The sequence below is a fragment of the Lemur catta genome, chromosome 1 (genome assembly GCF_020740605.2).
Source record: "Lemur catta isolate mLemCat1 chromosome 1, mLemCat1.pri, whole genome shotgun sequence".
Taxonomy (NCBI): Eukaryota; Metazoa; Chordata; class Mammalia; order Primates; family Lemuridae; genus Lemur; species Lemur catta.
Window position 1 is genome coordinate 109,274,362 of NC_059128.1, and position 134,729 is coordinate 109,409,090.

Below are 134,729 nucleotides of genomic sequence, written 5' to 3' on the forward strand. Positions count from 1 at the left end.
TGTGTTAAAGGTCTTAATTGGCTTTTCTTTGCGATTCTGTTCTAGAATCGGGTAACACCTCATTCCGTGAAATAGAATGAGTGTTCCCACGAGCTGAGCAGAGGAGGCTGGTTTTTAGACAGAAACGGGATGAGGAAAGAAGAAACAGAAAACATAAAAGCAATTGGTGACTTCAAAATTACTTTTTTTGGTAAAAGTTAAAGTGTGTGTGGGGGCTTCCTTATCATGTTGGCTATAACTGGCCTGTTTGGGAATTTGGCGATTCTCTCCTCCCTCCCTCTCTTTGTCTCTCCTGATTTCTGGGAAGGTCAGATAAATAATATAGTTTTGGCCTGGTGGCATTTTGGTCTGGTGTGTTGGGCCTAGTGCAGGAGCTCTGTCCAAACCAATGGCCTCCTGTAAATTTTATGTAACACCATACATTGTCCTATATTATGATCTTCCGATCATTCACCGTGCCCCCAAATGGTCCTTTTTGTTTGTTTACTGTCTGTGTCCCACCAGACAATGATCTCTGTGATGGCAGGAATCTTATTTCTTGCTTTCTGATGTGTCCTCCCGTTAGTGATGTGAACTAAAATAAAATCTTAAGCCCCCCCGCTGACCGAATGGATGGACCCCTTTTGGCCAAGGGAACCATAGAAAAACCTTACAGCCGAGATGCCAGCCACGAGGATAAGGGAGGTCAGACAAGCCTGTTAAGAGAAAGGTTAAACCACACCTACAGGTCATCAATTTAATTAACAAACTTCTTGAGTCTCAGTATATGTCCAGTGACTTGTCTCTGATTAGCAGGCTTCCTTAACTTAAGACATTCCAAGCCTTTAGACAAAGCTTCATTTCTTTAACCAACTGCAAATCAGAATCTTTAAACCCACCTATAACCTGAAAGCCCCTCGATTCCAGTTGGCCTGCCTTTTCCAGCCAAACCAATGTACCTGTATTGATTTATGATTTTATAGTGTAATTCCTGTCTCCCTAAAATACATAAAACCAAACTGTAACCCAACCATGGTGCGATCGCTTGCTCAGGACTTCTTGGGCATGGCTTTCTGGGCCATAGTCGCATGTATTCTGCTCAGAATAAACCTCTTTAAATTATTTTTCAGAGTTTGGGTTCTTTTCTGTTGACAGTGAGCAAGATATCTGACATAGAGCGAAACATTCATGAGGGGAAGAGGCTGGGGAAGGTATGGGTTGGGACAGTCCTCTTTAAAGGGAAGACAGTGGTGGGCAATGGAGGGATATTTGGGATATACTGTGTTTGGGAGGTGGATTTGGAGCCTGATCTTTAAGGTGATGCCCGTGATTCAAGATAAGCACGTGATGGGGCATCCAAGGTGCTCTTATGCGGCCACATGTGTAGCCCCCAGTCCCTCTGCGAGGGCTGAAGCACTCAGCGCAGGGGCTTCATACATATTTGCTGAATGAAAGAAAAAACAACAAGGAGGGACACGACATTTTAAGGAGGCGCTGCGCCTCCCAGAAGTTGCCTGAGAAGGCGCAGCGCCTCCTCAGAACTTCTCCAAATCCATGAGGCACCCCCCCCCCACCCCGGAACCTTCACCTCGCGCTACGGAGGTTGCACCGTCGGAGGAAAAATGGCAGGACTCGCAGCTTGATAGGCGGGAATGGCAGCCAATGAAAAATGGAAGCTGTATATGCTGTGGCCAATAATACAGGCTGAAGGAAGTGACGTTAACGGAAATCAGGGTTGCTCGGAGAAGCTCGGTAATTACCGAGACTAACTAGTTCTCTGGTGCTTGTGAGGCGATTAGGAGGCAAAGATGTCGGAGCGAAAAGTATTAAACGTAAGTGTTCAGCGACTGGAGCTTTTTAAGCGGAGCAGGATATCCGGGAACTCCGGGAGTGGAGGGATCTCCTGGAATCTCCTCTTGGATTCTTTTACCTCTTCCTCAACAGCCTTCCGCGGGGACCGGGCTTCCCAGACCCCTCCCAATCATCTTCCTTGGGGGGTGGGCCTTCGCTAACCCTTCCCTTCCGGGCTGAATCGTACCCAATCACCTAGGGGGACGGAGCTTGAAATGTTTACCCAGTCCCTTCACCTGATTGGCTTTTCTGAAGGGAATGCTCCAATCAGTTTCCTTGGAGGCGGGGCTTTCTTAAAATGGTGACCGTTCTGTTGTGCACCATCCCCTTCTGGGGCGGGACTCTGTTAAGCTACGCCCCACAGGAAATCTCTAGCCAATCACGTTCCTTGGAGGGGTTAGGCTTGCAGGTGTCTCAACTCCTGCTGTCAACTCTGTTAAGGGAAAAGCGGGCTCTGTTAGCCCGTGCTCCTAATCACCAGACCACACCATTTCCCCCAGAGTCATGTCCCTGGGTCTGAATCCTGAGTCGCTGAAACCCATAGGACTCAGTTTCCCACTCTGTGAAATGGGTGCATTGCTCTGTCTCCTGGAGCTTTTGGAAGGAGTCCTTGAGTCCAGGGAGATAAAGGGCTCTGTGTAGTGTCTGGCGCCTGATAGGTGCTCAGAACACAAAGTGCTTTCTTTTCTGGGTTTCCAGTGGAAATTATTTTTCATCACCCAAACTTGCTCTTGCCTTGCTGTGACTCTTAGAGTTATTAATGACTCCATCAGCCTGAGTAACTGCTCTGCTAAGAAAGACCAGCATGCCAGGTTTTGCCCTCAGTTGGCATCTGGCAACTTGAATTTCAGGGTGGTTCCCACCGTTCCCCGATGAGAATGGCTGGCGGTGCTTAAGCTGCACCAACAGTATGGTTTATGCTGATCCCCGGTTCTGTTTCTGGGATCTGGAATTGTGGAACCTGCCAGCAGAGAGTGCTTGTGTGAGCAGCCCCCGACAACAACCCGGGGTCTCTGTGAGGTTCCCTTGTAGACACTGTTTCACGCTTGTTGTCATGTCTTGTTGGGAGGATTAAATGCATTCGTGGCCATGAGGGTGTCTATGCTGAGTCCTCCCTGCGAATCACTGAAGCTGGGGTGGTCTTGGGGAACCCCCGACACAGCTCCCCAGAGTCCCTCCAATCTGCCCATGGCCGGCCCCTGCTTCCAAAAACAGCTCCACCTGATGCTTCCTTCCTCCCCTCAGAAATACTACCCACCCGACTTCGACCCGTCAAAGATCCCCAAACTGAAGCTCCCCAAAGACCGGCAGTACGTGGTACGGTTGATGGCGCCCTTCAACATGAGGTGAGCACCCCGCACCGGGCCCCTACTCTGGTTGTGGCTAAGGGACCCAGTGCCTGGTGTCCACAGAGGCCACCTGTCCGCAGTGTTCAGACTGGGTCACTGGTCCTGGCTCAGACACTGACTGCTCCCGTCTTCACTCTTCCTCACTATTCAGGATTAACCCCCCAGCATCGCAGAGCCCCCAACCAGGACCTGCCTCAAGGTCTTGACGGCTAACAATGTGAGCACAGAGATGGGGCTGTACACACATTGCCTCCTTCAACAGCCATGCACATTCCTACCTCAGGGCCTTTGCACATGCTGTTGCTGCTGTTGGAACCCATCTCCCTCTGTTCTCATGTGGCTCCTCCTTGCCCTCCAGGTCTTGAGTCAAATCTCAGGCCCTCTGGGAGGCCCTCACAGTACCCAGATCTGGTCCTTTGTGGTACTTTGGAATTACTGTATTCAACCAATTCTGAACCCCACAACTTTTCACATTTTGGCATATCTGAAATCACATATGCCTAATTATAAAAGGCACCTTTGGGTCAATGCAATTTGGTCCCTGATTACATGTTGTTGAGCTGTCTTTCTCTCTCACCTTCATTCTTTCATTTATTCTTTCTGCACTCATTTGTTATGCACCTGCTGTGTGCCAGTCTATGATGGGTGCCAGAGACAAAGTCCCTGGCCCCCTGGAGCCCACAGTCTAACCGGGAGTGGAGATTATCAAAACTCAGACGGGTTCATGCAAGGCGTGAGTGGGCCACATGAGGCAGACAGGCGAGAGAGTCTCTGGGCTGCTGGCAGAGGAGGGAGGTGGGTGTGCAGCTGGGGTGTCAGGGAAACGTCAGACGAATGTGTGTGTAGCTGAGGTCTGAGGAACGAAGGTGTCTCGGGCTGTGGGGAGTGCAGAGCAAAGGCCCTGGTGTAGGAGTGAACTGCAGGTGTCCGTAGGCATGGCCAGGAGGTGGGCGTGCTTAGGCTAGGGGCGCAGGGAGGGAGGTCCACATCACCAGAGGCAAGCAAGCAGTGATCACACAGGATACTATATCATCCTACCAGTAGGACCCAGAGTACCCAGAGCCCAATCTCCCCACCCGGCCCCCAGGTGCAAGACATGCGGAGAGTACATCTACAAGGGGAAGAAGTTCAACGCACGGAAGGAGACGGTACAGAATGAGGTCTACCTGGGCCTGCCCATCTTCCGCTTTTATATCAAGTGCACCCGCTGCCTGGCCGAGATCACATTCAAGGTAGGTGGCCGCCCAGGCCCGTCCTTCCTCCCCTGGCCACCCTTGGACAGGGAGGGTCCTGGGGGTTACCTGCTCAAACCCCCTCCCAGTTTATCCCCAGGGAACAGACGGTGATTGGGGAACATGATCCTGGCACCATTATATATTATATAAAGGCAGAAAGCTAGAAGCAGCTTAGATACACCATATTAGGGGATTGGAAGAGCTAATTACCGCACAGTGGAATGTTACGTAGCCAGCAAAAATTACGTTTCATTCTTTGGGGATGGGGGGTTGAGGGTGAGCATTGTAGGGGAGAAAGGGCACATCTCAAATCATGGTTGGGATGTGGCAAAGTCATAACATGTAACCAAAATGTTTGCACCCCCATAATTTCCTGAAATAAAAAAAATTGTTTCTACGTCTAATTGTTACCCTAAGGATTTGAGGAGAACTTAAAATTTTCATGTACTGATATAGTGTTTTAGTATTTTTTTTACCATGAGCTTTTTTCTTCTTTCATTAAAAAATAAGATATGATTGAAATAAACAAAAAGTACATTTAAAATTTATACATATTAATTATTTGCTTTTTAGTAGTAGATTTGCTGAGATGTAATTTCCATACCAGACAAATCAGCCTTTCGAAATGTACAATTCAGTGGTTTTTAGTTCATTGGCGAAGTTGTGCAACTGCTACCTCCGTGTCATTCCAGAACGTTTTCATTGTATCAGAAAGAAACTCCATCTCTATTAGCAGTCTCTGCTCATCCCTGCTCCTCTAGCTCCTGCAACCATTAATTGGCCTGTTCTAGACATTTTATATTTTAATTTTTTTTTTTTTGGAGTCAGAGTCTCGTTCTGTTGCCCAGGCTAGAGTGCTGTAGCATCGGCCTAGCTCACAGCAACCTCAAACTCCTCAGCTCAAGCGAGCGATCCTCCCACCTCAGCCTCCCAGGGTGCTAGGATTACAGGTGTGAGCCACTGCACTCAGCCTCACTTTCTCTTTTTAAACAATAAACTTCTTATTTTGAAATACTTACAGAAAAGCTGCGAGGGCAGTACAGCCCTTCACCAGCGTCCCGTCATGTTAGCATCTAACGTAACCGCAGGGCACCTGTCACAGTGAGAAACCAACTCTAGAATGTTACTGTTAGCACAACTCCAGACTTGATGTAGATTTCAATGCTTCTGCTAACATCACTTTTCTGTTCCAGGGTCTAATCCAGGATATCACATTATATTTAGCCTCTTCATTTAGATAACAAAAATAACATTGGTCCGTCATGCTGGGTCACGCCTGTAATCTCAGTGCTTTGGAAGGCTGAGGCAGGAGGATGGCTTAAGCCCAGGAGTTGGAGGCTGCAGTGAGCTATGATGACACCACTGCACTCTAGCCTGTTCGACAGATCCAGACCCTGTCTCTTAAAAAAAAAAAAATAGGCACAGGCTCTATACATACTTTTGTGCATAGTTTATAATCAAAGGAAAGATGTTCCTAAGCACACACACGAGCAAAGGGCAGAAATCACTTGTGCAAAGGCCTGGACTCTTGTTGCAAACGTGCTGAGGGTGAGGAGTGGAGGGCGCAGGGAGTCAGTGGGCAGGTGGGGAAGAGTCTCAAAGTCCACACCAGGGAGTCGGGCATCTCTGCAGACGGAGATGGTAGCACTAGGGAGGAAGGACCACACCTGCCAAAGCAGTAAGACAAGAAAAAAGAAAGAAAAGATAGAAGGAGTGAGAAGCAAAGCGAAGGGGCCCCTTGTGGCTGGCAGTGCTTCAGCAGAAGCTTCCGGTGCCCAGGGACGTAGGAGCTGACATCTCCCCCTCCTCCCTTGCAGACAGACCCTGAAAACACTGACTACACCATGGAGCACGGGGCCACGCGGAACTTCCAGGCCGAGAAGCTCCTGGAGGAGGAGGAGAAGAGGGTGCAGAAGGAGAGGGAGGATGAGGAGCTCAACAACCCCATGAAGGTGAGCCGGGTTCCATGTGGGTGCCATGTGGGTGCCAGTGTGTGCGTGTGCGGGTGCTGGCCGTGTCAGTGCCCTTCCACGTCAGGTCCGTGGGCAGCGTGGTTGGTAAAACTCCAAGACGCCCCCCGAGGCCTTGCCTCCTGATGCACACAGCTGGCACCGTCCCCAGGACTGAGTTGGGAGGGTCCCACTGCCGGGATTAGGTTATCGTGTGACAGTACCGTCGCTGGCCTCGGCAAAGGAGATTGGCTACATGGGCCTGAGCCATCGCCTGGGCCCTGTAATGTGGGTCTAGAGCCAGAGGAAGCCCCAGATTTGAAGGAGCAACATTGTGGAGGGCGCCACACGGCAGGGAACAGCGGGTGGCCTCCGGGAGCTGATGTCAGCCTGGCAAGACCCCGCCGGAGAGCCCAATCGTGCCGCGCCAGACTCCCGACCCGCTGAAGCTGTGAGACGATGGATTTGCGATGTTTTAAGCCTCTGAGTTTGTGGCAAATTTCTATGCAGCAGGAGAAACCTGATACAGGGAGGCAGGAAGCCAGTCTCCAGAGCAGAAGGTGCTTCCTGCAGTCACTGGTGCATAGTTTGCTAAGACAGCGTCCCACGACACAGGGGACCAGTGGGAATTAACACGGGGTGTGTAGAAGGAAAAGTTCTGAGCATTTCCCACCTGTGTGAGCTCAGGTAGGCCACCCAGCCTCGCCAGGCCTCAGTATCCTCATCTGTGAAATGGACTCAATGGCCGTGCCCTCCTCATGTGATGGTGGTGACAATTAAATGCGTCCATACACATGAAACCCTAAGAGCTGAGCCTGGCACAGTCAGTGGTCTATAAATGTCGGCAATATTTTTGTTATTCTTCAAAAGAAATGATTTTCACCTTCCATGGGACAATTGTGTGTTTTTGTCAGAAAAATGGAAATGACTGTGTTCCTTCCTGTCCCCTCCCACGTTTCCCATCTATTTCTGGACCTTCCCCAGCCTCTGCCACACGTGAGTTTTCTGAGCAAGCCACGTCAGAGCTGATGCAACTTTTCCAACGGCCGGGCAGAGCAGCGGGGAGGGAAGTGGGCCTTAGCCAGGGTTCGCTGTGTGCCCGGAGCTGCCCCAGTGCTGACAGTGTGTGACTTCAGTTACCCCTACGCTGACAGCAAGGGGCTGTCACCCTGGTATGTGTCAGCTATTGCTACGTAACAAGTTGTCCCAAAACTTAGCAACTTCAAACAACAAACATCATCATCTCCCCCGGTTTCTGAGAGTCAGGAATCCAGGGTCAGCTTAGCTGGATAGTTCTAGATCGGGGTCTCTCAGGAGGCTGCCTTCAAGCTGTCAGCTGGGGTTGGAGGAGCGGCTTCCACGCTGGATCCTCACATGGCTGTGGGCAGGCGGCTCTGTGCCTCACCACGTGGGCGTCTCCATGGTGCTGCTTGGGCCTCCTCACAACATGGCCGCCAGCTTCCCCCAGCGCACAGGACCCGAGAGACAGAGCCGGGAGGAAACTGCGGCGTCTTTTATGTCCTCGTCTCAAAGGAGACAAGACAAGCCATTCCTTCTGTCACATTCTGTTAGAGTGTGTGGCTGTGTGGGCTCCACACTCGGAGGGAGGGGAATTGGGCTCCACCTTTTAAAGGGAGGAGCATCAGAGAATCTCTGGATATATTTTAAAACCATCAGCACTGCCATTTTCCAAAGGGTGAGTACAACAGTCACTAGCAGGATGGGGTTCACACCCAGTTCCACCTGCTCCAAAGCCGTCTCTCAGAGTCCTGGGGTAGCCAGCCTCACCTCTCCCAGCCTCACTTTCCTTTTCTGTGAAATGGGATTGCTGTGGGGACTCAGTGAGTTATATCTGGGAACATCTGAGCCCAGGGCCTGGCCTTCAGTGGGCGCTCACGTTTTCTAGTATAATTCTTCCTTGTTATTTTTACTTAATGGTGGAGCCGGCTGCCATCCGGGCCCCACCCCCCACCCCCACCCCCACCTGCAGCCATACTCTTCCGGCCCTGCCCCGCCTGCTGTGGGCTCCAATCCCGGCTCCACCACTGACTGAGTGGTTCCTCCCCTGCCCTGTGAGGCAGGCCCAGCAAGGGGACCGAGAGGGATGTCCCTGAGCAGCATAAGGCGCCCGGTGGGGTCCTCCCCATGGCAAGCCCCAGGCCGGGCGGGGTGCGGGGCCTGTGTGCTCAGCTGCCCCCGCTGCGCTGGCAGGTGCTGGAGAACCGGACCAAGGACTCGAAGCTGGAGATGGAGGTGCTGGAGAACCTGCAGGAGCTCAAGGACCTGAACCAGCGCCAGGCCCACGTGGACTTCGAGGCCATGCTGCGGCAGCACCGCCTGTCCGAGGAGGAGCGGCAGAAGCAGGAGCAGGAGGAGGATGAGCGCGAGACCGCGTGAGTCAAGGCCACCGCGCGGCCTCTGCCCAGAACGCCCCCTTCCGGGTCTTTCCATGGCCCCGTCGCATGTCACCTTCTCAGGGAGACCTTTTCCACACCCGCCCACCTTGCTTGCTCTCTCATGGTGGGGTCCCCAAGGCCACCCCAGCCACAGTGACTCACCACATGGTTGTCCTTGCGGCCAAAAGGACATGGCAGAGTCAGCAAAGGGAAAAAGCGTGTGGGGTACATTGGGGAGGCCAGGCCCAGCTTCCAGAACCTTCTCCCCGTGGAGTCACACAGGACGTGCTCCACCCCCACCGGTGAGCCGTGATGACGTGGAAGCCCACAGAGACCCCGGGTTTCCGTGGAGCTGGTCACATGGCCCCCGAGCCTGGCCTGTGCAGTTTAGGCCCAGCAGCCCCTCCTGTCAGTTCCAGGCTTGTCCCAACCGAGGTGACCCAGCCAAGGTTCAGACCCAGCCAGGCTGGGGTCCAGCGTCCAGGCACTTAACCATGCCACTGCCCCCAGTGGACACAGAAAAGTTAATTTTAAAAAGTGATCTGTGTGACCCCCATTCCCTCCCACCTGCTCACTGCGGGCAGGAATGCACAGTCCGGCCAGTGAGCCCCGCCAGGCCTCGGCACGGGGGTCCTGGACACCGTCCCCTCCCCCGCCAAGCACATCCCGAGCCTCCACATTGCGTCCCACAGGGCCCTGCTGGAGGAGTCTAGAAAGAGGAGACTGCTGGAGGACTCCGACTCGGAGGACGATGCTGCTCCTGCCCCGCCCAGGCCAGCCCTGCGGCCCAACCCCACCGCCATCCTGGATGAGGTGAGCAGGGCTGCTGAGTCGCTGTGGGCTCTCAGGCTACTCGGGGACAGGTGGAGCCAGGGGTTGGATTGACCTTTTATTAAAAGGCCAGGCAGCCTGAGTTATAACTGCCCCACTCTGCCCGTGTAGCCCACAAGCAGCCGGCAACCATGTGTAAATCAGCGTTTATTGGCTGTGTGCCAATAAAACTTTATTTACAAAGGCAACTGACAGGCCTGTGGGTCTGTATGTTGCCCACCCTATTTACATAGAAACAAGGGACATAAAGAACATAAAAACTTATTTTTCAGTCACGTAGCAGTCCCGATGGGACAGTCTGGGACTTCTGGGCAGCTCTGTTCCACAGAGTCACTCAGGCTCCAGTGTTATCCCAGAGCCTCAGTTCCTGCTGTGTGGTCACAGCTGGCTAGGAGCACCCTCAGGTTCCGGCTGTGAGAAGGTGAAGGGTGTAGGGATCGCCCAGCCTCAGACGAGCCCCACCCCAATGCCTCTTGCATCCCACTGGCCAGAGCTTAGTCACAGGGCCACGTCTAGCTGCAAGGGAAGCAGGAGATGTGTCCTCCAGCTGGCCCAGGCCTGGCTGCACCTCTGACTGGACAGAAGGGAAGAAGGGCTTTGGGTGGGTGGCCAGTGTCTTCCACCACACCTGTCTGATTTTTTAAAGAATTTTTTATAGAGATGGGGTCTCGCTATGTTGTCCCGGCTGGTCTTAAATTCCTGGCCTCAAGCGATCCTCCCACCTCTGCCTCCCAAAATACAAGGATTACAGGTGTGAGCCACAGGCCTGGCCTTTCTTTAACTTTCACAAGAAGGAACATACCTCCTCACCCCTGTGTTTCCTTGGTTTAGTTTGATGATGACGAGCACCGCACGCAGAAACAGGTTCGGAACAAATCCATGTAACTCTTAGCGCTCCATGGTGGGGTTCCCGAAGCCTAAAGAATGTGGACGGGGAGGAGTTTACAGGCAGACATCCAAGGGAAGGTGCTCCAGGTGGAGGGGACAGGGGACAGCAAGGCAAAGGCCCTGAGCGGGACTGAGGGGTGGCGAGGAGGTGGGGAGACGACTCGGTGGCCTTGCTGTCTATCAGGAGCCGCTTCTTTAAGGGGACCTTCCCGACACTGTGTCAACAGCGGCCGCCCCCTCCCCGCCTGCTGTCACACACCCTGGCTCCTCTCGGGCAGACGGGTATTGTCTCCTGTCCTCCATCTCTTCCTGCAGTGGGCTGGTGATGGCAGGGCACCCACCACGGTCTCCTCGACCCCGAGGCTCTAGATTTTTCTACTTAAACAAAAAACAGACTGAAGGGTCCCCTCCGTGTGACAGGAGCCGGAGGTGGGGCCGCCTCCCCTAACTCTTCCCCAGGGCAGGTGCCTCCTTTTTCACTCATTTGCTCAAACACATTGATTGAGCACCTACTGTGTGCCGGGCATTGTTTGTGGCCCTGCAAAGCGAGCGGTGAGTGCAGCACAGTTGGGGACACAGTTCACAGGCATCAGAGGGCGCAACGGGTGCAGCCATCAGCTTGAGCTGTGAGGACAGGTTCACAGAGTGGGAAGATGTTGAGTTGGGTGTTGAGGGATGAGTAGGAGTTTACCAAGCAAATGAGGGGTTGGGGCTAGCAAAGGTCCCCCTGGTAGCTGGTTCAGTGGGTACAGGGGGTGGCTAGATGGGGCTGAGGATGGGCCAGACACCCCCACACGTGCCCCTGTCGCCCGCAGGCCCCAAAGGCCAAGAGGCGGGTGGAGAGCTGGGAGCAGAGCGTGGGCAGCCTCGGCAGGGCCCCCCTGTCGGGCCTCGTCATGGTGAAGAAGCCGAGGGCAGACCCCGATGGCAGCGCCAGAGAGGGCCAGGTGACACCGGCCCCAGGTAGGTTCCCAGGTCCCCAGAGGTGAGCGCGGTGCCTCCCTCAGCCCCCAGGGGGCAGCAGCGCCCCAGGTGCCATGCTGGAGCCTTCGTGGCATGGATGGGGGTGGGAGGCGACTCGACCCCCCAGGGCCAGTTAGTGGCATCAGGGGAGAAGGCACATGGGTTCTTTTTTAATTACAAAAGGTGCAAGCGCTCGCTTTTAAAACCCAAGTCACACAGAAGTGTGGAAACCAAGTGTCAAGTCCCTTAGCAGGGGTCATTGTTACCAGGTCCTCCGCGCTGCTCCACCTGCTTGTTCCATGGCCTCGGTTGAGGGGTCTCCCACCCCCACCCCCACCCTGGCCTCAGTTTCCTGTCCGATAACATGCGGAGAATACCCTGGCAGGTGGGGTTGGAGCCCAGGTTTCTGGTTCATTCCGTGGCTCCCCCGAGTCGAGCGCTCGCAGTAGGCCCGGGCGCAAGGTGAGCCTCAGATATACGCGAGCGGTTGCTGCTGGCACCGTTATTGCCCCATGTGTCATATGAGGGGACCAAGGCCCAGAGAGGTATGGCCACTTGCCCAAAGCCACACAGCGGGCGTACATGGCGGCCCGGAATCTGCCCTTATTAATCACCGTATGCATATGCATGGCTCGACCATGGCTTTGCCCGCTGGGGGTTCCCACAGGTCAGTTGTCAGAAGTGGCGTTGCCAAGTGACAGGGCGCGTGGCTTCAAATCTGCGGTGGGTCCTGCCAGACACCCTCCAGAGGGGCCAGGCCTTTCCTGTGCTGTCACCTCTGGGCCTCGCACGTTAGCAGGAGTGGCCAGCCCCAGGCTCTGCCGCCCTGGAACTGGGAGCTGACTCTGGCCTCTCCCCCCAGGCACCCCGCAGAGCAGGAAGGCGGCTGACCCTGCGCCCCCACCGCCCGCCGCCTCCTCCCTGAGCCAGCTGGGTGCGTATTTGGACAGTGACGACAGCAACGAAAGCAACGGCAGCAACTGAGCCCACAGGGGCCCGCCCCATGTCAAGGGTCACTGGCCCAGCTTCAGCCCAGCTGGAAGCTGGAGTTGCTGGTGGTCAGGGCAGGTGGCCTTGGACCAACCAGAGCCACAGGGATAAGCACCAGCTCGGCGGGGCCACGATGTCTCCAGCCCGGGACTTGGCTCCCTCCTGCCCACAGCCACCCTGCAGCACCTCAGGGACCCCGCGCCTTCCCCCACCTGGCCTGGGCTGAGGACTGGGGCATGCCCGGAGCGTCTCTCTCCTTCCAACATGACTTCTTGGTCCTCTCTGGGGCAGTGCTGGACACGTCGGCCATGTTTCAGGCACATGGGTGCATCACCCCCAGCTGCCCCATCCCTTCCCTCCGTGGAACTGTCTAGAACCAATAAAAGGAACCCGCCCCACTGGCCTGGGTGCCTTCTCTCTGCCAGCATCCGCGGAGCGGGCCCCAGGCAAGGCCCCTGCTAGCAAGATTCGGGTGTCATTCCACAAATATTTATACCTGTCGCCGTGCACAGCGAGCATAGGGGCTGGGCCTTTGCAGCACAGTGAGCCGTTCCCTTCCTCGTGCCAGAGGTGAGCCCTCCCCTGCTGGGGACATTGGGCTTGGTCCCCATGCAGTATCGGTGCTTCCTTGTGAACGTGAGCAACTACTTTAGAGCACACACTGGGAAGCGCAGGCTCCGAGGAAGCGCATCGTGTTCCAGACGCTACGATTTGCCGTCAAAGGGGCGGGGGCTGGGCTGTGCATACTCACCAAGGGAGTCACTGGCTTTGCCCTCGGTGCAAATCTCCAGCTGGAAAGTTCTCCCTCCTGGGCCGGGGCCATGCAGGGAGCGGGAGGAGGGAAAGAAGGAACTCGTGTGTATCACGTGCTCCCCGACACTTGGCAGAAACGCAGTTGAGCTCTCACTTCTGACACCTGTTTCTATTTTAATTTCAGCATCATTTCAGATTCACCACCGAGTTCCAAGAATGGTTCAAAGAATTCTCCTACGGACCTTTCACACACATTTCCTTTATTTTTCTCTCTCTGTGTGTACACTCTGTGTGTGTACCGTGTGTGCGACGTACATCTACACACGTGCTTCCTTACCCCAAATACTGCAGTGTGTGTGCTATAAACCAGGACACCACCTAATTAATGCAACCACGGGCAATTGTTAAAATCAAGAAATTTAATGTGGATAAGGTATTGTTATCTAATCTCCATCTGGAACGGGTTGAACTGTGTTCCCCCAAAAAAGATACGTTGAAACCGTAACCCCAGGACCTCGGGGTGTGACCACATCTGGGAGACTGGGTCCTCACAGACGTGATTGTGTCGAGGGCATTAGGGTGAGCCCTGACCCAGCATGACTGGTGTCCTTACGAACAGGGACACTGTGGACACAGACGCATGGAGGGAGGAGGCTGTGAGGACAACCGTGTGACGACGGAGGCAGAGACTCATTTCTGTTGTCCTGAGTCACCCAGTTAGGGGCAGTTTGTAACAACAGCCTCAGCGAACTCACACGCCACCCACATTCCAATTTCACCACTTGCCCAACAGTGTTCTTTAAGGCAAAGAAAATCCCGGCTCATGCGTCACATTCAATTGTGGTGCCTCTGTCATCTCTTGTAGCCCAAGCTAGTCCCTCAACCTTCTGGTGTCTCACATGACACAAATATGTCTGAAGAGCCCAGCCAGTCATCTTGTAGACTCAGTTTGCATCTGTGTGGCGTTCGCCTGTGATCAAACTGACATTGCACGTCTGTTGGCAGGAGCACTGCAGGTGTGACATCCCGTCCTTCCTGGCATGTCACACGAGGTCGGCACGCAAGGTCGGTTCTTTCTGTTTTGGGTGGTGTCTGGGTCGCGGTGCTGTCTGGTATGGCGGAAACCACAGCAATGCATCGTCGTGCAGTTCTGGAGGCTGGAAGTCCAAGGTCAAGGCGTCGGCAGGGCTGGGTGCTAATGAGGCTGAGAGGGAATGTTCCAGGCCTCTCTCCCGACTTCTGGGGGTTTCCTGGTAACCCTTGGCATTGCTGGGCTTGTAGACTCATCAGACCCAACCTCACTTGTCCTCTGTGTCTGTCTTCTGTCTTTTATCAGGACAGTTGTCACTGGATGTAGGGCCCACCTAAATCTAGGATGACCTCATCTCCAGATGCTTAACCTAATTCCATCTGCAAAGATCCTTTTGCCAAATAAGGCCACATTCACATGTTCCAGTTGTTAGGACACAGACACTTTTTTGGGGGGGGGCACCATTCAACCTGCTGCAACTATGATGGTCAGCAAATCCATATGCTGTACTGGAAGAATATATTGGGCCAGGCGCAGTGGCTCACGCCTGTCATCTGAGCATTTGGGGAGGCCGAGGTAGGAGGATTGCTTGAGCTCAGAAGTTTGAGACCAGCCTGGGCAACACAGCAAGACCCCATCTCTACAAAAACCAGAAAAATTAGCCAGGCATGGTGGTGTGCACCCGTAGTCCCAGCTACTCAGGAAGCTGAGGCAGGAGGATGGCTTGAGCCTAGGAGTTGGAGGCTGCAGTGAGCTATGATGATGCCACTGCACTCCAGCCCAGGCAACAGGGTGAGACCCTGTCTCAAAGGAAAAGAAAAAAAAAGAGCCACATTTTAATACTGTTATAATGGCAATTCAATTTCAACACATGAATTTTGAGGGGCATATTGAACCCACAGTGGTTTGTTTCCTAAAGCCAGCAAGAGAGGAGGGTCTGTAGATGTGACACCCATCCCCTCTGCCATATTCCTCTGGTTAGAAGTCATGGTTCCTACCCACACTCGAGTCACCACGCCCAGCTAATTTTTCTATTTTTTGTAGAGACAGGGTCTGGCTATGTTGTCCAGAACTCCTAGCCTAAAAACTCCCCTCGATTCACCCGCTTCAGTTTCCCAAATTGCTGGGATTACAGGCATGAGCCACCGCACCTGGCTGGAATTTTTATTTTAAATTCTCACTTTCTCTGGGAAGCTTTTAGGCTTTGTTCTCTGCCCCCATGTGTCCTGGGAGCAGTTTTGCTCTCAGCTCCCCAGTTCCTTGTGGGGGCTCCCAGAGCTGAGCCAATGAAGGGACAGGCACAGCAACACATTGGAGTCTGTCATCTGTGCTGACCCTCTGGGGGCCCTGCTCCCCGGCCTGCCACCCCCGGCACCTGCCTCCTCACTTGCAGGAGTCTGTCTTGCCCCCATCGCGGCCGACAGCACCTTTTCCCCACCAGCTCTGCGTCTGTCATGCTGTCTTCGGGAGCTGTCAGGCCTCATCCGAAATCTCCTCCATCAGCTCCCCTGGGGCCGCCTGGCTGCCGGAGCACATCGGAGGGCTGGGGAGGGGGGCGGTGGCGCCGCCTGAGCCGGGGCTTCACAAAGCAGCAGAGAGGCCGCCTGGTGTCCCAGGCTCTTGACGCTTAAATGCAGGCTCATGTCTCCTCCATCAGACTGGGATGCTGCAAGTCATGGCTGCGTCTCCTCCATCGGACTGGGGCCCTCGAAGGAGCAACTTGCCTTCCCCATCAGACTGGGGACCCCTAAAGGTGGGGCCATGTCTCTTCCATGTCACACTGGAAGTCCTTGAAGGCAGAGCCACGAGTCCTCCTTAGACTGGGGGCTTCCAAGGGCAAGGTCATGCCTCTGCCATCAGACTGAGTTAAGAAAGACAGAGGTGTGTCTGGGGGCTCCTGAGGGCAAAAGTGATCTCCCCTATCAGACTGGGAGTTCCCAAGGCAGGGCCACGTCTCCCCATCAGGTTAGGAGTTTGGGGGCCCCCAAGGGCCCACGTCTAGCCCCACCTGCTCCCTCCTGTCCAAGGATCTAGGGGTGCTGCTCTATGAGACAGGGACTCGGGGACAGAGAGAGCAGGTTCAGCCTCCAGCCAAGGACCATTCATCTGGCTCCTTCCTGAGGTCCCTCCTAAGCATATATTGAGCACCTACTGTGTGCCACCCAATGACAAATTACTCAGCCATGAAAAGGGATGAGGCTCTGACACAGGCTACAGTGTGGAGGGACCTTGAGGACATCGTGTTCAGTGAGACGCCAGACACGGAAGGACACACAGTGTGAGACTCCATTTATAGGAAATGTCCAGAACGGCCAGATCCACGGAGCCGGGCTAGCGGGTGCCAGGGGCTGGGGGTTTGGAGAGATGGACAGTGACTGCTGACCGGGTGTGAGGTTTCCTCTTGGGGTGATGCAAATGTTCTGGAATTAGATAGCGGCCATGGTCGCACAACCTCATGAACATACTGAAAACCACCGAATTGCACAGTATAAAGGAGTAAATTATAGGGTATGTGAATTACATCTCAACAAAGCAAAACAAAACAAAAAAGCACCCCAAATGGCCTGGCGGTCAGCGCTCCACAGGGTTTGGCTGTTACTCTCTCACTTCTCAGGTGAGAAGCAGTTCAGGTCATTACCAAGGTCAGCTGGGCTGGGATTCCAGAACCGAGGGAACCTCTGGAAAAGCCCCGCCTACCCTGGAGGACACCCCATAAACTGCCTCTCAGACCATGAGCACTGAGAGGGGGTCCCCACTGCCCCCAGGCCGCCTCACCTCCCTTCCTTTACCCACACAGCGCCCCCCTCCAGGCATCATCCTTCCCTCTTCTCTCCTCTGGCCGACTTTGCCCCCAGCCCGTTGTCCCTCATTGTCCCGTGGGGGGGCAGTCACAGCAGTGTCAGCTCTGACTCCTCTCTGGTCCCCCCTCACCTCCAAGCTATAACCCCCGCCCAACCTGGGGGAACCCCGTGAAGGGAATGGGGTCCCTCCCTTCCTGATCAGAATGCCAAAATTCAGGAGGTCGTGTGGCCAACTCAAGGTCACCTGGTGAGGTGGCCAGCCCCCCAGCCTGCCTGTCTTTTCTCGTCCCCCTCCTCCTGCCTCCCTCCCTGCTCCCATCCTTGGGGTTGGGGCCGGGGGGGGCACAGCCCCAGGAGAAGCCAACTCAAAAGCGCCGGGAAGTCAAACGCCGTTTGATTCTGCCTTCAGGGCCTCTAATTGCTATTCCTGACACAGTCTGTAATTAGAAGGTCCCTTTCAAATATTTATACCTCAGACACCAAGTATTTATCCGACAGGGAGAGGGCTCGGATTTGATGAGATCTGTCAACAGCTCATCCCCGCGCCGGAATTGCCTCGCGGTTGACAGAAAACAGGACAATTACCCGATGTGCTCCCTGGCAGTCCCCAGGGAGGCTGCCTTGTGGCTGATCTGAGAGGGTGGGGGTTGGGGAGCGTGGATTGTGTAAACTTGCTTCAGGAGGGAGGGAGGACGGAGTTCAACAGGTCTGTGTTGGGGGACTCAGCCAGTGCAGGAGAGGGGCGGGAACAGAAGGGTGGAGGCCCCTGCGGCCATCAGGGGCTTTGCCTTGTTGGCTCCAGGCCACAGTTTCCGCATCTGGAAAATGGGCTAATGGTGATTCCATGAAGAGACTCTGGTGCCACCCCAAGCCAGGAGTCCCTGTGATGGCGCCAAGGCAGAAATGAGCCACTGAGTGGATCAGAACAAGCCCCTCCCTTCTCTGTGCCTCGGTTTCCCCATCCATAAAAGGAGGAGGCCAGGTGGGTGTTCCTATTAGAAACCCTATTTTTCAAGTGAGGAAACCAAGGCACAGAGAGTGGAAAGTTTTGTGCCCACCCCACTGTCCTGCCGGGGGGCCAGTCATCGCTGTATCAGCTCTGAGTCCTGTCTGGCCCTCCTTGCCCTCCAAGCTGTGAGCCCCTGCCCGACTTGGGGGAGCCCCGAGAAGGGAGTCTGGGGTCTCGTCCTTCCTAAGCACCCCTCTCTCACTCCGATCACTAGGGAGAACTGAGCAAGCCGCCCCCCATGGGGAAAGAAAAAATGGTTTTGTTCTAGAATTGGCGGTGGCACCTTTCTGCTCTCTCACCCCCCCATACCCCCCCCTCCACCCCCGGCGCAGCTGCCAACGGGCAGCCTGGACAGGCAGATCCCTCTGACTTCCCCTGTCCCCTCCAAGAAGCCACAAAGGGACAGATGATGAGGCCACGCGCCAGGCACTGATACCATCTCCTTTCCCCTGGCCAGCTGCCCCAACCCCTCCCCCCACCGCGCAATCAGTCCCCTGGGGAGGGGGACAGAGCCAGATCTCCGTCCTCTCTTTCCCGCCTCCCCCTCCTTCTGCGGCGTCAATATCAATGTGACCCAGTGATCTTTCTGACAATTTTCACCCGCCCCATGTCCTGGAGATACTGGTTCAATTTCAACCCTCAATAGTGGTCACTGTCACCCCCTCTACTGGTCAATTTCACCCCTTTCCCGCGATCAAGTCCAGCCCACCCCCCCATTTCCCAGCCAATTTCCCCCTCCCCTTCCTCCCCCCTCCCCTCCTCGGCACGGCTCGCTGTGCCCCTAGCAGTGTCCTCTGTCCCACCTCCCGCGCTCCTCGCTCGCTCCGGCCGATCTCGGTCCTCCGGGTCAGTGTCCAGCTGCCGGCGGGCCCGGCCCGGCGACTCCTGCCCCCGCCTCCCCCCTCCCTTCTGCAGGCAGCGGCCCCCTCCCTCCCCAGAACAGCTGAAGGTCTCAGTCACCTCGGAGGGGCGCGCAGGGGGAGGGGAGGGGGCGGGGGACGCAGCGAAGGGGGAGGCGGGGAAGCCTTGACGCTGCCGCCCGGGACGCGGCCCCGAGCTGGCGGGGACGGGGGCGTCCGCCTGCGCGCCCCCTCCCCAAAGTCCCCCCTCCAGGCCGCGCGCCCGCAGCGGCGGGTAAATTCTCTCCGAAAGCGTAAAGAGGGATTGGAGGAGGTTTTTACTTCCCTTTGTGCCGGTGGCTGGGGCCGGATCCAGGCGGCCGGGCAGGGGGCCGTGGGACTGGGACTTCCCCCGGAGCCCAGAGGAGCGCAACAAAGGATGCGCCCTGCTGGGGTCACCGCCCCCGCCGCCCAACTTTGCGCGCGGTGCCCGCGCCCCGGGGGAGCCCGCCAGCTGCTGCGCTGAGAACCCAGGCGTCCCGGGCCGAGCGAGGGCTGGGGGCGTCCCCGACCTTGGGCCCCAGGAAAGGGACCCCGGAGCTTCCCGGAGGCGGCGGGCGGCGGAGCCGCGCACACGCACCGCGCTGCCCGCGGAAACTCCGCGCGCTTCCGCGGATGCCCCTCGCCCTGGCCCCCGCGCTCGGCGTTCAGGGCCCTGCGGGGCGCCTCCTTCCCCCGCGGTCCTTCCTAAGCCGGGCTAAGCTGGCCTTCCTCCCGCTCCCTCCTCTGTCGCCTCCTTTTTCTGCCCGTCTGCCACCTCTTTTTTCCCCCTGGTCCATGCGGAACCCGGCTCCCGGGCACACCTGACCTCTCTCCTCCCTCCCTCTCCTTCCTCTCTCCCTCCTTCTCCTTGCGAAAGGGCTCCCCGAAAAGGGCATGTGGGTCCCCGTGTGACTGTAGCCAAGTCGGGGTGACACGCGCCCAAATGGCCAAGTGGCTACGGGACTACCTGAGCTTTGGCGGTCGGAGGCCGCCCCCGCAGCCGCCCACCCCGGACTACAGCGACAGCGACATCCTGAGGGCCTACCGCGCGCAAAAGAACCTGGACTTCGAGGACCCCTATGAGGATGTCGAGAGCCGCTTGGAGCCGGAGCCCACGGGCCCCGGGGACTGCAAGGGCCCCGGCGGTGACGCCAAGTACGACTCCCCCAAGCACCGGCTCATCAAGGTGGAGGCTGCGGACATGGCCAGGGCCAAGGCACTGCTGGGCAGCCCCGGGGAGGAGGTGCGTGGCTGGGTGGTCCCTGGAGGGGCTGGGGAGGGCGGGCTGGGCTCCCCGGATCCTGGGGAGCTTGTTTCATGTGTGATCCCAGGGGGGCCTGGGCACCCCAGAGACACTTCCCAGTCCTCCCTCTGCTTGGTAGAATTTGACATCTGTCCCTTTTCCATGCATGGCTCTGGTCGTCCTCCTGCCTCTCTGATGGGCCCTGTTTTGTCTCTGTTCTCCTACTCTCTGGCTGTCCCCACCTGCCAGCCCCCTCCCCTCAGCATCCGTGGCTTTTGGTGGCTCTTGGGGTCTTTCTAAAACAGATCCAAGCGAGTCACTCCCCCGCTGGGCACTTAAACACCCTCACCACGACTCTGCCCTTCCTGCTGGCGTCATTCCCATTTTACAGAGGTGGAAACTGAGGCTTACAGAAGAGCTCTGACTCGCCCAAGGTCACAGGGCTTTAGCTCACTAAGATTTGAACCTGGCCCTGTCTCTGATGCCCATCAAGACATTCCCTAGAGGACTGGGCAGTCGACTCTGAAGCCTCAGCAGAGACAACAGCCCAAGAAGGATTGGGGGGGGGGAGTCCCAGAGGCCATGCTGGGTAGCGGTTAGCTAAGAGGGGGCAGGGACTCAGGGGAAGCAGTTAGCCGGGGATCAAACTCTGCCTCTCACGTCCCAGCTCTGTGACCCTTACCCTCTCCGTGCCTTGGTTTTCCTCATCTGTAGAATGGGCATCATAATGTGCTTACGGAGTGCCGGTATCACAAATAAATGTATGCAAAGCATTTAGAACAGTGTTGGCACCTGATAAACATTAAAGTGGCTGAAGGAGGGAGGCAGGTGTCCATGTTGGGTAGAATCAGAGTGGCATGGAGGGAGACAGCAGGGGAAGCTGGCATCTCTCTGGGAATGCTGTGGGTGGCAGAGTGGACTCCCTCTCCCCCAAAAATACAACTGCTCGGAGGAGATGTGTCAGATGGCCCAGAGTGGACAGGCAAGGGGTGTAACGTCACCTTAGTCCCTTTGAGCACTTTGTTCCCCCCGCCTTCTTTTCCCAGGTGGAAGTCGACACGGAGTATTCAGATCCCTTCGATGCCCAGCCTCATCGCCCGTCCCCAGATGATGGCTACATGGAACCCTATGACGCACAGCGGGTCTTGAGCGGTGAGTGGGCAGAGCTTGGGGGATGGTGACAGGGTCCCAGGAGGGAGCAGGAGCTGACTGGTGTCCTCGGCCTCCCAGAACTGCCATGCAGAGGGGTGCAGCTGTATGATACTCCTTATGAAGAGCAGGACCAAGAAACAGGGGATGGGGCCCCTTCTGGGCAGAAGCCTCGACAGAGCCGGCTGCCCCAGGAGGACGAACGGCCAGCGGAGGAGTATGACCAGCCCTGGGAGTGGAAGAAAGACCACATCTCCAGGGCATTTGCAGGTGCTTCTCCGACCCTGAATGCCCTGTCCCTCCATCTCCTTGCCTGGTCTGGTCACATCCCCTGTTTCAACTTACAAAGTAGAATCCAATCACTTGCCACTTTGGTAGTTTACTAATTAATTCTAACTAAAGTGGGAATGACTGATAGTCACAAATTCTTCCACCCAGGAAAAACTTGCATCTTCCTTGGAAACGGAAATGCTTTTTAGAGTGGAATGGAAACTACCCCTTTTGTTTAGTGTAGTGCAGGGGAGGAATATGGCTTTGGTGTCACACCAGACCTGGGTTTGTGTCACTTGGGCAAGACACTTTATCTCCTCGAGTCTCAGTTGCTTCCTCTGTAAAACGGGGATCAGGATAGCACCTACTGACCAGGGTGGTTGTAAAGTGAGTGCTAGAAAGGGCTCAAGGACACAGGAGCTTTGGGGAGGGGAGGGCAGCCTTTCTCAGAGCTGTCACTTGGATCGACTTGAAGTCAATTCCCAGCTGAATCGGCTGAGCTTCGGGAAGTCTCTGAACCTTAGTTTCTTCTTCTGTAAAAGGGGCCATGGTAAGGTCAGCTTTAAGAAGTAAAATAACTGAGACCAGGAAGAATTGTGCTACCAGGACTCTGCCCCAGAAGTTTGCATGACTGGGAGGGGACTTGGGGCTCAGTGCCTTGGTCCACCTGTCACCAAATCCCATTAGGGATGATTTTCTAGTTCTATGACAGCCTCAGTAAGGACGGGACCCAGAAAGGAATTCAGGAGTAACGGGCCCCTACTTGGAAACCTCTAACCCACCCCTCTAGCCACGCCCCCTGCTCTCAGATTTGTCGCTCATGGCACTGCCCCGCCCCTCCCGTGCCTCCCAGGCTTTACGAATGACCACACCCCTTGCTTCTGAAGGCCAATTGGTTGCTCCTGATGCCAATCCTGCCCCTAACTTAAATTTAGCCCCTCCCCTTCTGGGCTCTGATAGGTTGCTCTAAACTGGCACCTCCTTCCTACTGAAATGCCATTGGCTGGCTCCTGCCCCGCCCCCACGAGGTAGGCTGGACTTAACCCTTTCATCGCTAACCCTTCGCCTCCAGTGCAGTTTGACAGTCCAGACTGGGAAAGGACCCCAGGCGCATCCAAGGAGCTCCGGAGACCCCCGCCCAGGAGCCCGCAGCCCGCGGAGCGTGTGGACCCGGCCCTGCCCCTGGAGAAACAGCCGTGAGTGGGGAGGCTGAAGGTGGAAAAGGCTCCTTGAATCTGTCTTATCTGTAGACTCTACCTTCTCCACTAGGGGAACTGGAAGACTTTGATTCATTCATTCACTTCATTGATTCCTTCAATTAATCTTTACCGGTCACCAGCGCCTGCTGTGTGCCACACCCTCAGCTTGACACAAAAGCATAATCAGATAAGGTCCCTTTCCCTGGTGGTATCAGGTTCTGTGTTCAAAACCCTGACCTGAATCTCCTGGCTGTGTGGCCTGGGGCAAGTCACTTAACCTCTCTGAGCCTCAGTCTCAAAATCCCCAAAATGGTGCCTGGCTCAGAGTGAAAGGATCATTCTCACCCCCAGGAGATCTTAGGATGGAAGTGGGGGGAGCAGGAGTTTGGGGACGTGAAGTTTATTCTCTTTTCAGTTTTCTTTTAACGCAAACACCAGCCAAGTCTCTGGTGCGCCTCTGTCTTTGACACCTTGCTCACCTCTCTTTGAGCACGTGAAAGGAAAACATTAAGTAATGAATGGTACAGGTGGGTGGGGAGACAGGCTGTAGCATAACTCATGAAAGTGATTGGAGTTGGGGAAGTAGGGAAGGCTGCTGATGACACCTGGGGACCCAGCCAGGTAGGCTGTAAACATCAAGGTCAGGTGTACCTGCTCAATTGGAGGTAGCAGCTCGCCCTTCAACCTAGGCTCAGCTACCCGCCAAGGACAACCATGTCTGCCCAATAACCAGGCTCCTCCTGGAAAATGCAAGGGAATTTTCCTGGCTTGTTGGCCTGGACGTCACAAGCTCTTGCTCTTGTGCGTCCGGTTGTGCATGGACCCGGACGACACCAGAGTGTGTCTGAAGGGGAACGGCCCTTCCTGAGAGGTCTGTACCCACCCCTAGGTGGTTTCATGGCCCGCTGAACCGGGCAGATGCTGAGAACCTTCTAGCGCTCTGCAAGGAAGGCAGCTACCTTGTGCGGCTCAGTGAGACCAGCCCCCAAGACTGCTCCCTGTCTCTCAGGTGAGACCCCAGCCTCACAGGGACACAAGATTGCCTGTGTCACCCTTTTGGGTTAATTCTGTGGGAGCAGAGGGGTATGGCTCCAGCAGCCAGTGGGCAGGATTTTAGGCCAGTGGGTGGGGCTTCTAAGGCCAGGGGCGGGGCTTCCAGGGAGGCCACTGGGAATGAGCTCTCCGTCATCAGAGGCATACGAGAAGATGGAGTAGAAGCCATGCAGGAGATCCAGGACTTGGGTAAGATGGGGAACTAGATGTACAAGGTTCCTTTGGTCTCCCCTTGTGCAAACTTTGAAGAATATCCATTTCTATCTGTCCGAAGCTAGAATCTGAGTGGCCCCGTAAGCACTTGAGTTTGAGACCCTGTATGTATGTGGTTCTGTCCCTAGATTCTAAGTGCATCCAATTATAAACTGTTCCTAAGAGTCTACTAGGTGTCTGAGAGCAAGATCTAAAAGAACAAGACTGAAAGAGGGCTTTGGGGGCAGACTCAAATCCTGACTCCACCCCTTTCTAGCTGTGTGGCCTTAGCTAAGTTACTTAACCTCTCTGGGCCTCAGTTGCCTTATCTCTAAAATGAGGGTAATAATAGCATCCACTTCCTGTTAGTACTGCAATGATTAAATGACAAGAATACGTGAAAAAAATGTTGACAACAGTGCCTGGGAAACAGGAGGTGCTTCATTAATGTTAATGATGCTAAAATGATTCCCAGGTTCTAGCTCATTCTATCCACCAGAGGTGGAGAGAAACGGACCCCAGACCAGGGGTTGACTAGTTGCGGGGTGGGAGGGGTGGTACAAGGGATCAGAAAGTTTGGGGAGACAGTGGGGTGAGTCTGGGGGTGTTGGTAGGTTCCTGGCCACTATGATCTGTCCCTTCATTGAATAAACATTAATTGAGCACCTACTGTGTTCTAGGCCCTATTCGTGCTGGTCTGGCCATGCCAGAGTTAGAAATAATCTCAGACAGAGACACAGTTTCAGACCCCAAGGAGGCAGTGGGACTGAGTGTGAGTAGCAGTCAAGGGAGGCATCTCTGAGGAGGTGACACATCAGCTGACCGTGAGCAAATCAAGAGAAAGAGTGCACAGGGTGGAAAGTGCCATGCAAAGGTGTCCCCTTTGGGGTCCCCTCCTGATTGCACCAGGATTTCGGGTCGGTTCTGCTGCACCCCATGGCAATGACTAAGAACCAGGCTTTAGAGGGGGCAGAAAAACATACAAAGGCAGGGACAGAGAGGTGGCACGTGATCCTCCCACATCTGGGGAAAGGCAGGCACTGGGTCTGCCATCCTGTTGCAGGAGAGGAACCTCGACTCCAGCCTGCCTTCGTGGGGCCGGGGGAGTGAGCCAACAGCTTGGCACCGAGCGCTGCTTAGCGGAGATGTTGGGGATGCCTGTGCCGGCCCCGGGCACCGTGGGGGGGTGGACGGCCGGTCTGGGGCGCTCAAGGCTCCCTTTGACCTCTGCCCCCAGGAGCAGCCAGGGCTTCCTACATCTGAAGTTCGCGCGGACCCGGGAGAACCAGGTGGTGCTGGGCCAGCACAGCGGACCCTTTGCCAGTGTCCCTGAGCTGGTTCTGCATTACAGCTCACGCCCGCTGCCCGTGCAGGGCGCCGAGCACCTGGCCTTGCTGTACCCAGTCGTCACGCAGAACCCCTGACGGGGACCCTCTGCCCCCTTCTGGGCTCTAGGGTGCAAGATTGTGTCTCAAAACCCTCTTCTGGTGTGAAAAATAAATGCTATTGTCTGTCCCAAGTGTCCTTTCTGGGCTGCAGGGAGGCAGAGATCCCGGGCTCCCAGCAGGAGAGCCACAGATGTGTCCCCGTCTGCGAAATGGTCACCGTGGGTGTCTCGCAGGGCACTGATGGGGGCCCCATCAGATGAATGAGGCGGCGAGTGAGACCCTTGGAGGGGCAGGGGCGACCCCAGCTCTTTGTTCTGGCGATGGAGGTTGGAGCCAGAATCACATAGGAAGGGACGGAAACTGGCAGAGCTAGAGACAGAGCTAAGAGGCAGATAAAGACCCGGGGACAGCAGCCCCGTACAGCAGACACCCCGCAGATGCAAAGATGGAGAAACTGGGGGGCGGGGGGCGGCGAGCCGCTCAGGCCAGCCCTGCCCCCTCCTCACTGGCAGTGTGGCTTGATCTGCAGAAAGGACATCTGTCCCCATGGAAACAACAGAACTGGGGGAGGGGAGGCTGGTCCAGCTGGTGTCACTTCAAGGTGACAGTCAGGCCAGAGACCCTGGGGGGCTGGGAAACACCAGGGAACCCCTGACTTCCTCACTCCCCCCCCCCACTTCCAGGCCTGCCCGGGGTCGGGGGGAGATGCTGGCTGGGGAGGGGGCTTATATGGGAGTCTGGTGAGTCCCCAGAGCCCCCTCCTCCCGGGGGCCTCTCCAGTGGGCTCTGGGATTCCCAGATGACCCCTCACATCTCTTAGCACCCCCAAATCACCACATACTCTAGCTTTGCTTTATTCATGGGTCTTTATTGAGTGTTCAGGGAAGGGGGATCTATCATCATAGAAATGAGGACAGGGGTCTCAGGACAGGGCTGCTGTACCCCCTGGAAGCAGTCATACCCTCACGTAGCCACCGGTGGTGGGGTCCTCTTTGAGTGCCCCACTTCAGGGAGCCCTCTCGGCCTTGGCTGCCCAGCGGGGCTTGGGCCGGGAGAGACCCTGGCCATGGGGACATAGTGACTGGGCTCCGGGCTGGGGCAAGGTTTAGGGGTCTGATTCGGGTAGTGGGGGACAGGCTGGGGAAAAGAGGTTGAATAGATGCTCTGGCCTTTCTGGTCCTTCCCGGGGGTGGCCTGCACCTTCCCCTCTCCAGGCCCGGCCTCATTCTTCTTTGGGGAGCCCCGAGGCCGGAACAGGACGTTGCTGTACAGTGGATTTCCTAAGGGGCATCGGGGGACAGTCACTTGAGAGAGCCCGGCGCTCTCCGGCCCACCTCCGGGCCCTTTGTCCCATATTTCTGGAAAACGCGAGTGTGAGGGCCAGGCTTCGCCATCCCCTCGGAGCCCACCTTCCGTCCTTCCCCAAGACTGGATGGGGGGTGCCGGGTGCGGGGCCGATGCGGTCTGTCCTTGACACGCGGCTGCAGTTCCCGCGTTCGCCACGCGAGGTCGCCCGCGGGCAACCCGTCCACCCGCCGCACACCTGCGTCCAGTCCCTGGCGGCGGCGGCGGCAGCCCCAGATCCCAGCGCCCAGCGCGATCGCAGCCACGGCCCCCGCCGTCGGCAGCACATAGAGCAGTCCTGGGGTGAGGGTGGGGGCAGGGCAGTGTGAGGGGGAAGGGCGCACAGGGTGCGGGGTGGGCTGGCGGCGCTGGGGGAGGGACATGCGAGTGGGGCTCACCTGGGAAGCTGGAGGTCAGGTTCGCGTTCAGCGTGGGGTCTGCAGAGAAGAAATCTATGTCGCGGGAGGGTGTCCCCACCTTCAGGGCCAGCCTCCTGCACCCTCTGACCTCAGAGCTCCCTCTCACTCCGTGTGAGACCACAGTGTTCCTATTCTGCTAGGTTATGTGACTTAAGGTAGGTAGGTGCTCACTCTGAACCTCGGTTTCCTTTTCTGAAAAATGAGGCTCGCCATTCCCATCTTGTTGGGTTACTGTGGAATAACTGCCAGTGTATCTTTTATGGTTTGGGTTTTTTGTTTTTTAGAGACCGGGTCTCATGCTGTGGCCTGGGCTGGAGTGTAGTGGGTGTCATCATAGTTCCCTGCAACCTCGAACTAACTGGGCTCAAAAGATCTTCCCAAGTAGCTGGGACTACAGGCATACGCCACGGCTCCTGGCTGTTTCTTTTCTTTTCTTTCTTTTTTTCTTTCACTTGCTTTTTTTTTGGTAGAGATGGAGGTCTTACTATGTTGCCCAAGTTGGTCTTGAACTTCTGGCTTCAACAGATCCTCCTGCCTAAGCCTTTCAAAATGATGTGATTACAGGATTACAGGTGTGGGCCACCTGGCCATGCCTCCTGTTTTTTGAGCCTCTACTCTGCGGCAAGCCCATTTTTCAGATGGGGAAACTGAGGCTCAGACTGTCTAACTCACTTGTCTGGGGTCCCACATCCAGGAGGCAGCAGGGAGCTCCCCACTCCTTCCCTGTTTCAGAAAAAAGCACCCTTCCACCAGCCTGAACATTTGTGTCTTGCTGGATAATCAGCATCACAGATAATGGAAAGAGCCACTTGTGTTTATTGAGCACTTACTATGTCCCTGGCCCTATACTAAGCACTTTAGCTATAACCACTCTAAATTCACCCAACCTGGCAAGGAAAGCACCACTAGCTGTATTTTGACAGCTGAACCAACGGACACAGAGAGGTCAAGTTACTCACCCAAGGTCACACAGCAAGTATATGACGAGGAGGCTTGAATTCAGGTTTGTGTAACTTACATGAACTCCAGCCAAAAGCTCTGAATGCTGTGACTAAAATAAGGTCCAGCACCCACAACGCCTTCATCTTGCAGCTGCAGAGGTTGGCAGGGGGTCCCTGCAGGCTGCCTAGCTGCTGTTCTAGGGGCGAGGAGGCCAGCTGTGCAGAGCTGGACTGGAGCCAGCTCCCTTCTTAGCAGCTGCCAACGCGTAGCCTGGCGCCTCCGCTACCCCGCCTCTGCTAATTGCTAATTGCCCCCTTGACGTTGGAGGGGTGCGGGGGCCGGGAAAACAGTCATAACACACCACCCTTGAGGCAGGCGGCAGTGGGCGGGTCCTGCCCCCTGGAAGAGTGTGGGTGTCTCTTGGGGCTGGGATCCAGGTGCTCTGTTCTGCCAGATGGAGGCTGGGCACGTGCCCCAGGCCAGCAGTAACCACCTACAAAGCAGAGTCCTCAGCCTGGGGCAGCTTGGTCCCAGGCACCTGCACAGGTTTGGCCCATAAGGGGTATCATGGTAGAGTGGCAGGCACCTGTGAGCTGGGCTTTAGAGGAACCGTGCTGCATCTCTGCCTTGTGTACTGCCCAGGACACATCTCAGCCCCCTCCCGGCCTCAGCTTTTTCATCTGTAAAATGAGATGCCTGGCTTTGCTGATCTAGAAAGTTCCTTTTGGCTTTTGGAGTGGATGTCTTTTTTTCTTTTTTGTTCTTAAAGACCGGATTTCCCTGCTCTGTCACCCAGGCTGGAGTGCAGTGATGCGATCACAGCTCACTGCAGCCTCAAACTCCTGGGTTCAAGTGATCCTCCTGCCTCAGCCTCCCAAAATGCACAGGCGTGAGCCACTGTGCCCAAACTAAGAGTGGCTGGCTTTCAATTCTGGATTCTAGAATTCTAGAATTCTCTGCCCTTATACATTCTGAGACTGCAAAATTCTAAGGGTCTATTTCAAGTATTTAAGACACCGCAATTCTAAGGCTCTAGAATTGTTCCTTTATTTCAGTCTTTCTCAACCTTCTTTTCATTATCTGTCCCCAGGGAGACTTTTTAGATGTTTTTGAAACCTTAATCTCTTCCTCCATGAAATTTTAATACCACAGAAATATTGTAAATCTGCTTATGTTCCAGTATGTGTATCTAAGCTTTATACATAAAAAGGGTAAGATTTGGTTTTGGCTTTTTTTTTTTTTTGCCTCCCAAGAACCAATATTCACCTCCTTAGGGACAAGACATACTTGAATTCTAAGAGCCTAGAATTTTCTGTCCTTATGATGCTAGAAGAGTAAGGTTCTATTTTGTGGTTCAAGATTCTAGAATCGGGCCGGGCACAGTGTCTCACGCCTGTAATCCTAGCACTCTGGGAGGCCGAGGCGGGAGGATCGCTTGAGCTCAGGAGTTCAAGAGCAGCCTGAGCAAGAGTGAGACCCGTCTCTACTAAAAAAATAGAAAGAAATTAGCTGGACAACTAAAAATATATATTAAAAAATTAGCCAGACATGGTGGCACATGCCTGTAGTCCCAGCTACTCGGGAGGCTGAGGCAGGAGGATCGCTTGAGTCTAGGAGTTTGAGGTTGCTGTGAGCTAGGCTGACGCCACGGCACTCTAGCCTGGGCAACAGAGTGAGACTCTGTTTCAAAAAACAAAAAAAAATTAAAAAAAAAAAAGATTCTAGAATCGTCCTAGGTGCAATGGAAATGTACACATATGTTCATGAAAAGACAAGCCCTTGAATGTTTGCAGCAGCTGCCTAAATGCCCACCAGTAGGACATTTGGATTAACAATGGTGGTAGAGCCATGTGCTGGACTATTCCATAGCAAGGAAAAAGAATGAACCACGGCTACATGCAGCCACGTAAATGAATCTCCCAGACACCAAGCCGGACACAACAGAGAATCCCCATGCCTGCCCAGCACACACAGTCCCTGCTGTCAGTGACTCCCTTTAAAAGAAATACGAAATCAGGCCAAATAGGTCTACGCCGGTAGAATTCAGGACAGCGGAGGAGGAAGGGAGCAGCTGTGAGGGGCGACCAAGAGGGATCTCTGGGAGCTGGAAATGTGATGTTCTTGAGGGGGAGGCGGTTGCAGGGGTGTGTTCAGGTTGTGCAAATCTACCTAGTTGGACACAATATATGCATTCATCTGTATGTAAGACATACTTCAATAGCACTTTTAAAAAGATTCTGAAATCTTTTTTTTTTTTTTTTTTTTGAGACAGAGTCTCACTCTGTTGCCCAGGCTAGAGTGCCGTGGCATCAGCCTAGCTCACAGCAACCTCAAACTCCTGGGCTCAAGCGATCCTCCTGCCTCAGCCTCCCAGGTAGCTGGGACTACAGGCATGCGCCACCATGCCCGGCTAATGTTCTCTATTTTTAGTAGAAATGGGGTCTCGCTCTTGCTCAGGCTGGTCTCGAACACCTGAGCTCAAATGATCCTCCTGCCTCGGCCTCCCAGAGTGCTAGGATTACAGGCGTGAGCCACCGCGCCCGGCCTCTGGAATCATTTTGATCAAAACTCCAAAATTAGGCCAGGCATGGTGGCTCTTGCCTATAATCCCAGCACTCTGGGAGGCCGACTTGGGAGGATCGCTTGAGGACAGGAGTTTGAGATGTGCCTGAGCAAGAGCGAGACACTGTTTCTACTGAAAATAGAAAAATTAGCCAGGTGTGGTGGTGGTACATGCCTGTAGTCCCAGCTACTTGGGGGGCTGAGGCAGGAGGATCACTTGAGCCCAGGAGTTGGAGGCTGCAGTGAGCTATGATGATGCCACTGCACAGGTGACAGAGTGAGACCCTGTCTCAAAAAAAAAAAAAAAAAACCTCCAGAATCATATGTTCTCAAGAGGAATTATGATGGTGATATTTTTGGAACAGAAGTCAGTAAACTATAGCCCATGAGCCAAATTCAGCCCACTGCCTGTGTTTTTAAATAAAGTTTTATTGGAAACCAGCCACTATAATTCACTGACATACTGCCTATGGCTGCTTTCACGCCACAGCAGAAACCACGTGGTCCACAAAGCAGAAAATATTCACTGTGAGGCCCTTTCCAGAATGTTCACCAAGTTCTGGGCTAGAATGCTAAGTTCCAGACCAGGTTCTGTGATTCCAGAATTTAATGTTCTCAACTTCGCAGGATTTCAGTTCCTAAGAGTCTGATGTGAAGAATTTAGAGTTTTATGTTTCTAGGAGTTTAAGATTCAAGTCTTTTTTTGTTTTTTGATTTTTTTTTTTGAGACAGAGTCTTGCTCTGTTGCCCAGGCTGGAGTGCAGTGGCGTCATCATAGCTCACTGCAGCCTCCAACTCCTGGGCTCAAGCCATGCTCCTGCCTCAGCCTCCCGAGTAGCTGGGACTACAGGTGCCACCACATCAGGCTAAGAGATTCCAGAGTCTTAAGATTCTAGAATCTTCCCCATTCCACCTCCCTCTCTCTCTGTTGACTGTCATACCTGCATCCACTAGAAGCTGTGTCCCGTTGCCATCGGCCTGGTCCAACTCAGGAATCTCTATGACCGCCCAGCACACATAGTCCCCGCTGTCATTGAGGGTCACATGGTCCAGCCACAGGGTGAGAACCCCAGGTGCCCACCAGGAGAGGTGGCCCCGGGGCCCGCAGACCCCCAGGCTTAGGCTGTCATTGGTGATGTATGGCTGACACAAGATGTCACCGTCCTTTGTCCATCCGACCCTGAGTTGTTCCCAGGCCTGGGCCTGTGTCACTTGGCAGGCCAGGGTCACCTGAGTGCCCTGCTGAACCCGCAGCAACTTGGGCTCCTGGTGCACGTGCAGGCTTGTGGCTCCTTGTAGGGCTGGAGGAGAGAAGAGGTGGGTGAAACCTTTCTTAGTGTGTGCATGTGTGCACATGTGTGTGTGTGCGTGTGTAACTCACCCCCTACTGAGCCTACAGTAAGAGATTGAAACTGCACTGTCTGCATGATCTTAGAAGGTCACTTCTCCCTGAGGCTCAACAAGCCCATCTGTAAAATGGGTATAACTTGCTCAGCTCTTGTGGAATTTTGAGATGGACTCCAGCTCTCAGCGACACAAATATCACCTAGTGTGTGCCACACCCTATGCTGGGTTCGGTGGACACAAACACAGTGGTTGACCAAAACAGACAAAAATCCCTGCCCTTGGGTGGGTGCATCTTTCGTCCCAGCTACTTGGGAGGCTGAGGCAGGAGGATCACTTGAGCCCAGGAGTTCAAGGCTGCAGTGAGCTGTGATCACGACACCTCACTCCAGCCTGGGCGACAGAGCAAGACTCTGTCTCAAAAAAAAAAGAAAAGAAAAGAAAAGAAAAGAAAAGAAAAGAAAAGAAGAGATGAGGGAGACCCTATTAATACTTATGGAGGGTGGTTAGGGAAGACCTCTCTCAGGTGGTAATGTTTCAGCAGGGACCCGAATGGTAAGAGGTCACCAGTGGGGGAGGGAAGGTACAAAGGAAGAGTGTTTCAGGTTTAGGGAACAGCATGTGCAAAGGCCCTGGGGCAGGACCGCGCCTGGAGTGTTGGAGGCACAGCAAGGAGGCCCGTGTGGCTGGAGCAGAGTGAGCAAGGGGGTGAAAGGGAGGAGGGGAGGGCAGGGAGCTGCCAAGCGGGTTGTGCAGAGCCTTGTGGGCTGCGGGGGTGGGGTGGGGGTGGGGATATGCAGGCAGCTTACTTTGTAATCTAAGTATGATGTGAAACTAAGGGGGACTGTGAAGGAACAGGGTCCAATTTCAGTTTTAACCCAATGATCTGTCTGACTCCTAGGTGAACACGCCCTACGGAGCTGGAGGTTCAGGGCCGGCAGCTGGGAGACCAGGGAGGGGGAAGCCACGCTGTCCAGGCCGCGGTGATGGGGTTGGGACTGGGAGAGCAGTGATTATAGTCTCAACAGATTTTGAAGTTTGCCCCCAGAAGAAATGGAAGTGGCTGGAATTGGGGGACAGGGAAAGAGAAATGGTGGACTATCCCCAGATTTGCACTTGAGGATGGGTGAACAGTGGTGGCCTTGGGCCAAGATGCCACACGCTGAGGGAGGACCCACTGGAGTAGCAGGAAAAAGCTCGCTTTTGGTCGTGGTGAGTCTGAGCTGCCTATTAGCTCCCCTAGAAGGTGAGGTCCTGGCCGGGCGCGGTGGCTCATGTCTGTAATCCTAGCACTCTGGGAGGCCGAGGTGGGTGGATCGTTTGAGCTCAGGAGTTTGAAACCAGCCTGAGCAAGAGCGAGACCCCATCTTTACTAAAAAATAGAAAGAAATTAGCTGGACAACTAAAAATACACAGAAAAAATTAGCCGGGCATGGTGGCGCATGCCTGTAGTCCCAGCTACTCGGGAGGCTGAGGCAGGAGGATTACTCGAGCCCAGGAGGTTGAGGTTGCTGTGAGCTAGCCTGACGCCACGGCAGTCCAGCCAGGGTGACAGAGCGGGACTCTGCCTCAAAAAAAAAAAAAAAAAAAAAAGTGCGGTCCCATCAATTGCCTGGCATTTGCGATCCCACTGCAGCGAGGCTAGGGAGATGGCATCGGGGGAAGGGTACGAGGAAGCCGGCACAGCAAGTGCAAAGGCCTGGAGATTGGATGAAGCCTGGTGTGTTGGGGAAATAGAGAAAGAAAACCCTGGTGAGGTGCAGTGGCTCACACTTGTAATCCCAGTGCTTTGGGAGGCCGAGGCGGGAGGATCACTTGAGGTTAGGAGTTTGAGCCCAGCCTGGGCAACATAGTGAGACCCTTACCAAAAAAAAAAGAAAAAAAAGTAGCAGGGCATAGTGGTGCCTGTAGTCCCAGCTACTGGGGACAAGGCTGAGGCTGGAGGATCGCCTGAGCCCAGGAGTGAGTGGCCTATGATCGATCATGCCACTGCACTCCAGCCTGGGCCACAGAGTGAGGCCTGGTCTCTAAAAAAATAAAATAAAAGAAGAAGAAAGAAAAGCCAGCTGGCGGGAGCAAGTGGGAGGGAGGGAATGGGAGGGAGAGCAGAGGCCCCTTCCTGAATCCTCCCACCCCATAAGGTTCCGAATGTCACAGGGAGATTGATCCTGTTTGGCAGAGCAAAGAGAATGCAGTTTAGAGGGGACCCGGCAGCTGGGGTGACAACACGGGGGAGTGCAGAGGGGAGGGAGGCCCAAGTACTCACCCCAGAGCTGCAGTAGCAGGAGCAGTGCTGTGCCCAGGGACCCCATCCCTGGCCCACCAGGCCCCCTGTCCCAGCTGAAGCCCATCCTCCCCCACCCCTCTTCCACTCCACAGACTTCCTGCCACAATCTCCGCCCCCCACTGCAGAGGCAGATGTGACACCACCACCCAGGGCCAGACGGCACACATCCGGCGTTCCAGGCTGCTTAGGGCTCCACTTCCTGCCACCTCGTGCCTCAGTTTCCCCAGAATGTTTTCGATCTGAAAGGCAGTGTGCATATGGGAGTGGTGGCGGGATGGGGAAATGGATCCCAGGGAGTGGAAATCTTTCTGGACGGCTCTACATAAACACGTCTGTGCATCGGGGGGGTGGTTTACAGTGGACAAGCAGGTGGCCCGGAGTGGCCGAGGGGCCAGCGACAGAGGCCTGAGTGGGGGGTGGATTAAATGGACCGATCCCTGCCTTGATCAGTTTGCCCCCAAAATGTCTCGTCTTGGAGCTCAGAAGAGTGGATTTCTGATGACTTTGGGTCTTACCGTAGGTGTGGGGCGTTCTCCTGCCCTCTGGGCCTGGGGAGAAGCTTGGGGGCCTCCAGTTGAGCGGTTTCCTAAGTTCTGGGGCCCCTCCCGGCCTTGCACCCCCTCAGCCCCCAGTTGGTAGTGTCCCCCCGAGAGGAGGTGGCAGACTCAGAGACCTCAGTGTCTCACACCCAACCGCAGAGTGACCTCCTTCTCACTCGGAGCTGAGAAGCCAACATCTTCGAGTCGTCCTCCCAACCACAGCGAGGCCCCTGTGGTGGCGCTGTTCCTGCCTGCACCTAGCCCCACTCTGCCCCTGAACACTTTCTGAGGCTCCATTCAGCCCCAGGCCCTTCCGGGTTGATGAGGGAGGCAGAGCTGGACACAGACATTCTTAGCCCCGTGGATTCTGGGCTGGCAGGAAGGCTTCTGCAGGAGATGTTAGAGACTGAGGCTTTGTGGGATGTATAGGAGTTCGGTTGTAACGTGAAGATGGAAAGGAGGCATTGGAGGCTTTCTGGGCAAAGACCTTAGCTTTTTGGCTAATGCGAGGCGCGTGAAGGAGGGCTAGACCAGTTAGCAACAGATAAGGTGTGTGGGGAGGCTGAGGCACAGGAGGGCTAGAGGTGATGTCGAGGTCACACGCAGTGTCGGGGATCGAGCCCCTTGTCTCCTAGCCTGGGGCCCTCTCCAGCTCAGACGTCACTCCCAGAACTGCAAGGCGAGCCCCGTGCGCGGGAGGTCCGGGCTCCCAGCGACCCCAGCCGGGAACTACATTTCCCAGCGCGCTGCGGCGGGCGCGCCTGCGCACTGCCGGCAGTGATGGGGCTCTAAGCGGGGGCGCGGCGACGGCTGGGGCTCGGTGGGCCATTGGCTACCGGCAGCGGCAAAGGCAGCTTGGGGACTCGAAGAGTGAGCGGGACCCGCGGTCCGGGCCGGGGGGACCTGGGCTGCAGCCATGGAAGACCAGAGGGTAGGACGGGGCGGGGCGGGGCGGGGCCCTGCAGCGAGGGAGGCCGAAGGGAGGGGACCAGGTGTTGCCGCAGCGCCCTCCCCCCTCCGCCCCAGCTGCTCTGCGGCCCAGGCCCCACCCTCGCCGCCACCCGGTCCGGATCTACCCCTCCCCCAATTGGGGACGCAGCCCCTCCCCCATCATCTTGGCCTGGGACCAGGGGTGTCCCCCCCCGTGTCCCCCACCCCGCCCAGCATCCCGGTCCCGGCTGAACCCCATCCCCCACGCCTTCCATCCCAGAGGAGGACCAGGTGTTCCTGCTCTGGGCGACCTCTCCCAACATGCCCACCCCACCTTCCTCCCTCCTGGCATCACCTTCCTCAACATCTCCCTTCCTCCTCCCCACTTACCTGGCATCCCCCTTCCCCAAGCCCCACCTTTGTCCAGGTAATCCCTTCTGCTTGCTAATCCCTGTTCCAGGTAGGCCTCATGCTCGGGGTGTCCCCTCCCCGGGTTGGCTCCTGTTCCTAGACTATCTTTTAGCCCAGGCTATCCCGTCTCCCTGGGGTTTTGCTTTCCAGAGATAACCCTTTCGCCAAGCTAGCCCATTTTCCAACAGGCATCCTTCTCCTCTGGGGGTCTCCGCCTCTGAGCTAGCCCCCCATCAGCGCTGACACACCACGTGTAGGTTGTGGGTGTCAGGTTGAAGGCTCTGCACTCAGGCAGGCCTGGTGCACCGATCTTGCACCTCCCTGAGAGGCTCTCTCTGAGCCTCAGTTTCCTCCACTGTAAAATGGGGGTGCCCACCTGCTCAGTGATGGATATAGGGGCAGACAGGGGCAGACAGAGCTCCACTGCATCTCCTCCCTGGGTTCCACGAGGGCAGACCTGTGAGCCCAGGTGGGGCAGCCTGGCCCAGCTGCGGGGCTGACCTGCCTGTGTGCACGTGTGTGCGTGTGCATGCATGCATGCATGTGTTCTCATGTGTGTGTCCGGGGCAGGAGGCGTTGCGGAAGATCATCACAACATTGGCCGTGAAGAACGAGGAGATTCAGACGTTCATCTACTCCCTCAAACAGATGCTGCTCAACATGGAGGTGAGGGCGGCTGCAGGGACAGAGGATGGGTGGTAGGAGGGCGCAGCCGCAGGAACTGGCTAGTCACCGTGGATGCCGTGGGAGGCTGGGCCCTGACTGGCCACGTCCAGGTCTCAGTTTCCCCAGCTGAACACGGGCTTTGGCCAATGCCGGCTATTCTGACGCAGGCAAACTCGGCCAAGGTGCAGGAGGACCTGGAAGCAGAGTTCCAGTCCCTTTTCTCCGTCCTGGAGGAGCTGAAGGAGGGCATGCTGATGAAGATTAAACAGGACCGTGCCAGCCGGACCTACGAGCTGCAGGTGGGGCTGGGGGTCACCCCCTGCCAGCTCCGTGTCCCTTAGACTCAACAAAGCCCAGCTGGCCTTGGCATCTTCCTCCACGTTTCTGGTCTCTCCCCTGGCCATGGCCCATGAACCCGCATCCACCTGCACCCCTTGTTAATCCCCTCTCCATCCTCACCCCCTACGTCTGGCTCAGTGCATCCCCTCCTGTCTTCACCCAGTGCCCCAGTTTCTCAGCCCTTCCCACTGGTCCCCCAGATCTGACCATATCATCCTGGCTCCTACACCTCCCATGGCTCCCATGGGCTCTCATGCTTCAAGCTGGGGTCCCCTGGGCTGCATCCCAACATCCTGGGCAACTTGCTAACATACCAGGTTCCTATCCCCAGGGAGTATGGAGCCCAGGGGCTCAGGTGTGGCCTGTGCATGGAGTTTTTAAGGAAGGGATTCCCCACGTGATTCGGATGTATGGCCAGGAGCCAGTCTCCCTCTCCCACCTGGAGTTGGAGGAGGGACGGATGCCATCCTGGGGGTGGAGCCCTGAGATACCATGCCCTGTGGAGGTAGAGTCATTAAGAAGTCCTGCCCCTGGGTGTAGCCACAAGAAGGCCCCACCCACCATGGCACTCAGGTTCCTGGAGGCACTGGGGAACCCTCCAGGGTTGGAGGCCGTGGGGTGAGCTGTCTCTGCCCTTGGCGCCCTCCCCCCTCCGCCCCCTCTGCCCTGCTTATGAGTGCCACGCCCCCCACAGAACCAACTGGCTGCCTGCACGCGGGCCCTGGAGAGCTCCGAGGAGCTTCTAGAGACGGCTAACCAGACCCTGCAGGCCACAGACAGCGACGACTTTCCTCAGGTGGGCAGCTCGGATGCTGCGCCTGTAGGGTTGCCAGAAAAAACACGGCGCACCCAGTTAAATGCACCTTTCGAATAAATGAATAATTTTTTAGTATAAGTTTAGCCCACCCAGGCAACGTTTAGCATAAGTATATCTCAAAGATTGCAAGCCGTGTGCTAAGAGTGTGTTTGTTGATCAGAAATTCAAATATATTAATGAATAAATTTTTTAGTATCAGTATATCCCATGCAATGCTTAGTATAAGTATATCCCAAGTGACACATGGGCCATATTCATTATTTATCTGAAATGCCAATTTAGCTGGGCACCCTGTGCTTTTATTAAATCTGTCAACAGTATGCACTGGGCACTGGGCTAGAGATTGGGTGGGGGTGGGAGCCTGTCCTCTGTCTTCGGGGCACAGTCTGGGAGGGTATGTCCGAGTTTCTGTCCCAGGGCTTGGCCAGTGGCTGGCACATGGGTCTCGGCTTTCATGTCTGGCTAGACACATCTTTGATTCGGTAGAGACAAATCTTTGAATTTTGTTCTGTCCTTCTCTCTAGGCTGCCAAGCAAATTAAAGATGGGTAAGATGCTGGGATCTGGCCCCCGTTGCAGTGCCCTGCCCTTGCAGTGAAGGTGGGGACACTTGGGGCATGGGGACATGGGGAAGGGGGTTCCCCCCATCCCACGCACATCTCAATCGACCAGGCCTGGGGCGCCCCTGAGACACTTGCCAGCAGATTGCTTCCACCTCCTTCCCCACAGGGTGACAATGGCCCCTGCCTTCCGGCTGTCATTGAAAGCCAAGGTCAGCGACAACATGAGTCACCTCATGGTGGACTTTGCTCAGGAGCGGCAGATGCTGCAGGCACTCAAGTTCCTGCCTGGTGAGAGGGGGACACACTGGAGGGCAAGGATTTTGGGGAAATGGCCCAGGGGTCTGGGAGGCCTTGTGACAAGATGTGGAGTAAGGCTGACAGTCATGTGTCTGAATCCTGAGAAGGCCACGCCGTCTGGGGGGTGGAGCCCTGAGAATGCCACATCTGGTGAGGATGGAGTCCTATGAAGCCCCACCCCTGGGCGTGGCTGGAAGAAGGCTCCACCCACCGGGCAGTGGCGTCCTGGGGGAACCCTGCCCCTAGTGGCCATGTCCCTTGGGGAAACAGGCTCTGAAGATACCCCACGCATGGTGGATCTCCAAAGAAAGCCACACCTCCAATTGGTAGACAGATCTGGAAAATCTCTGCTTCTAAATGATGGAACCCTGAGAAAGCCTAATTTTTTAAGTTGCTTGAACCCTGAGAGTGCGTTCCCCACCCCTGTCCTTTGGTGGCACCTTGAAGAGGCTCCAGTCCCAGTTGTGGGACCCAGAGTTGGCCCCATCCCCAAGGCTGTCTACCATATGGGTGGGCACGGCACTTGCACCCTGGGTACAGGACCCTGACCCCTCTGCATCTGTCCTGGGCAGTGCCCAGCGCCCCCGTGATCGACCTGGCCGAGTCCTTGGTGGCAGATAACTGTGTGACCCTGGTGTGGCGCATGCCGGATGAGGACAGCAAGATCGACCACTATGTGCTGGAGTACCGGCGCACCAATTTTGAGGGCCCACCCCGCCTCAAGGAGGACCACCCTTGGATGGTCATTGAAGGCATCCGGCAGACGGAGTACACCCTGACTGGTAAGGCCGTTGCGGTGACCCCAGCTGCTGAACAGCTGGCCCAGCCTCCGGGCTCCCGTTTCACCACGAATCAACCCCAAAGCTCATGGGGTCTGACAGCAGCCTGACCAGGTATATCCGAAAGTAATAATAAGGAAAGTGACATTGATGACAGCTACTGCGCCAGTCATTGAATGCTTCCTATGTGTTGAGCGTTTTACCCATACGTCATGGGTATCATTATCACCACCGTTTTACAGACGGGGGAAACTGAGGCATGGGACGTGAAGCCACCCTTCTCTGTCCTCTTGTCTCTGCTGTCCAGCTACCGGTCATGCAGTGATTCTAATTTATCAAACATCAAGCGTACCAGGTGCTGTCCTCGCGGCAGGGATCAAAAATCTCTTCCCTGCTAGAGCTGGCATTTTGGGGGCACCTTTCAAGTATGTGGGGGTCTTCTTGGCAGTTGTAGGAAATCAGGAAGCCTGGGGAATCCGCCCAGCTGGTGAGAGGAGGGTCTGAAGGATGGAAAACATGGGGGTCCCTAATGAGTTTTAAAAGCCTCCTGGGGCAAGGTGGCTCATGCCTGTAATCCCAGCGCTTTGGGAGGCTGAGGCGGGAGGATTGCTTGAGGCCAGGGGTTTGAGACCAGCCTGGGCAACATAGTGAGACCCTGTTTCTATGAAAAATAAAAAAATTAGCCTGTTGTGGTGGCTCCTGTAGTTCCAGCTATGTGGGAGGCTGAGGCAGGAGGATCGCTTGAGCCTGGGAATTGGAGGCTGCAGTGAGCTATGATGATGCCACTAGACTCCAGCCTGGGTGACAGAGTGAGACCCTGTCTCTTAAGAAGGAAAATAAAAAAGCCATTCTGGGCCGGGCGCGGTGGCTCACGCCTGTAATCCTAGCACTCTGGGAGGCCGAGGCGGGTGGATCGCTCGAGGTCAGGAGTTCCAGACCAGCCTGAGCGAGACCCCGTCTCTACTAAAAATAGAAATAAATTATCTAGACAACTAAAAATATATATAGAAAAAATTAGCCGGGCATGGTGGCGCATGCCTGTAGTCCCAGCTACTCGGGAGGCTGAGGCAGTAGGATCGCTTAAGCCCAGGAGTCTGAGGTTGCTGTGAGCTAGGCTGACGCCATGGCACTCACTCTAGCCCAGGCAACAAAGCGACACTCTGTCTCAAAAAAAAAACAAACAAGCCATTCTGAACCAGGGGAAACCCTAAGGGGCGGGGAGAGGCTTGCTGACATCTTAACTATCACCATTCACTAGCTGTTCTTAGGCTGTAATCAGCCTGTAGTTATCGGTAATTAGCATACTTGGTTAATAATGAGCATGCTAATTGTAGGCTGGAAAAGTCATCAGCTTGAGCCAAAGAGGCTGAGAAGCTATTGGTTTATCCTTTCCACGAGAATCCAAATAAACACACAGACACACAGCCCTCTTTTTAAATAGGATTCCACAGACCTCTCCTCCTGGCACTCCCGCCTTTTGGTTCTGTTGTGTTTTGCTGTAGCTTTCTATTTTGAAATAATTATAGATTCACAGGAAGTTGCCAAAACAAACGAAACAAGGACAGCAAGGACCTGTGTGATTCAGTATCAAAGTCAGGAAATTGCTGTGGTTGCAGTCTGCCGAGTGGCTTCACACTTTGCCAGTCTTGCACACACTCTTGTGCATGTGCACGGCTCATTCCGTGTGATTGTCTGCCACGTGTGAATTCGCGAAACCACTGCCACAGTAACCACTGCCATGGCCAAGGTCTGTTCTAGCACCACGGGGCTCCCAGGCGCTACCTTTAGAACCACACCCTCCCGCCTTTTCCAAACTTGCAACTGTGTGAATTCCTCCGAGCAGGAAGTTGGGCCCATCCAAATTTGGACAGAAATGAGGATACTGATGAATACAGCTCATCTATGGGGTCATTGGTAATCCGCTGTTTCATTGATGGAGTGGAAAAGTAGGAAGTTTGAGATTGTGTTTAGGACTCATGTTCCTCAACTCATCTCATCCTCTCGAGAATCCTGTTCAGGGTGGGGCACGTGATTGTTAACTTGAAGGGAAGGAAACTGAGGCACGGACTGCGTCCTGACTGCCAACAGGCAGATGGGTTCCATGTTTTTGAAACTGAACTTTCTGGGTGGTGCTTGTAGCTCAGGGGCAGCGGATGGGTGTCACTGAGCACCCCGCTGGACTCTCAGAAGAGGGGAGCGGAAAGGGAAGGGGGAAGCGGTTGGTGTGGGCACGTGGAGGAGGTGACAGCCAGGCAGAGACCCCAACAGCCCAGCCTTCGAGGCAAAGGGAAGAGGCTGTTCAAGGCCTCAGAGGAACAAGTGCTGAGTCCTTTACATTTGTAGAAAGGTGAGAAGAAGAACAGGCTTTTACCCTGAGGGCAAGGGGAGTGTGGAAGGTGTCAGAGCTGTTTGGGATCCCCTGAGAGTGGGCATTGAGGAGGACAATGTCCAGGAGTCCCAGACACGTGGGTCTGGGCTAGAGGCTGGGCTGTGGGTGCCGTGGAAACAGAGGTGGCAGGCAGGAGAGGGGAGTGCCAAGGGAAGAGAATGTTCCAGGAGGGAAGGTGTTGTCACCCAGGAAGTCCAGCAAGATGGAGGCTGCCAAGGCCAGGGGAAGAAGAGGTCTAGCTTGATAAAAATGAAAGACTAGATCAGGAAGGTGGAGAATCTGTGAGTAACCACGCATGGGTAGATCCAGGGTTGCACCAAGTTCCTCAGTCACCTTTGCTCCCTGCAGTTGTAGCTCTGAGAGCCACCAGATGTGCAGGCAGATTTCCCCCAGGGGTGCTTTCTGTTAGCTGGGCAGCAACTCTACTTACTACAGTACAAAGTCCCAGGGCCAATTCTGATTGGCCAGTTTGGGTCATGTGCCCATCCCTGAACCAACCACAGTGACTGGGTCATCAAGCACCCTGATTGGCCTGTCTGGGTTGGAGGCAGAGTTAAGTAATCCATAGCCCCGCAGGTGGGTGAGGATAAGGACAGCTTCTCAAAGATGAAGTGTTGTCTGTAAGGTGCTCCTTAGCATCAGGGCAGTGAGATTATTGGGAGAGGTGACCAGCTTTCACCCATGGCTCAGAGTCTCAGAGTGTGCACAGTCTTGACATCCCTCTGTCGCCTCGCAGGTCTCAAGTTTGACATGAAATACATGAATTTCCGTGTGAAGGCCTGTAACAAGGCAGTTGCGGGCGAGTTCTCCGAGCCGGTGACCCTGGAGACACCAGGTGACTGGCTCCTGCCCCCACCCTACCCTGACTCCATAGCTTCTCCCTTCCAGGGCCCCCGAGACCAATGTGTAATGAGAATCCTCTAATCAGGGTTCTGTGGCCTTTTTTGCCCTGGCTGCCAGGAAGCTCAGAGCTCAGTCCACAGTGGCTTCCTTACCCTGAGTGTTTGGTACAACCCTGCTATTGTCCTTTGCTTCTAAAGTTGATCCCAGTACACCCAGATGGTTTTTATACACCTCCCCTCACACACACACACACACACACACACACACACACACACATACACACACACGCAGTCTCTCTTCCAAAAAATGGATGAATCCTTTGTAGAGTTGGGTATGGGCTATCAGTAGTGAAGACAGATTCCACAGCTTCCCAGAGTGACACCTTTGCATGCCCTGCTCGGAAGTCACTCTGCAGTCTAGCCTAACTCCCTCATGTAGTTCAGCCCCTTTCCTGGGGTTAATCCTCAGAGAAGGCACAGGGTAGTGCAATAGGCTTGAAAATGCCTCCAGACCTGAGAGACCTTTAGGCAACGACCCCTTGGTCCTCACTCCTCTGGCTGCATGTTCTGTTCCTCCTGCCATTTCCCACCTTGTCTCTCTTGGTCTCTGCTTTTCTGTCTCTGTCTCTCTCTGAGCCTTTGTCTGTTGGTCTCTCTGTCTCAGACTATGTCTCCTGTCTCTTTCTGTTCTCTGCCCCAATCTGGGTCTGTCTTGGTCACTGTCCGTCTCTCTCTGTCTCTCTCTGTGTCTCTCCGGATTTCCCCATCTCTGTGACTCCCATGTCTGCCTGGCCCCAGCGTTCATGTTCCGCCTGGATGCGTCCACATCCCACCAGAACCTGCGGGTGGATGACCTCTCCGTGGAGTGGGACGCTATGGGCGGGAAGGTGCAGGATATCAAGGCTCGCGAGAAAGATGGCAAGGGGCGGACAGCATCTCCCGTCAACTCCCCGGCCAGGTAGCCTGCCCCCTCTTGTCCCCGAGTCTCTGGTGGAGGAGATCAAAGTGGACATGGACACACAGAGCCCAGCGTGGTCAGAGCTGGGGTGGAGGCAGAGACCTGGGGCTGGAAGGACCCAGAGAATGAATAAGGCAAAAGATGATTTTGAATGGGGTTTTGATGGTTGAATGGGAGTTTTCCAGATGAGACAGGGTACAGGCGTGTTCTGACATGAATATGAGGGGCTCAGTGTATAGAAAGAGCCAAATGCTGTCAGAGACTGACCAAACATCCACAGTGGCTCGGGTGGACTAGGGAAGCCCTCCTATGGGGGAGGTGACAGCTGACCTGAGCCTTCCTCTTCCCTGCCCCACACAGAGGTACTCCATCTCCCAAGAGAGTGCCCTCAGGTCGTGGGGGACGGGATCGTTTCACAGCTGAGTCCTACACGGTGCTGGGTAAGGAGGGGAAGAAGAAAGGGAGATGGGAGTTTGGGGCAGGGCCCCAGTGGTGGAGCTGGAGGGAGAACTCTTTTGGCTGGAGAAAGAGGCAGCCATCCACAAAGTTTCCAATATTGGAAAGGTCCCAATAACATGTGTTGCTCTGGCAGTGAGGGATTGGGAATATTTGGGGATGATAGATTACTGGGGGAAGCCAGAGTTTATGGAGCTAAGGAAAGAGGGTCTGGGCTGAGAAGTGGCTAGGCAGGAGCTTGCGGGCGATTTCCTAGAGTCTCTGGAGTAGCTGGGATTTGGGGAGCAGCTGGGTTTCTGGAGTAAGGCAGGAGTTTGAGGAAGTGGCTTACAGTGTGTGAAGGAGCCAGAGAGAGTAGCTGGTGGCTGAGGAGAAGCTGAGACAATAGGTAAGATCAGAGGAGAAGGTAGCACCACAGGAATGACTGGGTCTTCTGAAGAAGCTAGAGTTAGTGGAGGAACTGGAGTTTGGGGGAATTGTTATTGTCTAGAAAAGAGCTGGAGAAAGAGGCTAAGGTATGAGGAAGTCTGTAATATCTAGGGAGGAGGAAGTTGGGGAGCAGCTGGGGTCTGGGGAGTAGCTAGGGTCTGATACAAAGTTGTGGTTCTCTGGAGGATCTGAATATTCAGGGAGCATCTGAGATTGGTGAGAGTTGGGGTTTGGGGAGAAAGCAGAGGAAGATATTGGGGCTCTTTGGTGTTGCTGAGGTTTGAGAGAGAGAGATAGCTAGTCCTTGGGCCTAGGCAACTTGTGGTTGAGGGAGTAGCTGAGATCAGGGAGGAGCAGAACTGGAGAACAAATATATTAATATACAGGAGTCTATCTTGTATCTGAGGAGAAGCTGGGATATGGAGATGAGCTGTGAACTGGGAGGGGCAGGAGTGTGAAGAGAAGCTGCATTGTGGGGAGTAGCTGAGGTGGCAGATCTGGGGCCTGGGGAGGATCTCAGGGATTAGCTGAGATCTAGAGAGCATCTGGACTCTGGTTGGCATTGAAGCCAAGGAATGTCACAACTCAGAGGGTACCTGGAGAGAGTAATTGAGGCCTGAGGAGTATCTGGACCCCAAGAGAAGCTGAGGCCTAGAGAGTAACTAGCTTGGGGAATACCTAGGGGCCCTCCAGGCCTTAGGAGTAGCTGAGGCATGGGAGAATCTTCCCTCCACCAGGAGTTGGGGTCTGGGTAGAATCTGGATTCAAAGAACAACAGGAGGGAGTCACTGAGTCTTGGGGAGTAGCTGGACTCTGCCAGAACTGGGGATGAGAGGGAGTATCTACACTTGAGGACTTGAGACTAATGGGTATACTAGGAGTCTGCCGGTTTCAAGGGTTTGAGGATTATCTAGTTTCTGGGAAGAACTGAGGGGGATCTGAACACGGGGTGGAACTTGAGAAAGTTTCTAAGGCCTGGAAGTGTCTGAAAGAAGTAGCTTGGGGTTGTAGAGAATCTGGAAGGAGTAGCTGAGGCTTGCAGAGTATCTGGGCTTAGTGAGTCTCTAGAGGGAGTTGGCAAAGCCTAGGGAATACCTGGCCCTACGAGTATCTGGGGGGAATAGCTGTGGCATAGGGAGTATCTGGAGGGAAGAGTTGGGCCTAAGGAGTATCTGGGGGAATAGCTGTGGTGTAGGGCGTACCTGGGAAAGGCTGCACCTTTGTGGAGGGGCATCTGGGACCGGGTTCTACCCAGTTCCCTCTGCCCGCCCCTCCCCACAGGGGACACACTGATTGACAGCGGGGAGCACTACTGGGAGGTCCGCTATGAGCCAGACAGCAAGGCGTTCGGCGTGGGGGTGGCCTACCGCAGCCTGGGCCGCTTCGAGCAGCTGGGCAAGACGGCCTCGTCCTGGTGCCTGCATGTCAACAACTGGCTGCAGGTCAGCTTCACGGCCAAGCACGCCAACAAGGTCAAGGTGCTGGACGCCCCCGTGCCCGACTGCCTGGGTGTTCACTGTGACTTCCACCAAGGTAGTGACCCCAAGCCCCAGCCACCACCCCCAGCTGCCTCTGCTCGAGTTCCTTCCCTTGTCCTCACCCTGCTTCTGACCACTGCCCCCATCTGTCTGCCCCACTCCACCCTAGGCCTCCTGTCTTTCTACAATGCCCGCACCAAACAAGTGCTGCACACCTTCAAGGCCAAGTTCACACAGCCGCTGCTGCCCGCCTTCACGGTGAGCCACTCCCCGCGGCCCTGGGGTAGGAAAGGCTGGCTCTGGGTGCTGGGCTTCAAGGCTGAGCCTCCCTCCTGCCCCGACTCTCCCCCAGGTATGGTGTGGCAGCTTCCAGGTAACCACAGGCCTGCAGGTGCCCAGCTCCGTGTGCTGCCTGCAGAAGCGGGGCAGTGCCACCAGCAGCTCCAACACCAGCCTCACCTAGGTCACCGAGCACCCACCAACCCAGCTGGAGTATTTAGGGGGATCGCCACCAGGCCTGGCGGCCTCAGCCAGGCATCCTCCTCTTACTTGCTGCTTGGAGCGTTAACTCCTGATAGGGGGTCACCAACAGAGAGTGGGCACGAGGCGGGTCCTCCTCCCTCCTTCACCTCCTAATAAAGGTCTCACACTGGCCAGGCCGCGGTACTGGTTCTTTGGGGCCAGGTGGTTGTGCCTGTTGTGTGGTGCTGGGACCTCAGTATTTCCAGCTGTTAAATGGGCTTTTCTTGCAGGGTAAGGTGGTGGGTTTTGCTGAGCTGATAATCACTGGATCCATGGGCCCCTCACTCCCACCTCCCAGGCAAAGCCAAACACACATGTGGGTCCTGGGGTCACTTGAGTTTTAATTCTGGGAGACAGGAGCTAACTGCTGTGCTGTGTGCGCTGAGACTGGCCCGCTGGTCCCTTGGCACGTCCCAATCAGTGCTCCAGTGCCCGCCGCCTCTGCAGCTTCTTCTGCAGCTCTGCAGTCACGTCCGCCAGCCCTGGGGGGTCAGCACCTGCAGCTTCAGCTGGGCCAGGGATCCCCAGTCCTGCCCTGACCCCGGACATCCACCCAGGATGGGCTACAGATTTGCAGGGCCCGGTGCAAAAGGAAAATGTGCTCAAAAGCATTAGGAATTTCAAGACGGTGACAGCAGGACATTAAACGGCAGGGCGCTTTGGAGTGTGGGGCCCTGGGTGACTGTGTAGGAATTTCAAGACGGTGACAGCAGGACGTTAAACGACAGGGCACTTTGGAGTGAGGGGCCTTGGGTGACTGCGTGGGTCGCACACCTGGAAGCCTGCCCTGCATCGACACCACCCCCAGCCCCACCCCCTACCTGCTGTGGCAGAGAAAGGCTGAGCTGAGCTGGCTGCCGGCTTCCTGGTGAGGCTGCTATTCAGGAGTTTGAGCTCTGGAAGAGATGGCAAGTGAGGGCGGGGGCCAGCTGGCCATCAGATGGGACAGGGATTGGGGAGGAGGGACCCCTACCTGGCTTGGGTGCGATGGGTGGCCTTGGAAGCTTTGCCTGAACTTTTGTCAACTTCTTGGGTTTCTGGATAACAGGCTGACTAGGGGAGGGCACTGCGTGGACAAAGGTGTGGCATGTCACACCCCACTGTTAGCCTGTTCCCGCCCCCCAGCTCCCAGCAGCCCTTCCCCCACCCACCATCCTGGTTCTCATAGTCAGCAGCTGGGGCGTCTCCAATGGGCGTCACATAGTTCTCCTCCTGGTTTGGTGGCGGAGGCAGGGGAGGTAACAGAGGCAGCTTGTCCTGGCTGGACAGAGGCAGGGACGCAGAAGGCAGCTTGGGGCCACCTGTGGGGGGGTGCAGGACCCGATGGGGGAAGGCAGTCACTGTCTGGACCCATGTGGTGCAGGGTCACCTCAAGGTAGGTCTGTGTGCACGCGTGAATACATACATGTGTCCCCGTGCATGTGTGTGCCTGTGCACGTGCCCATTTATGAGTCTGTATTTATGTCTCTGTGTAGCATAAACATGTACACAGATTGAATGTGCACAAGTTAAATATAAGTAACCAGGTTCGTACACGCAACGCCTATCGTGTGTCTGTGTGCATGACACTGCAAGCCTGCTAAGGTACACGCTTGAGATCAGTGGGTTATGCGTATGTATCTATAAATGTCAGATTTTGTGCTTGAGAACAGATGTGTCTGCATTTGTGTACGTGCGATTGTGGCTTAAGATAGGTATATCTGTGCTACGTAGGGTGCATATATGACTGGAATTATGGGACATGTGTATTTATGCAGGTGCGGAGTTGTAGTGTCTACACGGGTGTATGCGAGCTTCTGGTTTTGCAGGTGGACACACTTCATGGAGCATTAAAATTGCTGGGGACCTTCTGCAAACACCCCCTCCTCCAAGAAGCCTTCCCCTCCTTTGCCCCACTCTTCTCCCCAGTTCTAGGCACCCCCCGCCCAGGTTTCTCCTCCACCCCAGGTCTGACCCCACAGGGATGACAGCGTCTGTGTCAGGCTCTGTCTGCCACCCTATCCCCAACCTGGGAGCCCCTTGAGGGCTGGGGCTGGGTAATTTGTTTGTCTGCAGCGGGCTGGTGGAGGGGGTGTGGCTGGATGAGGGTCCTCTGTCGCTACCCCCTCTGCCCCTGCCCCAGGGAGGGGGCGTCACCTGGGCCCAGGGCGGAGGTTGCCACCCACGCAGTCTCGCCATTCTCTTTATCTGCTTCCACGTAGCCTGGAACAGAGAGGGTGGCCTGGAGGGGGCGCACCGACCCGGGGCCGGCCCCAGGGTGTCCCCGTCCTGGCAGGGGCCGGAGGGGCGCGGACTGGGTCCCCGAGCTCCCCGAAGCAGCGCACACCTAGCACCTTCTCGTAGTCCTCGTCCGGCAAGAAGGGCACCAGCGCCCTGTTGGTGTGCGTCACGAAATAGTTGACCACCGCGTCCAGCGAGGCGCAGGAGAACTGGGGGCAGATGAGGGCGCGGTCAGGGCCGCTGGGGCAGGGGCGCGGACCCGCCAGTGCTCTTCTGGGGACCCAGGCCCAACTCTCACCGGCTCCTCCACGTCGATCACGAACTTGGCGCCTTCCCGCTTCACCTTGTAGTGCCGGACCACATGTGCTCTGCGCAGGCAGTAGGCCAAGGGATGGCTGGGCTCAGGGGGCCCCACCGTCCCCAAAGAGCCCCTGGCCCCGACTGACTCCACCCCCAGGGGAAGACCCGCCCCTTGTCTCGGCCCCGCCCCCAGACCCTGACTCCAGCTTCTCCATGGCCCCGCCCCTAACTTGAACTTTGCGCAAAGAGGATTCAATGTCCTGCTCGGACTCCGCTCCCGGTGTGGCTCCGCCTCCAGAGACCCCCAAATTCAGCTCCCCGGGGATCCTGGCCATGACTCCACCCCCAGGGCCTGACTCCGCCCAAAGGGCTCCTTCGCACCCCTGAATTTGACTTCACCCGGCCCCCGCCCTAACCCCAGGGTCTGCTCCACCTATAGAGTGGCCCGGCCCCTTCCCAGGACAAAGGGGTCTGCAGCCCTGCCGGGGCTCTGCCTTCGTCCCAAGGCCTTGACCCATCCCTGAAGCGGGGCCAGCTTCGGGATCCTGCTCCCCCGGAGCTCTGGTCCCGCCCCAGGCTTCCCCTTCGCTCCCCGCTTTCGGAGCCACCCCCGCCCCTGCCCCTGACCACGCCCCCACGCCCGCCCTCCTCCCACCCCGGGCTCCCAAGCCGCGCATGCGCACCCGTTGAGCTTCTGTCGTGTAGTGACCGACACCCCGTCGGTGCCGTCCCCGCTGGGCCGCAGCAGCAGGTTTCCGCACTCGGGGTATCGCTCCAGGAGCAGATGTGCCTCCAGCCGGCTCACCTTCAGGAAGCACCTGGGACAGGCCCCACCCCGGAGACCTAGCCTCGCTCTTCTGCACGTAACCCCACCCACACCCCACCCGACCCCATGCTCTAGCCTCAGGCCCGGGGGACCCTGCCTTGTTCCCCGGGTTCCAACCCCAGAGTTCGAGCCCCGCCTTCTAGGTACCTAGTCCATTCCCCGGAGACCCAGTCCTGTCCCCTAGGACTCTCCGCTGGAGAACCTGTCCCGCCTTCCAAACACCTACCTGGACCTTCCCCTGGAAGCCCTGCCCCACTCCCTACGTATCAAGAATTGCCACCGAAAACCATGCTTCGCCCCCCCAGGCCAAGGCCCCGCCTCCCGCACATAACCCCTCCCCCGGAGATCCAGCCACGCCTCCTGATACATAACCCCTCCCCCGGAGATCCAGCCACGCCTCCTGGCACATAACCCCGCCCCTGAGACCCTGCCCCGTCCCTCAGCATGGGCCTTAAGCCCCACCCGCAACCCTAATACAGCCCAGCACTCAGCCCCAGACGCAACTCAGGGAGACCCAGCTCACTGCCCACCCTCAGCCACCCCCCCATCCCCACTGCAGCCCCTCGGGCCAGGGGGACACTCACGAGGGCGTCTCGAGCGCACGGCGTGCCTCTTCTTTGGCCAGGGCCTCAGCCATCATGTACAGGTGTCCGGGCAGCAGGGTCAGATTGGAGGGGATACGGAGCTGAGGGGCGAACGAGGGACAGACAGCAGCGGCTGTGCCCATGTCGCAGAGCAGCAAACTGAGGCCACAGTTTGGAGCAGCCGCCAAGGGAACCTGGGGCTGAGGGCATCGGGCAACGGCAACGAGGGCTTTGAGAAACCGCAGAAATTGGAAAAAGAGGAGTTTGGCGATGGCGGGAGGGACAGAGCAGATGGGGCCTCAAACTCAATGCCCTGCAGGGGCCAGGCAAGAAACCAATGAGTGACAGAAAAATCAGGAGTGTAGACTAAAATGCCTGGTTTTTAAATGATGGCAGCTAGTTTAAAAAGTCTTAGCACTCTGTTGGCGAAACAGAAGATGTTTATGGGTGCAAGTGGCCCGTGGGCCACCAGTTTGAGACTGGTGTGCTGTGCTGCAGAGGCTCTTTTGGAGAATGAAGGATGGAAAGAAAAAGGATTTCTGGGGAGGTCTGCTGGGGAATGGGAGGGGTGGGCGACTATTCCTACCTCCACCATGGTCAAGATGAAGCCTTTCCACATCTCCCGAGACTCCAGGCTCTCTACCTAGGGAGGGAAGGAAAGAACGAATCCATGTCCATGAGGCTCAGTCTACTCATCTGTGAAATGGGGCTGAGGAATTATAGTCCCTGTTTCCAAGGGCTGTTGTGAAAGTCCAGTGAGTCTGCAGTCATGTGGGATATTATTATTTTTAATGTGATATTATCAACGTTTGAAAGACCAATCAGATCACATACCTCTGATGCTCTAACCCGCTCTCCCATGGCTCCCACCTCCCTCAGGGTCAAAGCCCAAGTCCTCCCCACCTGCCCCGTTCCCTCCCTGTCCTCCTCTCCTCCCTCTCTCCCCCTCCTCACTCTGCTCCAGCCACACAGGCCTCCTCTCTGTGCCTCCTACATGCCAGGTGCAGTCCTGCCCCAGGGCCTTTGCATGGGCTATGCCTCTGCTGATGAGCGCTGACAGATACCTGAGGCCCAGAGAGGTTGAGTGACTTGCCCAATGTCACCAACCCAGTGGAAGAGTCTGCATGACTCCACTTTCGTGTGTGTTAATGGTGAGCACAACTGTGAGGGAGCATCTCCCACCAGCCCCACCAAGGGACCTACCTTGAACTTGATCTCCTGGTTGGAGAGGAACAGGCTGAAGTGGGTTCCAGGGTCCCATGAGCTTCCTCTGGGAACCTCGTCCCTGAGTTTCACAAATGCCCCCAGGTTTAACTTCTCCACATGCTGGAGTGCGGAAACAGGGGGTCTGAGCACCAGGCCCATGGCCCCTCTGGCCCCCTAGATGATGTAGCCACTGCCCTGGCCACACCAATCTCTGCTTGGTCCCTGGGGTCAAGGGAGGGCCAGCTCCAGAGCCTCCATCCCCCTCCTTACCTGGAAGTCCCGATTGCTATTGTAGAAATAGATGGTGAGGCCCTGGAGGCCTGCCCAGAACTTCTTGTAATCCTGGGGGCCAGAGGTGGAGAGAGAAGGAGGTGAGGTGGCAAAGCCAGGCACCTCCACTATGCTTGCTCCTGCCTCAGGGCCTTTGCACTGGCTGCTCCATTCTGCCCCACTCTTCCCCCAGATCTTCACTCTGCTACCTTCATCACTTGCTTTGGGCTTCTGGTCAAGTGTTGCCTTTGTAGAGAGGCCATCCCCACACATGGCCCGGCTTCTGGGTATCTGTTTTCCTCTAAGAAAGGACCAAAGGGAACCATGATGGGATTGAGGACCCAGAGCAGCCCCCCAATCTGTGGAGGTGGGGGCTCCAGGAGTATAATTGGAACTAATTGGCTTTATGGTGTTCTGTCCACTCACTCATCCATCCACCCATCCACCCATCCATCAATCCATCATCCATCCATCCACCCATCCACCCATTCACAAACCCATCCATCCACCTATCCATCGACGCACCCACCCCTCCACTCACCCATCCATCCCTCCATCCATCCATCCACATATCCATCTATCATTTATGCACCCACTCACCCATCCATCCATCTACCCATCTCTACTCATCTATCCACCCATCCATCCATCTACCCATCCATCCATCCACCCATCCATCTGTCCATCCATCAATACCCACACTACATACATGCATGTCACTAGATTTACTGAGGGACTACTATGTGCCAGCCCTCTCCAGGCACTGGGAACAGAGCAATACATGGTTAAACTCAGTATGGTCAGACCTGCTTCATCATGCACCAGCTCTGTGCTACTGGGCAAGTTATTGGAGCTCTCTGTGCCTCCATTTCCCCAGTTACAAAATGGTGATAATAATGGTACCACCTTTATTATTATTATTTCTTTATAATTATATATTATATTATTATTATTATTTAGAGATGGGGTCTCGCTCTTGCTCAGGCTGGTCTTGAACTCCTGACCTCAAGTGATCCTCCCATCGCAGCCTCCCGGAGTGCTGGGATTACAGGCATGAGCCACCGCGCCCAGCCTATGGCACCTCCTTCAGAGGCTCTTGTGAGAATGAGGCGGGTTCATACATGTAAAACACCGGGGCCTGCAGTGACCAGGCCCCAACGTGCTAAGCGTGACTGCAGCCCTAACCTACCTATTTCACAGGAGAGAAACTGAGGCTCAAAGGTGGAGACTCCCTTGCATAAGGCCTGGGAGATGCAGTGGGGATTTGAACTGCGTCTCTTGAACTCTGGGGCCCATGATCTTTCTGAACAACCATGGTCCGCTGCCTCCAGAGCAGAGGTTGGTTGGGGAGGATTTGGACACGCAGAGGCAGAGGGAATGGCCGCTCCAGGTGGGGGGAACCCCAGTGGCAGAGGCAGGGAGGTGGGCAAAGAGTTGGTGGTTTGGGCTGACTCGTGCCTGTAATCCCAGCACTCTGGGAGGCCAAGGCAGGAGGATCACTTGAGGCCAGGAGTTCAAGACCAGCCTGAGCAAGAGCAAGATCCCGTCTCTACAAAAGATAGAAAAATTAGCCAAGCATAGCATGTGCCTGTAGTCCCAGCTATGCAGGAGGCTGAGGCAGAAGGATCGCTTGAGACCAGAAGTTGGAGGCTGCAGTGAGCTAGGATGATGCCACTGCACTCCAGCCTGGATGATAGAGCAAGACACTGTCTCAAAAAAAAAAAAAAACAAAAAAAAACCCCAAAAAACAAAACAAAACAAACAAACAAAAAAAAAAAAACAAAGAAAGAAAGAAAAGAAAAAAAAAGGACGTGGGGAGGGAGAGATGGGACCTCAGCCTGGGACACGCGCGCACACACACACACACACACACACACACACGTGTTGGTCCCATGGTCAGTAATTGGTCCTGCCGTCACCCCTCAGCTCTTACTGTCCCCACCTGGCACCTGTCCTGGCCCTGAACCCTGCCGCTGAGGTTCCCCGAATTCCTCTGGGCTGCGTGGGGGAGGAGGGAAAGGAGTCAGATGGCTCTGCATTTCCTGGAGGAAGTCCCTGATCTTGTTTGTATCCAAGAGACAGAAAGGGAGACAGAGACACGCAGAGACAGGCAGAGACACAGGGAAAAAGAGAAAGAGAAAGTGATCAAGTTAGAGAAAGGCAGAGAGACACACGGACACACAGAGAGAGACAGACCCACAAATGGCCAGAACCCTCCCCAGCCCTCAGCACGTGCCCATCCAATGCCCACCCTGCCCCCTTAGCCAGTGGGTAAACTGAGGCTCAGAGTGGTGCCGTACCTGCCCGGGGTGGCCCAGCAGTACCCAGTTCCCTGCCCTGCCTTCCACTTTACCTGGTCACAGGGTCCTTTCTTTTCCAGAAAGCTCTCATAGTAGTGTGACGGCAGGACACTCCTGGGCTTGGGGACCCGGGGTGGGTTCAGGGCCGAGGCCATGGCGGGCCTGGGTCTTCAGGCCAGCCTCTAATTCCAGCAAGCTCCCCAGCTGGGCCAGGAAGCCCAGGAGTCTGAGAAACAGGTTCCAGGGGAATTTCCTCTCTCTGTCAGCCTGTCCCTCCCTCCCCTGCCAGCGCTGGGCGGGGGCTAAGGATCCTAGGGAAATCCCCGGCCTCTTTGTCACGGAGAGAGTGTGGCACCTGAGTGGTGAGGGGACGCCACTGGAGAAGACACAACAGGCGCATAGTAGGAATGCCCTAAATGCCTGTTAAGATACCTGGGTGGGAGAATATTCTTGCCTGTATCTGCAGACATATTGCTGGGGTTTTGATAGGAATCACCCTGAACCTGTACCTCAATTCCGGCAGACCTGCCATCCGTGGACATGGTCTGTCTCTTCATTCACTTAAATCTTCTTTATTTGCTTTCATCAGCGTGCTGTAGTTTTCAGGATGCAAGTCCTGTGCTTGTTTGTCGGACATACATCTAAGTAGACATACACCTTTTTTGAAGCAATTGTAAACGGCATTGTATTTTTATTTCTAGTTTTTACATATTCATCAGTAGCATGTAAACATTAGACATGCAGTTGATTTTTTTGTGTGTTGATATTGTATCCTGCCACATTACGGAGCTCACTGATAAGTTCTAGGAATGTTTTCTTTGTAGATTTCTTGGGGTTTTCTATTACACATAGACCATAATATCATCTGTAAGTAAGGCTAGGTTTTTTTTTGTTTTTTGTTTTTGTTTGTTTGTTTTTGAGACAAAGTCTTGCTCTGTTGCCCGAGCGCGAGTGCAGTGGTGTCATCATAGCTCACAGCAACCTTCAACTCCTGGGCTCGAGCAATCCTACTGCCTCAGCCTCCCACATAGCTGGGACTATAGGCAAGTGCCACCACCATGCCTGGCTAATTTTCACATTTTTTATAGAAATGAGGTCTCGCTATGTTGCCCAGGCTGGTCTCGAACTCCTGGCCTCAAGCAATCCTCCCGCCTCAGCCTTCCAAAGTGCTGGGATTACAGGCCAGTACAATGTTGAATAAGAGTAGTAAGAATGGACATTCTTGCCGCCATGTTCCCAATCATAGCGAGAAAACATCCAGATGTTAGCTAAAGGTTTTTAGTTTAGTTTGTTTTACAAATATATCCATGTAACAAAATAAATGTTTGTGGCTATGCATTAGCAAGTTGAGGTACTTTCCTTCCATTCCTAGCTTGCTAAGAGAGTTCCTCATGAATGAGTGTTGAATTTTGTCAACTGCTCCTTCCCCGTCAGTTGTTGGGATGGTGTCATTTTTCTCCTTTAGTCTCTGTATTAGTTTTTTACGGCTGCTGTAATAAGCTGTCACAAACTCAGAGGCTTGAAACAACACCAATGTATTATCTTACTGTCCTGCAGGTTAGAAGTCCTACAGGGATCTCAGGGGGACAAAATCAAGGTGTTGGCAGGGCTGTGTCCCTTTCTGGAGGCTCTAAGGGAGAAACCACCTCCTCTGAGCCAGGATCCTCTTTCTTCATCTACGAAGCCACAAGTACTCAAATCACATCACCCTTTCTCCTGTATTCACTCCTCCCTGTCTCTTTTACTTTCATGGACTTTTGTGACTGCATAGGGCCCACCCGGATAATGCACGATAATCTCCCTATTTAAATGTCAGCTGACCGGCAACTTTAATCCCATCTGCCGCCTTAAGTCCGTTTGCCATGTACCCTAGCATATTCTCAGATCCTGAGGATTAGGACATGGACATCGTTAGGGGACGATTATTCCGCCTGTTAAACACGGTGGACGACATAGTTTTATGTTTGAATACAGAACCAGCTCGTGTCCCTGGAATAGACCTCACTTGTCATGGTGTATAATTCATTTTATATATTGCTGAATTCTATTTCCTAATATTTTGGGAAGGATTTTTTTTTGCATGTATTCATGAGGGATGTGATCTGCAGTTATGTTGCTTGGTAATAATGTATCGCATGTATCCAGCTCTTACCCCCTGAGCCCCTAATGTCCATCCAGGCCCCTGTCCCCGACTGGGGCCAGTCCAAGCTATCCGCGTGTGACCCCAGTGCATGCTGCCCTCCGGATTTGGGAAGTCTCCATCCCGGGCTTTCAGCCCTGCTGGGGGTTGGGAGACTCCCAGCGCAAGGCCTCGGGGACGAAGGTCCCAGGACAGGGGCAGGGGACAAAGGCCAGGGCTGCGCGATGCACACGCGCCACCAGCCGGGCTCCGCCCCCTGCTCGGCCTGCGCGGGGTTTAGCTGGGCGGACGGGACTAGACCGAAGAGGCGTTCCTAAGCCTGGAGCTGATTGGCCGTTTGTGGACCAGACCCTGCAACTGATTGGACATATGACCGACGCCTTCTGCTGATTGGTCACCTGGAAACGGCTGTCCATTGGCTGACTCCGAGCTGGGCGGAATCAGCCGTTTACTATTGATTGGGTGAGGCGGGAACATAGCGGCTGCTGCCGATTGGTTGAACGTGAAATAAATGGACCTGCTATAATTGCCTGGCGATCTGTGCTCTGGTCCATTCGTAGAATCAGCCGACCGCCGCTGGAGAGGGTGGACGTTAACCCGTTAGAGACTGAAGCCGACTTGGACACTTTAGACCCGCCTTAGTCTGCGCGCAGCTGTTCCCCATTGCACCCTGCATCGTTCCCTGGACCTCAGTTTTCCCCCTGGTCCCAGTGGTCTAGGCCTCTGAGTTTCTCAAGAGCGGTGGCTGCAGACCTCGGGCCTCAGTCCCCGCTCATTGCAGTAGGCTGAGCCCCTTGCGCCCCCCAGTTCCACGCTTCAATCTAACAGTAGTGGCCCCAGGGGCAGCCACTGGCCCCTGGAAAGCGGGGCCTCAGTTTCGTCGCTTGTACCTATGAGCTCGCGGTCACCACCCCTCCCCCATGGAGGGTGGCCTCGGGCCTCAGTTTCTCCGCTCGTATCAATGAACTCCGGGTCACCACCCCCCTCCCATGGAGGGCGGCCTCGGGCCTCAGTTTCCCAAATGGTCCTGGAGGGCTGAGTTCCCAGTGTCCCTCTCTCGCGTGGGGCAGGCCCGAAGCCTCAGTTTCCCTGCTCGCCCCAGAGGGCGGAGCTCCCCAGCTGCCCACCAATGGTCTGGGCGCCCTCTGGGCGGGGCCGCGTCACGTGCCGGGAAGAAAGCCCCGGCGGCGCACGGGGCGCGGCGGCGCGGCCATGGCTGGTACTGCCGGGGGCGCGGGAGCCTGGGCACCGGGGGCGGCGGGGCTGGGGGCGCGGGGGTCCGGTTGGGCGGGGGTCCGGGCGGCGGTGGGCGCAGGGAGCGGCGGGGAGGCGGCCGCGCTGCAGCCTGTCGCTGTCCACAGCTCCGGAGCCGCTGTCCCCCGCGGGCGGCGCGGGCGAGGAGGCGCCGGAGGAGGACGAGGACGAGGCGGAGGCCGAGGACCCCGAGCGACCAGCGGGCGCGGGCGGCGGGCGCAGTGGCGGCGGCGGCGGCGGCGGGGGCGCCGGGGCTGGGGGCTGCGGCGGGCCGGGGGGCGCGCTCACCCGGCGGGCGGTCACGCTGCGGGTGCTCCTCAAAGACGCGCTGCTGGAGCCCGGCGTCGGGGTGCTGTCCATCTACTACCTGGTGAGCACCCCCTTCCTGCCCCCCACCCCGGCTCGGGCTAAGAAGGGTAAACTGAGGCCCAGAGCTCCCTTGCTGCAAGACGAGCTCCGGTGTGGGGAGGGGAAACTGAGGTACGGAGCATCCAGACCACGACCCCTTCTGGGCCGGAGGACGTAGTTCACCAAACGCCCCATTCCACAAAGGGGAAACCGAGGCTCAGAGTGAAGCTGTCACCTACACAGGGTCAGCCGCCTTCCTGGCTGTGTGACCTCGCTCAACCTCTCTGTGCTGTAGTTTCCCCTTTTGTAAGATGGAATATTTTCCTTCCATGTGAGGATTAAATGCATAAAGCACTCGGCGGGGTGCCTGCTACTCGGTAAATGCCGCCTAAGCATTTGCTGTTTCTACCGTTACTGTCCTTATCATTCAATTTGTGATGGGAGCAGTTTGTGACCCTGTCCCCACCCTTGGGGGACTAACAGTCCAATGGGGTAGGCAGTGTGCAGACGCATACCAGGCAGTTTCAGAGCAGGCTGGTCAGGTGTGTGAGAAGCTGGCCTGGGATAGGTTTTTCTGGAAGGGTTGCTATAGTGGGACGCGGGAAGCCTCACTCAGGGAGCATTGGATCTGGAAGGACTTCCGGGAAGAGAGGTCTTGGTGGGTGCCAGGTCCGGGGCCCAGCCAGGCCACCATTGCCGCAGGGGAAGAAGTTCATGGGCGACCTGCAGCCAGATGGGAGGATCGTGTGGCAGGAAACCGGCCAGGTGTTCAACTCACCCAGCGCCTGGGCCACCCACTGCAAGAAGCTGGTGAACCCTGCCAAGAAGTCCGGCTGTGGCTGGGCCTCTGTCAAGTACAAGGGCCAGAAACTGGACAAGTACAAGGCTGCTTGGCTGCGGCGGCACCAGCTCCACATGCCCACGGCTGCTGCTGACGAGGTACGTCCTTCAGCCTCCTGCAGGAAGCTGTCCCAACTCACTGTTGGATGAGGGGGTTTCCCAGCTGGACACAGCTCCTCCAGGGCTGGGCCAGAAAGAGGGGACACTGGAGTTGGGGCTGTGAGGGATGAGTAGGAGTTTGTCAGAGCAAGACGAAGGGAAGGGCTTTCTAGAGGGATAGAATGGCATAGGCAAAGCCATGTAGGCATGAAGAAACACATGCTGGTATCACGCACGGGTGGCTGAGGAGGCTGGAGATGTTGGCAGGGACTAGATCCTAGACGGCCTCAAATGCCATAGTATTAATAATAGATGTTCCTTGAGTCTTCACTAGCTAGGTGAACTTGGCCAAGGAGCCTTAGTTTTCTTTGTATGTAAAATGGAGATGGTAACAGTACCCATGTCTGAGATGTGCAGGGCAGGCTGGAAACTCAAGCAGAAGTGGCTGCTACAGTCTTGAGGCAGAATTCCTTCTTTCCTAGGAAAACTCAGTGTTTGTGCTTAAGGCTTTTGACTGGTTAGATGGGGCCCACCCTTATCATCAAGAGTAATCTCCTGACTGAAAGTCAACTTACTGTAGACGTAAATCCCGTTTACCATATGCCTTCACGGCAACGCCTAGGTTAGCGTTTGATTAAATAACTGGATGCTATGGCCTAACCAAGTGGACATGTACAACTCTTCATTGAGCAAGTATTCAGTAAGTGCTGACTGTGTGCAAAGCCCTGTTTTAGGCACTGGCTGTAAAGCAGAGAGCAAAAAAGTGGAAAATCTCTGCCTTTGTGGAAAAAGACAAAAACATAATAAATAAGTGTGTTTTGTAGTATGTCAGAAGAAGTGAACTGGGAAGGGGGTGGGAGTTGGGAGTGGAGGGAAGGGAGGGTGTCACTGAGAAGGTGACATCTGGGCAGAGAACTGAAGGAGGGAAGCTATGAGGATACCTGGGAAACAGCCCATGCAAAGGCCCTGGGGCAGGACTGCCCCTGGTATGTTTGAGGCACAGTGAGGAGGGGTAGAGAGGGAGAGAAGGGTGCAGGTCATGCAGGGCCTGGTGGATGGCAGGGAGGACTTGGGCTTTTCCCCCACCAGGGAGGTGGAAGCCATGGAGGGCTGTGGGCAGAGGTGGGATGGGCCCTGACTCAGGTGCTCACAGTCGTCCTCTGGTGGCTGCTGCGGGGAGGACAGACCTCAGGGGCATGGACCAGGGTAGGTGGGGGGCGCGTACTGGTCCAGGTGAGGGATGATGGGGTGGGCCCGGCTGGCCACTGAGAGGGGAAGAAGTGGCCCCAGGTTTTAGGTGTCTTTGAACGTGGATCTGTCAGGATTTGCTGATGGGTCACATGCTGGGGTGAAGAGATTGGGGGGTCCTGAGCAAGATGGCGGTGCCTCCAGCCAAAGTCCGGGGGGGCATTAAAGAGCAGATTTGGGGGTGTGGTGGGACTCAGCGTGGCCGTGTTGTGTGAGCCCCGTGACCCCCCATGTGGAGACATCGAGGGCAGTTGGGCCTCATGTCTGGAGCTGGAAGAGGCCCCGGGCTGGAGACAGTTCCATGGGTGTTGTTGAGTGTCGTTGGGATTTGAACACGGAATGGACACAGCTGCCCAGGAGGGGTGTGGGTTGGAGGAAGGAGGAGCCCAAGGACCCTGGACCAGTGACAAAGATGGGGAGGCCAAGGGGGGTCCCAGAGAGCTGGGAGGGAAGCAGGGCCAGGCCCCTGTTCCCAGGAGGAGAGAGGATTGGCCCCATTGGACGCTGCCGAGAGGGTGAGGACAGGGATTGAGATGGGACCCTTGGGTTTGAACCCAGAGAGGTCACCCCCAGCAAGGGCAGTTTAGGACAAGGCAGGAGGGGAGGTTATTAAGGGAAGTTAAATTAATCCACGTAAAGTTCTCGCTTGCTCAAGGAATGGAGCATGCATTGTATTATTTCATCCTGAGCCACCCCTGTGGGACTGGAGGCCACTGTGCCGTTCCCCAGATGAGAATAGAGCTGAGAGAGGTTAGGGCGCTTGCCTGAGGGGCACAGCTTCTAGGAGGCAGAGGTGGGATTCGAACCTGATGACTGGCCACAGGAGGGCGCTCAGGGGGCAGCGCGGAGCCAGGACCCTCTGCTCTCGCTCTCCCTCTAGTGTCCACCCGAGGAAATGGCTCCTAAGGCCTAGGCCCCAGGTCTGCGGTGGGGCTTGCTGGGGAGGGTGGCAGCACCCAGCTGAGGTTCCGGTTGCCACCCCCCACCCCTGCCCCTCCAGAGCCCGGCCAGCGAAGGGGAGGAGGAGGAGCTGCTTATGGAGGAGGAGGAAGAGGAGGTTCTGGCGGGGGTCTCCGCAGAGGACAAGAGTCGGAGGCCCCCGGGGAAGGGCCCCTCGGAAACTGCCCACCCAGGTGACAGGCGTGGGGATGGGGGAGGCAGGGCAGGACGGGGAGGAGGCTGGGGAGAGGTCGAGCCTTTATCCTTCCTGGCCCCCGCCAGGTGCCTGGCTGCCTTCCCAGCCCCGCCGCCTGATTTCCCTCGCTGCCTAACTTCTCAAACTCCAGTGCAGGATTTCTCAGTCCCACTGCTGTTTTTTAGGTGCTGCCTGATTTCTTGCTTCTCCACGGGATTTCTTTGCCCCATTGCCTGATTTCCTAAAGCACACCCGATTTCCTGGCCCTGCTGCCTGACTCCGTTGGCCCACGACGTGGTTTCCTGAGTTCCTCATCTAATTTTGTTTTCAATCTCGTCTGTCCTAGTTGTTCACTCGCCACCTGATTTTGAAGGCTGCCTCTGCTTTGCCTTCCAGTTTGGGCCGGGGAGGGACTGATGCTGCCCTTCTTCCTCTCCCATGCCCACCACAGAGGCCATGCCCTCCGGGAAGCGGGTGGAAAACAAAATCCGCGTGCCCGTCCGCTACTGCATGTTGGGGAGTCGCGACTCTGCCAGGTCAGATGCACCCCAAGCCCCCACCCCAGCACGCCTGGAGCTCTTGCAGGGGTTGGGGGACCCAGGTTGATGGGGGTTCCTGAGGCTGCAGGACCCTCCTGGCTCCTACAGGAACCCCCACACCCTGGTGGAAGTAACATCCTTCGCAGCGATCAACAAGTTCCAGCCATTCAACGTGGCCGTCTCCAGCAACGTGCTGTTCCTGCTGGTGCGTGGCCAAACCCCGACCCTGTCCAGGGGCACAGGGCTCCTGGGCCTGGGGTGCCAGGGAAGGGGCTGAGGGCGTCCCCAGGTTGTCAGTTCTGTGACAGTGGGTAGTTGTCTGTGTTGGGGCAGAGGCGCAGCCTGAGCCTTCTCCCAACATCCCTCCCCTCCCCAGGACTTCCACAGTCACCTGACGCGGAGCGAGGTCGTGGGTTACCTGGGGGGCCGCTGGGACATCAACAGCCAGAGTGAGCATCTGGGCTGGGTGGGCAGGGGGGCATTTGGGGCCAGGGCCCATGGCCGCTTCTTCCCTGCAGTGCTCACCGTGCTGCGAGCCTTCCCCTGTCGCAGCCGGCTTGGGGACGCTGACACTGCGGCCGCCATTGAGGAGGAGGTGAGGCGCTGCCTGGGAGCTGGCATTCTGGGGAGGGTCACAGCTGTCCTGGCCGCTGCCCCAGAGGCTGGCATGGTGCCAGCGCCCAGCAAGTGTGTGGCTGAGTGTGAGTGTGTGCCTGGGACCCCAGGCTTAAGGGTTAATGGCTCTGTTTTTGGGTCGCCCAGCCCCAGATCTCTGTGCAAATCCCGCCAGCCCCCGCCCCTCTCAGCACCTCTGATTCCTCCTGGGTAAAATTCGAGGCTTAAACGAAGCTGAGTGCCACGCCTGGCACCTAGTGATGGCAACGGCACGTGCCAGCCGCCATTCTTACTCAGTTTTTACAGTGGCGCATAGCATGTGCCTGGCGCTGTGCTCAGCAATGGCGCCACAGCGTCCCTCGGGGGATGGGTGAGTGGGTGCCAATTCTGCGCAGTCTGTCCACCTCTCCATTTCTCTGCGTCTGCTTGCTCAGGACACCCGGGAATGTCCCCTCCTGCTCACATGTGCGAAAGTCCAGCTATTTACTGAGCACATATTGTGTGCCAACTGTGGTCCATGAGCTGGGGATGCCGCAGTGTGGTCGTGACAACTTTCCTGCCTTTGCTTAGTGGCAGGGTGCGTCTTTTTTATGGCTGTGAGTGGTTCCTCCACCTCACACTGTACTTGGTGACAGTGGGGCAGGGTCTGTCTTGGTCACTGCTGTGCACCAGTGTCCCCAGGCCTGGGACACAGCAGGTGCTCCTTAACGGTTGGCTGCATGTGTAGGTCCACCGGGGCTGCTCAGGCCCTCAGTGCCCCCCAGCTGCGCCTCCGTCCCCAGATCTACCAGAGCCTGTTCCTGCGCGGCCTGTCCCTGGTCGGCTGGTACCACAGCCACCCGCACGGCCCGGCACTGCCCTCACTGCAGGACATCGACGCGCAGATGGACTACCAGCTGCGGCTGCAGGGCTCCAGCAATGGCTTCCAGCCCTGCCTCGCTCTGCTCTGCTGTGAGACCCGTGGGGGGTGGCAGGTGGGGGATGAGGGGTGCTGGGCCAGAGGAGGCCCCCAGGCCCAGCCCTCTCTCCCTCTGCCCCGCCAGCCCCTTACTACTCTGGCAACCCAGGCCCTGAGTCCAAGATCGCGCCCTTTTGGGTGATGCCTCCTCCCGAGGTAGGTGGGGCTGCCGGGGGCGGGGGGCAGAGGTGCCGAGGCAGGGTACCCTGGTTCAGGGTTCTGTTGGGGCGGGCCAGGGGCAGGGTCTCTGGGCATACCTGCCAGGTACCAGGACGGCTCCCTTCCCAAACCTGCCTAGCCTCCTCCCATGTCTGCCCTGGGTCAGGGTTAGGTCAGCTTTGGGAAGAAATCTTGGGGCCTCTCTTGCCAGGAGGATGCCACCCCTGCCTCCCTAGTTGCACCGATTCCCAGCCAGGGCGCTTCCCCCGTTCCCCATCCCTTTCCTGCCATGGGCTGGGGGCCTGGGGGGCCTCTCTGACCAGCCTGTGTCCCTGCTAGCAAAGGCCTAGTGACTACGGCATCCCCATGGACGTGGAGATGGCTTACGTCCAGGACAGCTTCCTGACTAATGACATCCTCCACGAGATGGTGAGCTCACTCCCGGGTGGGGCGCACTGCAGGCACCCAGCTGGGCCTGTCGGGCTCCTCTTCCCTCACTCTCAGGATAAAGTCCCCCACCCCGTCCCCCTGTTGTCAGGCCTTACACTTGCCACTGATTCTGAGGAGAGGAGTTCCACGGGACTGTCGGTACCCAGATGGACATATTTCTATTACCTGTGTGTTCAACATGCTCTTAAGAAAGCTCAACTAGTTCACTGAACCTGTGACTCACAGGGGGTGTTGCTCAGGACGAGGCTAGACCAGGGGCCTTGTCAGGCCTGTACAGAGAACCATGTTCAGGGAGCGTGAGTCTAGGTGGGCTGTGTGTGGCAGCCCAGGCAGTGCTGCTGCCTCCCCCTCCAGGGAGCCCTCCTGGACTTAGACAAGGTGGGCCATCTTGCTGCGCTTGCTCATACTCTCTCCTGTGTCATTTATTTGTTGGTGACTTGGGTCATGTGTCCCGTCTGCCCTGTCCCGCAGATGCTGCTGGTGGAGTTCTACAAGGGCGCTCCTGACCTAGTGAGGTTCCAGGAGCCCTGGGACCAGGAGCACACCTACCTCGACAAGCTCAAGGTGAGGCTCTCGTCCTGAGGGGCCACCGGGAACACACCCAGGGCGGCCAGAGAGACAGTGACTATGGTGACCCAACCCCACTTCACAGCGCTGCTGCCAAGGGCGTGCGGGGTGGGTTCCAACTGGGTTTTGGAGCCTCACACTCCGGCAGGGTTGAACAGAGCCAGAACCGCGGGTCCCATGAACTGCTGCCCCTGTAGCTGGCCGGCCCACAGCTGGGGGACGTTTACGTATGGGCGCTTTCTGAGTGTGTCTTAACTTCCTGCTTGAAAGTCATTCTCTGAAAACGCTGCACCCTGCGTAGGACACATTGGCTCCCTTTGTTCAAACTTTGGCTGGGCTGGCGACCACTGACTCCCGAGGCCCCAGCGTGCCCGCGGGTGACCAAGACCCAGGCAGGGAAGTGGCATCTGGAACGTGCAGATAAGCCCCACGCCCTCCAGTCACAGCGCCTGGCATGCCACCATGAGCCAGCCAATCCTGGTCACGCAACACCCCTCTTGTTGAGCAGGCTGTGCCAGGAATGCCACCCCGTGCCTGGGCTTGGGCGTGCCCCGCTCTGCCAGGCTGCTGCCCTGAGGCACCCGCTCTCGTTTCAGATCTCCTTGGCCAGCAGGACGCCCAAGGACCAGGGTCTGTGCCACATGCTGGAGCAGGTGTACAGCGCCCTCAAGTAGGGCAGCTGAGGGCCCCAGCGGCTCTGGGTAACTGGTCTGGGCCTTGCCGTTGCTGTCTCACCGAGTGACTTAGCAGAGGCTCCGATAATAAAAGAACGAAAGCAGCAACCCGCTGGTGAGCTCATCTCCCTGGGTGGGGTGACGGTCGCTCCTGCTTCCTCCATTCTGTGGCAGGGAACCTGCCTCACAGGCACAGGGGCTGCCTCCTGCCCAGCTGCCCCCTCCAGGTGTGGCCTTGGGCCTGGCCTGTAGCCCCATGGCAGGGCTTCCCTTGGTGACCAGGCTTTCTGTGGGGGCCTGCAGGTGGGACGCCACCGGGCTGACACTTGGGTGGCCATGGTGCTGGCACGAGGTGTCTGGGGAGAGGAGGCCCACCCTGCACCAAGACGAGGCCAGGGCTGTAGAAAGAGACATTTAATACTTCTTTTCTTAAAAAATCAGGAGTACATTTGGATCCACCCTAGATCATGGCCAAGTCATCTGCGTTCCCCCCCCCAAGTAATGGTGAGGAAGGGGACACAGGGAGGGGAATGTGAATACAGTCAGGCCCAGAGGCCCCCCAAGCCCAGTTTGGCCAGTTTTGGGGTTAGGCCGCAGGGGAGGCGGATGCCAGGGCTGGGGCCCTGCTGGTCTGGGCAGTCTCAGGGACCCTGAGGGCAGCGCCTTGGTGTAGAGGAGACAGCTGGGACGCTTCCCACAGGGTGGAGGGCACAGTCTCAGGGACCCTGAGGGCAGCGCCTTGGTGTAGAGGAGACAGCTGGGACGCTTCCCACAGGGTGGAGGGCACAGTCTCAGGGACCCCGAGGGCAGCGCCTTGGTGTAGAGGAGACAGCTGGGGCGCTTCCCACAGGGTGGAGGGCACGGGCTCAGGGACCCCGAGGGCAGCGCCTTGGTGTAGAGGAGACAGCTGGGGCGCTTCCCACAGGGTGGAGGGCACGGGCTCAGGGACCCCGAGGGCAGCGCCTTGGTGTAGAGGAGACAGCTGGGGCGCTTCCCACAGGGTGGAGGGCACGGGCTCAGGGACCCCGAGGGCAGCGCCTTGGTGTAGAGGAGACAGCTGGGGCGCTTCCCACAGGGTGGAGGGCACGGGCTCAGGAGGCCCAGCAGCCAGGGGCCCGGGACATTCCCATCAGAGCCTTTGTGCTGGAGCCTAAGGTTGGGGCACTGGGGGCCCTGTGGTCCCGTGCGAGAGGTGTTGGGGGAGGGCGTGTGGGTACAGCTGGTGGTGGCATCTTGTGCCAGAGGGTGAAACACACCTCCCTGTGCTTGGCTGGGGCAGTTAAAAAGCTGGAAAGGTACTCGGCCTTGTGGGGGCGGGGTGGGGCACCGAGGCTCCTGGGAGAGGGCGTGTCCTTGGGCAGGGCAGCCCCTGGGGACCCCAGCTGGTCTCTGTCCCCAGCTGCAAGCTGACAGCTGGCTGGGGGAACGGTGAGGCCCTCCCCCCTCGCTCTGGGGGGGGGCAGTGGCATGTGTGCAAGGCTGGGGTGCAGCCACAGGCCCGCAGGCGCCTGGGGAGCCCTGGAGTGGGGGCCGAGGCCCATCGCCAGCAACGGGCTGGGAGGGGATATAAAACGGGCTGGGGCTGGGCCCCAGGGCAGTCAGGACGGAGGTGTGGGGAGGGTCCGCCCCAGGAACGTTAGTGTTTCTAAGAGCACCTTAGTGTGAGCAGGAAGGACAGCCGCCCACACGCCCACGTGGGGAGGGGAGCCAGCACCCTACACGAGGGTGAGCGCTAGTGTAAACGGGCCTGCCCCAGGTGCCAGGCCCTGCTCAGGAAGTACCGAGGGGCCCGGGGCCCCCGCAGGCCGCAGGGGCACGTGGAACGCAGGTGGCCAGGACAGGGACGCCGGCAGGTCACTGAGGCAGAGGCACCAGCACCTCCACGTAGCTGAGGGGGAAGAAGCCCGACTGGCCATCCAGCATGCCCTCGTACCAGTTCTCGTCGATCTGGTTGGTCAGTGTGATGACGTCACCCTCGCGGAAGCCTAGCTCCCCGTCGTTCTCTGGCTCGAAGTCGTACAGCGCCTTGCAGCTCGGCTGGTCCAGGGGTGCTGAGGGAGGGGCGTGAGGGGGCGCATCTGTCACGGGCCCAGGTGAGGTGGGGGCTCCACACCCAGCCTCTGCCCAGGGTGGTTGGGGAGGACGGAAGCGGCTTTGTGAGTGAGCACTGCTGGGTGCCAGGGACGCCCGATGCCACCAGGATGTAGAATGGGCAGATGCCCCTATAACCACCGAGCCTAGAGCCGGGCCAGAGCCCTTGGTGCTCGCAGCAGCAGGGGTGTTGCAGGTCTGTGTTGCTGCCCCAAGGCCCGGGGGTTGGAGCCTATGGCCTGTGCCACCCTCTGTGCCCCCCACTGAGGGGAGGAGGAGGAGGAAGGCCTCTATAGAACAGACTAGAAGGCAGTGCCGTAGACGTGGGGCAGGCCATGAGCGGGGGCTGGGCCCTGGGGGACACTCACGCACACTCCTGCTGGGGGTCCGGATGGGCTTGTCGGAAGATCGGAAAGATGAAGAAGCTGCTTGTGGACAAACACAAGGCCAGCTGAGCATGCGGCTGAGCCAATGCCCCCTGCTCACCGCCCGCCCTGAATTGGCTCTTGGAGACTCACTCCTGCCCCCTGGTGTTCCCACCTCCAGGAAACCACCCGTCACCTGTGATTTTGGGGGCTGTGGCGCAGGGGAAGCCCCCGTTGGACTGCTCGGGCTCTCCGAGGTCAAAGGGCTCCCGGGGCTTGGGCTTGTATTCCCGCTTGGGACGTGAGGAAGCGTCGCGCATCCTGAGAAGGGAGAGAGCCGTGATGGGCCCTGAGCGCTCCAGTGCCAAGGCCAAGGCACGTCCCCCTGACCCGTGTCTACACTGCTGCCCAAGGACTCAGCCCAGCCTGTGGGAAAGGCCTGTCAGAGGGGGCCTGGGACCCTGGCTGTGGCTGGATCTGGCATGGTCCCCTTGCCTCGGGCATTCCTGCCAACAGATGGCACAAATGCCAGCACCCCCTCAGCAGCCCAGAGGGCAGGTGGCCAACATGCCAGGCCCTGGGCATGGGTTGACTGTAGGACTGCGCTCAGAGGGCGAAGAAGTGGATGGGAACATGGTCGGAAGGAGCCTCCAGGGGGCAGCATTAGGGGCAGAGCCAGCAAAACGCTTGAGGTTGGTGTCAGCCCAGAGCTCTGGACTCTCGGTCCTCAGGCCACTCCAGCCCCTCCTTCAGGGACAAGGACAGCAGCTTGGGGCAGGAACCAGGGCTGGCCGTGGAGGGGTGCAGCCCACTCCCGCCAGCAGAGGGCACACGGCGGCCCCAGGACCCACAGCAGGAAGGAGGACCCCGGCTTGCAGGGGTCTGGATCCCAGTGCAGGCTGGCCAGGGCCACGGCTCACCTGCGCTTGAGCTTGTCGGCCAGCTCATCGAGGATCTGCACGGCCTGCCGGTGGTAGTCCAGCTGGGCGTCTACCAGGGCTGAGAGCTGGCTCACCTGCTCGATCTGCGGGCACAGCCGGGGCTGAGGGGCTGCCGCGTGAGCTCCTCCCTCGCCCTCCCTGACCCTCCCGAGGAGACCCCACAGCACTCCCCACCCACCCTGGGAGGCGCGGCAGGACGCAGGGGCCCCACAGGACGCACGTCGGTCTCCAGCAGGTTGTGCATGCTGGTCTCCGCCACCTCCTTGGACTCCTCGAACTTCTCCAGCGCCTGGCGCAGCTCCTCGTCGGGGATCCTGCCCTGCCGCTTCTTCTTGTAGTCGAAGTCCAGGCGGCGGCCCTCCAGCTTCTTCAAGTGGTGCTGGGGGTGGCGGGGACGTGGGTCACGCCAGCGGCCGCTGGGAGGCCTGTCCCCGCACCGCTGGGAGACCCACCCTGCCTGCGCAGGACCGAGGCCGTGCAGGGGTGGTTGGGCCGGCGCCGGGTGGGGGTACCTGGATCTCCTTCAGGTCCTTCTCGCACAGGTTCTGCAGGGGGTCGATGAAGTTCTGCTTGACCTCTATGTCCAGCGAGTCCTTCACCTCCGCCAGGCGCTTCATGGACTCCCCGGCATCCAGCAGGGCGTCGCCTAGACAAGGGGTGGGGGAGCCGTCACCGGGGCCTTCGGGAGCGAGGCCTTCCCCACCTTCCATACAGTCCTGCCCCCCAGGAATTCAAAGCAAAACAAAGGACCCCAAATCTGAACCAAGGCAGGTGTCACACAAGCTGCCCCCTCCTGGTGCCCTCCCCACGTTCTGACAAGGGACTGGGTTTGCCCCAAATTGGCTGAAGGTGGTGGCAGGGGCTGGTCTTTCCCTGCTAATGGGGGGATGAGGGGCCTTCTCAGGATCCTTGGTTGTCCTCACCCAGGGGAAATCAGCCACCCACACTGGAAGATTCTGGAGCTGCAGGAGGGGGTGCTACCCACTGCCCTGCCCCTCTGGTCCCCAAACAGCCCCTCTCCCCGTGTCCACCTCCTCCTGACGTGGGCTGATCCATTGGTGCAGCCCCCTCCTCCCCACACACAGGGAGGTTGTGTGGTCCACCATGTGCCCCTAGCACACGTGCCAGGGCGGTGCCACGGACCTGGACCTGCATAGCGTCACTGCCCCCGCCGTCCCCATGGGGTGGCATGTGGCCTGCAGGGAGCAGTGGGGCGTCCACCCCACTCACCGAAGTTCGACTCGCCACCCAGCTCCTTGCCGTGGCGGATCATGCACTCGCCCAGGAGGCCCTCGGGCTGCGGGTAGCCGGGGCTCTTCACCTGGCCCCGGATCTTGGACACGGTGTTGAGCATGGTCAGCTTGGCCCGCGAAGCTGGAACAGGACGGGCAGGGTGGGCATGGCGGCCACTCGAGGGGCAGCAAGGCCTGCACTCTGCTGGCACCACAGGGTATTTCTCACATGCACCCTTGGCCCAGGGACCCTGACCTAGGCCAGCCTGCAACAAGCACGGCTCCTGGGGAGGCTCCCAGGGGACCCTTCTCCGCTCTAGTCTGCCTCAACGGAGAACCGACAGTGGGCAGGGCGGTGACCAGTTCCTAGATAAATGAGCCCTCCCCCTGGGCCTCCTCATCCTGTAACTAGGCTGTGACAGCAGCTGCCCCTCCCTCATCTGGGGACAATCAGCTGGTCTATCTGTGCACAGGTGCAAGTGAGGTCTGGGCTCCCCTGCCCTGGACCTCGTCTCTCGGGGGGCTGAGGAGCTATGCTCCCTCCCTTGCCCACTTGGGTCTGTCCCCAGCGTGGGCTGCAATTGGACACTGCTGGGTTTGCAGCCTGCCCTATGTCCGCTGCCTCCTGCCAGGGAACCAACTTTGGGTTTTCCCCGGGGAAAGGCCTGCCTCCCTCACAGCCCAGGAGACCCTGCCCCACGTTTCATGGACTGAGGATGGGCCCAAGGAGTCAGCTGAGGGCAGGATGCCCTTCTGTGCTGCAGGAGTGACCTAAAGCTAGCACTGCCTGGAGGAACATCACAGAGGGAGCTGAGCTGCCAGCTGAAGTGGAAAGGGCATGACCCCACAGATAGCCTCTGGACCCCTGGATCGGGCCATGCCTGAAGCCTGCACGCCCATGGGCATTCCAGTTCTGCCAGCCCACACATTTCCTCTTCATGCTCTGGTAGCTGGAACATTCCTGACTGACACAGGCCAGAGGGGTTGGGGCGGACCCCTGGTGGCTGGCTGGCACCCCTACCTGGGTTGGGCTGCAGGTATTCGATGGTTCTAGCCAGTACTTCTGTCACCGCCTTGCTGGTGACATCCACCTTCTGTGAAGAGAGTCAGCATGTGTGGTTTCATAGCCCACAGGGCACCCAAGGCCACCCCAGCACACAGGCCCTCACCTGCCCACCCCGCATGGAGCAGTGGCCTCCCCTTACCTTCTCCATCTCTTTGAAGTCATCGTCCAGCTTGGTTCCCTCAGCCCCTCCGACCTTCTCGCTGACCAGCTAGGGGACAGAAGGGAGACCGTGTGAGACCCAGAGGAGAAGGGGGCCTCACGATGATGTCCAGCCACGTGCACTGCCAGCGGGGGTGGCCAAGCAGTCAGGACGCTCACTGTGGCCTCCCAGGAGTCCGAACATGACAGTGACGCTAGACAGGGCGCCCAGCAGGACACGGCAGCCTCAGTGTGGGAGCAACCTGCAAGCTGCAGAAGGGCAGGTGGGGGCAGCTTTCCGCCTCTGTGCGTCTCAGCCGCTGCCCAGGAGCCCACAGTGGGCCCACTGGACAAGGCCCCGTCTCTGTCGCTGCAGAGTCCACAGGCCCAGCGTGGGAAACACGCAGCTCGGAAGATATTGATTCGGGAAGCGCCTATGCAAATGTTCCCGTGAAGAGGAATGTGGAGTTTTGCTCCCGTCCTCAACTGCTCTGGGTCGACTTTCTTAGGAAAAAAAAAGAAAATCCTGACAGTCTGGTTCAGTGAGGCAGCAGCAGCTTAGGGTGAGGAGCAGGGTGCAGGTGGCCGAGCGGGGAGGCCTGTGGCCCCCTGGGTCTGGGTGTATCTGCAGGACAGGGCTGCCTGTCCCTACCCCACGTGGACACCATGAACTTGACAATGCAGCTGACAGGTGCTGGCACATCTGAGTCTTGCTGTGACGATGACAACAAGCACCTGCAGTGGCGTCTCCCCGTGTGCCGGGAAGGCAGAAACAAGCCCTGAATTCCCAAACCACACCCTCAGATCTAGGAAGGGGGACGCGAAAAACTCCAGTAGCTGCAGTAAGCAGCCCTAAAAGGTTGGTGGGAATGTGGCAGGGCACACACTTCCAGAGTCCCTCTGCCCAGGAGGCGAGACCCAGCCCAGCTCAGCAAGGAGGAAGCTTGGGACAAACCATGTCCCTAGCGCTGACCCCAAAGCCAGCCACTGACCCTCCTAGATGCACTCAGGAACATTCTGAGAGGATGAGATGGAAACACCCACCTGGGGGTGGGGGGGAAGGGTAGGATGAACTGTCGGGCCCCATCCACAAGGGCATCTGTGCCTAGGGGTCAGAGGACAGGGCTCTTCCAGGACAGCCTTGCTCAGGGCCTCGGGGGATGGGGACACTCACAGGGTAGGTAGGATGTGACAGGTCTGGCACTAGGCCCAGCTGTGGGGACCAGGCCACCAGCAAGCATAGAATGGTGGCATTTCTAGTGACACCTGCTCTGAAACACAGTCACAAAGCACCTGGGAGCATCCACTTTGAAAATCAAGGCTGTGACAATTTTATAAACATAACGTGGAATCCAATGGCTGCTGGAGAAGGGCTGCTTTGGTTTACAGGGGTGGAGGCAGCTAGAGCAGGACCGGAACTTGGCTCCCAACGCGCTCTGCTCTGCTTGCTTGGCCTGGAGTGGGCATTGCTGGAGTCATCTAACCGCGTCCTGGGCAGGGCATGTTCTGCTGGAAGCTGTCCCTGGCTGTCCCCACCCCCACAGGGCCACACATGCCAGCATCCCCGTGGCAGTGCCAAGATGCCCACCCTAGATGGCGGTGCCGACTCACACACCAGTGCCACCTCCTCTCAGCTCTCGGCATGTTGACAGGCTTATCCAAGCCCCTCAACCCAGGGAAATGGGTGTGGAAACCCTAGCCTCTGTTCCCCATCAAGGCCCAGCCTCTCAGGAAGCAATCCCAGGAACTGCCTGGTCCCCCATTTCCTGAAGGCATGTTCTCCAGAGGCACCCGGGAGGCAGCAGGTCCACAGTGCAGAAGAGGCTACCATGTTTGGCCCAGCAGGGTTTCTCATTGCAGGACTTGTCAGAGCCTTTCTGGGTGGTGGGTGGGTATGGCACAGGAGAGAAAGAGGGGTGGCCGAATGTCCTTCCCAGCAAAATGTGCTCTCTGAGCAAACGGTATTTGTGCAGAGCAGAGCAGCTGCCAGTCCCTACTGACATGGAGGCTCCCAGAGGGTGAGCTGCCCGAGGTCACACACTCCATCAGAGGCTGGGGCTCACCCAGGTCTCCTAACTCGTGGTGGTTTCCACAGTTCACCTGGCCCTGTCCTCTATGGGCCCTGTCACGAGGCCTGACCTCTCTGGAGCCACCTGGCATGTTTAATGTCTCGCGTCAGACTGCACGTGTGAGTGTGTACGCGCACAGAGCGGCGGAGGCGGGCCTCTGTCCTACTGGCTAGAGGCCAGGCTGGAGAGCGAGGTGTCATGCTGGGGGCTGTGCCTGCCAGGCCACACCACCCATTTGTCCTGGCGGTGCTCTGAGCCCTATGAGATGTGGCCAAGGGATGCCGTGAGGACCCCTGTGGTGCCACGCTGTGTGTGCGGGGAAAGGGGGTGACCAGCAGGGCAGTCAAGGGGCCAAGACACAAGTGGGTACAGTGAGGACCTCACAGGGCACCACAGTAGCCTGGGAGGAAGTGCCAAAGAGCAGGAAGGGGGCACTGGAGAAGCTTCAGGTGGGGGCTCTGCCCACATCAGGCAACTCCCAATGGTCGCGGCCAGGGAGCCCGCGAGTGCCCGTCCCCTATGCTCTGCACAAGGTGGCTGCCCCCAGTTACGGCTGGGTCTCCTCTCCCCATGTCCTGCCCAGAGAGCTACACCTGCCCCCCTGCAGGGCTCAGCTCTGGGTGCCCCCTCCCCCTCTCCTCGTGGCTATCCCTGCTGCCCGTTGGGACCCTACGTACCTTCAGGGGCACCTGAGGGTGCTGAGTGGCTGCTGCCCGCAGGACAGGTCAGACCGACTGCCAGGGCTCGATGCCGGCCCCACCACCTCCCACCTATGTGATGTCACACTCAAACTGCCATCACCAGGCCTTGGTCATCATCATGCCCATTGTGACAGTGTGTACCTCACAGGGCTCTGTGTGCTTGTGCTCAGGGCTGCACCGGCACCCGGGGAGCATGATCCCCGTGTTCCCATGCCTCTTCCGTGCACGCCTGCAGGTCAGTGGCTTTCAACTCGGTCGCAACTTGGAAGCTTCTTAAACGTCCCCCAGTCCACGCCCACCCCAGGGAGCCGGACCCTGGGCCCAGGTGAGAGGCAGGAAGGAAGCGGGGACTGGCCCTTTGGTTTCTGCTGAAGCTGTACAAGGGAAGACCCCACCCTCCCTAGGTGTTTGGGGTGTTCCACCATGTTTCACGGGACAGTTTCACTTCTTTCGACTGTGGCAAGAGGACATGGCTGCCGTAGAGGGAAATGAGTTGCCTGACGTGAGAACAGACTCTTCTGGGAAACAGGAGGAGAACTGAAGGCAGCTGGGTGCAAAACCACACCTTCCGGGCCGCAGGCACCCTGGCCCCACGACCTGCCCAGCACAGGGCTGGGCCTGCCAGACCCTCCTCTCCTGGGTCCCACAGCCCCTGGCTCTGGTCTTGTCCAGCCTGCCCACCCCACATGGGAACCCAGGATCCGGCCTTCCGGAGCACAACCACGACTTCCTGAGCCCTGTCTCCCTGCCCCAAACCCCGGGCATGGGGGGCTGCACCCTAACTAACCACCTGCCCCCATGGGCCAGGCACCAGGCACATGAGACCACGAAGTCCCTTCTCTCCAAGGCTCTCAGGCACGAACTGGCACAAATGGATGAAGGGATGATGAGGCCAAGGGGAGAACACGGGCAAAAGTAGCAGCCCCGTGCCTGCCATCTGCAGCCCTGGCCACAAGGAAGGAGGGACCAGCGCCTGAGCACAGGGCTCCCCGCCCACCAGGACCTGAGCCACTGTGGCCCCCGCCCTCAGAACTGGCTGAGAGGCTCAGACCCATGGTCCAGTGGGGAGGGGACCCAGAGCGGTCTACAGCAGAGCTGGAGTCACAAGAAGCACCTCTAGGCTCCATGGAAGGGGTGTGTCTAATGGCTGGTGCTGTCTGGACGCTCGGGGACGTTGCCTGTGGACAGGGCCTGGGAGTGCCTTCCCCAGCACGCAGCTGTGGTCCCAGCAGTCCCGTCCTGCTGAGGGAGACTCTGCACACTTGTCCTTGGTCCCGATGACAGCAGCAGACTTGGCAGTGGAAACGACACCTCCACAAGCATGTCTGCTGCAAATCCACCAAGCTGAGTGGTGCTCCCACCCTGGGGGTCCCCTAAGCCCACACTTCCTCCCACAGCTAACAACATGGCCACGCTGCAGCCAGGGAGCCCAGTACTGTCCCCCAGCGACTGGGCCTGGGTGGCTGCAGCAGCTCCCAGGGCGACAGAGCGGGTCGGGGGCTGCCACCACTCTTCCACAGGGCCCCACTTAGACTGAGTCAGAGCAGTGGCTACAGAGCCTCAGTCACCAGCTGTGGCCCCTGTGGGGGCTGCCACCATGTAATCCGTGCCAGTGCCTTTTCTCAACCCCCAAACACGGGCCGAGCCCCAAGAGGGAATGTTCTCCAAGACTCTGCTCTGGGACTCAGGGCTGGCCCATGCCCTGTGGAACCTCCTGCAGTGGGCTGTGCCCTGTGACCCCATGGGGCATGGGGTGACTGGGGCAGGGCTGCCCCTGCCCTGCGAGAACCAGGCCTGGACTGTTACTGCAGCAGAGGTCCCCGCTCAGTCCGGCCTAGCAGTGGCCTCCGGGGAGGACTCTGCCGCTGCCTCTCGGACACTCCCCAGCTTTTAGAGAAACTGGCTCTGGTCTGTCAGCTCTCAGCGCTGGGGCTGCCGACGGGGGGCTGCCTGCTCTCCATGCTCACGCACCCCAGCTGCATGCACAGCATGTGCATCTTCTGGCTGGCACCAACTCTGTCACCTGTGAGCCTGGCACTGAGACAGCTTCACCCCAGCACCCCCTGACTCCCGTCCGTGAGCATCAGTGATAAGACCAGACGAGAAGGGGGGCGTCCTTCAGAGCTGCAGGTCTCTGGAGAGGAGCAGGGAATCTGGCACGCAGGAGAGAACGAACGTGAGTGGAAAACACACAAAACCGACTGCGAAGACGCTGCCCTCCTGGGCAGCTGGCCTGGGAACCCTGGGTTCACTGTGGGGCAAGCTCTGGCAACCACTTGGTGGCAGCGGAAGGAAAACTTCAAATCCTGCCTTGTAATGTAATCATCTCGGCAGGGAAACCTGATTGATGTGACATGGAACACAAGTGGGCCCATCTGCAGACCCAGTGACCTGGTGGACAGTATGTTGATGAATTAAGAGTTTTGAAGGAGGCCGGGCGCGGTGGCTCACGCCTGTAATCCTAGCCCTCTGGGAGGCCGAGGCGGGTGGATCGCTCGAGGTCAGGAGTTCGAGACCAGCCTGAGCAAGAGTGAGACCCCGTCTCTACTAAAAATAGAAATAAAAATTATCTGGACAACTAAAAAAAATATATATATAGAAAAAATTAGCCAGGCATAGTGGCGCATGCCTATAGTCCCAGCTACTCGGGAGGCTGAGGCAGTAGGATCGCTTGAGCCCAGGTTGCTGTGAGCTAGGCTGACGCCACGGCACTCACTCTAGCCCAGGCAACAAAGTGAGACTCTGTCTCAAAAAAAAAAAAAAGAATTTTGAAGGAGAAGCTGGTGCAGAGGAGGGATGGGGAGGGAAACAGGCAGGGCTGCTCTGGCCTCACAGGCCAGGACGGACACCCCACCCACCTTTGCCTATGGCGGGGTCAGCCCCAGGGTCCTCATCGGCTGTTGTGCTTTGTGTGAGTCAGACTGGCTCACGATAACCACCTTACAGGTTCACAGCAGAAGTCACCTGTCCCCTCTCGGCCAGGGTGAGGGTCTCGGGTGCCTTCCCCTCCTGCCCTTGGCCTGGCTAACTCTCTCTGCCTCTGCAGTCCGGACACGGTGCCACACCAGTGCTGCGGGCGGCCCTCTCGCTCTCCCCAGCCCTCCTCGGTGCACTCCGCCAGGGCAGACACTGAGGGGCCTCCCAGCCCCAGGCACCGGGAGAGAGACAGCTCGTGAGCACTGGCTGGTTAACCTCAGTGGGCGGCAAGGAAAAGGTGGAGAGGGGACAGCAGCCCCGGGGCAGAGCAGCGATGGAGGACAGCTGGGGACCACAGGGGAAAGGCGCACCATGTGTATGTCTGAGAGGTGTACAGCTGCCTTGGGAGGCTCCTGCTCTCTCAGTGTCTGTCCTTGCTGGAAACCTCCAGTGGCCCCCGTGTCACCAGGATGCACCAGAGCCAAGGCCCTCGTGTATGGCTTGATTGTGAAATGCTTGCCTATCTATGGGGGCAGTGCTGGTTCCTGGCAGCTCCGAGCTTCCCATGTGGGAGCAGAAGCCACGGAGGCGTGGACTGGGCCACCCTGGCGGGGGGTCCTGGGCCCCCGAGCCCGCAGCAGAGTGTCCCCAGGTGAAGAGGCCAGCCCAGAGTGGGGAAAAGCCACAGAAACACCACTTACTTGTGTGCCAAACGGACCTTCCCACCCCAACGGCGCCCAATCAGAGGGCAGAAGCCAGCTCCTCAACCTGAAGACAGAAGGCTCTGCCTGCCGGGGATGCACCTTGTCCACCATGGGTCCTTGGTACTCACTCCAGAGCTGACTGGCAGAGTGAGCCACCCCTCTTCCGTGGCCACTCAGAGAAACGTCCTGACCAGCCAGGGCTCCCTACAGCACCCAGGGGTTCCAAGAAGCCCAGGTTTGTGGGTGTCCTTGGTGGCCCCAGCCACACGGGGCAGGGATCTCCTCCCTGCCTGTCAGTCGCAGCTGAAGGGTTTTAAAAAGCAGCTTTTGGGAACGGAGTGGTGGAAGGACAAATCAGGACAAACTCTGGAATCATTTTCCCACGGAAACCCCAAACCAGGCACCGCCACCATGGCCAGATTGGGCCCCAGGGGGCAGCCACAGAACCAGCTCTGAGGTATGTCACGGGTCTATCTGGGAACCGTGCTCTGGCAGTAGCAGGATGGTGGCTGTGGAAGCCTGAGGCATCCTTTTAGCCCAGGGGGCGGTCCCTGGGCCTGGCGCTAGTGGCCAAGATACCGGCTCTGGATCGGAACCAGAACAGGCCCTGCCCCTGGCCAGGCTGTGGAAGCTGCCACGGCCCCCAGACCACAGGGCAAGCCACAGGCATGCTGGCGGCTGTTTAGGGAAGGGGAGCCGGCGCCAAGGAGGGCAGCCTGGCACTGGGGGCCATGGTCACGCCGCCCAGTCTATGCCTCCTGCTAAACCCCCTCGAGGAGGTCTCCTGCCTCCAAGGCACTGGCCCTTTATGCCGGGTCTCAGGCTGCCTCGGGCCTCTCGCCTCCTGCTTGGCCCCTGGCTCTGAGAAGGGGACTCTGGGCTGGCATGTGAAGATGAACGGTTTGCTGTCTGAGAGCCCACAAGCTGGCTGCTGGTGGAGTCACGGCTGCCCGGCCTGTGCTGCAGAAGCCAGGGGAGAAAAGCCTCAAGCGAGAGAAATCCTCCGGAAATCACTCATCTGTCCCACCGAGAGTCTGCGGCCGGCACTGCGGGGGAACCAGAAGCAGAGAGGGGACCAGACACTGGAGAGAAGTCGCTGGAGATGGAGTGATGTGGGCATCGGGAGGAAATCACCCCGGGGCTGTCACAGCAGAATGACCAGCTGGAAGGGACAGCTCTGTGTGTCACCATCCCTGAGACAAAAAGGGGTACAGTGAGGCCTGGTCCCTAGGGGGGCCCAGTCTGAGGGCCAGGGGCTCCAACAGTGAAGTCACCAGCCCCACAGCAAGGGCCTGGCCCACAATGCCCCCAGGTGAGGCCTGGGCGCTGCACTGCTGGCTTTGAATGCCGAGGAATCCTCCACAGGGGCCTGTGTCTCTGGAAGGCCCTGCACCCACCTGAACCAGGCCTGCCCACCGGCTCAGACGCTCACCGTTTCTCCCCAGGGCCCTGAGACAGTCTCCTTTCTGGCCCCCCGTCATTCATTCAATCATTTGTTCATTTTTTAGAAACAAGGTCTTGTTCTGTCTCCCGGGCTGGAGTGCAGTGGTATTGTCATAGTTCACTGCAGCCTCGAACTCCTGGGCTCAAGGGATCCTCCTGCCTCAGCCTCCCAGGTAGCTGGGACTACGGGAGCCACCATGCCTAACTTATTTTTTTAAGAGATGGGGTCTTGCTATGTTGCCCAGGCTGGTCTTGAACTCTCGGCCTCAAGTGATCCTCCCACCTCAGCCTCCCAAAGTGGTAGGATTACAGGTGTCAGCCACCTCACCAAGTCTCCCTCCCTCATTTATGTCAAGGGCCCAGCCTCTTGTTCACACACAGCCTCCCTTGCCTGTTGGTCCTGCTCTGGCCTGACTCCTGCCTGGTCTTTGGGCCTGAGCTGAACAGCGTCACTTCCGTTAGTTAGGGTCTCTCAAGCCTTTTGGAACCTCACGCTCCAACTCTGGTCCCGTCTGTCTCTAAGCTGAGGGCACCCCCAGGGCACAGAGCCCGCCTGTCTCACTCTCTGCTGTGGTGGCCCTTGCTGGCAGCACTCTCATGGCCTCATGCCAAGGAGACACCCACCAATGTCATGCTCCTGGACAGGGTCAGAGCAGGCTGCTGGCCATGCCCCAGCCCTTCCTCGCCGTCCAGACAGCAAGCAGTGTAGCAGGACTGGAGGCCAAGCTATGGGACGGTTCGTGAGCGCAAGCGCGAGGCCTTGGAAGTGGGGCAGACTCGGGCGGTTGCTGGGGCTCTTTCCTATTGGTCTAGCCCCAGCCACAAGACTAGGAAGACGGCCACAGCCCCCCTCCCCACCGAGAGGTGACTCAGCAATCTGTAAGCTCTCACACCCTGCCTGGCCCGGCTACACGAGGACGAGGACGGGAGAGGCAGCCAGGTGAGGCAGCCCGTCACACCTTGCACCCTTGCCACACTCTGGTGGCACACTTCTCCATCTTGGCTCCTCTGGGGACTTGGGAGCGTCCCCCATTTCCTTGTCTAAGAAGGGCCTGGGTTCAACACCAACGATCTCCACCGAACTCATCCCATCTGCCCAAAGGAAGCAGAGGCGCTGCATGAAGCCTGCTTCCTTCCTCACTCGGCCAGGCGTGCCCTGGCTGCTCCACTGACTCTGGGGGCGGCGGGGCCTGCGGGTTCCCTCTGCTGTAGGAAGCGGCCTTCCTGCTGAAGCACCGGGCTCCTGGGGCCTACCGCCTTGTTGGCCCTGCAGCGCCCACCCGACCCACTGTAGCCTCCAGGCAGGCGTATCCACTTGACAAATGGGACGGCTAAGGCCCTACCTAGGAGGTGACGCGCCTCTCCCGAGGCCATGCAGTCTTGTGCATGAGACCAAGCCAGACAGTTCCACTGATGGTGGCTCTGTCCAGAACGCAGCTGGGGCAGGCTCAGGGCACAGCTCTGGGACCCAGTAGAGGAATGTGGGAGATGGAGGGAACAGGCCTGCCCACCCGGGGACTCTAAGCCATGCGTGACACACCCTTGCATCCCTGGCCTCACAGAGGGATTTTACCGAAAGACTTAGAGGCCAGTGATCACTTGAGGTCCCTCTTCTAGGAACAAATCACGTCTGGAACTCTGGAGTTAAATGTCTAGATAGAAGCCGGCCTCGTGCATTTGACTTTCTCATCCTGGGCATGTCATACAACTGGTAAAATCAGTTTCAGATGAAAAGTTATAAAAAGAAAAACCTAACCCACAAGCAAATGAGGCAGTAAGTCCCGAGGTCCTGCCTGGCAGGAGACCCCCGGCCCAGGCCAGACCTTGGCAGTGTTCAGTCGGGAGCTGCCCGAGGGCTTGCGTTTGGGTGGCAGGGTGTGATTGTGGTGCACGCACTGGAAGGATAAGGTGTTTTTAAAAACGGATCTTTTATCAATGGCAGAGCTGATGCAGAGACAGCCCCGCAGGAAGAGACTGGAAACAGGGCTTGGAAACCCTGTGAGGCAGCAGAGCCTCCGGAAAACACCGAACCACCTCTTCATCAGACACCGTGACACCGTGACCGCAGTGAGAGGCTGCAGGCGACAGTCTCAACCAGGGTCATGAGTTCCCCCACGACCACACAGCGAAGGTGACGGATCTGAAAGCCCAGAGCCCCCCCCGAAACACAGATGCCACCTCCCCCCTCCCATCCCTTCCATGTCTAAAGGCCTAATGAGAAGCCACCTCCCCCAGGAAGCCCTCCCCATCTTCCCTCCCCTGCCTCTGTACCCAGGCAGGAGCGACCTGGCGCAGCAGCCTTTCCTACACATTACTGACACCTCCTCTCTGGAGCCCCGCCCCCTTGAGACCTCACTTAGCAGTGCCCCCAGGCTCCCCAGGCCGTGTTCTGTGTCCTCAAAGGCCGGACCTCATGCCCACCTTGGAACCTCTGCTCCTGCTGCTCCTTCTGCCACTCCCTGGACCCTCCGCGCTGGGTGCCATCCATCGGGGCTGAGATTGTCCTCCTGGTAGTCTGTTCCCCACCCCCACTGTGCTTGAGCTCAGAATAGCGACTCAGACACAAGACGCTACGTCGATTCTCAGCACCCTGCAATGAAGTAATGACAGGGACCTCCTAGGGTCCTCATAGCAACCCACCCCCTGCCATGGCTAAGTTCTCAGAGGGCAGAACCTCAGGAAGTGGACATGGGAGCTGGAGGGTCCCGTCCGCCAACCTTCCTTCTCGTGGCTCACAGGGAGGCCACGTGGGGTGGACATTCCGGCTGGAGGCCATCAGTCCGATTCCCAGCTCTGTGCCTGAGGCCTGACCAGGGCCGGCTCCCCTGTCAGAGAGCCGGGGATTCGGGAAAACTGCAGACAGCGAATCTGAGCCAGCCAGGCCGGCCTGACCCTCATCCTGGGGCCCCGGTTCCCACAGCTGGGCGGTTTCTCATCGACAGGAATCCCTGGGGAAAGTGACAGGTCTGGGGTCTGGGAAGACAGGACGCGGTGAGGGAAGACTGAAGGCCAAACAGAAACAACCAAATCCTGCCTGGCTGTGGGCGGGGGAGCCGGGTGGGCAGAGCTTGGCCCCAGAGCTTCTTCACAAAACGGCTGCGAGGCAGAAGCTATGAGTAGGTGCCAAGGAACGTGCCTTCACCTGGCTCCAGTCCTCACCTGTCACACCATGGCAGAGACACCAGGCTCAGGTGACAGGTGACTCATGCCCACTGTGGCCCACGTTCACTGAGCCGGTTTCCCGAGGTGTAGCCACCCAAAGTGCCCAGGCAGGTAGTCATCCTGGGCTGGCACAGGGCATGGTGGGGAGAGGGGAGAGGTGAAGGGGTCAGTGGCCCCTTTTCTGTGGGTTTGTTGACTGCGCCGCGAGCAGGGCCGTGGTAGATGCTGGTGTCTGTCACGCTGCAATGGCTGCTCCTGCCTGGTGCCCAGGCATCCGTCCCTGGCTCATAGCTGTCACCCACTAAACACCCAGGGCACCTGCTCTTTCAGTGCTAAAGTCAGTGGTGAAAACCCAGAGCTGGAAATCCCAGAATCACCAACCATGTCCTCAGCACAGAGGAGGAAACGCCGGGGGAGGTGAGGAGTTGGGCACTGCCAGGGCCAGCGGTCTCCGGGGAGGGCCCAGGTCTCCCCTGCCATCCCCCTAAAGCGACGGGGCTGGTGGGCCTCTCCTTTCTGAGCATTTGTGTGCGGGGCCCTGCACACAGCACTCACTGACGCTGCTACTCGTGCCCGGGGAGGGGCGAGCACCCAGGCCGGGGCAGTTCTGGGTGGGTGTGGACTGCTTCCCAGTGGCCCTTTCTCCACCTGCGAAGTGGCTCGCTGTTGTTGGAGTGACACCACTCAGGACAGGTTTGGGTTGCCGACCCCCCCCCCCAAGTGCCCTGTCCTCAAACACCACCTCGTGCCAGCAGGGCTGGGCAGACGGCACGGGGCCCAGGAATGTCAGTCACTGAGTATTTGCTGAGATAATAAACAAATAATAAATATGACTCGCCCTCTGGGAGCTCAGGTATGTCAGGAACAAGTCAGAGCAAAGGTGCCCGCCAGGTCACGCAGCAGGGCAGGGTGCCAGTGAGGGGGAGAGACACCCGGACATGCAGTGCCAGGACTGGCTCTGGTCCCAGCTGTCTGTCGGGCTGTGACTCTAAGCAGGAATGTATCAACTCCCCTGCACCTCGGTGTCCTCCATGGTAAGACGGGGTGATGTCGAATGACATGCTGCAGGACCCAGTGTCAACGTGCTTCGGAATCCACATGCTGCCCCGTAGACCGGAGTCCACAATTCCTTGGGCCACTCGTGTCCCAGGGATAGGCTGGTGTGGGGCAAGCAGGGGCTTCGCCTCAGCCCTGCGACGCGGCACCTGCACCCAGTTTCTCGAGAGCAAAAGGCTCCATGGAGGCCCTTCTTTGAGAAGAAGGAAAAGAGGGAACATGCCTCCCTGGGTGCCACGCACCTCCCTGAGACTCTGATGGCCACGGTGCACAGTTCTGAGGTTCACCAGGGGCAGCAAGGGCGAAGGAATGAATGACCAAGAGATAAAGTGACTCAACCTAGAGGGAGACTGGCAGGAAGTTCCCCAGGGCCCTGCTGCACAACCACCGCCACGTCACAGTCCACACCCCTCTCCCCTTCCTGTTTCCCAATCCACCTATTTTCCCGCCTTCCAACCGACCAGCCTGCTGCTGCCATCCTGAACGCCCTGTGCGTCACCTGTCTGCTTCCCCCTTGGCTGGCATGATTCTTTCTCCCGGCACATCCCTCTACCCTGCCTTGACACCCCTACCCCCTCCCTGCCCTGAGACTGCGCCGGCACGCACATGGCTCCCGGGGACCTGGGCTTAGGTGTGTCCGTGAGAGTGTCCCGCCGTGGATCGGGGGCTCACTGTGTCTGCCAGGACTGTGTCTGCTGTGCTGCCAATGCACACCCTCTGCAGCCACGCCTCCTATTCACTACTCTGTTGGTGAGACACAGACCTGGCCTCCAGGCCTGGCCCTTCTCAGGCCCCGCTGCCTGGCTGTCATTGCCTGTGGGATGAGGGTCTGGGGCTGCCACTTCCTGAACTAAGAGCAGTAAGAATAGTCACATCCCTCCCACCCTGTGATCAGGTAGCCAGAGCTCCTCCCAGTACCCAGGGTGGCCTCTGCTGGCCTGGACGGACGGGCACAAAGATGGATGGTGCCTGGGTGCCTGGACGGGGGTAAGATCGCCCCAGGCGGGGCAGGCCCACAACGCTGAAGCCCTACTGCCAGGGCCCTGCTCCGCCACCCACCTGGAGGTGCTGAGGCAGCTTCTCCCTCCCCGCTGTCATCCTCCACGTCCAGATCCCACCCACCTTTCAATGCCATGTCTGGGGCCATCTGGGGTCTGAGGTCACAGTCAGATTCAGTCAGATTCGACAACTGTCTGTGCCAGTGCAGGAGACAGAGACACACACACAAGCACACAGACAAGAACACCAGGTCCTATGACGAGCAATCTACGGGGAGAGGCCACTTCCTCCTCATGGAAGAGGCACCAAGGACAATTCCAAAGGAGGTAGCCATGCACGCTGGCTCTGAAGGACGGAGGGAGCCTGGCCGCCCGCAGGAGGGAGAGGACGGGGGTCTGTGCCAGGGAGGGCAGGCTTGGACACAAAAGCCCAGCGCACGACTCTGAGGTTGGTTGTGAAGTTGAAGTCGTGTGGGCTGTTACAGAGGGGCGTCTGGTGTGGGCTTGGGGCTCCCGGATCAGACAAAACGCGCCGTCAACTCAGGAACCACCAACCTCCTTCAGCACAGTCGACAGCCTCTAACACGATCCGCAGGTCAAAATTTCTGCTGTGGGGTTTCTGGGGTGTGTGGTACCCTCAGGGTTGAATAGGCAACAGCATCCCATAGTTTTCAAAATCCAAGTTAAACAACAGGGACTGAATTTTCTGTTAGTCCACCAGCTTTGAGTCACCAAGGTCAGATGCCAGGAACCAGGGAGCAGCTGCTGTTAAAGACTGCTCCACAGAGCACTGCAACTGAAGGCAGCTGCATGGACACCGCGCTCAGCAGGGTACCCCTCAGCCAACCTGGCAAAGCGAATTGGTCCTATTTTCTTGTTGACTCCAGCCACTGAGTTGGAGACGAGAGCTAACGGAGGACAACACTCTCTCTCTCTCTCTCTCATGCACACACACCTTAACGGCTGGGCAGAAAACCTTTACCACGACAAGGCTTTAGGACAGTGTGGACCTGTATGAGTCTCCTGTGGCTGCCATAACAAATCAACACAAACCTAGTGACCGAGAACACCACTAACTCCTTTTTCTTTTTTTTAGAGACAGGGTCTTGCTCTGTCACCCAGGCTGGAGTGCAGTGATATGGTCACAGCTCACTGCAGCCTCAAACTCTCAGGCTCAAGCGATCCTCCTGCCTCAGCCTCCTAAGTAGTTGGAACTACAGACACCACCACCACGCCCTGCTAATATTTTAAGTTTTTTGTAGAGATGAGGTCTTGCTGTGTTACCCAGACAAAGTCCTGGCCTCGAGTCCTGACCTCAAGCCATCCTCCCACCTCAGCCACACCCCCAATTCCTTAAGCAACACACAAATCTTAAACAGGTCAGAGTCTGACAGGGGTCGCACGGGGCTAAGGCTGAGGTGCTGGCAGGACTGTGTTCCTTTCTGGGCGTTCTATGGGTTTCCCACCTTCTCCAGTGTCTAGACGCCACTTACTCCCTCTGCTCGCAGCCCCCCCTCCGTCCTCAAAGCTGGCAGAGGCTGGTGGCTTCCAGTTGCTGTCTCCGCTTTCTTGGGCAGACCCACTCCCCTCCAACCACGGCAGGGAAAGGTCTCCACCTTCCAGGGCCCTTCTGATTAGACTCGGCCCTCTCGGATAAACCAGGATAATCTCCACTCCAGGTTTGCGTCACTGACCCCATCTCACAAAGTCCCTTTTGCAATAAGGAACAGTTGTGGGTTCCGGGCATGGAGGAGAGGGCAGCTGTGGAGGGGTGCTGTCCTGCCTGCTACAGGAGCCACAGTCGAGCCTCCCGTCATTTGAAAGTCACCATAAACACTGAGCTAGCTCATGTTGAACCATGGCTGGGGGAAATACAGGGTTAGGGTTCTGCAAGCCTCTGATCAAAACACCTTCATCAAATGACCAATGAGTAACCTTGTTTCATGTGTTTCCCACTTTATTTAATATGTATCCACACTGAACTGCAGGAAAGACGTTTCTCCCACGCAGATCCTCCCCAATACTCACTACAGTGCCCTGCACTGAGGAACACGAGACAGCGCAGCAGCACAATGCCTGGGGCCATTCTAAACAATGCAATCACCGACAATCCACGAAAATGCAGAAAGCGCGCAGCATCAGGCTGCGGACGGGAGGCTGGTCCAAAGTGAGCGCAGGAAAGAGAAGGCAGCATCGTCCAATCTGACGGCAGCTGGGAATGTGGGCACTGGGCAACAAAGTTTTCTCTTTGCCCTGTGTGTCTGTGAATGACTGCAAAAGTGCTTCAAGTACTGATTTGGGGGCTAAAATACATTTTATCGAGTAGGTGAGCTGTAGACACAGAATGCGAAAATGATGAGGCCTGGCCGTGCACGCCAGCCTTGGCAGCCCTTTTGGATGAGGCTGTATTGGGTGCTTCCTGGGCACTCAGTCTCACTACGCAGGACACACCTGAAAACACGGTTCCTGAAGAGTCCGCAGGCTGGCGAGGGAGCTCCCTGAGGACACGGAGCAGAAACAGAGTCCTCAGAGGTGACCAGGGCGGTGCCCACTCTGGACCACACAGAGCTGACCCTGAGCCTGGGGAGCCTCCTCCCTGCCCACTTGGCTTCCTGGCTAAGGCCCCTGGTCCTGTACAACACACAGAGCACAGTTGAAATAACACACTTTACAAATGCTCAAAAACATGATACCCACGGCTTTGGGTCCAAGACTTTAGGTCATGCAAATTGAATAGGTTGTTTTTTTCCAGACTAGGACGTTTGAAGACCTATATGGCTGCACAGAAGAAGGTGCGGCTGTGCAGAAACCCCAGACACGTGCCGGGCGGATGGCAGGAGGATGGATAAATACATCGTGGAATTATCACATGCGGGAAAGCTACTCAGCCTCGGACATGACCCGTGGCTGTGTGTACCAGCATGAACGGAACTCACAAATAGAACTCAGCCAAGAAAGCTGGTTATAAGAAAACAAACGAACCCATGTGATACCACTTACACGAGGTTTAGCTTTGCAAGGCAACACTGCCCGGTTTTGAACGATAAATCCACGTGCAGTAAAGGTGTAACTGCTCTGCTCTTGTTTTATTTGAGTGGGGTAATGAGCACTGGTATTAGATTTCTGTATCTGAAACACTTTATAACACAAGGAGGTGCCCGAAAAAGGGCTGTGCCCTGTCTGACATGCTGGGACCCACCGGCCTGTAGGCCTGGGGAGCGCCGCTGACCCAGCTAAGTGGCATCTCCCCTCCGGATCCTCTGACAGCCGAGTGGACTCCGGGCTAGAAAGGCGATGGTCGCAGGTGGCCAAAGGCCCTTCTCCTGCCCGCTCTCCTCAGCGCTGTCCTTCCCTTCTGGCCCCAGACACTCCCTACTAGCTCTGTAACTTCCCACCCACGAACCCCAAACCCACCAGTCCAGGGGTAGCGGAGGGACCCCACTGCTCAGAGAGCCCACATGGGGAGGTTGCTCTTGGGTGTCCAGCGTGAAAACACTGGAGAAGTACATCACAGACTTCATGAGAGTGAGTGAAGATGGCAGAGGTGGGGACAGCCACCACCTACAGCTCAGCGTCGGCAGCCTTGGCTCGGGCACCACACGCCTACCTCTACCATCCCTTACCTGCACACCCACCCCGCAGCCAGCAGGGAGCCACGGTAGCTATGACAGTCTTCGCGGGTGGAAGGTGACTTGACCAGAGCAAGCAAGAAGACTGACTCAGTAGTTCTGGGTTTTTTCCTCCTAACATAATAGCAACAATTCTCAACCTCAGGAGAGGGATGGAGGCCGACCCCAAGCTGGGGGGTGCTAGGGTCAAGGGACGAAGGAATTCCACCCCAGCTCCCCGGGCTGCCCTCCTCCGAGTCACAAAGGCTGGCCTTGAAGGGCTGAGGCTGCCCATCCGTCTGGAACAATCAGGACTCTGATGAACCCAGACCATTAGGCTGCCGGACGCCTGCCCGTCTGCCTGAGTGGGCCGCCGGCCTCATCCCACGGAGGCGGGTGGCGGGGGGAGGAGAAACCCTGGGGACCTGTGTGTTACAAACCCTCATGCCAGAGGGCGGAAAGCAGCAGAAAGTTCCTACAGCTTCCCTCCGCAGGGGCTTCTGCTCACTACTGGGGCTGAAGCTCAGAAAGACAACACCGGTCAACTGCTCTGCTTAAAGAAAGTGGGGCTGGACTGGGGTATACTGGGAGATATTTAAATTACTGGCCAAGGTGCTGTTTGGGTATCTATAAGGTATCGATTTAAGGAAGCCACATCCTGCCACGCCCTTCCTACACGAGTCTCACAGTGAGCACATGATCCCTGCTGCGGTTCTTTCCGTATTTCTTACTGTGGCAGGAGAAGCCTTCGGGGGCACCACGCTGGTGTGGACAACCCTTCAGCAAGCGCACACACCTCAGGCTCAGAAGGAAGGCACCCAGGAAGAATGTATTCCACAGTTTTCTTGCTGTTATATTTCTTATTCCAGTTACTATTATTCAAAGCAAGGAATAATATCAAGATCCCTTTTAAAATAAATTTTAAAGTGGGCCAATTTACGAGGAAAAAAATCAAATTAATTAACGAATTCAAGTCAAAGCACAGGCAGCAGATGACAAACCCAGGCTGCTGGTTCACAGTATTTACTGCAGCTGACGTGCACTGTGATCCCCATGCTGTGGGGAAGGTGCAGAGGGAGTCAGGGGGCTGGGAGTGTCACACTGGGCCTGGGGACGGGCTTGGAAGATAGGCACACAAAGGGTGGTGGATGAGAGGTGGGAGGCCCAGCGACAGGACGGTGAGTCCACAGAGAGAACCCAAGAAACCAGAGAAGAGTCAAATCATGCCTTGGCGTGGAAGCCAGGGAGGGGCTGGAGGACAGGACTGTCAAGCAGGACCAAGGCTCAAGTGGCCATGTCTAAGAAAAGCCACTGGACCTGGGGAGTGGGTTTCTGGAGGCCAGGAGGGGTCTGGTTTGGGGAATATTTCAAGCCAGGGAGCTGCTATCTCTGAACAGAACGGCCTGGCTGGGCGATACCTGCCACGCGTTAAAGGACGAGGGCGTACATCTGGGCTCTGCTCCCCAGGGCAGGCTCTGGGTTACAGAGACTGCCTGTGACACGGCCAGGCCCCTCTGGCCCAGCCAAGTGCAGGTCACTCTCAGCTGCAGCCCCTGGAGTGCTCAGGCATATCCCAAATCACAGGAACAATCTCTGAACTATTTTCTTTCAGACCAGTCGGACCTGTTTCCAATCGAGTCCTCAAAGGCCTTGTCAGCCACCTGCTTCCCTGGTGCTCTGCCCTGGCCACCACCAGGGACACACAGGAGGCCCCACTGAGGGGCAGCCCCCTTCCACGCTGAGAAGGAGCCCAACTGGACCTCCCTGTCAGGTGCATTTCTGATGACCCGGCTGGCAAGCCAGGACCCGGCAGGACGGCCCATCGCAGGTGCCTGAGCACAGCCAGTCCCAGGAGCTTGTTGTATGGAGGGAGAGCGTGTTCAACGCAAAGGTTAGCCCTGGCGTGTGGGTGAGGCCTCGGCGAGATGCTTAGAGGGTGGAGAACTCACTTCCCACAGTGGTCCCAGCAGACACCCAGGACGAAGGGAGCTACAGATAGGGCCATGGAGGCAGACAGAAAGCAGACAGAGACCAGGGCTGGGCAGGGGAAAGCAGGGAGGCTCAGTGCTTTCAGACAGGAGGCACGAGTACCCGGCCCAGGCAGGGCAGGTGGGCTAATGGCCTTGTCACCCACGGAGGGGAGCAGTGGCATTTAAAGGTGAGATAAGGACGGGGGCTCTGGAAGCTCCTGGAGGCCAAGTGAGAGCTTGAACTGTATCCAGGCCCGCTGGGGTGTGTTCACACAAACCCCTCGGGTAGCCATCTGCTCACGCGGGTGTGGGGCAACTGTCAGTCCCCCATCCTTCTATGCCTAGGACAGGCCCAAGACTAGGCTCGACGCTGGGGACCGCATGCAGCAGTGAGTAGAAATGCGAGGCTCCTGCCTGCAAAGAGCTTATGATCTAGGAGTGAAGGGGATGGAACAGTCACCAAATCAATCTGAAACTCTGAGAGAGGATGTGACCACTCAGGGGCCCTGGAGGTGCCCCTGGGCAGGGGCCAAGGAGACACAGGCCCCTTCACCCTCTATGCTCACTGGCATCTGATATTGCTTGACATTACAGCATCTGCTGTGACCACTGGTCCCCTGCTGCTCTGCAGACGCTGAGCTGAACTGTCTCCCACACTGGGCACGACCCACACCCCACGCCGTGGGTGGTACATGCCCACACCCAGGTGTGGAAATTCAACCCGCCAGGCAGGAGTTCTCTCCAAAGCGGTCAACGGGCTGGTGCTGAGTCAGGTCCAGCGAGGAAATGGTCCATCTATTTTCCTGCCACGGTGAGGAAGTCTCCGCGTGACCCTGCTCTCGGACTGGTCAGCAGGTTTTTCTAGGAGCTGAGCGGAAAAGGAAGAAGGGGCCATCCTCTGGGAGCCTGAGTTCATGGAGCACTCACTGGTCACTGCTTAACAGGAAACGAGCAGAAACGCACCCAAACTGCAGTGCTCAGGAAAAGTGCTTGCCAAAGCCAGCCTGCGAAAGGCCAGAGAGGGAGGAAGGAAGAAGAGGAGAGGGGGGGAGAGGGGGCGAGAGAGAGGTGGGGGAGAGGGAGTAGGAGATGGACCAGCTGGGCCACAGCCTGCCACATTCTTCCACCCAGCTTTCCAGGGACAGCTTTGAAAAGGAACCAGAAGAGACCGCCTCCCGACACTTCAGCTCACACATTAACAAGCCACCAGGGTTTGAGAGCTCAAGCAGGGTAAAGAGGCTGGAATGGGCTCGATCCCAACCCCCTGGAGCAAAAAGGGCCTGAGGCTGGAAGTGCTTCCACATCCAACCCTCTAGCAGCTTAGAGACCTCACCCCCTTGGAAACCAGAAACACAGGAGACAATTCTAGTTCCTCCCTCCACACCCTGGCCCTCCGCAGTGCCAAAACACGCAGTTGCCTCTGAAATTCTATCAGGGAAGTTGGCCGTATGCTCCAAATTAAGAACTAAGTTTCCCCAGATGAGATCAGTTTCAAAATATTGGCAACAACTGAAGAGGAGGAGAAGAGCTGAGATAAGAGGGAGGACACAACTGTATTGCAGGTCCCTGCACCAAAGGCCACTGGCCATCAGACCAGAGGCAGACGGCAGGTCCCAGCTGGACTGGCCCCAACCTGTAAGTTTTTCCTCTGAAGAAACAGACACATGTGCATACAGACAAGTGTAGGATAAAGCAGCAGCTCAGGCCCCCAAACATACTACGCACTCAAATGCCGGTTACCCCAAAGACAGGCCAGACGCAGTTGGGGTGGGTGGGTAAACAGTACTGTTTCCTTGGTGACCTTGCTAGGCCTTCCATAGGTCAGGGGTCTCGAAAACGTGACAGCCCCTAATTTCTCACACTGGACAAGAAGATGAAGGGAAACACCCAAGCTCTCAGGCTGCTATTAAGTGACACAGAGAATGTAATTAAGCACTGCAGGGCTTGGCTCTGAAACACACCCAGATCCGCAGGGCGATTAGCGCCCACAGAGCTCCAGCTGGTCGGCAAGATTCTGAGTCAGAGGCAAACCCTGGGCTCCTGGCTTTATTTACGTGGCCGATGTACAGTCACGGGTGGCAGAACTGGGAATGTGTGGACTTCTTGGCCCTGGTTTGTTAAGAACGGGAATATTCGGGATGCTGCCTGGTCACAAAGCACTCCAAGGTCGCCAGCAGCCGGCCCTGTGAAGGAAGCCAGGCGGATCTGGTTTTACAGACAGGCTGGGAAGTGCTGGGGTATAAGGAGCCCCCAGGTTCCTCCGGGGAAGGATGATCTCAAAAACCTGTGCACCTCCACAGTCTGGCCAGCACACCGCTCAGGCCTCAGCACAGCTGGCTGGTGATGCCACCCTGTAGGCTAGTGACCAAGAGCTGAGCGGGGAGAGCGAGCCACGCCTGTCCTTGGTGGCCCAGGGTCCCGACACAGCTGGTTCAAGTGTCTCATAGCACAAGGCAGCATGTGCCACACTTTCCTGGACTCAAGTCATCATGGTTTCCTGCAACAGTGGACTTTATTTATGCCATTCCCATCATATGTGGATATCGCAGAGCAAAACCCTTTCCTACATCTGCTGCCGGCACCTCCCCAAGGGAGAGGGGGCTTCCGGAGGTCAGCCTGCAGCTGCTCGACTCACAGGCTGATCCCAAGATCAGCCTTTGAATCGCCGACTCTGGCCCTCCCGCACCGGCCTCTGAATCACCTGTTGTTCCCAGCCCATAGCTCTACATTTTTATTCTAGCTGAGGCCAGTTACAAGCTCCACATTTTTGTATCTTAAGATCACTCCATGTTTCTTACGGAACAACCCAAGTATTTCAGTGAGAAAGCAAGAGAGAGGGGTTCCACAAAGTGAAGTTTAAAAAACAGGTCGTAGCAGGCAGTATCAGGGGACATTCTAAGACACCAGCCATGTCTCCCATACTGCTTACTCTGACTACTGCCTTTCTAACACATTGGGCCAGGGTCCCCCACCATATAGCCCTCCTGTACCCCCCACGCCTCTCCTGTTCTAGGCACAAACACAGGGCCTATGGAGCATTCTACAAACCTCGAAGCTATGGGAGGTGGTGGTCATGAATCTTCCTCCCAGCTCAGAATGAACCAATCTTTCCACTCAAACGCCCTCCCTTCTTTCAGGCAAAAAAAAAAAAAAAAAAAAAAGTCAGGCCAGCTGCCAGCTCCATCCCTGGTTACGTTCCCAAATCTCCTCACCCGGCCACAAGATTTATCAGGAAACCAGTTAGCAGTTTAGGTCTGGAAATGATGCTACCCAAACAGACACACACTTTGAAGAGAACTTCTGAGCCTGGATCTCGTTAGCAGCACTCCTTCCCCCCACCTAGTTCCCTAATTCTAGTTCGGCACAAACGCCAGGTGGCTACTGAGGGAGTGGGTGTTACACAGGCAGAACAGAGAGGACCAAATCGATGGGACCAGGACAGACGGCTGTTGCTTTTATTGCTTCAACTTCTCCCAGCCCAGGCCCTCAGCTCATCGGTGGTCAGTTCACAAAGAGAAGTAAAAACTCACAAACTTCCCACTCAAGCCCAGACCAATTTTGAACAAGACCTTGAAGGGTTTTCCCAGGAGATGAACTGGCGTGGATGGTACTAAGCTCATTATCGGTCCCACCAATGACAGATTAGAAACTGCATAAACACCATAGCCTCACCTGTGAGAAACCAAGTAACCAAGTGTTTTTTTTCCCAGCTCACTCTCCCACATCCACCTGGCCTCTACTTCTCAACTTAGAAATGACACTGTGACAAGCCTTTGAAACCCAGAACTTGGCTTAAAGCAGAATTTCTTGAGTGACATTTAGGGGTGGAAAAATTCTTTGTTGGGGGGAAGGGGAAAGTGCACTAGAGGATGTTCTGCAACCATCCCTGGCGTCTACCCACTTGATGCCATTAGCACCCTCCCCAAAGTTGTGACAGCCAAGCACTATCTCAGACATTGCCAACGGAAGGGTCCAAAGTAATGCCTGCCTGACAAGCACTGATATGAGTTTCCACCCCCTTAAAAAGATCAGAGGCCACTAAAATCAAGGTGTTGCAGGGTTAAAGAAAAAGACCAGATGCTGAAGCCAGGAGCAATGGCTCACGCCCGTAATCCAGCACTCTGGGAGGCCAAGTGGGAGGATCACTTGAGGTTAGGAGTTCCAGACCAGCTCGAACAAGAGCGAGACCCCATCCCTACTAAAAATAGAAAAAATTAACTGGGTGTGGTGGTGCATGCCTGTAGTTCCAGCCACCAGGGAGGCTGAGGCATGAGGATTGCTCGAGCCCAGGAGTTTGAGGTTGCTGTGAGCTAGGCTGATGCCACGGCACTCTAGCCTGGGCAATAGAGCGATACTGTCTCAAAAAAAAAAAAAAAAAAAAGACCAGATGCTGAAAGACACCCGGGGTTTTCCTAAGGACTTGGGGCCTGGCTGCTGAGTTGTAAGTATATACACATCTGTGTACCTGGGATTATCTGTGTTTGGAAAACTAGAAAAATCAGGCCGATACCGTAAGAATGCCCCAAGTAGGGACTTCTTTTGTATAATTGTACTCACTTTTCTCAAACCTTAAAGCAGGGTTTCTCAACCTCAGCACTACTGGCATTTGGGGCCAGGTAATTCTTGGGGGGCGGGGGAGGCTCTGGGACTGCAGGGTGCTAAGCAGTGTCCCCTACCTCTCCACCTACTAGAAGCCAGCAGTGCCCTACCAAGTTGTGACAACCAAAATGTCCCTAGACATTGTCAATGTCCCCTGAAGAACAGAACTGGTCCTGGTTGAGACCCCTGTTCCACAAGAAGATAAATGTCCCCACATCTTTTTGTATAAAAAAGGGAGTGTTTTGACCCTTAGACCAGATAAGAAGACCAGTCGAGACCTACTGGTGTAAAGCACATTGCCTGTTTGCCTGGTGAAAATGCAATAAATGTTATCGCTACGTGAGAAGAGATGTCTCTTTTGAACAGACCACATTATGAGGGCACAGAAGAGGGTGGAAGAGGTGTTACTGAGAAGGAGAAAAGAAACACGCAAACGGATGTGTCCAGATAAACAACTGAGATGTTAGAGAACCATGGAAGCTATTGCAGAAGAGGGTGGACCACAGCCAGAGGGATTCCTGAGAGGACAACTCAAAACAGAATTGATCAAGAGGCCAAGATGACATCTCTCTGAGTAGGACGTGGCCAGTGCAGTACTCCTTTGGGACTGGGCCTCAGAATGTGGAAATAGTAAATTGATCTTAACCACCAGCTTACACTGTACTGAGCTTTCCAGGTTTCAAGGCACTTTTTTCAGGCTTGAATGCAGGCCATCCTGCCTCCCCCAAGAGAGAAAAGGTTCTGGTGGCTGGTCTAAGAGGCCTAGCTAGTTCCTCCACATAAACGGTCAGCTCAGGACAATATGGGCTACCAGCATAGGTCCTGGTAGCCAGGGGTGGAAAGGGAAGGGCTTCCAGAGACCCGTGTGAGGGAACAAAGTGGCCCAGGAATTCTTCCAAGACCTCTGAAGACACCTTTCCTATTAGTGAGCAGAGTTCTAAGGTGCTTCAATCAAGCGTGTGGGGGTCTGATGCCTGCGGGGCAAGGTCTAACACAGGGCCAGGCCACTTGATTCCATCTGGCTGGGGCAAAGGGTAGTATTCTCAGCAACAACTCAGAAGTTCCTCTGGATTAAGTCTCTTCCCCTAGGGTTTAGCCATCATCCGGGGTTGAGAAATAGACCCTATATATCTATGTCCCTAGACAATCATTAGAGTTATTACTTTTATCCTTCTAGGGACAAAAGGTACCAGCTGGGTGTTACTGGGGTCTCATTTCTCGTTCCTTTCGCTGGGCCTCTCCAAACTGTGGGTAGAGCCTTGTTTGCCAAGCCCAGACATTTCCTAAGATCGTGGCTCACCCCTCCGTGGAGTCTACCCACACAAACTCCACACCTAAGGTCTTTAACCTGAAATGCATGGCCCAATAGGATTCCATAAATCTGGGGCCTCTTGGATCTGAAATTGTAAACTGCATTTTACATTTGCCCAGTTTTCTGGAGAGTGGATCCGCAGCTTTCACCAAATTCATGAGCAATGGGGCCTGGACTTTCCAAAAAAATCTATTATCTGTCATATGTAAAATGCATTTAGGCTTAGTTCCAGCATTCCAATTCTGAGACTCTGTCCTATAAAAGTCATCCCCCCTGTGAGCAAAGTCACTGGCTATTCATTATGTTTATAGCAGAAAATTATTGGAAACAAGCTAAATATCTATCAACGGACAACTAGTTAAATGCACTAGGTTGCACTACATGTATTGAAAAACCATGTACCCATTAAAAAGATCCAAGAAGCCCTAGGAGTGTTTTACTGCAGTAATTCTGGGAGAGGAGCAAGGGAAGGGGGAGCACTGGGTGATGTCTGCAGATATTTGTGGTTGTCAGACTGAGGGGTGCTCCTGGCATGGGGTGGGTGGAGGCCAGGGACACTGCTCAGCACCCTGCAGTGCCCAGGACAGCCCTACCCCAGAGAATGATAGGAGCCCCAAATGTCAACAATGCCCAGGGAGAGAATTCCAGCTCCGGTGTGGTCTCCAAGACATGTTTAATGAAAAATACAGTACATAGGATTATGTACAGTGTGTGTGTGTGTGTGTGTGTTTAAAGTTGAGGCACACACATACCTTTGCAAAGGGACATAAGGAGTCAGTGACAGTCCCTGTCTCTGGGGAGAGAGACTAAATAGATGCCTGAGCAGCAGAGGTAGGAAACTGACTTTTCACTTTACTCTTTCCCCTTTATACCTTGTCCGTCAAGATGGTTTTTAAAAGAACTGCTCTAAACGCAAACTTTCCCTGCCCCTGGGCTACCTGGCAAGAGTCCTGTGTCGACAGCCTGGGGACTCCTTTCTTCCCCTTCTCTCCCCCATCCCCCAAACTCCGCCTTTCGAGGGAAGGGAAGGAAGCGAAGGGTCCAGGTCCCCGGCCAACCTCTGGGGTCATCTCTCCTCCTTCCCAGGAGCTCTGCCAGCTTTCTCGAGGAGACTGGAGCCCACATGGCGGGCAGGGCCTGGGCAACCTCGTAGCCCCCCCACCGCCTGGCCGTCCTCAGCGTTCCCCACCCGGCGGCGGACACGTTCCAACGCCGCCACCTCGGGTCCCTGGCCCCTTCTCGAGCCACGGCCGGGCCGGGCCCCCCACTGCGGACAGGCTCGGGGGCCCGTGACTCGCCCCTCGCCTCGGCGTCCGCTCACCTGGCTCGCCTTGTAGAACTGCTTCTTCAGCCCCGCCACCGACATGCTGCCTCGCGCCGTCAGGCCTCCCGCCCGGCCAAGCGAACCACAGGGACAGCGCAAGCGACAGGATCCTGGCCGCCGCCGACCCCCCGCGCGCCTCAGCGGCCTCCGCCGGCGCCGCCTCCGCCACCCGCTCGCCAGCTCCCGAGCCCGCCCCGGCGCCGCCTCAGCGCCGCGCACCCGCGCGGCCAGGATATTACATGGCAACCGCACACTTCCGGTGCCGGCGCCGCCCCCCCCCCCCAGCCTACCGCGCGCCCGTCTGCGCACGCGCCCCCCCTGCTGGCTGGAGAGCGCACGCGCATTTCTCCTGCAACGCGCCTCCGCCAGAGAGTTGAGCGGGCCGAGCCTAGAGGGGCCGTGGAGGCTGCAGCGCCCCCTAGGGTTCTGGGGGAGGCTCTGAAGTCTTAGGAGAGGCCCTTAAACATGCCTGGGGAAGTAGGAAAAATTGAAGGGGCTCTAAGAGCTCAGGAGGCTGGGCTTACAATTCTCCAGGTACCTGTTTGCTCATCTTAGCTAAATCCAGTTCCCCTGTGTGTTCAGTCCCCGCTCCCCCACCCTGTCTTGTGTTCATCCATTCAGTCGCCCAAGTCAGACATCTGGGTGTAGCTACTTTTTCCATGCTTTGACCATACCATTCTTCTCCAAGTTCTCCCCTCCAATTCATCCCCTGCAAGGCAGCCAGAAAGGTGCTTCCAGAACTCAGTTCAGATCACATCAGTCCCCTGCTTAAACTCCACCTATTGCCCTTAGAATACACTCCAGACTTCACAACATGGTCTCCAAAGCCTGCAAACTTTATCCTTGTCAGCTCTTCTGATCTCTGCTCTCTTCCTCTTCTGTAATTCAAGATCCCTATTGCCCAGGGGACTCTGCTAATGCCGTTGCTCTCTTACGCATTCTTCCCCAATCCCCCTGCTCTTTGCGCATAAAGAGGACACTGCTTGGAATGAAACCCCCTCCAGGAAGCCTTTCCTGATTGATACATGTTTATCGATATTGATTTGTGGATCAACTGTTATTGATTGATCAAAACCATATTGAATGGATTGAAAACTAATAATGAATTGGAATGACTAAATGAATCCAAAAAGAGGAACAAGAAAAGGACTAAAGCTAAAGTGCTTAGTACTTCAAGTTGAAATTGCTGACAAATTTGGTTGATTTTCTGAAGATGATTGCTGGAAGTTTCCAAATGCCTCAACAGAAGGTAGAAGACTAGATCAGAGGGTTGCGCAGAATACACATGCCCCAACCTCAAACACCAAGATACTAATAGGGCTATTATGAATAGTTTGAAATTCAAAGTGCCTGTGTGCCTCTGTTACACACCTTCAAGTGTGATCCACTGGTGTAAATCATGGCAGAATTCCTGAATGTCAGAGAAGGGAGGGAAAACATCCTAACGGATCAGATGGAGAAACTGAGGCATTGGATAATGATATGACCTGCCCAAAGTGATGTCGCCAAATTTTCTATTTCTCCACACTTTTCCCAACCAATTCCATTGATATAATTTTCTAATCTACCTCATTAGAATTCCAAACTTGGGCTAAATTCCAATGTCATCTCCTCACCTCTACTTCTGAGAGATTAAATTGGGGAAGAAAAGCTATTTCTAGACACACAGGCTGACACTGAAGGTCTCTGTTCTATGTGAGGCTAACAGTTGATTGAACAGGGCTACACAATTCAATTAAATGATATTTATGCTTTCACTCATAATTATCGAATAAATATAATTTATATTTTATAAGCACACATTATAGCACACATGAATATAATCAGTTACTGACAGATCTTGGGGTCTAGTGACGAATAATTCCTGCCCTCATGAAGTTAATAACAAAAACAGAAATTAATTTATTCGTTAAATAACACACCAATACATACAGCTGTAATTGCTTCAAGAAAAAAAACAGTGTTGTAGACATTTGATGCTGGTAGGATTGGGGAGGAAAGGCTTCTTGAGGTGTCGATCTAAGATCTGAAAAATAGGTAGAAATTAGCCAGGAAAAGAGCTGCGAAAAGATTGTCCTAAGCAGAGAAAACAGCATGCGCAAATTTCCTGGGGATTAAACCAAAAACCATCCATTCATTCACTCCGGATATGTTTCCTGCACGTCAAATGCTTCAGAAGCGCTACCCAAACTTTATTTTGTTGTTCATATAGAAGGCAATTTGTAATTCTAATTGCTGTTGATATATTCAGCCGATGTCCCTCCCATCAGGATAAACTAAAAACTTCAAAGTCCTCATCCCAGTTTCATACCGTCATCCGGTGACGCAAGAGCCTACCCCGCCCTACTCCTACCGACTATCCCACGCGCTCAGCCAATCGCAGTGCCTAACTCCCAGCTTGACACCTCCTTCTCCCAATCGCAGGACATCTCCTCCCAGCCAATGACGGGTCGCCGAGGGAAGCCCCGCCTCCCTGAGGGAATATCAATAGGTGAGCCATAGGAGGAATGGAAGGCACGGTTCTCGCGAGGATGTTCCCGTCGCTCTTCTCTTCCCGAGGCGGGCTGTCACGTGACGCGGCCTCGCCCAATCGGCGCGCGGGCTGCGGGGGTCGCCGCGGTTCCCGCCAAATACGAGCGCGGCGGCCGCGGCAGCAGCGGCGCGGGCGGGAGGGCGAGCAACAGCGGCCGCCGAAGCTGAGCTCGCGCCTCCGCCGTCTGGGGGGAGTTCGAGCCGCCGCCGGGGCGATGCTGGAAGAGCCGGAGTGCGTGGCGCCGGGCGCCAGGGGAGGGGCCGTAGGTCGGTTCGGGCTCGCGCTGAGGGAAAGGGGGGGCGCGGCGCGCGGCCTGTGCGGCCCGAGGCGGCGGTTGCAGGCGGACGGGCCTCCCGGCCCCGGGCCTACTCCCTCGGGCTTGGCATTCGGTCCCTGGGGCCTTATAATCCCGAGCAAGGGCCCTGCGTCCCAAAGGACGCTCTCCTTGACGTTATTGTTGCAGCTGCGACCGTATTTTTTTTTTCCGACGCGTTTGCCCTTCCCAGGGCCCTGTGGGGTGACGGGTTGGTGAGACCAAGAGGGGAAACTGAGGCCCGGGGAGGCGAAAGGGCTGACTCTGCAGGTTACCGAGTGCGTTTGTGTCCCTTGACCAAGTTGGATGTTGCAGCGGGTGGGGAAACTGAGGCCCGAGGTCACACGGGCTTGGGGACCAGAACAGCTGCGTCTGCGGGTCGAGGCAAGCCCAGGTAAGAGGCCTAGATGGTAGGGATTGGCAAGGAATTGGGACTCCCAAATTCTTCCTCCTGCCTGATGACACAAGGTGACTTTCTCCTTTCTGTGTCTTGGAAGGGGGCTTTATAGCACACAAAAGGGGTTCTCAAAACGTGGGATGGTAGACCAAAGGAGACCAGACTGCATTTTCCCCCGCTTGAGTCTCCATTACATCCCCAGCACTTGGCACCTAGTGGGTGCCTGATAAATGCGTGAATGAATTTTAAGGACTATTATGGACGTCAACCAGTCTAGTCCAGGGTTTCTCAAACTCAGCACTACTGACATGTGGAGCTGCTCTGGGCAATATAGGATGTTGTGCAGTATCCCTGGCCTCTACCCACTGCCTGCCGGTAGCAACCCCTCTCCCCAAGGCATGACAACCAAATATATCTTTGCCAAGTGTCCTCTAGGCAACAGAACCCCACCCCCTGGTTGAGAACCAATGCGCTAGTTGCTTCTAGACTTTGAGATTTCACAGAGACATAAAATTGTAATGATATAAATAAGTTGAGACTGTCATGGAGCTATAATCTTTTATTCAAGTTAGGATGTTTAACTTTAAAAAAAAAAAGCCCACTTGCTATGACCATATGTTATCATAAAAGGAAAGACTGTTTTAATTAAATGAAATTAGAAGGGATGTAATCTCAGAATAAAGAGAAATTGGTAACTTTATACATATATGTGTGGATTGTGTGTGTACCTGTGGACAGTCCAGATTTGGGGGGGGAGGTCCTTTTTTATGTAGACCGGAGATTGTTTCTGTTCCACTTGGATCAAAACTAGTGACTCAGGGCCACACTAATAAATCCTTGTGGTTGTCCTGAAAATAAATTTATGGGCTAAAGATTATATATCCTTCAGTTGAGAGGAGGGGAAATGCACATTTTTTGGTAACTGAAAACTGGAGAGTGATAGTGTCTTCATTCCCTTGAAATGGGTAGAAAGGAAATGTGAATCTTCTAACTTTTATTCTCTGAGCTTGGGATGGCAGAGGGTGGGGGGCAGTATCCTCTTGGGCAGCTGGAGTTTCCTAGAACGCTCCAGTCTACTTTTTAAAAATACTTTTATATGTAGCTTTTACACAAAATTCTTAAGATTAGCCCAAATACCTAGATTTTTCCTAGCCAGACCTCCTAGCAGGTGTGAGCTTCTAAACTTATTCTAACTATTTAAAGATATTCATCGAAACACTTGGTTCTGATTGCACAGATTTGGTGATGGTGTGAGGGGCTGGGTCAGAGGAGGGTGTTTTGAGGCCATGTTCACAGTGAAATAGGTAATCTGATGTTTTCTCTTGTCTCTACTTTTACTCATTCTACTTTTCATTGTTCTTGTTACTATTCATTGGCTTCCTGGTATATTCCAGACCCTGAGCTGGATGTTGTAGCTATAATATGGAACAAGTCTCTCTGCTATCAGAGCTGGCGTTCTATTTGGGGGAAGACATAATAAACACAAAAGTTTCAAAGTGCCACAAAGAAAATAAAACGTGACAGTGTCTAGGGTGGGATTTTCTCAACCTATTGATATTTTGGGCCAAATAATTGTCCGGGGGGACTGTCCTGTCCATTGTAGGATATGTAGCAGTATCCCTGGCCTCTACCCGCTGGAGGCGAGTAGCACCCCTTTGAGCCATATCCCATCATGACAACCAAAAATGTCTCTAGACACCACCAGATGTCTCCCCGAGGGGGCTAAAGGGTCAAAATCACCCCCAGTTGAGAACCACCTTGTACATAGATTGGTTCTGCATATCTATTTGCTGGCTCAATTATAACTTCTTTGACGCTTTTATTCACAGCCATGGATTGCAAAGACAGACCAGCTTTTCCAGTTAAGAAGTTAATACAAGGTAACTCTCTGGAAACGGGTTCAATAGTTGTTCCTAATTTATATCCTTCATTGCATCCTGTTGGGGTCCTCAATGAAAGCATCAGAAAGAACCAGAGAAGACAGAAATAGTTGCTCCTCTTACTAGGAACCTGGTAGACCCATTTTAAGTCAGTAACATCTCCTGGGATTCCCAGCAGCAAATCCAGAGCGGTCACCAACTCTGCAGGAGGGTTTCTCAACCTCAGCACGATTGACATTTGGTATTATTAATTTCTTCTCCTGAGGGCTGTCCTGTGTATTGCAGGGTGTTTAGCAGCTTCCCTGGCCTCTTCCCACTAGACGTCAGGATCCTCCTTCAAGTTGTGGCAACCAAAAATGTCTACAGCCCCTGCTAATGTCCCCTGGGAGGTGGATCTGCCCCCACTTAGAACCACTGTTTAACAGGAAGATGAATGTCCCCAAGTGCTTTTGTGTAAAACGGGGAATGCATTAAATCTTAGGCTAGATGAGTGGCTAGATTATATTTTTTAAAAACTATGGTTTCTGGTTTCTAAAACTTGGTTATTAATCTGGTTTGCTGCCTCCTGTGACAAATAGATGGCAAGTTTGGCGTTAGTGGGAATTGTGGTAAGGGACCCCCAGGCCATCCTTGTTTTATAAACTGATAGAGTATGAATGACCAAGAACAGCCTTACTGATTTGGTCTGTTACATTATGAAATGGTTAATAAAAGATGCTTGGGCCTTTACGTGAATGGAGGCTTCTTGGGAAATTCACTCATCCAAATTTCCTCGCTCCCAGAGGTGTTGTCATGAAGTCTCCTATGACCAGACCAAAGCCTGGCAGGCCCCAGGAGAGTAGTTGTTTGAGTGATGAGAAAAGCTGACAGAGCCTGGGGTGCTGGGGCCAGAAAGAGAAACCTTTCCACAAACGGGTCCTTTTACTTTCTGCTGGAGAACCAAATGCAGTTCTTGTCAAAGGAGATTTTCACCCATTATAAATAGATTTGGAATATGAACTGGATCTTGAACAGATCAGAAAATGTCTCTCTTGAGATTCTGGTAACACCCCTGCTAAATGCTTGTCAGGTTTTTGTTTTTTGGAAAATAGGATGTTGGTTTACAGTCTGAGCTATTTCATCAGGAAATACATTTAAAAAAGAAATTGATACAAAATTTTTTTTAAAAGATAAAAAAAAAAGGATGTAGGAAAAGTACAGAATGAAAATATAGTCCTTTTTAAACTTTAAAATTCCATTAACACCCCCCACCCCCCAAATCCCAACAAGTTTAGTAATTTTTAAACATGCGATTGTCACTTTGCACCTTCACTAAAAAGACAACCTCCTCTCTTCGTTTCAGCCCGGCTGCCGTTCAAGCGCTTGAATCTTGTTCCAAAGGAGAAAGCCGATGATGGCCCAGATGACGCGAGAAGCTGTCAGAGTACCCCTGTGCAGAGTAAAGTCTCTGCTTTAGAGACCTCTTTGGACACCTTGGAAAACAACTGTCTTATGGGTTCTGACATAGACTTTAGGCCAAAACTTGTCAATGGGAAGGGTCCCTTAGACAACTTTCTAGGAAGTAGCGTGGAAACCAGTATTGGCCAGAGCACAGTCATCATTGATCTGACAGTGGACTCGGATGACCAGCCCGACAGCCCTTTAGACCACAGTAGACTGAATCTAGAGGCTTCTCCCTCCGGGGAGGCTGTAAACGGGGTCATAGAAGAAGCTGCAGCTCAGCAGGAACTTTCCAAGGCTGTTCAGAAGGACAAGTTGGCATTTCCTGAAGAGACCCTTTCAGACATTCCTTGCAAAACAGAGGAGGAGGATGTTGTCCCTGGAGGAGGAGGTGCAGAGAGGAGTGGTGACTCCCAGGAATGTTCACCGCGAAGCTGCCCGGAACTGACAGGTAGCCTGAGAACGTGCTCCGAAAAGGAATGGGACGGCTGGAGCGAAGCTGGGGGCATCCTGTTCAAAGGGAAGGTGCCCGTGGTGGTCTTGCAGGATATCTTGGCTGTGAGGCCTCCCAGAGCTAAGACTCCCCCCATGACACCTCCAGACAAGAGCGTGACCTCGGAGAGCGAGGTGCTGGAGTCTGGCCTCGAAGAAGACTCTGTCCTCAGCCACTCATCCCTGAGCTCTCCCTCTCCCGGCAGCTCGCCCGAGGGGGCGTCTGCTCCCAGAAAGCAGACCCGCAGCATCAGCCCCATGCCTACCTCCACGCCTGTGCGCAGAGTGAGTATCTCCCGCGGAACCCCAGCACTCGAGTGCTGACGGATCCCGGAGCGCTTTCCATTCCCACCGTGCTGCCCAGATGGTTAGTGGCCGTGTCAGTGGGAACACAAACTAGACCTTGTGACTTCTGATGCAGAATTCTTCCTGATGTCAGAAACTGTGAAGTGTTCAGTTTTGTGTGCGTTGCAGTGTGGCCAGGACGTGGTGCATCTTGTGTGGACGATGCCCTGCCGTTGTGCTAACCATCGTTGTTCACATCTTGACCGATGGTGATGGTCAACTTAGCCATTTCAGGGAATAATGGATGTGAGGAGGCGCTAGAACCCCTTGCTTCAGACTTTAGGTCCAGTTCCCTCTGTTCCTTCTTTCTGTCCCAGCATAAATATAGGAGTGGTCGGGGGTAAGAAGTCGCTGAGTGCTGCTGCAGTGACAGCAAGACCGCAGGGAGGATAACCGGGAATTCAGTAGTCTGCTCTCCTCAGCTTGGCCGCCCATTTTAAAAACCTCACCCAGAGGTCAGGTGCAGTGGCTCCCACCTGTAATCCCAACACTGGGAGGCCGGGAGTTTGAGACCAGCCTGAGTAATATAGTGAGAACTCATCTCTACCAAAAATTTAAAAATTAGCCAGGCATGGTGGCGCCTGTAGTCCCAGCTATTTGGGAGACTGAGGCAGGAAGATCGCTTGAGCCCAGGAGTTGGAGGCTGCAGTGAGCTATGATGATGCCACTGCACTCCAGCCCAGGAGACAGAGCAAGATCTTGTCTCTAAAATTTAAAAAAAAAAAAAAAAAAAGAAAGACAAAACACTTCACCAGGGTGACCAGAACAAAAGATCGAGGAACCTGGCCCTATTTTTAAGGGGGGGGAGGGTAACCTTTGAACTGTCTGTTTCTGTTTTCTGACCAGCACAATGATGAATGTGCCAGTTCTCACCTGTCCTTAAGGTCTTATGGGCAAATCTATTAAAATCAGTCATGAATCCCCCAGGGTGTTTATTTTTTTGTGTTTTTGGTTTTGAAGCTCTTTTATTTGTTTGTGTTACTTCTTTATATAAGATTGGATCCTGGGATGCATCATTTAACCTCTACTGTACCTGTTTGATTGGACCATAAACCACCAACCTTGATCTGCTTTCTGAATTTTGGTCTGTAAGAGATGATTCGTTTTTCTAAATGACTCCATTTCTTATCTTTCCTTTCACCTGGAGAGGAGCACGGGCAAGAGGGAGAAAGGGCTCCCTCTTCAGGTTCTCTCTTGCCAACAGCTGTCTTGTGTGCACTCACTTGCCTGAATTCTGCTTTGCAGAACTGCTTTGGCGTGTGTTGTGTTGCAGCCGATTAGCTTGGAGAACAGGACACGAGCACACGTTTCCATTAAGCTTGTTTTTTATGTCCACAGCTAAGTGTGAACTGGGAAGTCACATGGTGGGCTACTGTCGTGGAGCAATTTAACTGTTGCCCACCACCCAAAACAGTTGTTTCTAAAACAACTGAGCATATGAACACAGCGTGCTAAATTTAGAAAACTCTGCATTCAGGATGCTAGGCCTTACTCTGAATACAGGCTTGAAGTTTCGGAATGCTCTAGAAGGCAGTACAGTATTATCACAACTTTCCAAATAATTCACAAGTGGCAAAGGCTTCGGACTGCCCCAGAGCCCAGGGTGGAAAATTGCCACAGTCACCCTGTCTGTCACGAGAGTGGGCACGGAGCCCCTGATGTGTGACACCAAAGGCACGAGAGGGAAATGAAGTGATTGTCAGGAGACTGCTGTGTGCACTCTGGGGTAAGGACTCTCCAGGATCCCAGCTGGGAGACCTGCGCCACCACCACCCACCCACCCTCAATCCTTCTGGTTCACATCCGTGGCTTCTAGGGCGCTGAATTTCTTGGTGGTTTGGTTCGATGGCTTCGCAGTTGTTGCCTGACTCTAATACCTTTCCTGCCACACGAGTCTCCCCCAACACCCACTCCTGTTACTCTGGGGATACTTTTGTTTTTCCACTTCCCTCCCTATCAGCCATTCTTTTCAAACTGTAGGTGGGAACTTGGCTGGAAGCTAACAGACTGTTCCATCTCGCTGTGTAATGTGTGTAGTTGTCACGGAGGTCTGTTCACCTTTGAGTTTGTTCAGAAAAATCTGTGTTTAGAGCCCCTAGGCATTCATTGGCCCTCTATTTTGTTTGCTTTCCTTATTTGTATTTTTCTTGTTTAAAATAGAAAATGGGAGCTTGTTAAAATGCAGTTCCTGCTGTCCCCTCCCAAGGAGCGTCAAGTTTTGTTGTTGTTCATTTGTTTGTTTGTTTTTAAGATCTCCAGGGTTCTGGGGGACTCCCACGTTGAAAACCAATGATTTAGGAACAGTCTTATAAGATAATCCCAGAGTCTTTTTGCTTTTTATTTATATATTTGTTTATTTTAAATTTTCATTTGCTTTTTTTTCTTTTTTGTTTATTTTTTTCACCAGGGACTTGGGAATAGCTGGAGTTCGTTTTTAGTGTTGGAGCATTTTACCATGTGGGAAACATGTTTCTCAAGTTGGTTGGCAACCAGACTTGTAATTCAGCCTGTTCTACTGGGGACCGAGATTTTCATGCCATACGTGATGATGTCGATGCAGTCCTGTTACTGGAATCCTTGGCCTGCCTCTGTGCCAAATGAGTCCAGATTGCTGGGACTTTTTCCTGTAGAATTGAAATGATCGGAGTATGAAATTCTCCGTGTTTAAAAACAACAGTGGAGACCGCCTGAGGGCCCCTTAGCCCTCCCTGGAGGTTGCCGTTACTTACCATCCTGTTATATTTCATTACATTTTTCTGTGGCTTGGGTGTGAGAGATCCCTGAGAAATACACAGTATCATTTTGTTTCTTTACAGAATACATAACCTTAAATGTTTCTCTGTGACTCAAGGGTGTCTTGGATATTTTTTATATTGGGATGCAGAGCTCTCTCTCTGCCTGTGATGTTACGCACCTGCGGTGTGGATACTTTGCGGTTTACAGAGTCATCCACACCGGTGGGTATTTCTGGTGTTTCTATGCTTGGCCCCTGACAAAACCGTAATTGTAATGAGCTTCCTCTACCTGCCGACAAGCCTCGGGCTGTTGTTGTGTGGTAACAGAACGAGCTCTTGCCAGCTCACAGCATCGTATGCATTCGTTTTCTCCAACTTCCCTAGTGCAGTGGGATGGATTTGGGGTTTTGTGTCTTCCCTCTGTCTTGGCCCTCTTGCTGTTAGCTGCTTATCTGCTCTGGGCTTAGACATTAGAGACCCTTAGGTATAAAATCAGAGTTAATAAGCCCTGAGAGGTTTCTCTTGGAAAAGAAAAAATGTGCAGGAATTTTAATGCCCAGACATGGTGAGCTCCCTCTTGACTACTCAAGATGGTTGATTTTCATGGTTTAGCTTCCTTCTGGGATCCAGGATTGTGTCTTTGGCAGACGAGGGTGCTGTCTGGCTGTGCTCCAGATGGGTAATGTGTGGCGGCATTGCATGCAATTTTGAGAGTGAGATCTGCAAACACTTGGGTCAAATTTCCAGCTGATGAAGTTGTATCAGACTGAAAGGTCCATCTGAAAGTTTACTAAAGCAGAAGAGACAACTGGTTTTAAATTAAGTAGTAATTGCTCCAGTCGTTGGATATTACTAAGCTGGCAGCAGCTGGTCATGTCGACGCTGTCATTCCCTGATGCACAGTGAAGGGGAAGCATCGTAAAAGGCACCAGATTCCACAGCTGAGATTCAAGTACGGGCAGGACTGAGTAAATTTGTTTCCCTGCCCCGCCCCCATACTCTGCTGCAGGAGTCCAGCAGTCACATTCTGGGCTGTAATCTCTGAACACAAAGGGCAGCAATGTAGACATGCACAGCATCTTACAAACTCTGCTGCTAAATCCTTCAGTGTGGGGGGTGAAGTCCATGGACTTGGCAGGAAAAGTGGATTATGGAGAGACAGATGCTTTTTCTTAAGCATTTGGGTAAGACTGCTTTGGACTGGCGTTCCTCTGCCACAAGGCCAGCAGAGATTGAGAGCTCCTGCCTCATCACAGTAGTGACCGAGCCGCTGCCAGCATGGGAGACATGCTTCCCGCCCCAACCTTGCAGGGTGTTGCTCTGTCGCCCAAGCTGGAGTGCAGTGGTGGGATCACAGCTCACTGCAGCCTCCAACTCCTGGGCTCAAACGACCCTCCCATCTTGGCCTCCCAAAGTGCCGGGATTACAGGCGTGAGCCACCACACCAGGCCACATGCCTTCTTAAGACTGCTCAGCCCTCCCCTAAAGGAAGGGTTCAGTCCAGAGAGAATCAGGTAGGACCCCAGTGAGAAAGCCATCTGCCCGAGATAATCTGCAGGGTTTATTCTATGAGAGGTCCTCGGCAGGGGTCGGCTTTCCCAGATAAATCACTGTTGCACAGTTTTGTCAACCTTTCAGACCTCTGCCAGGAAAGTGGGCCTTTGGTCTTTCCACCCAACTTGGGCCTCAGTCTGTCAGTCTAGAGTGAACCTGGGGAGTTGTTCCTTCCCAGCCTTCACCCCTCTCCCCACTGTCCTTCACGCTAATAGTTGGGTTGTCAGGACTCCTGGTCCTGCTGGGAGATCACTGAGGCCAAGGGCCAGACTCCACGTTCTCGTTCCTACCTGGGATCCTGTAGCCAGACGGTGAGTAAGTCAGTGTGCTCCTCGATCCCTGCTAGCCCAGGCTCAGTCGGAGCTGGGAGGTAGAGAACAGTGTGCCCTGGAATATGGGCCCCCTGGACGTGATCTCTGCTCCTGCAAGCTGCCCTTTCGTCCTGAGCTCTCTCTGCAAGTTCTAAGAACAGAGTTTCACTACACAGAAGGTGTAAGTTGGTGGCCCACAGGAAACCATCCCGAAAACATCACTTAAAAAAAAAATCAGATAAAATTCACGGGGTCAGCTTCCCTTGGACAAATTGGAAGGATCTACACCCCAGGCCCCGTGTTCTTATAAGATCTCTGTCCACTGTGGACAGGCAGGTCCTCTCTCATGTGCCACAAACCCGCCCACCCTGTCTTCTCTCTGTCGCGAGGCCAGCCACCTGTTAACAGTACTGGGCTCGCCCGCCCTGTTTCTCGGCCTCCACAGTCTTTCTCCTTACCCGGACCCAGATATGCAGGGGTATGTGCATGTTAGCTTGAGTTTGTGACCCCACTGCGAAACTTGTGTTATGTTGCTGGGAAAACTGGTCACCTGGGAAAGTTTTTATTCTTCTCGCTTTGCAGAGAAGTTCTTAGTGGAGAAGGTCGCCTATTCCCTCCCGCCCTTTCTCCGAGGCCAGACCCTGCGACTCAGTGAGCGTGTGGAAGTCATTGGGGCAGTCTGTGTTTAAAAATCAATGTCGTTCCTTTCAGATAACTAAGGGATGCGTCAAAGGTTCTACAGAGAAGAACAAGATCAGACTGCAAAGAGTAAGACATTTTCACCGAAATAGAAAATTAGCTTGCTGTGGGTTTTTGCATTAATAGTGAGCAAAGCCCTTTACACGTCCTCTGGTCCCATTTTCACCTTTTCCCCTGCTTTTTCTGACTGTTGTTTTGATTCTTGCTTCATTTTATGTAACCGGGTAACCAGGCTTGTGCCTTGTGGACTGCAGTGTTTGTTTTTAGCTGCGCTAAACCCAAAGGTTCTGCAAGTAGCTTTTGTTAGTGGTGGTAGTAGCATTGCCACTGTCTAATAGCGGAACATCCCATGGTGTTTTAAGCCAGCCTTCCCAGGATCCTGGGCCCTGCACTAGCTGGGTGATTACTGTTTAGTGGTTCGCTGCTGAGCCCCCTACTCCATTACCTGGGGTGTCACCCCTTTCCCTTCACACACAACAATGGGGGTTGTTGCTTAAAGGCCTTCCCCACCCCCCACTGTGGCCACTGGGTGTCTCCTGTGGCTCCACTCAGCTTTTGTGGGTTAGAGTTTGGGTTGGTTTTTCTGCTTTCAGTTTATGTCATTTATTGGAATTTCAGAGCTGTGTATGTGCGAGGGGGCCGAAGAGATCTGATCAATCTCTGATTTTCTAGAAACCTCTGATTTCTTATTTAGCAGCAGGGCAGGAGACTCCCCCGTCACCACCCCATACAGACAGTCTCCGTGTTCAGACCAGTGACCACGTTCAGACATGCAGGACACTTGGCAAGAAACGCACACTCAGACATCTCCCAGGGCATGCCCCCGTGGCTCCTGTGAAAGCAGCTGGAGATTTATGGGGGTAGATTGAGAACACTGCCTCAGAGACGAGGGCAGACAGTCTTACGCCCAAACCAAATGCCAGTTGTGAGGCCCCTGACCGTTGCGGGGCCTGTCTTGGGTGGGCGATTGTCCTGTGAGAATCAGCTCGTGCTGTGTTGGGAGGTGATTGCTCCTTCTGCCAGGCAGGTGAACTTATTCCACGTTAATTTAAGATTCTGTAATTCCTCAGTTCCCCGGGCCACACACCACGTCTTTGGAAGGAGGAACGGACATGGTCAAGTGTTCCTACCTCAAAGAACACAGAAGAAACTGGTTGTTACCCCCAACTACTCAGTTGTGAAATGACCCTGCCCTGTTAGTGGAGAGATTATTCTTCATCCCTCCTTAAGGCTTAACCTTTTCTTGTATCCAGAGGCATGGTTTCAAAGAGAAAACTTTATATTTTGGCTTTTTGTTTGTTTGGTTGGCTTTTGTTTTTTCTGTGTTTTCGTTTATCCCCCACTGTTTTAAGACTTAACTAGCAGGTTCCCTTTTCTTGCCTCACTTTTCATTTCACTTTTCTGTCCATTTCAAAAGAAATCAAATAAACCTTGTCTGGTAGTTTGGGGAGGCCGAGTGTGGAGGGAAATGTGTTTGTTCCAAAGGTGGGAAGGCAAAACCTGTAGGTGTTTTCGTGTCCTTATTCTACCATGGCTTTTTGGTCAAATGAACGCACTTCAGACCTAGCAGGAGAGACCTTGATCCAGGGGTGGAGGGATGCCTCCTTTTAATTTGTTTCCTAATTAAGTAAAAAAAAAAAAAGCTTTGCCTCATGTTTAAAGGTTGTGTTTCAGTAAATCTTGTACTGAATCGCCATAAGGTGCTGGGACAAACGGCCAATTCCTATCATTTTCCTTCTGACTGAAGGAAATATAATAGATTAAAAAGTCACTCCCAGCCAGGTGCAGTGGCTCATGCCTGTAATCCCAGCACTCTGGGAGGCCAAGGCGGGAGGATCACTTGAGGCCAGGAGTTGGAGGCTGCAGCCAGCTATGATGACACCACTGCACTCCAGCCTGGGCAACAGAGCCAAACCCGGTCTCAAAAAAAAAACAAAAAAACAAATCACTCTGGCAGGAGGGTCACCCTCGGCCTTGTCTCGTAGGACCAGGAGCGCCTGGGCAAGCAGCTTAGGCTCCGGGCAAAGAGGGAAGAAAAGCAGAAGCTGAAAGAGGAGGCCCAGCGGGCCAGGGAGGAGGCCAAGAAGAGGAGGGAGGAGGAGAAGGAGCTGAAGGAGAAGGAGCGGCGGGAGAAGCGGGAGAAGGACGAGAAGGAGAAGGCGGAGAAGCAGCGGCTCAAGGAGGAGAGGCGCAAGGAGAGGCAGGAGGCCCTGGAGTAAGTGGGCCCCAGTGCTGCAGCCTTGGCGGTGGCTCCCCTCCCTCACTCCCTCCCTCCCTCCTTCCCTTCCTTCCCTCCCTTCTATCCCTCCCTTCCTTCCCTCCCTCCCTCTCACACGTGGGGCATGTGGCTCCATCCTCCTGTGACCCTCCTTCTGCTTTCTTCCAGCCTACTCGGGCTCTCCAAGAAGGAGCTTGGGCTTGTCTGTGCCGACCGTGTACCTGCTAAGCTGAAGCTCATTTATTTTCTTATATTCTAGTCACAGGAAAAATTTTACCAGCTATTTTTCATTTTTATTTGTAGAGACCTATTGTAATAGCCCCTTGGTAAATGTAGGTCTACTGTGGAGCATGTGACAGCCTTGTAGTAAACATGAACGTAGTTTACATTCCTTTAATGCAAAGTGAAATGCTTACTGTGTACATAACTGTGGGGCACTGCGGTCACTTCTAGAACCAAAGCCCAGGGTTGGCTGAAATCACACTTGCTGTCTCTTTTGTAGGGCCAAGCTTGAGGAAAAGAGGAAAAAGGAAGAGGAGAAACGGTTACGAGAAGAAGAAAAGGTAGAGTGTTTCCCATGGGGCATCTGTGCTCTCGCCCGTTGGAGAAGCTGGTGTCCTAAGTAGGGTCCTTCCCTAAATTGCTGCCTAATGCTCTCTTGATCTGGGGACAGCAAGTGGCTCCCACAGGGATGGAAGCATCTGTCTAGATACGTTCTCGTGGCTTATTCTCACTGCCAGTTTGTCACACATCCCCTGGCCGAGGATGGCACAGCTGCCCATAAGGACGACTCTGATGTTTCAAGGTTGGCTGGCACACGGTTGCTGGTCGGTGGGTTTTGAGAGCTGAAATCCCAATCGTACCTTCAACTTACTGCTTGGGATTCAGCTCTGGGAGGCCTTGGCACGTTTTACAACACACACTGTCAGGCTGGGCACGGTGGCTCATGCCTGAAATTGCAGCACTCTGGGAAGCCAAGGCCAGAGGATTGCTTGAGGCCAGGAGTTTGAGACCAGCCTCAGCAAGAGCGAGACCCCATCTCTACTAAAAATAGAAAAATTAGCTGGGCTTGGTGGCGCCTGTAGTCCCAGGTACTCAGGAGGCTGAGGCAGGAGGATCGCTTGAGCCCAGGAGTTTGAGGCTGCAGTGAGCTCTGATGATACCACAGCACTCTAGCCCCCTCTAGACTCTGTCTCAAAAAAAAAAAAAAAATTAAAAAACCAAAAACAAAACACACACTGTCCTCCCTCATCTGTTCCTCCTCCTCCTCATCATCTTCTCTTACGTTGCAGCGCATTAAAGCAGAGAAGGCTGAGATCACGAGGTTCTTCCAGAAACCAAAGACCCCGCAGGCCCCCAAGGTGAGCTGCTTGCCCTGGCTGCAGTTTCTGTGCTTTGTGAGGCCTTTGCTTTTCAAACATGAAAGGGTGTTCACAAGTGAGGTGCTCCAGTGGGAAAACAAAAACAAAAGGTACCTTGTGACCAGCCGGCTTCCCCTTCATCAGCAGGGAGGGAGCCTCTGGGGACCCCGGGCATGGTTATTCCTGGTAAAGTCTGCAGGTTCAATATTTTGTCATTTGCTTTGTCCCCAAAAGGCAAAAAAGTGGTGCATTGATAAACAATGCTGTTTTCAGAGGCTGCTTCATGAACGGTTTCGTACTGGGGCATGAGGAGATGACATAGTCCTTACTGGGGAATTTGTGCGAGAGATGGGGTGGGCATAGCTACGAAACAAAAGTACATTCAGCAGAGTTTATTTTCCCAGCCTGGTGTGGGTCACTCGGCCGTTCAGACCTTCCAAGCCACCATCTGCCTGTGGAGACCCCGGCCTGCCTTGTCCCTTCCTCCAGAGGGGCCCATCTCCTTCCAGATTCTTTCTGTGCACTTAAACCCCACCCCCACACACATTGTCTTTATGTGCACCTATGATTCAGGGTTAGTCCGAATTTATCACATTGCCTCCTTGGTTTACTTAGCCGGGTCTTCGATTTTTGCCTTTTGCTGTGTTGGTGTGTTTAGATGTATTGTATTCTTATTTCTCCTTTTTTTTTTTTTTGTGGCTCTGTCTTTTTATCTCAAGATGTTTACTGGCAGTGGTTGAACAAGGTGCACAGCATGACAATCTGACGTGCACACTCACCATGCAATGATGGCCACAGATCCACCCACCCCATTCCTTTTCGTTGCTGCGCAACATTTCGTAAAGCAATGGTGTGGCAGTATGCCCCGTCAGTGGCGCTGCAGAGGTGGCACAGAGTTCACAGCGAGGGCCTGGGCCCTTGCTTTTCCCCATGCGGACAAGGAATGTTCCCAGCACCCTTTCATGAAAAAAAACCACCAGTTCTTGGCTTCAGCTGCACGTTGGAATGGCTGGGGAGCTTTAAAAAAATAACAGAGCCTGGATCTCATCCCAGAGACTCTGACTGGCTCGATTTGGGCTTCGGGGATTTTAGTAGTTCTCCGACGGCTCTGCATGCGGCCAGAACGCTGAGGTCTGCCATCCTCAGCCGTCCTCACATGCTGCCAGCTTGGCATCCACTGGTGCAGGCGCTGAGGACGCTGGAGGAGATCAGGAAGGGGAGCCCAAGTCTACCCACATGGACAAAGGGCCAAGACCAAGAAACTAGACACAATGTTTTGGATTCACACCAGGCTGCAGCGTTGAAGTCTGTTGTGTGTCATAAGCCACCTTAGTGTGGCTCTGGGGTCTCGGTTCCCTCACCTGGGCACGGTGGTGTAGGACCTAGCATCTGGTCCCAGCTCAGAGGGGTGGGAGGACAGGCTTTTTCAGGACTTGTGAGTTTTGACAACTGTTACAGGGCTACATGATCATCGCATAGTGAGGCATAGGGTATTTCCATCACCTCAGACAGTACCCTGTGATCAGTCCCTCAATGCACGCTGGCCTGGCAGCTGCTGATCTGCTCTGTCCCTGTAGCTCTGTCTTCTCCCAAAAGGTGTAAGCGGACTCACAGCACGTGGGTGAGTCTCAGCCCATCCGCCATGTGTCTGAGGTTCTGAGGTTCATCCTCTGCACCGCTCAGGGTCCCATCAGGTCTCGCCTTGATTTCAGACCCTGGCCGGCTCCTGCGGGAAGTTTGCCCCCTTTGAGATCAAAGAGCACATGGTTCTTGCCCCCCGGTGTCGGGCCACCTTCGACCACGACCTCTGCGAGCAGCTGGACCAGCTCCTCCAGCGGCAGAGTGGGGAGTTCTCCTTCCTGAGAGATCTGAAAGGCCGGCGGCCCCTCAGGTCGGGACCCACCACGGTTTCCAACCGGAACTCGGACATCGTTAACAGGTTAGAGCCCGGGGACTGTCCTGTGCCCATTGGAGAAGCCCAGGGGCGGTAGTCAGAGCTGTGGGGAGCCTGGGGCAGGGGCTCCGGCCCGGCCTACTGTGATCTGCTGCGGCCCTCGGGCCGTCCTCCCCTTCTGTCCCAGTCCTCCAGTCTGTCTCTGGAGGGATCTGTCTCTATGCTGGTCTCCACTGAAGGGCACCTCCTGTTCTCTCCAATGCATGTCTCTCACAGCAACCCCTCCCTTACTAAAGATGCTGTGGGGCAGCACCTGGGCCCCTCCCTCCCTGTCTCCCACTAAGCTGCACCCCTTGGTGTGCGTTCCCGAGTCCCTGCCCCTTACCGTTCTTGGGGAATAGGTGGTGCTGCTGCTCTACGATCACCGACTTCTCAGGAGTGTTGTGGCCAACTTCACCGAGGAGACCCCGGGTGGCACGTGAGCAGGTTCCTGAGAATAGTGTTTTCCCTTTCCAGTGACGTTGTGATTGTGGAGAGCGGGGAGGTTGCCAGCGTTCCCGAGCGGAGGAAGTTTGGCAGGATGAAGCTGCTGCAGTTCTGCGAGAACCACCGGCCAGCGTATTGGGGCACATGGAACAAGCATACGGTGGTCATCCGCCCGCGGGACCCCTGGGCCCAAGATAGGGTAAGCAGGTGGCAGGTGTGGCTCTGTGCTCCCCCTGCCCTCCCATCACGCCACATTGGCTTTGGTCTCTCAGACCCAGAGAGTGCACTAGCTTCACTTGGCCCTTCTCTTCCCACCCTGAAGATGATGGTGACACCCCTGGGTTTCTTTTCTCAGAAGTTCCTGGACTACGAGGTGGACAGCGATGAGGAGTGGGAGGAGGAGGAGCCTGGGGAATCCCTGTCCCACAGCGAAGGGGTAAGGACAGGCCTGGGGCGATGTCAACTTTGAACCTGAGGCTGTGGCGGCCCCAAGCCGGGTCTGCTCACAGACGCCTGGTGTCTGACCTGGAGTGTGGCCTGGAAATCCAAACCCAGAGTTCATATCTGGATGTCCAGCTCCCCTTGGAAAACCTCCTCTGGGGACAGTCACGTGCCTGGCAGCTGTGGGTTGGAGTTCAGTTCACTGTGGTCCACACACCCCTTTCTCTCTCACCTCTGGCCTACTGTGCTTCCACTCTGCCTGGCTCCCCAAGCCCGCTGGGACCTAATGGGGTTTGTGCTGACCCTCGCAGTGTCTATAGGAACAGCCCTACATGTAGCAAATGTTGAGAAATTTTTGACACAGGGTCTTGGTTTGTCACCCAGGCTAGAGTGCAGTGGTGTCATCATAGCTCACTACAGCCTCCAACTCCTGGGCTCAAATGATCCTCCCTCCTTGGCCTCCCAAGTATCTGAGACTACAGGAGCACACCACCACTCCTGGCTAACTTGGAAAATTTTTTTATAGATATGGGGTTTCACTATGTTGCCCAGGCTGGTCTCAAACTCCTGGTCTCAAGTGATCCTCCCGCCAAAGCACTGGGATTACAGGTGTGAGTCACCACACCCAGCCCAGGTTTACATTTTCGTAATGAGGCAAGTACTCTGTTTTCCTATATGATGAATTTACCTTTTCTTCTCTTTTTGAGGATGACGACGACGAAGTGGGCGAGGACGAAGATGAGGATGATGGATTTTTTGTGCCCCACGGGTACTTGTCTGAGGATGAAGGCGTGATGGAGGTGAGGGAGGGAAGGGGTGGTGACAGTGGGTCCCTACCTGCTCACAGGTGACTCAGCACGCGCCTCACCTTCACTGCAGCCTTGGGGGGATTCTCCGTGTGTCAGTTTGCAGAAGTGGGGAACCAGAACTTGGTTTTGCCTGGGAGGGTGGAGAACCTTGCAGAGGTCAGAGGAGATTCCAAGAGAGGGGAGCTGTAGGAGCAGAAACCCTAGGAGAGGGAGCAGCTGTGGCCCGTGCATTAGAAGGATGGAAACCTTTTTAGCCGAAGAACAGTTCACCGGCACTACGACACAAGCACACCTTAAGTATTCAGTTTGGTGACATTTAACCATAGAGCGCATTTACACAATCAAAACTTTCCTGTTTCTCAGGGAGGCTCCCCCGTGTCCCTGCAGGTGGGCCTGCCCGCCACCACTGTCTAAATTCTGTAAGAGTGTGGAACTTTTGAGCAAGTCATTTTTGGAGTTCCAAAGTCCCGTTGGGGTGCAGGATTTCAGGGTGGGGATTCAGTGAGAGGTCTGGCGGGGTCGGGCTTGAAGGGCGAGCATTCCTTCTGCATCTCTGACCAGGGTGGCCTGATGGGGTCTCACCACACCCTCAGAAGTATCTGTCTCAGAGGGTGGTCTCGGGGCGTATGGGCAGGGGCCTGGTCCTATTGGACAGCTCCATGATCCCACATTGACCAGGGAATTCAGAGTGGCCTTAAGAAAGGCCTAGTGGATGAGGTCTTTAAAATATTAGTATCTGTGACTTACCCAAAGAAGTTGGGGTGTGGGTTATTGTTCAGTTGAGAAATGCTCTCTGCCTGCGTCCTCTCCTCATGGGGCTAGAGGAGGGAAGACTAGGACACAGTGGGTGCCTGTGGAGGTGGTGTGTCCTCCACTGGCTGGACTCCCTGCCCCGACTCCCTGAGTAGCACTGTACCCCATCCCCTCCTCTGGGTACTGGAATGGCTGGGCTGAGACCCCCGGGTAAACCTCTGCTTCCCGACCTGCCAGGAGTGCGCTGACCCAGAGAACCACAAAGTTCGCCAGAAGCTGAAGGCCAAGGAATGGGACGAGTTCTTGGCCAAGGGGAAGCGGTTCCGCGTGCTCCAGCCCGTGAAGATCGGCTGCGTGTGGGCGGCGGACAGGGATTGTGCTGGCACTGACCTGAAGGTGCTGCAGCAGTTCACAGCTTGCCTCCTGGAGCCCGTGCCCGCCGAGGAGGAACAGACGCCCAAGGCCTCCAAGAGGGAGAAGAGGGACCAGCAGAGTGAGTGAGGGGTCGCGTTAGGAGGGAGAGATGGGCAGGGGATTAGTTGTGTGGGCACTGCCCTGGCTTAAATCCCGTACCGGGCTGCCCATCCCTGCGCCGGCACTCAGTGAGGGTGGAGGAGCCCTGTGCAGTCCTGCCTCCTTGCCCCGTCTCTGTGGCTCACGTTCGTGTCCCCCCTCCCACCAGTCCTGGCCCAGCTGCTGCCACTGCTGCATGGCAATGTGAACGGGAGCAAGGCCATCATTCGCGAGTTCCAGGAGCACTGTCGCCGGGGACTGCTCAGCGGGGATGCCGGCAGCCCCCCGAGTCCCTCCTCTTCCCGCCCACAGACCCCCACCGTGGACACCGCTGTCCCCTCCAAGGCTAGGCTAAAGCGGATCATCTCTGAGAACTCAGTGTATGAGAAGCGACCGGACTTCAGGATGTGCTGGTACGTCCACCCGCAGGTGTTGCGGAGCTTCGACCAGGAGCACCTGCCCGTGCCGTGCCAGTGGAGTTACGTCACCATGGTGCCCTCGGCCCCCAGAGAGGACAATGGCGGCATCGCTGCCACGGGGCCTGGCCAGGGGACGCCCATCTCACTGAAGAGGAAGTCGGCGGGCAGCATGTGCATCACCCAGTTCATGAAGAAGCGGCGGCACGACGGCCAGGTGAGGGGTCGGTGGGGGGTGGGGGTGGGGCACTGCTGTGACACTTTTTTTTTTTTTTTTAAGAAAATACTTTTAAGCAGTTATTCTTGGTCCTGAGTGTTCTACATATGGTTTGTGCAAACGTAGAATGGCATGTGTCCACCGTAATAGGATTGTGCAGAGAAGTTTCTCTGCCCTGAAATCCCGTGTGCGTACATGTTCGTTCCTCTGGCAACCACCGATCTTTTACTGTCTCTGTGGCTTTGCCTTTTTCAGAATGTCCTACAGTTGGAACCACACAGTATGTAGCTTCTTGCGTTTAGTGATATGCATTGGCAGTTCCTCCTTGTCTGTTTGTGGCTTGATAGCTCATTTCTTTTTCACACTGAATAATATTCCATGCGGTCAGGTTTTTATTTTTGTGCTTTCGTTCTTTATTTCTGCATTCGTTGAGTACAGTTATTAAGCGCTTTTTCGGCACCAGGCACCCTGACGCATCTCATAGACGCAGGGAGGCACATGATGCCATCTGGTTACAGCAGCCCATTGGGTGGGTGGCTGTGTGACTACAGACTGATGAGGGGCTCAGAGGAGCAGGTGCACCGGCCGTGGGACGCGTAGCGGGAGGCTCCCTGGTCCTGCGAAGGGAAACCCTTGTGCTCAGAGAGTTGGGGCCCCTGGAGCCCGGCCCCGGCCACAGATAGGCTTCATCAGTGTTCAGTGTGTGCTCTCTGCCCTCCCTGAGCTGTGAGTGTAACAGAGTTTCTTTTTTTTTTGAGACAGAGTCTCACTCTGTTGCCCAGGCTAGAGTGCCGTGGCATCAGCCTAGCTCACAGCGACCTCAGACTCCTGGGCTCAAGCGATCCTTCTGCCTCAGCCTCCCAAGTAGCTGGGACTACAGGCATGCACCACCATGCCCGGCTAATTTTTTCTATATATTTTTAGTTGTCCGGTTAATTTCTTTCTATTTTTCAGTAGAGACAGGGTCTCGCTCTTGCTCAGGCTGGTCTCGAACTCCTGGCCTTAAACAATCCTCTGGCCTTGGCCTCCCAGAGCGCTAGGATTACAGGTGTGAGCCACCTCACCTGGCCGGAGTTTCTTTTCTTACATGTGCTCCTACTGGAAACCTGTTTTGCCCCACGAGTGCTGGGCCTTCATTTGAGGCCGACACCTGATGGAGTTACAGGTTTTCTGAGACTGGACTGTAGAGGACAGGGTAAAGGCAGCACAAAAGCCAGGGTCCCCCGACTCAGTCTGACTGCCCTTTCCAGAGGGGAACGCATCTCGGGGAGCCTCGAGCCTGTGTTAAAATGGGTTGTTAAGGGCAAGGAGGTGAGAGAAATTGCTCCTGGGGAGCCATCTCCCTGCTGCCAGCAGACACATGTGGTTTTGTTGCAGACCTGAGCTGTCACAGCAAGAGGGAGCATCAGGACATCCCGGGGTGTTGATGACACAGCTGCTCCTGCCGCTCCCCAGAGCCCCTGTCCCTACACAGCTTGGCACGGGTGTACCCAGCTCCCCTGAGACCTGTGGACATGGCTTAGCTGGTCTGGCACCCACGGGATTGGCCCACAAACACTTCCCCAAAATGACGAGTTTCTGTAGACTCATTATCTTCTCAAGCCTGTTTGAGCAGCAGGACTGTGTCATTGTCATTATCACTGTTACCCAGATGGTCTCAGACGGACCCTGAGCATGGCCACATTGGCTGAGACAAGCGTAGGGAGATGGAAGGTGACTGGGGCCAGCAGGGCCCCTTTGTTGGTGTCATTATCTGAGCAGTGTTTGTGGCCGTTGACCCTGTCACCCTCCTGGGGAACCCCTGTGCTCAGATGTTCTGTCAGGCTCTCCTTGTCCCCTCCTGTAGCAGCCCAAGCCCTGGATGGCATCTCCCCACCCACTCCCACCTTGTCTGACGGGGAGGCTCTTCCTCTCCCCGGCGTGGGGCACAGTGCCTTGTCCCTCGGTCCTCCCGTTAGGAACATGGCTCTACATCCCTGAGTGCTGCTGTTAATCTTTCCCTTGAGGCTGTCCTCGTGACTGTATGTAACCTGCATTTCTGTCCACGCAAAACAATGATCACGCCAAACACTGTAGGTGAATTACTACATCTGGTGGGTGGTAGGCACCTCGGGTACCTAACCTCCAGGAAAGGGAAGATGCTTCTGGTTGGACTAGAGCGGGCCAGAGAATTGGTGTCTGGGAAAGGCCAGCCTCACCTGCCCACGCCCATGACCCGCGGCCCCCTGCTCCCTGCCACTCATGTGGGTGGGCTCAGGCCGCACAGGCGGGAGTGGAGGGAGAGCTGCTGCTGAACTGCAGAGGGGTGCATTTATGTATCTTTGATTAGGTTGGCCTTTTTTCATTTTTAAGAGCTTTATAATCTTTTCACTTAGCGCTCAGAATCGGTGTTCGCAGGCATCCTGACCTAGTGGGACCAACAGGGCCAGCTCTGCTGCCGAGTGTCTGTGACACCGTAGGGCGCTTCAGCTCTTTGGGCCTCGGTTTTAAAATTTTTTAAATGCGGCGAGGGTCTGTTTGTCCTCTCCAGGAAAACACATCCTGTGATATCAGAGCGACAGGGAAAGAACCGTCTTCTGTTCCCGTAGTTGCTAAATGTTTCCTAACTGCTGTTCTCCAGAGTCCCGGCTCTTCTGTCTGCATTTAGCACACGCGTGCGGTGGTGGCAGTGAGGTGGCAGCTTTCCCGCCAGCACAAGCTACTGCAGCTCTGAGCACAGTGGGGCTTGGCATCATGTTTTAAAGCCTGTGCCAGGAGGGCAAAGGATGGTGATTGCTCTGGAAGGCTTTGGATCCAAAGAAAACCCAGTGGGTCAAATGCTTGCATTTCCCATATGGCGGGGCCGGCTCTGAAGAAAAGGGTTTGTTCCTTTTCCTTAGTACTCCCAGGCAGACACCTCCAGGTCCAAGTGGCTGTTTAGCAGAGTCTAGGGGCTCTTACAGTTCTTTTTGTTTGTTTGTTTGTTTGTTTTTTTGAGACAGAGTCTCACTCTGTTGCCCGGGCTAGATGCTGTGGTGTCAGCCTAGCTCACAGCAACCTCAAACTCCTGGGCTCAAGCAATCCTCCTGCCTCAGACTCCTGAGTAGCTGGGACTATAGGCATGCGCCACCATGCTTGGCTCATTTTTTCTATATATATTTTTAGCTGTCCATATAATTTTTTTCTGTTTTTAATAGAGACGGGGTCTCACTCTTGCTCAGGCTGGTCTCGAACTCCTGAGCTCAAATGATCCACCCACCTCGGCCTCCCAGAGTGCTAGGATTACAGGCATGAGCCACAGCCTGGCCTCTTATAGTTCTTTGAAATGCCCTTGGGGAGGGCGGGCCCTGCCCACCCCGCGGGATCATTCCCCACCCCAGGAATTGATAGGGCTGCAGGGGTGAACCCCGACTGGCCAGATGCTATGCTCTTAAACGCCAGGCCAGGAAACCAGGTTGCTGCTCTGATGTTTTGAGAAGTACCCTGCCTGTTGAAATAAGTGCATCTCCTTCTACTGCGACGGTTTTCTTATTCTCTCCCAGAGAGCATGAGTACACGTGTGGAGGCGCACGTTTGCCACTTGATGCATTTTTCTGTGATGAAAGCAAATGAAAACAGCTCACCAATGTCACTGGAAATTCAGACCCTTGGGGGAGGCCTTCCCCACCCGACCCTGCCCCTGCAGGGACCCCCTGCACAGTTGCCCAGCGGGGCTCTCGCCTGCAGACCTGGTCTGAGCAGAGCTCCACTGAACAGACAGTCCGGAGCTGAGGCGGAGGCAGGGAGATGCGCAAAGGAAGAAAACACAGACTGGCTGAGTTCTCAGTTGTTTCTTTAAAATAATAAATTCAGAGAAGAATGTATGTTTATCAATTGCTCTTTCAAACCAAACCAGAAATCTAGAATTTCTTTTTGATTCAAAAGCAATTCACCAATTGCAGACAGGCATGGCTTAACGACAGGGGTCTGTTCAGAGCAGTGCGTGGCTGTGTGAACCTTACAGCACGTAGGCAAACCTAGACGGCAGCGCCTGCTAGACGCCTAGGCCACCTGGTGCAGCCTGTTGCTCCTGGCTGTGCACCTGCACAACAGGTTTCTGTCCTGTATACTGTGGGCAGCTGCAACACAATGGTAAGTATTTGTGTCTCTAAACATATCTAAACACAGAGGAGGCGCAGCACAAATATGGTGCCATGATCTCATGGGACCACCATTGTGTAACGTGATCCATCATCAACCGAAACGTCGTTAAGCAGCTCAGACTGTACTTTTGTGCTGAAGTAGACGATGGTGGTGGTGGTTTTTGGAGATCTGTCTTTAATTCATTTTCGAGAGCCTGCGAAGTTTTCCTCTGGTCCTAGACTCTCAGACAGACTTCTCACGTCTGGACAGTTTGCCAAATTGGGTCCAGGATGTTGGGAGCTCCCAAGTGTGTGGGGAGCCAGGGGGAGGGGCCCCCCGCCCCCGCAAAGGCCCCAGAGACACGGCCGCCTCCAGGGCGCCAGCGTGGACGTCTCCTGCTCCGCCAACAGCCGTGCGCCCTGTCTGCCTAGGTCGGTGCTGAGGACATGGACGGCTTCCAGGCGGACACAGAAGAGGAGGAGGATGAGGAGGGTGACTGTGTGATCGTGGATGTCCTGGATGCTGGGGGTAAGAGGGCTCCCCCACCTGGGCTTTGGGACTGGCAGGGAAGGGGGACTTTTGCTCTGTAAACCCTTGCTCTATAAACAGCACAGGGTTGAGCTGAAGCCCAGAGACGGCTGAGGCCGGCAGGTTGCCTGGGTCTGGGCAGCGGGTTCCAGCCTAGGCCCTGTCGGGGAGGCTGTTTGGGCACCACTGCAGGCACAGCCTCTGCACAAGCTTCTCCAAGGAGGGCAGGGCAGCTGCATCTGTGGCTTTGGGAGCCTGAGGTGTGCGCCCCTCAGCCTTGGTGCTGCCTCAGTTTCCTCAACTTTGCCTCGGGAGCCTCCTGCCTTCCTGGAGGGTCAGGCTCACTGAGAAGTGACAGCAGAAACTGCACAGGTGTGAGACAGATGTGTGGCTGAAACCGTTGGTCCCTCAGTGGCATCAAGGAAGGCCCTGGCATGGATGTGAGGGCCGACATGCAGCAGCAGTAACGATGACAGGGCTGACACTGGCTGCTGTGGCCACAGTGCCCCGGGGGCATGGGCTGGATGACTTGGGGGTCAGGGAAGGGCTCACTGAAGAGCTGAGGGAAGTACGCAGGCGCTGGGGCAGACATTGGGGGAGTGAGCGTGGTGGAAGGGGGCCCACATCACCCCCTGCTCTGAGTGAGGGTGGGTCATGTCAGCTGGAGCTCTCCAGCAGGACACTAGCAGCCTGAGCCTCCCCCTCTTCCCACTGTGGGATCAGGGTCCCAGCCCCAAGGCTTCCCAGGGCTGTCTTGGGCCCCCATTGGCAGCAGGTGGGGGCTCCTAGCCAGGGAGCCTGAGCACGGCCAGTGCAAGACCCCTCCCTCTCGCCCCCAGAGGTTCGGGCCGCGTGCGGAACCACTTCCGGAGCTGGGATTGTCGTGGGAATGGACACCAGTGAGAGCCCCCTGCCCACGAGCCCTCTTAGCGCCTCCTGAGGACGCCTACCAGGCCGGTGACGTTTGTGTATAGTGTGGTCGCGGTATCCTCGGATGCAGACCAGACCCAACTCTTGTGTAAAGAGCACTTTGTCCTGCTTCATAGGCCTCCTCGGAGGTTCGGAAAGTTTATATAAGATGCTTGATTGGTTCTTCTTGGTATTTGTAAAAATGTCCTCAAAAGCTGCATATTAATCTGCCCTTTAATAAAGCATTATTGAGACGTAATGGCCTGTATGGGGAAGCCTGTCGCACCCCCAGGCTCAGGGACAAGCTGGGATCCAATGCTTGTAAATGAATTGAAACACCAGCGCGGCTGCTGTGACGCGGGCGCCTGGGCGCAGCATGAGAGTGTATAAACTTATTGTCTAGCCCTGACGCCGTGTCCTGTCGTCTCTGAGTAGTGTCTCTCTGAGCGGGCATGCACTCGCCTGCAGTCCAGCCCCACGTGGGTTCCAGGCGTCTCCGTCAAGCTTCGTGCCCTGCAGGAGCTCCCTCCTTCTGTTAAGCCCTCGGCACACATCAGCCCCCTTCCGCCCTTGGGTGGCCAAGGAGAGTGTGTTCCTGGAGACCTGCTGGGTCACGTGCCTCAACTGAGCACTGGCCCCAAGGTCAGGAATGTCTCGGGGTCCCAGGAGGGCTGGGTCTTGAGGAGGTGGCATCCTCCTGCCCTAGGGTCGAGGTGTCTCTGTCCCCATTGCCACAGGGGCAGAAGCTGGCTGTGCACACGCAGAGCATTTCAGCATTGATACGGCGAGGCCAGGGCCGCCCTCCTCCCCAGCCCCATTGGGTGGGGCTGCAAACACTGCACTTGCAGGGGGAGGGGACCAGACCTCTGCCCGCCATGGCAGCCTCATCTATCCCCACTGGTCAGGAACACGTGTGACCTGGGCCAGGCCTTCCTGCCGGGAAGCAGGACAGGAACGTGTCTGAAGCAGAAACCACATGCCTGTGCAGTCCCTTAGACTAGTTTTACTGGACATCTGACAACTTGGTTCCCAGTGACAATTGGGGGCACATAGGGAACATGGGAGGGACCAGAGTGAGGGGTCTCTGTTCTCAGGCTGAGCATCCACCACCCCCCAGAGCAGTGCTGGGGCCCGAGATAGGGCAGTGGACAGGTTGGGGTGACATGGCAGGGAAACAGGCAGCTGCTGGTGGCCCAAGTGTGATGAAAAGGCTCCTGACTCAATCCTCTGTAAGAGGAGAATAGTTTTTAAATCACATAGGGGGACATGGTGGTGCACCTGTAGTCCCAGCTATGCGGGAGGCTGAGGCAGGAGGATCACTCGAGCCCAGGAGTTGGAGGCTGCAGTGAGTTATGATGAGGCCACTGCACTCCAGCCTGGGTGACAGAGCGAGACCCTGTCTCAAACAAAAATCACACTTGTGGCCTCAAAGCTTTGAGTTTGTCACTCAGGTGGCAGTGGCCACAGGCTTCTGGGGACAGTCTAGAGAGAGGAGACCCGGGTGTCCTTAGGAAGATCAGCCACATGGGCCAGCCTGGGGTGAGGGTGAGGGGCGCATCTAGGGGCCAGCAAGAGCCCAGGCCCGGGCACCCCCACCCCAGGTGCAGACCCCTCTTCCGCCAGTCAGCTGTGGGACCCAGGCGCGTCTCCCTGTGCGCGTCCTGCGGCTACTGTACCAAATCAACTTGGCAGCTTAAAGCAACACGTTTGTCATCTCACCGCTCTGGAGGTTGAGAGTCTGACACAGCCCTCACTGGGCTGATGTTAAGGCATGGCAGGGCCGGTCCCTCCTGGGGGCTCCAGGGAAGAACCCGCCTCCAGCCTTTCCCAGTGTCTAGCGACGGCCCGCATCCCTGGGCTCAGGGCCCTTCCTCCCCCTTCAGAGCCAGCAGCGCAGCGTCTTCCAGTCTCTCTGCCTCCGACCCTCCTGCCCCCTCGTGGGAGGACCCTGTGCTGACACTGGGCCCCCGGGTCATCCAGGGTGATTTCCTGTCTTAAAATCCTTTATCATATCTGCAAAGCTCCTTCTGCCACAGGAAGTAACAACTACAGGTTCCAGGAATAAGACATGGACATCTTCAGGGAACACTGTTCTACCAGTCACAACAAGCCAGGCCCGTGGGCTCAGCACAGCCCCTGCCTCGTCCCGGAAACTCCTCCCTGAAAAGAGGTGGCTCCTCTGAGGGGGCTGGGTGGCCAGACCCCGGCCCCACCTGAGTAGGAGCCAGCCCAGGCCCCAGGTGCCACTCAGCTGGCAGCCGCTGGCCCTGCCCTGGGCCACATGGTTGGAATGAGGCACCAGGAAGCTATATCCAAACACCCTATTTATTTGGTTTCATAATTTAATAGTTACAGGTGTCAGCAGCACCCCCGTTGGCAGCCGCAGCACTCTCTGCATGGGAACTGGGCTGTGCTGCAGGCCTGCTCTCCTGCCAGGGAGACACCCAGGGGCTCTGTGATGCAGCTGTGGGGCCACCCCACGCCCACCCCGGGGGGCTCAGGCATCTCCACACCCTCCCCCTGCATTGGGCTCCCCGGCCAGCCTGCTCCCCTCCTGTGCCCTGGCACAGGGCATGTGTTTCCAGAGGTGGCTGGAGGCTCTGTGGGGACAGGGACAGGCGGGCACGAGACAGAACACGGGGCTGAGGCCAACCCTGCTTTTATTTCACGAGAGCTTCTCGATGGCCAACAGCAGCTCAGGCTTCAGGATGGATGAGTCAGGTTTGGCCCCTGCAGCCTTGACGTCCTCTAGCACGGCCGTGTCCCACGAGAATGTCAGGAGGGCCGAGGGCACCTGCAGAGGCCGGCAGCTTGTCTGTCACCTCTTCTCTGCGCAGCAGCACAGTGGGAGGACATAGCCAGGCAGCTGGCCGTTCCCATGATGGGCCCCTCTGAGGGCCACCTGAGCTGGGGATGTCCTCCTGCTGCCCCCATGAGACCCTGCATGTCCAGCCCAGCCTGGCTGCTTGGTTCTGCCCCCTGGAGGGCTCTGGGCACTCAGCACACCAGCTGACACCCCCCCACCCCCGCCATTACTGGTGGGAAACTGAGGCACAGAGGAGTCATGAACTCAACAACCACACTGCCACTAAGTAGAAAAAAGGGATCCACAGCTGGGCTCTGCTCAGGTCCCCGCTCCTGAGCACAGCCCCTGCTACAGAGCACCTCCCTGTGCCGACCCAAGGAGAAGCCCCAGAGCATCCAGGGAGGAGGAGGAGCTGCTGCAGATGCCGTCACTCACCAGCCCACACTCGTTCAAGGCCAGGTTCTCGTCCTCTAACAGCTTCTGCCCTCCCGAGGCCAGGAGCTCGAAAGGCAGCCAGTCGTTGAGCAAGGCCTCACGGACGAACCCATAGACCGCCGCCATCCGCTCCCGGGCGTAAAAGGTCCCTGGGGAGTGGGACAGTCAGAGCAGGCCTGGGGCCCTGGAGCCCACCCAGCCGCCCTCCCCGGGCTGTGGGTGCCCACCCTGCAGCAGGCAGCCATCGGGCAGGCGCACGCGCAGTAGCGCATAGGTGTATTTGCGCAGCTCCCGCTGCTCCTCCTTCTCCCGCATGGCCTTGGTCCGCAGCACGCTCAGCCGCTCCACCGCATCGGACCTAGGCACACAGGAGGCTCAGGCCGCTAGTCCCAGCATCCCCGCCCACCCCACCTGTGGGCACCCTGCCCACCTGAGCCTCTGCTCCCGTTTGATCTCCTCTGCCGTGAGGTTGAAGAAGTCCCCGGGCAGGTCGAACTGCGAGGCCAGGGGCGATGGCCGGAAGATGCGGCGCTGCCGGTGCAGGGTGGCGCGCACGGGCTCGGTGGCCAACAGCCGCTCCCTGTGCCTCTCCAGGCTCTGGGGCTGGGCCAGCACGGCCTCGCTCAGCACGTAGAACTCCTCAGGGCCCTCTGCAGAAAGTACAGGTGGCGGCAGGCTGCTAGCCGGACCCGCGCCGGGCCCTCCCACTGCCCCAGTGGCCAGGCCGGTCTGCTCTTACCCTTGTCGGCAACTGGAAGCATCACCTTCTGGAACCCGATGGCCTCAAAAAACTCATGGGCCCCTTCCAGGCAGTTAATGCGCTCCTGGAGGCGAGCTGGAGGTCACAATAGCAACAGGGCTCTACAGCCCCCCACCCTGAAGGGACCAGCCCCGGGGACTGCCTCGGAGCAGGGCGCTAACAGCTGCTTGGAGGTCACGGCACCCTGGGCTCCGCAACCAGGCTTGCACAGTGAGGCCAGAGGCCCTCAGGGGTGGGGAGGGCAGGTGGGTCCTGGCCGCCAGTGCGGGACACCTGCTGCAGCCAACACAGGCCGGGACAGCCAGGGCCTGTGTGTGGAAAACCTGCTGGAGCCGACATGCCCCCCGTGCCGACGTGCTCCCAAAGAACTGCAGCTGGAGAAGAGTCAGCGTGCTGAGGGTGGGGGAGAGGGCAGATGACCCACAGACTTGGGGTGACTCTGGGGCACAAAGCCCTTGCTCTGCCAGCTCTGCCCCGGCCCCTGCCCTAAGCAGGCTACACCCGCTGCCTGCAGGCCAGCAGCCCCCACCACCAGTGGGGTCTGTGCGGCGCGGCCTGGCCATGGCAGCCACGCCAGGCTAAGCACCCTGGAAGGCAGCGCCCACCTGGAACACCTTGTTCTGTAGCTTGATCTTCCGGTACTTCTCCTCCTCTGGATGCAGGTGGATGTTGTCCAAGTACCTGGCAGTGGTGAATAGGGCACAAGCCCAGGTGGGCCACACGCCTGGCCCTCTCTACCTCCCACCCCCAGGGGACAGCATCCGAGAGCCTTGCTGAGCCTGGGGTCAAAGCAAAGAAACACCCAGGGACCCAGGGTGTGGGGGAGTGGGGGCACCGTGGAAACAGAAGTTACTCTGCAGAGCCCACGGAGTCCGCCCTGGTAGGGGGACCCTGCCTCCTCTGCACAGTCCTTGGGTCCCTGAGGGAAGCCAGGGCTGGGAACCCTGATTCTTTAAACCCCTTCATTTTGCAGACAGGTAAACTGAGGCCCAGGAGGCCCAATCCCTTCCCCGAGGGCTCAGAACAGCGTAGGTGGTGGGGGCTCAGGGAGGCTCTGGCCTCACCCCCAGCCCATGCTGCTTCCGGGCCACCTCGGCAGGTCAGGATGGAGGTCTGGGGGAAGGGGCTGCATCGGGCCGGGGTGGGGGGGCTGCCACTCACTTGGCAATGGTGTCCACGCCCAGCTTCACTCTGTCGCGGTCCTTGTTGAACGTGTGGATCTTCATGATGGAGGCGGCCACTGGGTCGGTGGCAAAGTGCTGGGGAAGGGGAGGGGAGGCATGTGGGAGGTCATGTGCCTGAGGCCACGCACCCCTCGCTCTCCAGGTGACAAGACTGGGAAGAGGAAGGGTCGAGATAACCCTCTCCCAACAGAGCAGTAGCATTTAGCAGACACCAACTCAACCATGTGCACCGAGCACACTAAGGACAGGCGAGAGACCCCCGGGCGGCCCCGGCCCTGCCCGGTCCTGGTCCTGCTGCAGCCAACATGGAGAACAGAGTCTGCCCTCACATCCTACAGGCCACGTTCACGCCACAGGTCCCCGCCTGGCACTCTGGGTACAGCACTCGGCTCCAGCACTGAGACCCACAGAGGCTGCGGCTGCTCACTGAACTACCGGCCACCGTGGACACCATCCCTGGCCGCCTCAAGCCCCGCGAGGCACGCTCTGGAAGGACTCCCAGGTTTCCAAGGGGAGGCTGCAAGTCCCCTTCCTGGGTCACAGGAATGCCAGGTGGCAGAGAGGACGCAAATGAGGTCTGTGACCTTCCATGTCTGACATGCAGCGGGGGTAGCCCAGCCCCGCCGCTCCCCGGGGTCCCACCTGCTTCTATAGAGGAGGGGGGAGTCACAGCTGGAGATCCGGGGGGTTCCCAGAGCCAGCCCCGGGACTGCAAACAGCATCCCAGGAGGGAGAGGCTGACGACAGGTCACCTAAGGGAGGGACAAGTTGGGGAACAAATCTGTTCACACTCAGTATAACCACTGCACGTGGCTACACCCCCATGTCCCTCTGCAGCCCAGAAAGGCAGCTGGGGGTGGTGAACAGCAGTGTCGCCTGGGGCGATGTGTCAGGACACGGACCACCTGCCCAGGCAGCCCACAGCCTCCGCCCCACCCCCAGACACCCCAACTGCGCAGCAAGGAGCACTCAGCAGCTACCTCTGTGTCACAAGGACCAATGACCCAATCTGAGCCACTCTCCTGTCAACTGCAAATTGGGACCCAGCCCAGCCTGCAAGTTTAGTTGCTAGGTTGAGACGGGGACGGGGGCAGGAACATGAACATCGCAGGGCAGAGAAAGCAGGTCTGCAGAGAGAGACAGCACAACAGCTAGGTGGCAAGGCGTCCCCAGAGCATCCAGGAAAGCACACTGGCCCCTGTGAAGAGCCACTGCTCCAAATGCTGCCCTCGGATGAGGGTCAGGGCCAGGGTACATGAACATACAAGGCGCAAGGGAACACGGCGTCCAGAAAGGAACCCAAACCCACACAGGAATTCACTGTGGGATACAGGGAGGATTCCATACCCATGAGCAAAAGACGGGTGTTTTCAATATATTGAGCAAAAATTCAACAGCTATCTGGAAAAAAAGAACATTGGCTCCCCCCCTCATACTTTACACAGGGATAAATTCTAGTTGGATCAAAGGCTTAAACGTTATAACATAACAGACAAGCAAAACAACAAAGCACTAGAAAAGCCACAGGACTATTTCGGCACAGCAGTGGGGAAGGCCTTTCTAAGTATGACCCAACACCCAGAAGCCATAAAATAAGACCAACACATTTAATCATACAGAGATCAAAAATTTCTATGAGGCAAAGTGACCAAAAGCAGAACCAAAAAATAAACAATTCGGGTAAAATATGTGCAACTCATGTCATAGGCAAAAGCCTAAATTCCCTAATATGTAAAGAGCGCCTAGAAATCAATAAGAAAGACACTGCCCAATAAAAATATGCAAAGGATGTGTTCTCATATGAAAACATGACCAATGTAACCCAAAATAAGGGAAATGGAAATTAAATCTATCCTGAGATGTTATTTTCATCTGTCAATCTGGGCAAAGATCAAAAAGTATGGCAACTTTAGGAATAACATTAATCGGGTGTCGGGCAGATGTGGGGGGGAGGGGATGGGTATATACATACATAATGAGTACGATGATGTGCACTGTCTAGAGGATGGACATGTTTGAAGCTCTGACTCGGGGGGAGGGGGGGCAAGGGCAATATATGTAACCTAAACTTTTGTACCCCCACAATATGCTGAAATAAGAATAAAAAAAAAAAAGTTTGGCAACCCACAGTGGTGGAGGGACAGAGAAACGGCTGCTGGAGGGGGTGTGACTCCCCCTAGACCCTATGGAAGATCATCAGGTTACAACCAACCACGTCACCACTGCAAAGTGTCCCCCTGTCCCAAGAACTCCAGTTCTAGAGCTCAGCCTACACTGTGAAGTGATGTCAGATAAGGTTTTTCATGGCACAACTGTGCTTAACTAGCAAGAGATGGGAAATGTCCTATGTGCTCATCAGCAAGGAGGCAGGTTACATAAGTGACAGAATAACTAGCAGGGGAGCATTACGCAGTCACTCGGAGAGAATGCGGAATTTGTCTTCCAACGGTTCAGAGAGAAACACACTGGTGATAAAACAAATGCGGCAAAATTTTAACACCTGGCACATATGGGTGGGGAGAACATGCCCCTTGCCCCCATCAAAGACAGCCACGTCCTGATCCCTGGAACCTGCAGATACGTTAAGTCACAGGAGAATTAAGGCTGCTAATCAGCTGACCTTAAAATAGGGAGGTCACCCTGGATGACCCGGGGCCCAGTGACAGCACAGGGTCCTCCCACAAGGGGACGGGAAGATCGGAGAATGGGAGGCAGAGAAACTAGAAGACTGCGCTGCTGGCTCTGAAGGGGGAGGAAGGGCCTCTGCTGGACGCTGGGAAAGGCGGAGGCGGGTTCTGCCCTGGAGCCCCCAGGAGGGACCGGCCCTGCCACGCCTTGATTTTAGCCCAGGGGGGCCCGTGTTGGACTCTGACCCCAGAACGGTAAGAACAAAGCCACTTGTAGAAATTTGTTACAACAGCATTAGAGAACTCACACCCTGGCTGAAAGGGCATGTGAGTGTTCTCTGTACGACTCTTCCAATTTCTCTTTAAGTTCGAAATTAGTTCCAAATAATGAATTCCAGTGAGTTCTCCCTTAACATCGCTGATGGTTTCCCACACTGCGGATTTAAGTGAAACAACGTAGTATGTCCTTGAATAACCTCATTTCCTCCAACATTGTTGTGTTATGACAATAAAGAAAAAAATTGGTTTCATTATGTGTCGTTTCAAGTATAAAGTCACAATTTCTAAGAACCTGCTGACGATGTTAAGTGAGAACATACTGTACAAGAAAAAAAAAATACTGTGGAAGTTTTGTGTGCTGATATAATACCTCAGAATTTCTATGTTAAGTATGAACAATATATGACCTTTTATGTAAAACAAAACTATGAAGGCAGACACACACATACATGGATAGTTTGCACATACGCAGGTATCTTGGTAAAGGGACCTCGCTACCTAGAGCGGCCCCAGGGAGGGTGGCCGGAGATGGCGGGAGGAAGCCTTTCTCCATCCACTCTTGTGTCTCCTGTGTTCTATACATGTGTCCTCTCTTTAGAGAGATCAGAACAGAAACAAAAGCAAATAAAAGCATAAATACAATCAAAGCACTTGCAGGATTTTGCTGGGGATGGAAGCCACCTGGGGGTCCTGGAGGTGGCTCTGGCACCGTAAGCTCTGGGGTGGTGGGGGACAGGGGGACACAGGGCTGCCACTCACCGAGAGAATGGCCTCTTTTATGTGGGCATCCCGCTGGTCCTTCCTCAAGGTGGCCCCAGTGAGCGGGCAGGTGAAGTACACACCAGGCACTGCCAGGTGGGTCGAGCCCTCTTCTTTGGGCTCAGGTACCTGCAATGGCAAAAGTGTCCGGGTCTGGGCTGTGGACAGAGCTCTGCCACCCTGGAGCCACCCAAGTGCCACAGTCCTGAAATCGTGGCCCTTAGAGTCCCCACACTGTTCCTTCCACCTGTTCACCATGGGAGATACCCAGGCCAAGTGATCGGACCCCTCCAAGCCTGGTCTATAAAATGTTCCTTCGGGGGCAGCTCAGAATTAAACAAGGCAGGGAACAGAAAGCATGTAGCACCTGAGCTCCTGACAGACTAAGTGCTCGACAAACAGCAGGCTGGGCACCTGCTCGCCCTGGGGAGGAAGGGGCTCTGGGCTGGAGTCAGGAGGTCCTGTGTCCTCAACGCGTCCTGGCCGCTCTCCGGGCCTCGATTTCTAGGCAACCTCTAGGATCTCTTCCATGCTTAAATTCAGCAAATCCTCAAGCTGCTCTGAACCCCTTCCAGCCAAGCTCTTGGGACCCACCTCCTACAGGAAGACCTCCCTGATTATACCTGTCTCCACAGAGCCCCCCAACTCTCACAGGAGGCAGGAAAAGTCAGTGCCAGGGGATGGGCTTTGGGGCCACGGATGTGGTTCCCTCCCGCCCTTGCTGGTTCTGAGGTGTGGGACAGAGGACGGGGTCAACACCTCTCTTAACCTCAGCACTCTCTGGAAAAGTGGGACGTGTAATGGCACCCACCCTCCAGGGCATGGGGAGCAACCAGTGCACTAACGTGGGTCAAGCCCAACCCTCAGAGCCCAAGTGGGCGCTAGGCACTGAGCCCTGAAGGCCCCAGATGACACTGCATGAAGGCAGGGCTCCCAACAACCCTGGGGCCCCAAGCACACAGGTGACATGTCTTCCATGTCTCCCCTCTCTCAGTGAGCCCTTCACGGGGTCTGAGCTGGCCCCAGCCCAAGCTGCCCCCCGGGTGTGATGCTGCAGCAGTTGTGATTTTACCACATTGATCCCTGGAACCTCGGGGCTCCCGCTGACGGTGGCTTCGGCTCGAAGTTCCTTTCTCACTGGAAGGAAGGAACAAGTGGAGGGGAGGCAGGGATGAACGGATGGCGCGGGGGCCCCTGCCCTGCCCTGGCTGCCTGTGGCCCCTCCTGCAGGGCTTAGTCTGCGCCCACCCCTCTGCCCAACCGTCCCCCCCGCCCAACTGTTCCCCACCAGTGTCTCCTGACACCAGCTAGTCCTCTGGGCTCAGCCCCTGCCTCCCTTCCTGGAAGAAGCCTCTGGTGGCCGTGTCCCCAGACCATGGCAGTCCAAAGCTCTCCG

The 134,729-nt window shown here is 55.9% G+C and overlaps 9 protein-coding genes across 15 annotated transcripts in view; 5 read left to right on the forward strand and 4 right to left on the reverse strand.

The window, feature by feature from the left end:
* Positions 1-1,702: 1,702 nt before the first annotated feature.
* YJU2 (YJU2 splicing factor homolog) lies at positions 1,703-12,832 on the forward strand. Of its 2 annotated transcripts, XM_045544981.1 has the most exons (9): positions 1,703-1,811; positions 3,076-3,176; positions 4,267-4,411; positions 6,232-6,366; positions 8,575-8,756; positions 9,452-9,572; positions 10,422-10,454; positions 11,294-11,441; positions 12,304-12,832. In XM_045544981.1, exons 1-9 carry the CDS (start codon positions 1,788-1,790, stop codon positions 12,423-12,425), a joined length of 1,011 nt encoding a protein of 336 aa, XP_045400937.1. In that variant the 5' UTR covers positions 1,703-1,787; the 3' UTR covers positions 12,426-12,832. The 2 variants fall into 2 exon arrangements, with proteins under 2 accessions (XP_045400937.1, XP_045400944.1); XM_045544988.1 differs by lacking the exon at positions 10,422-10,454.
* Positions 12,833-19,033: 6,201 nt separating this feature from the next.
* Positions 19,034-25,525, forward strand: SHD (Src homology 2 domain containing transforming protein D). Its single transcript, XM_045544999.1, has 6 exons — positions 19,034-20,148; positions 21,195-21,300; positions 21,379-21,567; positions 22,640-22,763; positions 23,656-23,775; positions 25,249-25,525. Exons 1-6 carry the CDS (start codon positions 19,849-19,851, stop codon positions 25,433-25,435), a joined length of 1,026 nt encoding a protein of 341 aa, XP_045400955.1. The 5' UTR covers positions 19,034-19,848; the 3' UTR covers positions 25,436-25,525.
* Positions 25,526-26,246: 721 nt separating this feature from the next.
* Positions 26,247-34,354, reverse strand: TMIGD2 (transmembrane and immunoglobulin domain containing 2). The gene is made up of 4 exons (XM_045545056.1): positions 34,277-34,354; positions 31,608-31,967; positions 27,142-27,195; positions 26,247-26,679 (listed from the first exon to the last, which is right to left on the reverse strand). The coding sequence occupies exons 1-4, from the start codon at positions 34,320-34,322 to the stop codon at positions 26,363-26,365; spliced, it is 777 nt and encodes a 258-aa protein (XP_045401012.1). The 5' UTR covers positions 34,323-34,354; the 3' UTR covers positions 26,247-26,362.
* A 1,243-nt stretch (positions 34,355-35,597) lies between these two features.
* FSD1 (fibronectin type III and SPRY domain containing 1) lies at positions 35,598-46,848 on the forward strand. 2 transcript variants are annotated; one of them, XM_045545036.1, is made up of 13 exons: positions 35,598-35,767; positions 36,748-36,843; positions 37,011-37,142; positions 37,877-37,978; positions 38,524-38,546; positions 38,728-38,849; positions 39,431-39,640; positions 42,763-42,861; positions 43,667-43,826; positions 44,187-44,266; positions 45,993-46,244; positions 46,359-46,447; positions 46,542-46,848. In XM_045545036.1, the coding sequence occupies exons 1-13, from the start codon at positions 35,753-35,755 to the stop codon at positions 46,650-46,652; spliced, it is 1,491 nt and encodes a 496-aa protein (XP_045400992.1). In that variant the 5' UTR covers positions 35,598-35,752; the 3' UTR covers positions 46,653-46,848. The 2 variants fall into 2 exon arrangements, with proteins under 2 accessions (XP_045400992.1, XP_045400999.1); XM_045545043.1 differs by having other exon boundaries at positions 45,993-46,153.
* A 187-nt stretch (positions 46,849-47,035) lies between these two features.
* Positions 47,036-54,688, reverse strand: STAP2 (signal transducing adaptor family member 2). 2 transcript variants are annotated; one of them, XM_045545021.1, is made up of 14 exons: positions 54,471-54,531; positions 52,327-52,418; positions 52,118-52,189; positions 51,845-51,967; positions 51,228-51,284; positions 50,642-50,742; positions 49,915-50,049; positions 49,230-49,299; positions 49,038-49,140; positions 48,848-48,913; positions 47,863-48,012; positions 47,685-47,777; positions 47,533-47,607; positions 47,036-47,193 (listed from the first exon to the last, which is right to left on the reverse strand). In XM_045545021.1, exons 2-14 carry the CDS (start codon positions 52,378-52,380, stop codon positions 47,129-47,131), a joined length of 1,164 nt encoding a protein of 387 aa, XP_045400977.1. In that variant the 5' UTR covers positions 52,381-52,418; positions 54,471-54,531; the 3' UTR covers positions 47,036-47,128. The 2 variants fall into 2 exon arrangements, with proteins under 2 accessions (XP_045400977.1, XP_045400969.1); XM_045545013.1 differs by lacking the exon at positions 52,327-52,418 and having other exon boundaries at positions 54,471-54,688.
* A 3,060-nt stretch (positions 54,689-57,748) lies between these two features.
* Positions 57,749-65,551, forward strand: MPND (MPN domain containing). Of its 2 annotated transcripts, XM_045545070.1 has the most exons (13): positions 57,749-57,776; positions 57,919-58,181; positions 58,862-59,098; positions 61,347-61,479; positions 61,933-62,017; positions 62,129-62,225; positions 62,397-62,469; positions 62,539-62,615; positions 63,418-63,586; positions 63,679-63,749; positions 64,092-64,181; positions 64,674-64,766; positions 65,366-65,551. In XM_045545070.1, the coding sequence occupies exons 1-13, from the start codon at positions 57,770-57,772 to the stop codon at positions 65,441-65,443; spliced, it is 1,473 nt and encodes a 490-aa protein (XP_045401026.1). In that variant the 5' UTR covers positions 57,749-57,769; the 3' UTR covers positions 65,444-65,551. The 2 variants fall into 2 exon arrangements, with proteins under 2 accessions (XP_045401026.1, XP_045401036.1); XM_045545080.1 differs by lacking the exons at positions 64,674-64,766; positions 65,366-65,551 and having other exon boundaries at positions 63,363-63,586.
* Positions 65,552-65,842: 291 nt separating this feature from the next.
* On the reverse strand, positions 65,843-97,390 carry SH3GL1 (SH3 domain containing GRB2 like 1, endophilin A2). Its single transcript, XM_045545092.1, has 10 exons — positions 97,136-97,390; positions 71,278-71,346; positions 71,094-71,166; positions 70,071-70,214; positions 69,353-69,486; positions 69,061-69,219; positions 68,820-68,923; positions 68,096-68,220; positions 67,903-67,959; positions 65,843-67,494 (listed from the first exon to the last, which is right to left on the reverse strand). Exons 1-10 carry the CDS (start codon positions 97,178-97,180, stop codon positions 67,298-67,300), a joined length of 1,107 nt encoding a protein of 368 aa, XP_045401048.1. The 5' UTR covers positions 97,181-97,390; the 3' UTR covers positions 65,843-67,297.
* A 2,420-nt stretch (positions 97,391-99,810) lies between these two features.
* CHAF1A (chromatin assembly factor 1 subunit A) lies at positions 99,811-124,892 on the forward strand. 2 transcript variants are annotated; one of them, XM_045545103.1, is made up of 15 exons: positions 99,811-99,937; positions 102,211-102,261; positions 103,604-104,478; positions 109,850-109,906; positions 111,823-112,052; positions 112,558-112,618; positions 113,348-113,416; positions 115,129-115,355; positions 115,827-115,995; positions 116,152-116,232; positions 116,945-117,037; positions 118,037-118,292; positions 118,482-118,945; positions 123,478-123,574; positions 124,414-124,892. In XM_045545103.1, the coding sequence occupies exons 1-15, from the start codon at positions 99,886-99,888 to the stop codon at positions 124,512-124,514; spliced, it is 2,883 nt and encodes a 960-aa protein (XP_045401059.1). In that variant the 5' UTR covers positions 99,811-99,885; the 3' UTR covers positions 124,515-124,892. The 2 variants fall into 2 exon arrangements, with proteins under 2 accessions (XP_045401059.1, XP_045401067.1); XM_045545111.1 differs by lacking the exon at positions 109,850-109,906.
* A 2,234-nt stretch (positions 124,893-127,126) lies between these two features.
* Positions 127,127-134,729, reverse strand: part of UBXN6 (UBX domain protein 6) — a 10,880-nt gene continuing 3,277 nt past the window's right edge. For both annotated transcript variants that reach the window (XM_045545133.1, XM_045545125.1), the window contains 9 exons: positions 134,406-134,470; positions 133,334-133,462; positions 129,646-129,743; positions 129,090-129,165; positions 128,464-128,548; positions 128,155-128,374; positions 127,952-128,082; positions 127,725-127,873; positions 127,127-127,277 (listed from right to left, as the gene is read on the reverse strand). In XM_045545133.1, coding sequence (XP_045401089.1) covers positions 127,149-127,277; positions 127,725-127,873; positions 127,952-128,082; positions 128,155-128,374; positions 128,464-128,548; positions 129,090-129,165; positions 129,646-129,743; positions 133,334-133,462; positions 134,406-134,470 — 1,082 coding nt within the window. In that variant the 3' untranslated portion in view covers positions 127,127-127,148. The remainder of the gene's footprint in view (positions 127,278-127,724; positions 127,874-127,951; positions 128,083-128,154; positions 128,375-128,463; positions 128,549-129,089; positions 129,166-129,645; positions 129,744-133,333; positions 133,463-134,405; positions 134,471-134,729) is intronic.

Coding starts and splice junctions, on each gene's coding strand:
- YJU2 (XM_045544981.1), top strand. CDS start 1,788: ATGTCGGAGCGAAAAGTATTAAAC. Junction 6,367..8,574: donor AGCTCAACAACCCCATGAAG/GTGAGCCGGGTT, acceptor CTGCGCTGGCAG/GTGCTGGAGAACCGGACCAA. Junction 9,573..10,421: donor CCACCGCCATCCTGGATGAG/GTGAGCAGGGCT, acceptor TCCTTGGTTTAG/TTTGATGATGACGAGCACCG.
- SHD (XM_045544999.1), top strand. CDS start 19,849: ATGGCCAAGTGGCTACGGGACTACCTGAGCTTTGGCGGTCGGAGGCCG. Junction 20,149..21,194: donor TGGGCAGCCCCGGGGAGGAG/GTGCGTGGCTGG, acceptor TTCTTTTCCCAG/GTGGAAGTCGACACGGAGTA. Junction 22,764..23,655: donor CTGCCCCTGGAGAAACAGCC/GTGAGTGGGGAG, acceptor ACCCACCCCTAG/GTGGTTTCATGGCCCGCTGA.
- TMIGD2 (XM_045545056.1), bottom strand. CDS start 34,322: ATGGGGTCCCTGGGCACAGCACTGCTCCTGCTACTGCAGCTCTGGG. Junction 27,196..31,607: donor ACAGCTTCTAGTGGATGCAG/GTATGACAGTCA, acceptor CCCGCGACATAG/ATTTCTTCTCTGCAGACCCC. Junction 26,680..27,141: donor CCTGACCTCCAGCTTCCCAG/GTGAGCCCCACT, acceptor GATGCCCCTTAG/GAAATCCACTGTACAGCAAC.
- FSD1 (XM_045545036.1), top strand. Junction 38,850..39,430: donor GGCACTCAAGTTCCTGCCTG/GTGAGAGGGGGA, acceptor TGTCCTGGGCAG/TGCCCAGCGCCCCCGTGATC. Junction 46,245..46,358: donor TCACTGTGACTTCCACCAAG/GTAGTGACCCCA, acceptor ACTCCACCCTAG/GCCTCCTGTCTTTCTACAAT.
- STAP2 (XM_045545013.1), bottom strand. CDS start 54,572: ATGGCCTCGGCCCTGAACCCACCCCGGGTCCCCAAGCCCAGGAGTGTC. Junction 50,050..50,641: donor CGTGCGCTCGAGACGCCCTC/GTGAGTGTCCCC, acceptor GGCCTGTCCCAG/GTGCTTCCTGAAGGTGAGCC. Junction 47,608..47,684: donor ACCCATCGCACCCAAGCCAG/GTAGGGGTCCCT, acceptor CATCTCTTCCAG/AGCTCAAACTCCTGAATAGC.
- MPND (XM_045545070.1), top strand. Junction 62,616..63,417: donor CGGCCGCCATTGAGGAGGAG/GTGAGGCGCTGC, acceptor CTCCGTCCCCAG/ATCTACCAGAGCCTGTTCCT. Junction 64,767..65,365: donor CCTACCTCGACAAGCTCAAG/GTGAGGCTCTCG, acceptor CTCTCGTTTCAG/ATCTCCTTGGCCAGCAGGAC.
- SH3GL1 (XM_045545092.1), bottom strand. CDS start 97,180: ATGTCGGTGGCGGGGCTGAAGAAGCAGTTCTACAAGGCGAGCCAG. Junction 71,167..71,277: donor ACTTCAAAGAGATGGAGAAG/GTAAGGGGAGGC, acceptor CTCTCTTCACAG/AAGGTGGATGTCACCAGCAA. Junction 69,487..70,070: donor GGGTGGCGAGTCGAACTTCG/GTGAGTGGGGTG, acceptor CCCCTTGTCTAG/GCGACGCCCTGCTGGATGCC.
- CHAF1A (XM_045545103.1), top strand. CDS start 99,886: ATGCTGGAAGAGCCGGAGTGCGTGGCGCCGGGCGCCAGGGGAGGGGCC. Junction 109,907..111,822: donor ACAAGATCAGACTGCAAAGA/GTAAGACATTTT, acceptor CTTGTCTCGTAG/GACCAGGAGCGCCTGGGCAA. Junction 115,356..115,826: donor AACTCGGACATCGTTAACAG/GTTAGAGCCCGG, acceptor TTCCCTTTCCAG/TGACGTTGTGATTGTGGAGA.